The sequence below is a fragment of the Crinia signifera genome, chromosome 1 (assembly GCF_055691185.1).
Source record: "Crinia signifera chromosome 1, ASM5569118v1, whole genome shotgun sequence".
NCBI classification, from domain to species: Eukaryota; Metazoa; Chordata; class Amphibia; order Anura; family Myobatrachidae; genus Crinia; species Crinia signifera.
This window is the reverse complement of record NC_139217.1, coordinates 407,275,283-407,419,461: the sequence shown is the minus strand read 5'-3', so window position 1 is coordinate 407,419,461 and position 144,179 is coordinate 407,275,283. Positions and strand designations below refer to the sequence as shown.

The 144,179-nt window shown below is 43.9% G+C and overlaps 1 protein-coding gene across 2 annotated transcripts; it reads right to left on the bottom strand.

Annotated features, from left to right (window-relative positions):
• Positions 1-28,065: 28,065 nt before the first annotated feature.
• Positions 28,066-89,712, bottom strand: CHD1 (chromodomain helicase DNA binding protein 1). Of its 2 annotated transcripts, XM_083151731.1 has the most exons (37): positions 89,321-89,712; positions 85,899-86,088; positions 84,515-84,707; positions 84,170-84,292; positions 82,327-82,394; positions 81,418-81,582; positions 77,695-77,951; positions 71,744-71,969; positions 69,459-69,559; positions 68,818-68,996; positions 67,838-67,965; positions 65,807-66,023; positions 63,336-63,425; positions 61,823-62,013; positions 51,758-51,946; positions 51,360-51,522; positions 49,521-49,673; positions 49,351-49,422; positions 49,020-49,169; positions 48,266-48,414; positions 48,070-48,166; positions 47,881-47,976; positions 45,178-45,351; positions 44,077-44,237; positions 43,386-43,427; positions 41,527-41,654; positions 40,353-40,491; positions 39,164-39,314; positions 38,123-38,245; positions 36,739-36,882; positions 34,366-34,617; positions 33,340-33,477; positions 32,153-32,331; positions 30,913-31,009; positions 30,710-30,761; positions 30,179-30,389; positions 28,067-29,573 (listed from the first exon to the last, which is right to left on the bottom strand). In XM_083151731.1, the coding sequence occupies exons 2-37, from the start codon at positions 85,943-85,945 to the stop codon at positions 29,216-29,218; spliced, it is 5,403 nt and encodes a 1,800-aa protein (XP_083007857.1). In that variant the 5' UTR covers positions 85,946-86,088; positions 89,321-89,712; the 3' UTR covers positions 28,067-29,215. The 2 variants fall into 2 exon arrangements, with proteins under 2 accessions (XP_083007858.1, XP_083007857.1); XM_083151732.1 differs by lacking the exon at positions 81,418-81,582 and having other exon boundaries at positions 28,066-29,573.
• Between the last annotated feature and the right edge of the window lie 54,467 nt (positions 89,713-144,179).

Genomic DNA, 144,179 nt, shown 5'->3' with positions numbered 1-144,179 from the left:
TTAACTATACAGTAGTTAATAAATATTAATATCTTTATAGGCTGATAAATATTTGCATAATCTGATGGATCTAATATTACTGTGTTCTAACAACAATAGACAGTGGCGTATTTATAATGGGTGCACACAGGCCGGAGTCCCAGGGGGACCCACACTGTGCACATTGCACCCATTTTAATACCACTCCGAAATCCCGTGATGAAGGCAGCAGTGCATGCGCTGTAATGTCTGAGCCCTCTAGTGCTCAAACTGTATGGCGCTGTACGCGAGTAGCACTGACTGGGAGAGAGGAGGGGGCCCAAACAGCGGAGGCTGCACATGCACCTCCTTCTCTCTCTGAATCCAGGTAGCATTTATCAAGTGTGAGGTGACCAGCGTAGATCTAGAACCCATTGATAGTTTTGCACCTGAAGTTATTTTTTGCTTAAATATTAATATTGGTACTTGTTTCCTATCTGGGCGCCCAGGTTTTCTACGTACGGCACCGTAATGAAATCGGATCGCATCGCATCGTACACATACACGATATTGAACGATGCGATGCGATGCGATCCGATTCGATTTCCCATAGGAAACAATGTGAAATGGCTCAATTTAGCCAAATTATCATAGGAACAATAGTAAATGGGCCAAAAACACCCCTGAACATTGAAATGTCCCCCCAAAAGTAGTTGACGCCACCCCGCCATCAACGTGAACCCGAAGCGTGGCGAGCGCAGCGAGCCCGCGAGGGGCGGCGGTACGCGTCCTCCGACCTTTTCATGCCCTACTATCCACTAGGGCGTGGAGTGAGAATAGAATAGCGTGGCGAGCGCAGCGAGCCACCGAGCCCGAAGCGTGGCGAGCGGCCGCGGATACCTTCACAGGTAAACGCGTCCCCTCGCAGGCTTCCCAGGTGTCCGCGTCGCCATGGACACCTGGGAAGCCCGCGAGGGGACGCGTATAACTGTGAAGGTATCCGCGTCCCCTCGCGGGGCTCGCTGCGCTCGCCACGCTTCGGGCTCGGTGGCTCGCTGCGCTCGCCACACTATTCTATTCTCACTCCACGCCCTAGTGGATAGTAGGGCATGAAAAGGTCGGAGGACGCGTACCGCCGCCCCTCGCGGGCTCGCTGCGCTCGCCACGCTTCGGGTTCACGTTGATGGCGGGGTGGCGTCAACTACTTTTGGGGGGACATTCCACTGCTCTGTGGGTTTTTTTGGGGTTTCTGGCCCATTTACCATTCTTCCCTATGCTGATTTGGGTAAATTGATCCATTTAACATTGTTTCCTATGGGAAATCGAATCGGATCAGATTTCTCTACGGAGAATAGCATGGTGCGCAATTAACTTAGCGGGCGCCCAGATAGGAAACAAGTACCTTAATATTATGCTGCGCCCTCATAAACTCCCTAAAATCCTGTATATATTTTTACCTCCATTTTCTAATCCCTCGTCTAACTAATGCATCTTGTGACTGTGCTTTCAACTTATTGATCGAATGCAAAGATTAGTCCCAGATCCACAAAGTATATATCTGTCATATTCACTTTTTGAGAAGACTCTGATCTTGCTCCTTGCTCCTGATCACAGGTGGTTCCAGACACAGGGGGGCTACCTTAATGCTCCTAGTGACTCAGTAATGAGGATTTGATGGATACTTCCTGTGTGATCTGGCAGACAGAGGAACAATAGCCAACCATAGAGCCTTCACTAAATTCATGCCCTAGGCCAGTGGTTCCCAAACTTTTTTGAATCACGGCTGCCTATAGTATTAGAAATTTTGTCGTGGCACCCCTAGGCCAAAAAATGTTATGGAGTCATTTAGAAAAATATATTAAATTAAGTAAATTGTGTTTATATGTAATTCTTAGGGTCAGAGCCAGATTAAGGTCTAAATGGGCCTGGAGCTGAAAATGATCAAGGGCCTATTATGCGCAATAATAGGGGTTGCGGCCAGCACCTAATAATGTGAGTGGCGTGACCAGTGTTCTCTGTGGGTGGTCTGCTCATGGGTGTGTCTCTATTTGTGTAAATACTTTCAACTAATTATATATGCCTGGAAAACTCAGGGGCTGGCATAAGAAAAATGCAGGGAGATATAATGGCGGGTGCACTCCAAAGGTGCACCCGCAGGATGCCGACGTCCTAAAATACTTGTGGGGTGAGGCGGCACTCCCGTCATCATAAAAAAATACTGAAAACCGAAACTTGGTAGACAAAATGTCAGCACCTTTTATGTGGTAACCTAAGTTTACCACACCATATACCCCTTATACAAATCATGCAACACAATAGTAACCCCTTATACTGTACTTGCTTCTTACACATTATGCCACATGGAATGAGACAAAATTCACACTGATTGAGCAAAAATTCATACTATGGCACACAGATTGAGTCAAAATTCACGTTATGCCACACAGATTAAGGTAAAATTCATATTTTGCCACATGGATTGAGCCAAAATACACACTATACCAGGCATGTCCAAACAGTGGCCCTCCAGCTGTTGTGAAACTACACGTCCCAGCAAGCCTTGACATAGTTTTAGCATTCCCTAATTGCAAAACTGTGGCAATGCATGATGGGACCTATAGTTTCACAGCTGCAGGGCCATAGTTTGGACATGCCTGCACTATAACAAACAGATTGAGCAATAATGCACAATATGCTTCATAAATAGGAGCATTGCGCGCCAAAGGCGCACATTAAAAATTTCCATTATAATGCCCATTACATGTTAAGCCTCACACCATAATCTCCATTACGTATTATGCCAAACACCATAATGCCTATTAAAAATTATGCTACATAAGTGTTGCTTACCTACATGTTCATTGCCAGGGGTTCCATGTTCATTGCCAGGGGTTCCATGCTCTTTGCCATGTGGGTTTACATGCTCATTGCCAAGGGGGAATACATGCTCGCGGTAACTGGGGGACAGTCGCCGCCGGGCAGAAATGACAGCCATTAACAGCCGGGCAGAGAGCAGGGGGCTGCCCGGCTGTATTCAGAGCACTGCATGTCCCGGCTATTTGAAATAATACCCCTTTCATACCAGAAAATGCAGGGAATATGGTCCCAGGATCATGCAGGGACATTCTCGGACTGGGCCCTTTTACACCAGCCTAGTCCCTGCATTTTCTGGTGTGAGGGGGAGAGAAAACCACCCCGCCCCCCTTTAAACAACCAGCTATATCTTTGGAACCAACTGACCCATTTACATGTAGCCTTCAAATTATTTTGGTCCCGTGAAACTGGGCCGTTTGGTTCCAGAGAAATCTGCCCTCAAACAACATGAACAGCCATGAAATTACATTTCAGAAATGAAAAAAAAAAATAGTTTTACCTGCAATATCTCTATAACCAATGAACCCATATGGACCAGGTATCAGATTGAAGGCCCAGCGATTTGGGTTCGACTGAGATCAACCTCGAGTTTCTGTGATGCTGTAGGGGGAACTGGCAGCCGTTGGAACCGGGTGGAGGTCGGAATTAGCGGGTCCCATGTTATCCTATGGGGAAAACGTTCCAGGTTTGCCTGGCGGTATCTCCGGTTCCCGGGGGGCTAGCGACGTGAAGCTGGTCTCGTTGGAAAGCCCTGACCCTCAGCTACAAAATGGGCCTATTTGGAGAGTGGGCCTGGAGCTATATCTCCATCAGGCCCATTGTTAATCCGGCTCTGCTTAGGGTCAGTTGTGTGGTTAGGGACAGGATTTATGATTGGAAGCAACTAGCACTGATTTTGCCTATTACATTGACCATAATAATTTTAAATTGGTCCTGGACCACCAAGCCAGGGCACCCCTGCAGGAGTTCCGAGGCACCCCAGTGTGCCTAGGCACACAGTTTGGGAACCACTGCCCTAGGCAATATTTTGGCTGGTGCCCCCTAGCACCCCAACTAGTTCTGCCTGTGACCAAGCACCCATCACCCAGCAGCACAAATCACAGAAACAGCCAGAAGCACTCATTTCCCCATAGCAATCCTAATTTTAGTGCCTTTGCCAGCAAGAGCATTGGCACCACCAACCCCATATTTTAAATAGCTACGGTGCTTGTCATGCCCCATAGGCATTCAGAATGCCCTAGGCATTTGCCTAGTTTTCCTGTGCCTAAGGCCTGCTCTGGCCACCCACTTCCAATATTGCAATGATGGATGGCTTATTACTATTGAACTAGTTGCTTGAAGATGCCCCCTCCCTCCTAGGTATGTGTGTTTTTCAGGGGCCCAACACCAGTATTAGGGACCCCCAGTGACAGAGATGCCTTGACGTACGACCTGGGGGCTTAGCCCTATATCTGCAGATATATGCAACCAAGATCTCTGTATTATCTGATTATTATGTAGATATCTCTCACTCAGTGTGCAATTGGGATACAAAATGTTGTTTTCCTAACCAGAATTGCCCCTCCCTTTGGCACCCTTAGAGGCATATAAAATGATATTACTACCGAAATTAATGTATTTATTCCATGCCATCCCCAGTAAACTGTTGATCCAGATGAGAAGACTAATGCTGAGATATGTGTGGAAACGTAAGCCCCCCGATTAGCTTATACTTGTATGACCCGCTCTCGGCCACAGGGAGATCTCTCCCTTCCTGATTTGAATAGATACCATGAAGCAGGCTTACTCTCCCAGCTATGTGATTTGTCTCTTCCCCTCACTCTAAGTCTTGGGTTGACCTTTCATGGTTTACCACTCGCTGATCTTCTGTGGTTACTCCGACAACTTCGACCTCATTTCCCTCTGTTCCCTGCTTCTGTTCTTGACACATTAATTTCTTAAACGTTGGGTAGAAAAGGTAGGTAGTGTTCCAAACTCTTCCATGCCCTCCTGACCATATTTTGAAGAGATTAAATACAGCTTCTTCAAGTGGTGCCATATCCTTTTGGTATGACTTATTGTCCCCTCTGGATTCACTAGTTAAGGCCCTTGCTCAACTGAATTGGGAGAATGACCTCCACCGCACCTTTACTCTCAAACAATGGGAAACTATCCATCGGTCTTCTTTTTACCTATCTAAATGTACCAATCATGCTGAAATGCATGTTAAATTACTCCATAAACTATATTTTGCCCCAGCTAAATTACATAAAATATGGCCTGCTACCTCTAAGCTTTGCTGGCGCCTGTGCAACCACGAAGGTACCATTTTTCATGTTTTTTGGGATTTGCCCTATTATACATCCCTTTTGGCTTAAAGTGTTTACCCTCATCTCTGAAGTCCTCGGTCTCACACTATCTCCAGACCCCTCTGTGGCTCTATTACATTGGTATCCTAGCTCAGTACCCCAGTCTGCCCGCTATGTTTTGGGCCATTTTCTACTATCTGCCAGAGCCACTATTGCCCAACACTGGAAATCCCCTTCCATACCCCATTTAACAAAGTAGTCTCTAAAACTCAATTTAATTTTGAAATGGAGACCAAAGGTGTCTCTTACTCCACAGTACTCTCTTCTCCTGTTATGAAATGGCTCCCATGGCATGTCTATGTCACAGAGGGAAAGGGAGCACCATCAACACATACCATGTCACAGTCTCAGTCTTCTCCTTTTGATTTAAACGAGTCGCCTTCAACGGCCTCTGATGTTTAATATATTCGATGTACCTTGCTTGTCTTGCCTCCTTTGTCTTTTTCTTTGTTATTACTCAAAACCATCAATACCCTTGTATGCCCAGCTTTTTCAATCCCCACTACCCTTTTCCTTTGTTATGCACTTTTTTGTATACCCCCTTGTTATTACTATAAAAATTTGAAATAAAGATTTAATGTTGAAAAAAAACACAAAAAAAACCAAAGTAAACTTTAGCTGCAAATTTATTTGGATAAGTAACTGCATCATTGACTGCCATACAGGCATTTTTCTTTGATACACCTTGGCACCCAGAGGCGGTATATTGGAATACCATAAGTAAAGATCCTTAGGCAGCCTTTGGATTGCACACTTAGGGGCAGATATAACAATATTCTTGTTATCACTCATTATTCATCTTAGTGGTGATCGAGTCAATCAGCTCCTGTCATTTTTCAAACACATGTAGCAACATTTATGTTTGGTAATAATTAATAATCAGAATATCACTCATTGTTAAATCTGCCCCATACTCTTGCATCTTCCTTTTCTTACTTATTTTTATGTCGTTCTCTTGGATTTATGAAACCCAGCATTTGGAAATCCACCTTTTACAAATGTAATAATCTATGGGAATGGTATTGGGATCCTTGAGATGTCGGCGGTCAGAAAACTGTCAGCCACATCCTGATGGTCAGGATCCTGACACCTTGTAGGTATGTATGCTAACCCTCCTCTGTAGTTAATTTATACACTCTCTATATATACTGTATATACTTGTCCTATATTGTCTTGGACTGTAACCCACTGTGTTCTTGTTTCACCTATTTGTTTATGTACCCTGTAATTGGGATCCTCAGATCCCTTGTGGTGCCATATAAATAAAGAATATTTTTTATTATTATTATTATTATATTCCAGCCAATAGAACGTTCTCTGTAATGTACAGTACGTTGGATACCACATTGTATATTAAAAAGTTGTCTGGCAATGTACTGCGCATACTACAAGTCCATGTGATTCTAAAAAATGTAGAGGTAGTATTCCACCCCCATTGGGGCTGCTTCCAGAAATGTCTCTGACTGGTTTCCTCCCAGCGGCGTAGCTACATTTTGGGCGCCCCCCCGCCGTTAGGGGGGGGCGCCCCCCGCCGCCCATGCAAACCCCCCCAATTCCCCGCAGCCTTACCTTTCGCACAGGTCCCGGCGGCTCCGTTCTTCTGCTGAGGACCACCACAAAATGGCCGCCCCCATACAGCAGACAGTTTCTGTCTGCTGTATGGGGGTGGCCATTTTGTGGTGGTCCTCAGCAGAAGAACGGAGCCGCCGGGACCAGCGAAATAGGTAAGCCTGCGGGGGATTGGGGGAAGGTGTAACTATAGCACTATAGCACCGCAGCCCCCGCAGCCCCCGCAGCCCCCATATGCACATCGCCCCCCCGCGGTGGCGGGGGCTTCGGTGCTATAGTTACGCCACTGTTTCCTCCACAATCCACAACTGATTAGCAGTGAAGTGATAGGCTGAATATGTGTTCCATACAAATGACAGTATACACTGTAACAATGCTATGGATATTTTTTACATAGGAGATCAAGCAAAATGGCAGGTACCTTCAAACTTAATCAAATGATGCTGTAAAGTAAGGCTGTTTGCACAGCTAAAGTATGTCTATGTGGTTTACTGAACATCAGTAGGAAATAAGATACAATTTTATATTTTGTAAATATGGCATTTACTGTACCCATATAATATAATGGCATATGCAGCACCAGTGATGTCTGGTCTACACAGCAGTGACATGTCTGCTAGACAAATAGTGATAATCGGGTCTAGGACAGTGAATACTAGACAGAAACTACTGTATATATTTTGCTTATGCTAGCAACATTGTCATTCTCAGGAACACAAGTGTAATACAGAGACTGTAACTTCAAGTGACATGTGCCCTTGGACGATTCATCAAGAGCGAGTCCCTGATCTATAACAATCAATTTCATTAACTAATTAAAATGCAAAACAGCTTCTGAATGCATCTCTGTTTCATCTGAAAACACCATTAAATGTAAACATACAGTATGAACGAAATTATGATACTTGATGTATATATATATATATATATATATATATATAGTCAAGTACGGCGGCACCCGGAGGCTGACAAAAGAGACAACAACTGCAGAGTAGCATGATCGAACGTTTTCGATGTTTAATACATCGTCATCAGGATGATGCAAGTGAGAACAGAGCATACCTTTATGCATTAGCCACACCACATGAAGGCACCCGTGCACTTCCAAAGAGGGTGATGCGCCCATGGATGACGTCATCGTCCCGTCACTGGTTGTCGGGGTAACCAACAGAATATGTACAATAAATCAAATGATGGTGAAAACAATCTACAGTGTATCCAATAGGTAATGTATAGGGACATGATGGATACAGTAAGTGAAACATGTTAAATACAAAATGTGCACACAATGTTTACAAAATATATACAAAATATATACAAAGTATTTACAGAAGGATCGCAATAATCCAAATAAACCCAGCAAATCAAACATCAAAAGAAGAATGGGTTAATCATGTGGACAATCGTCCCTTGTAGAGACTGGGTATGGTAGCGGACGCTAGTGCTACAGCTGTGTCAACTCAGTCGACATATGATGTCAACTGTCAAGTCAGGTAACACTACAAATTATAGAAAACAATGCAGCCCGGCAGATTCATTAAGACCCCTAGGTGCTAGGGTATTGAGTTTATTGATCCAGCGTGCTTCACGCTGTAAGAGTTTGAGCGCCTGGTCACCTCCTCGTAGCCTCTGTGGTTCATGGTCAATTATGGTATACTTGAGTTGTGCAATTTTATGGCCGTGTGTGACAAAGTGTCAGGCTACCGGTTGATCACTGCCCCCACTGGTAAGTGCGGCACGTATGACAGATTTGTGGCCAGCAATTCTTTCCCTGAGAGTACGGGTGGTTTTACCCATGTAGCCTAAGCCACACGGGCAGATGATCAGATAAACAATAAATCTAGTGGTGCATGTTTACACATGCTTAATGGGTATACGTACCCCAGAATGCGGGTGTGGGAAGTCACTGCCAGTGTTAAGGGATCTGCAAACAGCACAGTTAATGCACCGGTAGCAACCGTTGCGGCATTGTAAAAAGTTGCCTTGGACTGACTGTTTCTTGTCCAATCCACTAATGTCCGTTTTAACCACCCAATCCCCGATGTTCTTACCCCGTTGTAACAGGGTATGAGTCTGGTGTCATGAAGTTGTAACTCGGGGTCAGAGCCCACTACTGGCCATAGTTGTTTAGTAATGTTGCGGATTCCTTCACTGGCTGTGTTATAGTGATTAACCCACGGCATGGCCTTGTCCTGTTCCTTTCTCCCTGAAGGTTTGAGAGTGTCATCTCGATTACGGCTTATTGCCTTTTGTTTGGCTTTCAGTAATTTGCTTTCGTCATAGCCTCTGATTAAGAAATCATGCAGCATCCTGTCAATGTGTTCAATGGCTGTTGTACGGTCCGAGCAAATTCTGATTGCTCGTAGGAACTGGGAGTAGGGAAGGGAGAATTTTAACTTAGGGGGATGAAAGCTGGTCGCATGCAACGAAGTGTTGTAGTCAGTGGTCTTACGAAACAGTTCAGTGGAAATGACCCCATCAGTCAATCTTACTCTAACGTCAAGGTAATTAACAGTGTCATGGCTGATATCGTATGTGAACTGTACGGGGTGTCCAGAATTATTATGCTCAATGATGAAGGATTCTAAAGTCTCACATGTACCTGTCCACAGGACAAACAAGTCATCGATGTATCGAACGTAAAATAGTGCGTGTCGACGAAACATGTCATCAGTCAACATAATGTCGTCTTCAACCATATACATGTAGGCGTTGGCGTACGATGGGGCCACGTTGGACCCCATCGCACACCCCGCCATCTGCAGGTAAAAGACACCATCAAAGATGAAAAAATTACATGTAAGTACCAGCTCCAGGAGATCAATAATGAGATTCACATCTGGCCCCGTATACAGGGGGTTATCAATTACAAGTCATCTGACTGCCATCAGGCCATCACCGTTGGGTATAACTGTGTACAAGCTTGAGATATCAAGACTGCACAGCAATGTCCCCGGTGGTACCCCAGGAATCCCCTTAAGTTTATTAAGGAAACTGGTGGTGTCAAGGAGGTGTCTACTGTGCTGGACTATACACGGCTGCAGTATGGCATCCAAATACGTGGATACCTTCTGGAATAACCCGTTGCGAGCGGAAATTATGGGGCGTCCGGGGGGGCTGATCAGTGACTTATGGATTTTAGGCAATGAGTATAATACAGGTATTACCGGCGTCTCCTGTATCAAAGCGGTTCTTAGAGAGTCACGGATCAGCCCTTCTCGCTGTACTCACGCAAGGAAAAGTATTGACCTTTTCCAAAGCCGAAGCTGATTCCATTCTTTTCAATCAGTTACTATGTGACACAGCAGAACCTGCTCCCCTCAACCACTTGTACAAAGACTGGATCCGGTTGAAACAGAAAGAAATAGACTACTTGTACCATGGCATAACCCTCAGTGGATATTACAAGGATAAAAGAATCCCACGGGGTTTCAGAGTCAAGAACTCGGACGGTACAACACAGCGTTTTGTCAACGCTGGATCGCTGTTCTCAATAAATGTAGTTTTGATCTGCTTCTACTTGTAATAAGAGGAATCTGCCCGAGAACTAGCCATTGCCAAGGACAAAATTAAAATCTTTAAATTCCAACATCTTGCAAATTTCAAAGCCGACACAACCCAAGATTGGATGTCCAAATTGGACACACAGTTTGCAACCTACCGTAGAGACTTGATCACATTTAAAAAAGAGAAATTGGCTAAAGTCAACGCCGATTACGAATACAACCGTGTCTATCAGTGGGCAAGCAATCAGGACCAACATCGACGCACCCACAGACGTCCAAGGAGTTACAAACAATTGTGGCAATCTGACACATCGCAGGAAGCTGCCACCAACAGCGAATCAGACGGCACCTCTGATCAAGCAGACTCTACACGGCAGACCCCTTTAGGGGTAGGTACCCGCCGCAACCGCGGCGATCACGAAGGAGAACCCGCCGCTGGGGGAAAAAGCAAGGCAGAGGACGCGGACGCGAACAATCCGGGCAACTGGGAGACCTCCACTGCATCGGAAGGCGAAAGCCTGATCTTCAACTTAACCGATCACCCTCTAACTGACACAGAGGTTCGTGTACTCCAACGGGGCTTATCCTTTGTGCCAACGGTACATACCGACACCATGCAGTGGAACATCGAAAAGTACAAACTGAATAGACAGTTGAAGCTGCACAAGTACTTTCGTGGCAGTAAAGCCGCAATCCGCAACCCTATTAACACTGAGTCTGTTGCCCTCCTACCACCAGCCCTACAGAAACTCCAAAAAAGATCGAGCTTTGAACCTAACTCTACCAATCCCTCAATTAGAACATTCAATTGACTACTGGACAAACGTGTTGGTGATCTTTTAAAGACTCCTGATTATGGTAAGCACCCTAATCTTAATAAAATGGAACAACAGGCCTTGAAAGATTTGTCCCTGTACACGGACATAAATATACACCCCGCTGACAAAGGTGGGGCTATTGTTGTGCAGAACTTGTGTGATTATCGTACTGAACTACTAAGACAATTGAGTGATACCACAGTATATCGCAAACTTGATTCTGATCCCACTGCATGCTTTGCCAAGAAACTCACTGACCGCCTCACACGGGCTGTCACGGAAGGGCTGATCAGTGACTTTCTAAGAACCGCTTTGATACAGGAGACGCCGGTAATACCTGTATTATACTCATTGCCTAAAATCCATAAGTCACTGATCAGCCCCCCCGGACGCCCCATTATTTCCACTCGCAACGGGTTATTCCAGAAGGTATCCACGTATTTGGATGCCATACTGCAGCCATGTATAGTCCAGCACAGTAGACACCTCCTTGACACCACCAGTTTCCTTAATAAACTTAAGGGGATTCCTGGGGTACCACCGGGGACATTGCTGTGCAGTCTTGATATCTCAAGCTTGTACACAGTTATACCCAACAGTGATGGCCTGATGGCAGTCAGACGACTTGTAATTGATAACCCCCTGTATACGGGGCCAGATGTGAATCTCATAATTGATCTCCTGGAGCTGGTACTTACATGTAATTTTTTCATCTTTGATGGTGTCTTTTACCTGCAGATGGCGGGGTGTGCGATGGGGTCCAACGTGGCCCCATCGTATGCCAACGCCTACATGTATATGGTTGAAGATGACATTATGTTGACTGACGACATGTTTCGTCGACACGCACTATTTTACGTCCGATACATCGACGACTTGTTTGTCCTGTGGACAGGTACACGTGAGACTTTAGAATCCTTCATCATTGAGCATAATAATTCTGGACACCCCGTACAGTTCACATACGATATCAGCCATGACACTGTTAATTACCTTGACGTTAGAGTAAGATTGACTGATGGGGTCATTTCCACTGAACTGTTTCGTAAGACCACTGACCGCAAAACTTCGTTGCATGCGACCAGCTTTCATCCCCCTAAGTTAAAATTCTCCCTTCCCTACTCCCAGTTCATACGAGCAATCAGAATTTGCTCGGACCGTACAACAGCCATTGAACACATTGACAGGATGCTGCATGATTTCTTAATCAGAGGCTATGACGAAAGCCAATTACTGAAAGCCAAACAAAAGGCATTAAGCCGTAATCGAGATGGCGCTCTCAAACCTTCAGGGAGAAAGGGACAGGACAAGGCCATGCCGTGGGTTAATCACTATAACACAGCCAGTGAAGGCATCCGCAACATTACTAAACAACTATGGCCAGTAGTGGGCTCTGACCCCGAGTTACAACTTCATGACACCAGACTCATGCCCTGTTACAACAGGGGTAAAAACATCCAGGATTAGGTGGTTAAAACGGACATTGGTGGATTGGACAAGAAACAGTCAGTCCAAGGCAACTTTTTACAACGCCGCAACGGTTGCTACCGGTGCATTAACTGTGCTGTTTGCAGATCCCTTAACACTGGCAGTGACTTCCCACACCCGCATTCTGGGGTACGTATACCCATTAAGCATGTGTTAACATGCACCACTAGATTTATTGTTTATCTGATCATCTGCCCGTGTGGTTTAGGCTACGTGGGTAAAACCACCCGTACTCTCAGGGAAAGAATTGCTGGCCACAAATCTGTCATACGTGCCGCACTTACCAGTGGGGGCAGTGATCAACCGGTAGCCCGACACTTTGTCACACACGGCCATAACATTGCACAACTCAAGTATACCATAATTGACCATGAACCACAGAGGCTACGAGGAGGTGACCGGGCGCTCAAACTCTTACAGCGTGAAGCACGCTGGATCAATGAACTCAATACCCTAGCACCTAGGGGTCTTAATGAATCTGCCGGGCTGCATTGTTTTCTATAATTTGTAGTGTTACCTGACTTGACAGTTGACATGATATGTCGACTGAGTTGACACAGCTGTTGCACTAGCAACCGCTACCATGCCCAGTCTCCACAAGGGATGATTGTCCACATGATTAACCCATTCTTCTTTTGATGTTTGATTTGCTGGGTTTATTTGGATTATTGCGATCCTTCTGTAAATACTTTGTATATATTTTGTAAACATTGTGTGCACATTTTGTATTTAACATGTGTGTGTGTGTGTGCAACCTCTAGGGATTCTATTACCTCTATAGATCTTTGTCAGACCTAGACCTAGAGATTCCAATCCAGGTATCCCGGATATTTTTGGATCCCAAAAAAAACGGGATTATATTGACCTTTTCAGTGGTGGTTTTTTTTAGGGAGCGCTCCTCACTGGGCGAGTTTTTTCTGGGGAAGGCTCCCTAAAAAAAAAATAAAAAACACCGCTCTGTCCCCGGTCCAGGCAGTGCCGCTGAACTGTCAATCAGCTGCTGCCCGGCCCTGCATCCCGGCGCCCTGTCCCTGCCTGCGGCAACCCGGCTTGTCATAAACCGGCGCCGCGGGCTGTAATAGAACAGCCGGTGGGGAGGGGGGTGAGCCGGAGACGCAGCTGGAGAGAGGGAGCCGGGCAGTGCTGAAACAAGCTGAGTTCAGCGATTGACTCAGCAGCGCTGCCCAGCGCTAAACAATGGGAATCCTGAGAATTTTCCGGGTTTGCCAGTCTGGGCATTATGGCATAGCCCGGAAAATTCTTGGGATTACCAGTGCATCCTGAGTATTACAGGATTCCAGGAACATTGTGGGATGATAAGTAAAATCAATTTAACCACCTAGGTGGAAAAATATAAACAGCTGCTTAAAGATGGTTTGTTGAGCTAGCTGCTCCCACCAGGGGGTGGTCAGACCCCAAAGAAAATACACAGGAAAAAGACAAGTGGTGGCGCGCTACATAAAATATGAATATGACCAATTGGGTATTACATATAAAATATATTTATTCCAACAAATATATAATAAAGAACATATTAAAAACAATTGCAATCAAAAATAATAAAAAATGGTATACACCCTATGGTTGGATTACATATGTATTAAGCATAAATTGCATATATATATATATATATATATATATATATATATATATATGGTATCTCACTTGTTCCCATTATTACTCTCCTGGTTTGAACGATCACAATCTCCCACTTTATTACTTGTGGTAACTGGAATGGCGGGTATCCATGAACCTGACTGGGAGCTTGAAAACCTGATCCTGTTGTTAAGGATATGGTGATGCAGTCCTTATTGAATCCAAGGTATAGCAAGGTACCTTTTATTAATATTGATTGCAATTGTTTGGCTGTGAGGAGTGGACAGTGGAGGGAGGTGGATGGCAGAGAGGACAGAAGGGAGAGATGTATGGTAGATAGGACAGGAGAGGGGAAATATATGGTAGATAGGACAGGAGGGGGAGATGTATGGTAGATAGGACAGGAGGGGGAGATGTATGGTAGATAGGACAGGAGGGGGAGATGTATGGTAGATAGGACAGGAGGGAGAGATGTAAGGTTGATAGGACAGGAGGGGAAGATATATTGTAGATAGGACAAAGAGTGGAGATGTATGGTCGATAGGACATGAGGGGGAGAAATATGGTAGAAAGGACATTAGGGGGAGAAATATGGTAGATAGGACAGGAGAGGGGAGATGTATGGTAGATATGAAAGAGAGAGGAGATGGATGGCTGAGAGGACAGAGGCGGGAGGTGGGTGGAAGAGAGGATAAGAGGGGGAAATGTACGATAGATGGAATAGGAGAGGGAGATGTATGATAGATGGGACAGGAAAGGGAGATGTATAGAATAGAGGATAGAGAGGGAAGATGATGGCTGAGAGGACAGAGGAGGGAGATGCATGGTATAGAGGACAGAGAGGGCAGATGGATGGCTGAAAGGACAGAGGAAGAAGATTGATGGCAGGGAGAACAGGAGGGGGAAATGCATGGTATAGAGGACAGAGGGGAGAAGTATGGCACAGAGCACAGAGTGGAGGAGATGGATGACTGAGAGGACAAGAAGGGGAGATGTATGGTAGATAGGACAGAGAGGGGAGGTGGATGGCTGAGAGGACAGAGGAGGGAGGTGGATGGCAGAGAGGACAGGAGGGGGGAGATGTATGGTAGATAGGACAGGAGAGGGGAAATATATTGTAGATAGGACAGAGAGGGGAGATGTATGGTGGAAAGGACAGCGAGGGTAGATGTATGGTAGATAGGACATGAGGGAGAGATGTATGGTAGATAGGACAGGAGGGGGAGATGTATGGTAGATAGGACAGAGAGGGAAGATGTATGACTGAGAGGACCAGAGGGGGAGATGTATGGTAGATAGGACAAAGAGGGGAGATGGATGGCTGAGAGGACATGAGGGGGGAGATGTATGATAGATAGGAGAGGGAGATGCATGATAGATAGGACAGGAGAAGGGATATGTATGGTACAGTAGACAGGACAGGAGGAGGAGATGTATGGTAGAGAGGACAAGAGGGGGAGATATATGGTAGATAGGACAGGTGGGGGAGATGTATGGTAGAGAGGACAGGAGAGAGATGAATGGTAGATAGGACAAGAGGGGGAGATGTATGGTAGAGAGGACAGGAGGGGAGAGATGTATGGTAGATAGGCCAGGAGGGGGAGATGTATGGTAGATAGGACAGGAGGGGGGAGATGTATGGTAGATAGGACAGGAGGGGGAGATGTATGGTAGATAGGACAGGAGGGGAAGAGGTATGATACAGAGGAAAGGGGTGGGGGGGGAGATGTATGGTAGATAGGACAAAGAGGGGAGATGGATGGCTGAGAGGACATGAGGGGGGGATGTATGGTAGATAGAATAGGAGAGGGAGATGCATGATAGATAGGACAGGAGAAGGGATATGTATGGTACAGTAGATAGGACAGGAGGAGGAGATGTATGGTAGAGAGGACAAGAAGGGGGAGATATATGGTAGATAGGACAGGTGGGGGAGATGTATGATAGAGAGGACAGGAGAGAGATGAATGGTAGATAGGACAAGAGGGGGAGATGTATGGTAGAGAGGACAGGAGGGGAGAGATGTATGGTAGATAGGCCAGGAGGGGGAGATGTATGGTAGATAGGACAGGAGGGGGAGATGTATGGTAGATAGGACAGGTGGGGGAGATGTATGGTAGATAGGACAGGAGGGGGAGATGTATGGTAGATAGGACAGGAGGGGGAGAGGTATGATACAGAGGAAAGGGGTGGGGGGGGGAGATGAATGGTAAAAAGCGAGGAGGTGGAAGATGGATGTAGGTAGCTCCAGGACATTAGATATTCCCGAGGGCCAAAACATTAGGTAGCATCAGGATATTATGTAGCCCTATGAGCTCATATCACCGGCTAGAAAAAAATATATATGTCTCCAACACTTGTGGAAAGCAAATTCAAAATAACACCTGTGTAATGCCAACAATTCATGGTGTTCCAGACTGGAAAGGTGCCTGTGGACATAAGGTTTAAGCAATCTTACATGTAGGGAGTTATTCAGCATGGATTGCTAATTAGAGAATTTGCAAATTGAGCAATTATTGAGTGGCTGTGTGTGTGTGCAGCATTTGCATTGTGCTTCCACGACCGATATTAGTGACTGAAAAATGCATATGGTTCATAAGTTTATTTTTAAGGTGTGTCTCTGATGTTAGCGATGACCACTTCCAACCTGTCTCAGTCACAGATTAGTGGCAGCCTTAGACCTACTAGCATTTGCAAAGTCTCTTCGATGATCTGGGATTTGCAAATGGATCTACGAATGCATGGCGATCTGCAATGCATTCCCAAATTTGAACGGAGCATTTTCTTTTTCGGTCTGGGTGGCGGCTTTCTGCTCACAATCCACTGCAAACCACGCAAAATTACCCCCATAAAACTTTCCGTTTAATAACACAAATTTTTACTGTTTTTTAGGCCTTTTGGCCTTATTCTGGTTCACTCTTAGGCCCAAGGACGTAACTACCATAGGTGCAGGTGGTACAGCTGCTATGGGGCCCAGAGATGAGAGGGGCCCACTTTTCCTGTCAAAGTATCATGTGCTGTATACATTTTTCAGCATTAGGTGATAAATAGGGGCCCTTACAAACTTTTGCTATGGGGCCCACATGTATCTAGTTACGCCACTGCTTAGGCCTTTATTCAGATCTGAGCTCAGTACAAATTTGTTTGGAAAATGGGCAAAACCATGTGAGTTATTTTGTTTCTGTGCAGGGAAAATACCGGCTGCATTATTTTTACACTGCAATTTAGATTTCAGTTTCAACACACCCCACCCAAATTTAACTCTCTCTGCACAAGTTACATCTGCCTCGCCTGCAGTGCACATGGTTTTGCCCATTTTCCAAACAAATTTGTACAGTGATCAGATCTAAATAAGGGCCTTAGAGGCAAATTCCTTCTTAGATCGACAAAACTATGTCCACTGTCGGTGGGGCAGATGTTACTTGTGCAGAGAGAATTCGATTTGGGTGGGGTTTTTCTTCAAAGTGAGATCTATATTGCAGTGTAAAAATAAAGCAGTCAGTATTTTCCCTGCACAGAAACAAAATAACTCACCCAAATCTAACTCTCTCTGCACATGTTACATCTGCCCCACCCGCAGTGCACATGGTTTTGTCCATTTGAGAAGGAATTTAAAGAGTTAAGAGTGAACCAGAATAAGGCCCTTTGTGAGACCAACACTTGATAAATGTGATATTGTGTCTTCTCTACAAGTTTCAAATAAGAAAAATGCAGTTTACGGTGTCTTTATAATACTGTGTATTGTACCATAGATTATTGTGTACATACTCTTAACATAAAAATCTTCATTGTTAAGTGTGTGAATTGTTATTTCTCAATAGTATTTTATAAAACCCTGACAGATTATGGTTTTCACATTACTCAGTAATCATAGAGACATTTGAATAATAGGTACTTATGTAATATCTGGACTCCTGTTTTTCTTATGAGACCGCGTCCCCTCGCGGGACTCGCTGCGCTCACCACGCTTCGGGCACGGTGGCTCGCTGCGCTCGCCACACTGTATAAAGTCAACTCCATGCGTAGTTGGATAGTAGGGGTATGAAAAAATGGGGTGCATTTAACATGGGAGTCCAGATAATACATAAGTACCGAATAATATACTACCTATATAAATGTAACTTTCAGTTTCGCTGATATATCAATATATGTAACAGACTCAATGGGCTAAAGGTAACAGCCTGCGAAAAGTCCAAAGTGCAGGACTTGTGCGAGTCTGAACGTATTTTTAAAGCAGCAATCACTTACCAGGTTGGATTTGCCTTGTGAGTAGGGAGCCCAATATTGGGACGTTTTTCCAATCCTGGGATTAGTGATTGAAAAATGCTCAATCTTGGGATTCCCAAGATTGAGTTGGTGGTGGCACTGGCCTGGCAGGCTGCAGCAGGACTCATTGGCTTCACTCCATCTGCCTCCCGACTCTCATTCCTCTCTCCCCTACTTGTCTGTAATTGACTCCTTAACTTCTTGGCTCCCACCCAAGTACCCCCAAGTTTCTGCTTTCCCCGGTGCTCCACTCTGACTTCCCTGAATTATTATTATTATTATTATAATTTTATTTATAAGGCGCCACAAGTGTTTCGCAGCGCCGTACAAAGGAACAATACAGGGAGACAAAACTTGGCATAACATTGAATAAATAACAAAAATACAGTACAAATAAAGAGCACCACAGTTCAATACACATTACAGCTTAAATATAAGTAGTGAGGACCCAATCAACATACAACTAGAGGCTTGAGGCCAATGATGGAGGTGAGTATGCAGATGAAGATGGTCACTGAGTGTTGGAGTATAGGAGAGCTGTGAGTGACATGTGAAGAGAAGTGGGCTTTGACAACAGGAGGGAAGAGGCATTTAAAAGAGGCAGCCTGGCTGGGCTCCCTGACTGATCCAGTCACTAACACTGTGTGTCACGCTGGTGGGCTGGTGGCTGGCGGCTGGCACTGACAGATTTATTATTTATTATTTATTTATTACGTTTCTTATATAGCGAAGCATATTCCATTGCGCTTTACAATAGGAGCAGATGCAACGTTAGTGCTACTCACCATGCGGCGGCAGAAATAGTGCTCCTCCTCTTAAGGGTGGTGTTGCGCAGTTGCTGAAATATATATGTAAGTATAAGTGCATCTTATTTCTTCATGCATGTTACTATTTCCTTATATGTGTGCTAGAACAAAGGATCAAAGAAAAAAGAACGTGTTCTCTTGAAATGTAGGACCAGAAAACTGTTTGTGACTTTGAAATAGATATCTGGATATACCTGTTTCAAAGAAAATATGGTAAGGATTCCTAATCCTGGGGAGAATGTTTGGATTACTTGAGAGGATAAGCCAGTGATTCCTTAGTCACTAACAGAATCACCTATATGCTTAAAAGAAAAGACAGACAACAAAACAAAAATGTGTGAAATAGCACAGAAATGACAATGGTAATCACCTGTCAAACATGTTAAGAAAAACTGGAGAGTAATGTTTATTCTATTTAGTTTGCATGAGTTTATCCTGTATTTATGTATTTATCACCTGCAAGCTGTCCTCCATTTCTTCAAACTCACTGAAGTCCCCCAAATTACTTCTAACCAGAAATATTTTAATACTTTCCTTCTCTTTCTAACAGCAGCTTTCACCTGTTTCTGCTTTCACTACTGCTGAGATGACTGTATTACACCTAAACAAGACTCTTAAAATTAGCCAGGGTTGCCTACTTTTTAAGAATCATTGGTACTTGTGTATTATCACGGCGCCCTCAATTTCCATCGTAGGGCATTGTACAACCAAAAATCGAGTCACATTGCATGCGATGCGACGCGATTGGACCCGATTTTTAATTGTACAGGCACCCAGATGCAGGTTCGTAACTAATGTCTTCTGGGCCCCATAGCAAAATCTTTGAAAGGCCCCCCCCCAGGTGTCGGGGAGAGTGCAGGAGAGAGACAGGGGAGAGATATGGGGGAGAGGTGGGGTGGCGAGAGGAGAGAGAGGGGGTCTAGGGAAGAAGAGAGAGCAGGGAAGAGAAAGAAGAGGTGGGGGGGGGGTGGCGACGGAGAGCAAGGGTTAAAGCCCCAATCCGATCCTATCCCCTCCACGACCACAATACAGGCTGCCCTTTGTTTCCCCCACACACCACCCTTAATTATACATGGTGCTATATACCTGCAGCTTTGCGGGCGGGTCCCCTCGTGTGCGCCGGGACTTTCTGTCGTTAGCACCGGGTTTCACACGCTGCAGCCTGTCTCCAGCTCTGCTACAGAAATCATCTTCTGTAGGCAGTTCTTGCTCCCGTGCACAGCATTGGCATGGCAACAGTGGTGCAAGTTCTGCGTCGCTGGTTTAACGCTGGGGCTGGTCACTTGATAGTGACGTTTAGTTGAGCCCCGGCAAGTGGCAGCATCATAGAGGGGATGGAGGCTGGATACGCTGGACCACCTCCCCCTTCATTAAGCAAATCATCGGCATGGACGGGGGAGGAGGGAGGGGGCATGGGACGGCACAGCAGACACTGCTGTACGGTCGAAGGTGAACTAACCCTTCCCGTTCAGCACTACGTAAATAGAAGTAAAGGGTGCAGGGGATTGCCTGCTAGGTCCTCGGGCCCACCAAGGGCCCGGGCCCCATAGCAGCTGCACATAGTTTCGCCACTGCCCAGATGCCTGATTCCTATGTTAAATGCCCCCCCCCCCCTGACCCGATTTTTGATTGTACACCCACCCAGATGGGTAATGACTATGTTAAATGCCCCCCCATTGTTAACGCCACCCCACTATCAACGGCAACCCGAAGCGCGGCGAGCTCAGCAAGCCCGCGAGGGGCGGCGGTACGCGTCCTCCGACCTTTTCATACCCCCACTATCCACGTCGGCGTGGAGTTGACTTTATATAGTGTGGCGAGCCCGAAGCGTGGCGAGTGGACGCGGATGACTTCACATATATACTGTGTCCGCTCACCACGCTTCGGGCTCGGTGGCTCGCTGCACTCGCCACACTATATAAAATCAACTCCACGCCGACGTGGATAGTGGGGGTATGAAAAGGTCGGAGGACGCGTACCGCTGCCGCTCACCACACTTCGGGTTGGCGTTGATAGTGGGGTGGCGTTAACAATGGGGGGGGGGGGGCATTTAACATACTCATTACCCATCAGGGTGGGTATACAATTTAAAATTGGGTCTGGGGGGGGCATTTAACATGGGAATAAGCCCAAATTGGGCATGATCGCGTCGCATCGCATGCCATTATAATAGCATGCGATGCGACGCTATATCAAAATTGTATACTCAGCCTGGGGAAAGGCTCAAATCGGGTCCCATCGTTATGCGATGCGATGGGCGCCGTCATAATACGCAAGTACCGAATCATTTCAGGGAGAAAAGTGAAAGGCATGGGGTGGGCCTTGCATCACCAGGGGGTGGACCTTGCATCACCAGGGGGCGGACCTTGAGCCAACCATTGCATAATAGGCTACAGGTGATTGTATTGCAGCTGGGGATGCCCTGCTGGGAGTTGTGGTATCCCAAGAACTGGAGAAAAGGGCATGTTGTGACTTGTAGTGCCACAGCTGCATAATATGCAGGGACAGGTGGTAGACGCTGGTGGGGAGGGGCGGCTGCGGCATTACTGTGACTTGTACTAGTTTGAACTGTAGCAGAAGAGGTGGCGGGGGGGGGGTGTTTGGGGACAATTGAGCAGCCAAACATGATGTTGCTGCCTTGGTAGAAGCATAGGACTCCCATTTCACAACGATGATACTAATGAATATGTGGTTGACAGTTAACGTTGCCTATACGTCTGGCGATACACTCCTCCTTAGAGGCATACTTTGCACTGTTGCTGTCAGCCTATCACTGCCAGCCCAGGCTGTTGTGTCATGCTCATGCACGGGAGGCCAGTCTGCATGCACATTACACTTTCACACAGTGTGGACTCACCAGTGACTTCAAGGCTTCACTGAAGCAGGAATAGTGGCTGCTGGGTCCCCAATGCTGGGAATGTGGGCTGTATTTCTATGGCCTTCTATACTGATGGTTTAAGGTGGTACACTGACAAACATTGGTATAAATAAGCCTACCAATGTTTGTTAAATAGTAAAAGAAGGACATAACCGCTGTAGTGAGTGCTAAAGGCATTAAATACAGCTTATTTTCTAATCATTTCAGCCTATGCAAACCAATAACATGTTTTATCAAAGGACATAACAGCCAGTGAAACAGTACCAGAAAAACACCTTTTCTGTATTAAACAGATTATTAGGTCTTTAACAATTTAAGAATGGTAAATCACCATTAAATCATTGATTTCTACTGCTCGAGATTAAGTTCAATACATTCTCCACCGCTGCTACAGGCAGTAATATAGAACGCTGTCACAGACCCATCCATACGAATACAGCCTGTACTCTCGCAGGGGATTAGACTGGCACAGTATTTGTGTCAGACCGGTGCGGGCGGTTATTATTTCCAATTCTAATATTTTGAAGCAACAACTCATTCTGCTCATCTCTAAAGGTGGAAAGTAATTGTAACCAAAGAATTAGCTTTTGCCACCCTCTAGTGGTATCATGCAGTTATAACATACTTTCTAAAAACACATTTCCAAGCATGTTTAATAGGTGTACTTCCATAATAGAGGGCATTTTGGAATTTATATTTATGCTTGCATTTAATTATAATGGCGTTCATACCTGCATGGCTACAGAAAGTGAGCTTCAGTGACTGCTGATTTCATCACAGTAATTATCAGCCCAGGCTGTATAGATCTGTGGTTGCTTTTGGAATTCCTAGCTGGGTTTAAACGAAAAATACTATATAAATGCTATGACCAACACATTTATCAATAGGGCTCTGTAAACACCACGGGCTCAATTTAGAGTTGACGCCGCAACCGCACAATTTACGTGTTTGGAAATAATGCAGATTTTTGTAACTAGCGCAACACTATTTCCTTAAGGTGCCCATACATGGTACAATTATTGTATACAATTTGGACTAAATCACATCGTATCGTATAGGTTTTGCAATGCAATGAGATCTAGTACAAAAAGTATGTGCAGCACATGTGAGAAATATGTGACGGGAGCGCGCATCTCATCGCACCCAGCAATTGTACCGTGTATGGGCACCTTTATCCTTGGTGCAGGAGAAGGGACAGAGGTCAGAATTCACCTATGAATAGTGCGCAGTTCCATCAACGCAACAGATAAGCAGAGATGCTCAAAACTTTTAGCCACCCAGAATTGTTCTACATTTACTAACAATTACAAGAACCAGTATCATTGTGTGCAATACTGAAACAGATTCTGACAGTAATTGTAATCCACCCCAAAACCAAAAGGGAAACACAAATAAAAACCTACATATCGCTCGATGTGTTAAGTAAAAAGACATAGGCATTGTCATCAACACTCCGTGCAGGATGCAACCCGTCATTGACCGAATTCATAATGGATGTAGATTTAGACAGCCCTCCAGATAGGAGGTGTGAAGTCTTTTGGGTTTATGAACCAGAAATCGTGTGCATTAGTGGCCATTGTCCAGCACATGAATGAGCTGCGGGGGACACTATTGGTACACTCTTGAGGATTGTTATAGAGAGATGCCCATAGGCTTCTACAGTATTAAATGGTGTTGCCTCTCGAGTCTAAAGGTGGCCATACACACGCAGATTTATCTGCAGATCTGTCTGGTTGAAACAAAAACATGGTTATGGATGAGAGCAAATGACAGTTGACCATTTGCTTGGAAATGCTGGAAAACTGACAAACTGTCACTCATCCATTACCATGTTTGTATTCCAACCAGCCAGATCTGCAGATAAATCTTACTAGTGTATGGGCACCTTTAAGGTGCCCATACACTGCTCCGACTTCTCAGAGCAGTGTATTGGCATCCCCTTGAAATACCTGGGACCTTCCTGGGCGACAGGATTGCATGTGATACATTGCATGCACTCTTTTCTAATGCGTCAAAACACATCCGATTTGGTCAGATTTCATCCAATCCATCAGCCAGATCTGTCGGAATTAGACAAAAACAGGCCAAATTGGACCTGTGCTTTGTTTTACAGAGCTTGGTACATATGGGGATTGCTGTCAAGCCTCAAAAAAGGCATTTTCTGTTGGTTTGACAGCATTATTGCATTTGATGCATCCCATCCTCAGTCTGAGTCAGCCAATCATGCTTTTTAGTTTAAAAATGCTAAAGAGCTAAATAAAACTAAAGTGCCATTGGATGAAGGCCACCAACTTGCAATTTGTATCCCGGCCAGCATGTCTCTATTCTGTGGCATCTCTAGAGCAGTGCAGTGGAGTCCAACCAAGTAGGACTCTTAAGCTGGCAATACATCAGAAAGACCTGCTCACAATCATGATTGTGTCCACATTTCTCTTAAACTCCCTGGCAGAATTGGTGGTTTTTGGACACAAAGTACTCACAATGTGCACATAATCCATCGTACAATCCAGCTTCTGCATAGAACCAAGGGGTCAGTGCTCATTGACAGGGGTTAATGCTCATTGCCAAAGGGTTACTGCTCGTTGCCAAAGTGTTAATGCTTGATGTGTATCGCAGGGAGCACATCGCTGCAGCGTAACCCGGATGTGCCGGGAGCACATATCGCGGTGCTTCCTATCAGACGCTAGAGGTCAAATATGCAAAATGGAGTGCGGGGAAAGGTGACGGAGTGCTTAAAAGCACCCGAAATATGGTCCCAATCACATTTGATCAGAGGATCAACCGTCCACCCCGTGGGACTGCGCATTGCATGATTGTGTGTACATAATCTGCATACAATCCATCTACTAACCCCATCCTATGTTAAAAAACTAAAAGAAAAAAGTCCTGTGAAATACATTTAAAAAAAATAATAATTATTTATCAATTACATATCTTTACATCAGGGGTTCTCAACTACAGTCCTCAAGTACCATCAACAGGCCATGTTGTATATATTTCTGTAATCATACACAGGTGTGTAATTTTACAGTATGAATCCCTCCTGCTTCCATTGTTTGGTTAATACAGATAATATTTATTTGATTGTGTGTAATATTTTTGTAAATTAAGCTGGTCATACACCTAAATATTAATTGTCCCATCTGGCTGGTTAGATCAAAAATCTGGTAATATCTGAATGACTGATTTGGTCAGTTTTCTGTCATTTACTGGAGGAGCCTCAGCACATGCTCTATGTGTGTAGGCCCCATAAGTGTTACAACAAGTGTATCGCCTGATAAAAGTGGTACTGGCACACTCATTTTTCTCTTCTTTTCTACATGTGTATTGGCCTAAAGTACAGGAGGCTTTAATCAGGCCCTAGTATTATTACTCTTATTATGGTTAGAAAACACGTTATATTCCTTGGCATCAGCCTGTCTACATATTGCCCAACTATATGCACTAATATTTCCAGGATGCGGTTCAGTCACATGGCATGTTAAGGTTAGATACACATCTCATTTGTGTACAGAATGCAGTAGCCTTCCACATTAGACCTCCATTGAACAGACAGATATTACTCCATCCTTTTACTACTGGTTATATTTTCATGCTTCCTGCGTGATACCTGTTCAGTCTGTTGTTTTTGCACAGATTGGAAAAATCATTCAGTGGTTTATGAATTGCATATGGATGTGCAACAGGATAGTAAATAGCAATATTTTCGTAATTCACTGGCAGATTTGCACAGGGCAGGTTTTCTGTCTGTCTGGTGGCTAACCACTCACAGCTGCAAATGTACAGATAAGCAATCAGGTCTGAATGAGGCCCTTTATCAGGTAAGTATGCTGTCCCTAAAAACCTTTTCAAGTTTTAAGATGTTTTGTTGTCGCAGCTGCTGCAGGGAAGGTGTAGACAGGCACTGGAGGTTGGCAAAAAGTATAGGCTGAAGAATTGGAGGACCATCAGGATATAAGCAACTACACAAAGCCTGTTAAAATATGGTGTGTCCCCAACAGGGATAGATAGATACGGTGGAAGAGTTTTGTTGACTTCTTCATAATCGCAAAGAATGACTTTGAGAGCCCAAGGGTGTCTGAGTATCATTGTTACAACAGGTTGACTGGAATGTTGGTACTTCAGAGTCGCAGCCAGGGGAGCGATTGAGCATTCTCTGTATGTACTGTGGGTACTACTTGCCAATTGCACAAAGAACAGTAGGAGGTAGGAGAATGGGTGGAACCTGATTAGTTTTTTTAGGTAAAGGAGGTGGCGATTTAAAAGTAATTCAGTCATGCACACCTCCTACTGAAATTTAACAGGTCAGTACAGTAAGTCTTCAGAGCATGGTAGAAAGCAATTCCCAGCCAGTTTACTAAAAGTGTTACCCATTTAACTATGTAGAAAGGCAGAACTTGCTGGTTTTCAGTTGCAGATTAGGTGTTAGATTGTTTAGTGTCAAAACTTTAAATACATTAACAATTTGCCAACTGTTACTTTAGTCAAAATAGAGGCGCATTTGGGAGCATGTGTGAACGATTCTGCATGCTCGAGTCTCAGCATCTTCCCAATATTGGATGTTCCAAACAAAGTTCCAGCTTAGCATGTGTCTTAACTCTGGGGTGGAATGTGTGGGACAGTGCATTATTAACATTTTGTTAGGTGGACTAAAGATAGAAGGTAGAAATGGCCTAGAACTGTGGCTTTTTTTTTTGATGGACTTTAAAGGGGAAAGAATCTGGCCAGATAAAGTCAATGGGTCTGATGTCATTCACCTTAGTATATTTTAATAAAAGTTAAATTGCAGAGAAAACCCTATCAAAAACTTTGATGACTAAAGCATTGTTTTGGTTAATCAGGGCCCCTCAAGTAAGGGTTACAGCACATACACACATTTAGGCTAGAGGCTGCTAATTCTGGTTCTATGGGGGGGGGGGGGGGGGGGGGGGGGGACGACGACACAAGGGTGAATCCTTTACTACATGGAAGCCCCTTCTTGGCCCAAATGACCAGGTAAGTGATTTCTTTCTTAGGAGAGCAAAAGGTCAAATGGCACGGGATCCAGGATATGTGCTGGCATTAGGGTGGCCAATCCCGGGATCGGCGGGATCCTGGTACTTGGGCCCCCAAAACGCCAGGATTTCAATCCCGGGATTAGACTGCGCATGCGCAATCTAATGCCGGGCAGCGTCTGAACACCAGCTCAGATGCTGCCCGGCTTCTCCCGGTACCCGGCAGAGCAGCACTGGCGCAGCGTGACGAGATCAGAGGTCACGCTGCGCAGGCAGGCAGGTCACGCCCGGCAGTATGAAGCTGTCCACCCAGCAACCCGGCAGTATAAGCTGCCCACCCGGCAGTATGAAGCTGACCGCCCACCCAGCCGCACCTGCAAATGTAAGTAAATGCGGGGCAGCCAGGGCGTTTTATTATTAGGAAAGCCAATCCCGGGAATCCCGGCATTGAGCATTTTTCAATCCTGATTCCCGGGATTGAAAAAATGCCCGCGATTGGCTTCCCTAGCTGGCATATTTTGGGTTTCCTTTCCTTTTATTTTTTAAGGTGGTTTTAGCTGAGGTCTGTGTGTACTGGCCTCAGATAAAGCTGCCATGATATGAAATGGTGCAAGTTGAGTTGGCTTCTGCCATTATATACAAAGCCTTCTGGGTTATCTTTATTTTATACTATTTAACAATGAAGCCGTGACCTCAACATTTGGCTGCATATGAGGTATTCATTTTAGTGTTCTATTTTCGTGTACTATTCCAAAAGACAAAAGGTTATGTTTTTCAATAATTTAGTCATATCATGCCACCAACCATTATGTGACTTCTAAGCGGTCTACATATAATAATAATAATTAAAAAAAATTAGTAACTCAGCAGAATGATCATTCACAAGCAAATATGCAGAACAAAGCAGAAAGTTCAGTTACTCCAGAAAGTTTTTTTTTTTTTTTTTTTATACTTTAATTTTCCATATATAGAAGAAATCTATATACAATCAGTGTGCATTTAAACAGTTTATAAAGTCAATCAGTTTACTGGAAATCATACTGGCTGCATAGCACATTTGACATTATTGCCCATTTCTTAAAAAAGGGAACACAAATGGATTGACAATAAAATTTTGGCTGGTTTGGACAATAAATCTCGTATGTATATCAAGATGCCCGGTATTAAAAACAAAAACTAATGTCAACGCTTTCCGGCTGCATAAAATGTCTTAAATTTTACCCACACATTTAAAACACAACACTGACACTGCTTAAAATAAAAAAACAAATAATCCTATTAAGTGTAAAGTGGAACACTACATGACATAAGAATGGAATTAGTGTTCCCTTTCCCCAGTTTTTGTTTGTTTTGTACATTCTGAACATTAATTCCATCAAAACTAATAAAAACCAAAAAGACATAATGAATATACATATATCCATACTTGACGAGAAGGCCTGAGTTGGTGGGGAAAGGAACAGTCAAAGAAAGCCTGAGAAAGGAAGAAATGTCCATTTAATTAATTTACAACAATTTACAGCAGTTTTGCTTTGTATAAAAAAAAAAATATTACAATTGATCACAAAAAAAAAAAAAAAACAAAAAAAAACTGGCTATCTTACAGGTTTAGGTACATGATTTAAATATTCAAGCATATGACGAGAAGCGGCAAGGTGGTTGCAGTGTACAATGTAAACAAATAGCTTTGGAAAGTGAACAAAGTTCTTGACAGCATTTCCCAGACAATAAAAAACCTCTTCATTTACTTGTCAACAAGATCATCGGTCAACACAAAAGATAATAATTCAAAGTTCAAAGAAATCTGTTTTTTTGTTGTTGTAATTTTTCTTTTTTTTGTTAAAACGCAGTCAAAATGGGCAGTGCTGAGGTCTCCGAAATAGTAAACATCTATTTCTTTTTTTATTTTTAAAAATGCCACGTTTGCAGCACAGTGCAGCATATACCTTAAATACAAAAATATTCTCTGATCTGTTGTGATACTAGACCTTGCATTCAGGAAAGTAGTGAAGTCCGCTCTTGGCAGATACAGTCCATTTCTTTCAAGTCATGTAAGGCAATCACTGTGATAATTTTACTGTATATGGCTAATGTCCTGGACTGCAATCCTAGTGTTATGTTTTGCGTCCACTCCATATATGTTCCGGAGTACTTTTGGGATCGGATGAACACTCAAAGGGCGATCTACGACCCAAAGGAGATCTGGAGTCGTAAGGAGACCTCTGATCCAATGGTGATCTTGGCCCACTACTAGAAGCTCTATGGTCCATCTGCCAGTCTGAATGGTACCGGTAATCCCTGGATTTATGATGACTGTAGTCTGAGCTAGACCGGTGATCCGGATGCAATCGGTGGTCGGAATGGGATCGATGATCTGAGAGGGATCTGTCTTTTGTATTTCCTTCCATGTTTGACCTATGATCTCTGTTTCTGTGGTCATCTAATTTTCTGTGTTTGCTTTCATTGTGGTACCTACAACAGAAACACCAAATTATTCTACTGCATTTAAAACCCCAATTTATTAGTTACATACAACACTCCTCGTTTCCACCTCGCTGGGTTTTTCCAGCGAGGTGGAAACGGGTAATGCGGCCGTCAAAACTTTGAGGCTCGCAGTTAAATGCCACAATCCTCATTGTCCTCTGAAGGCGATGGAGTCCCCCAGAACATTGACTAGGGCGAGCAGCCGGCACGGGGGTTAAACGGCAAGAATGCCTTGTTTTCAGCGATCCCCACTAAAAATAAGCCACCCTCACCGCAGACACCCCTTTGCTGGCGGCATGGAATACCGCCCAATGTATCACCAAATGTAACGCTCTCTGTATTCACCAGTCAACCAATCATCATCTCTATAGGAAATTACAGAATATTTATAAGACTAAATAATCAGTCTGGAACTGAAAGCAGAAGGAAGTGATGACATCAAAGACAGCAGGTGTATTATAGATTCTAGCTAGTATCTTCTGAAGGTGCTAGATAAATAATTTGAATCTTATTGGTTGCTATGGGCAACAAACCCATATCTAAAAACCTATATATAAATATATATATCCAAGAATGATTTGATCGGAACTTACCTGTCCTGTTTGTAGTGATGATCCCAGTCTCTATGGTCTTTACCATTGCTGAAGCTGGAATACGGCCTTTTCCTGGGGTCACCCTTTTTATAAGCATCACTATGGTGTCTGTCCTTGGGGTGATCATGGTACTGTGATAAATGCCTGTCAGAGGAGTAACTGTCTCTGCTGCTATCGTCATGGTTTGTGTTTTCTTTTAACCTATCTATATCTGAAAAGCAAGCGACAGTGCCCATTAAAGAAGGAAATCATAACAATTCAATGACAAAGGCCTTATAAGTGACACACCGACACCAACATTTGGCCAGTGTGCCACATAAGTCTCCAATTATTATATGTTGGCAAAGCACAAGGCCAGCATGCAATCTATGCCAATGAGTGTTAAAGAAAATAGCTGCACATAGGCCTCTATACCCCACACAGGCGGAACATTGCACTAGAAACAAACCAAAACTCATAATTGAAAGTCGTTATCTTGTAATATTCAATACAACAGAAGGAATACATAGATAAATTGAGCAATTTGTTTACCAGGATGTCGAATGATTGTGTTCATACTGCTGCTAATGTTCTGGTCATTGTGCTGTTCGTCAACGGAAGTAAAAAAAAAAAAAAAAAAAGGAAAATAAATAAATGAATGAGCGACCAGCAGCCTAAGAAATTGTTACAGCAATTGTCTCATAAGAAATATTCTTTATTACTACGGACAAGGACATAAACTAGGCTATAATTACCTGAGCTTCCTGCCGTTTCTTTATGGCATGTTTGTACAGTTTGTGCAGTTTCCGTGCATCAAATTCAGTAAATTTGGATACAAAAATCCACAGGTTCCTAAACACAGAGGAAAGGTGAGGATAGTGACTACAGAAACTACTCAGAACAAAAAACAATGCCCGTCTATTAACATCTACAAGAGCAAATACAAGTATTTAGTCTGGTGATACCTTTAAACCAAAAATACAAGCCCAGACGTATGCAAGGATGGAAGCGATTAAGGAAAACTCCCACATACACTGTCTTAATACACAATACTTAGGAATTAATGTGAGTGGGACTAGGTAATTGATGCTAATTTCATATTATTTGGGTACTTTGCGGCTTTTCTTTCTGTAAATCTTCTAGTGGTTAGTCTGTCACCACAGGAGAGATGCGAGTGCTACACTCACCAACGCTCAGTGGGAGTTCTATAGTTGGTCGACAGGGAAAATGGCAACCCTGGAAGAATAAAATCCCTCAAAAAATGAAAAAAAAAAAAAAAAAAAAAAAAATCCCCAAAAAAAGAATGTTGACCTTTTCATGTGTCAACCCTAGCCATGTTTACACTGTGCTTGTATCGACCTTACGACCATAATGGACCATATGGTATTGGCCTATTGACTGTTGAACTACAAACGGTCTATCAGCCATCCATATACCATGCTCAATAGCTGCAGCCTCTTCAGCACACATGTGATTAAGCTCTTAACGTTCTACATGTAAATATTTGGGGGTCTTCGGTAATTGTTCCTTAGCTTCAACCAGTTAACAGTGAAGACATTACTTATATTTATTAATAAAACAACATTTATATAGCACCCGCATATTACGCAGCACAGAATATTCAATTCATCCTCAGCCCTTGCCCCAGTGGAGTATACAATCTATACTCCTTATCATAGGGACATAAAAGTGTTAATATTTGGTCAGCTGACCATGTCGCTATGGTTTTGGAGTGTTCAGAAAGAAAACCTTAAGGAAAAAAGTATCTACAAGTTAACCCATGCCATACAACGGGATTATACAGTTATGAAGTTACAATTCAAAACCTTTGGAGACCAACAGACAGAGTACATCAAGGAGTGTGCTCAGAACTGAAGATTGAAAGACTATGAAATAAGGCACAGTCAGATCCCAGCCATAACATGTAGAACATTTCTGCTTAAACAGCTGCCAAGTATGTAAAAGGTTTATATAGACAACGCGCACACTACTTACTTCCTCCATTGCTTTATTTGTTCAGGGTTTCCATACTCTTTTAAGCACTCTGTTATGTGATCCCCAATTTTAATCAGGCACTGCCTGGTGTGTTCAAGCTGCTCCCTCTCAGACAGTCCTTTTTCTGGTCGGTCCAGCTGCTTTAATGCAGCTTTCACCGGTCTCATTCTTTCTTTACACTAGAAGATTTAAAAAAAAAAAGAAATAGTGTAAATGGTCAGATTCTATTACAGACTTTATTCAAATATGACAATGTGCTGCAATGCCACAAGTGTGCACTTCTTATTGGTTAATCTGACAGACTGCTTCAGCAATGCATCAGACTTCATATTAAGCCCTATAGTGAGTGTCAAAGAGCCACAAATGGCTATTTCAGGGTTGAATCCCCTTACTTACTTGAAAAAAAAAAATGAGGTTTTCTTATGAACCAATTTGGTCTCTAGGAACACTTCTTATTTATATGGCCTCAGATCCAAGATCCACCGTGTAGAATGCTGCATCGCAGGGGTCTTTAAACTATTTTGCTCTGGGACCCCCAGACGACAATAAAAATAATGACAGGACCCCAGCAAGTTACTGCAGAAGGTCATCTCATCACATCACATGTGTAGCTAGCAGACAGCACATACATGGCAGCATTGTGGAGGCACAAAATGATCCGAGGGGTCTCAAATAACAGACCATTCAACAGATTCACTCCTTGAATCACTGACTGAGATTAGAAAAGTCATCAGCCTGATGGTCAGCAACATGGAGTCGCGACCCCATGCTGAGAAGGTCGGGACCCACTTTGGGAACCGCTGCTGTATGGGATGGTTGCTTTTTACTGTGCACCATGTAACAGGTCTCCTCCAAGCTTATAAAATGCTATTTCATAGCAATGCTTACAAGCAAGGAAGAACTCCTAAGGACTAATGAAATGTCAGACCATCAATTTCATCAGGAATTAGTGACATCACTGTGACACGGTTTTGTAAGCTGAACCAATATTACTACATGCCCTGGTAACATGCTGCATGTTAAAAATGCCTGTGTGTAGGTTACAATGTTCTTCCCACTGCCCTGAGGACATTGCATTCAACTGGTACAACCTACATGTCAGCAGCTGTCAATAGACCGCAAACGTAACACCCACGCAGAGAGAAATAGACTGCGTATAGGTTGAAAAACACGTTGATGAAACTTACAACACTGAACGTCTTCTGATCAAGTTCTTCCGCCTCCTCAGATATTGGAACAGGGTCGCTACTAGCAGTTATGTGAACCGGGGTTTCCGCTGCAATGTTTTTCTTCGGTTTCTCCTTATCCGCTTTTACATCGTTTACCTACCAAATAATGGAAAAAGAAATGGTCAGAAAATGTAATTGTACGCCTAAAAATAAGGTGGACGGACTGAAATGCTGCAAACTGTAACCTCTGCAGAGTCACGATTGATTAATTGGGCAGAGATGTAAAATATTTAGATAGCCCCTAAAGCATTCCTCTGATAAGCCCACAGACAATCAGTATGTATTACGTTATTGTGTATGGCTGTGGCAGCAAGCAGGAGCTTTTGGTGAAAAGACACAAATTCCCAGTGACCGCTTTATAGGGTATAAAATGTCTGTATGAATGTATGCAAAACATGTCCTATACTTAAGAGACTATGGGCCTGATGCAAAGAAGTACCTGATGGTGTTTGCTATTGTGTATGACATAGCTCACACTTGAGATCAGTGGCCATTTCAGGGTGGAGACTGGGAGGTGTCCTTAAGAAACACAAGAAGTAGTTTCAGGGACACTGCAGCATTCCCAATAGAAAAATCTACTGCTTCAGAAGCCGCGTTTTACTGGGTTTGAGGAGAGTAACTAGAGTAGACCCTGGGATACTGCAACTGTAAATCATGTGATGCTGGAGTGTTTACATTCTTCATCATAACTGTGCAGACCATGGAGCCTGAAAGTGAACATATCAGCACTCATACCCTCCCATCCAATGGTGGAGCATAGAAGAGGGATTTGCATATTTCCTCAAGCTCTAAGGAGAGGGCAGCTGCATCTATTGACAAGGACCCATTGAAGACCTTGTGATTTAGGTTACTGCTCTGGGAGAGCATGAATAAACAGTATAACTGCCTACTGCGAACAATGAAATGTTATTTCCTTTGGTGTAAAGCACATAAACCAAACATAACGTGTCCTGCACATTTCGGCTATCAGAATGGTTTAGTCACCTTTTCCTCCTTGACTTCTTTTTCTTTAACTGGTTCTTTAACTTTTGTTTCCTTTTTCTCCTTCTCCTTTGATTCTTTTTCATCTTTCTTTTCTTCCCGATCTTTCTTTTCTTTCTTTACCTCCTTCTTGAGCTCTTTAGTTTCCTTCTTGTCATCGGGCTCCTTTTTTATAGTTATTTCAGGATCTGGATCAGGATTCTCTTTCTCGGCTTTAGATTTTTTACTGTTTGTTTTCACAGAAGCATCTTCCTCCTATAATAAAAGCAATAACATTAAGCGGACACTTACAGCCAATGAATTCAAGAGACGATGCCCAGAAAAGCCTGCTTTGCATTAGTTTTGCTATGTGGCCATGCTGAAACTGATGCAAGGCATGCTGGGATGTGTAGTTCACTAACATCTGGAGGGCCGGTGTTGCCCAGTCCTGCACTAGTAGGAGGTATCACATGTAGTACTGCGCATGATATACCCCGCTAATTCACCCAGCGACTCCCGGGCAGCTGGATCGCATACTATACATCGTATGTGGTCCTTTTTCATACAATGTATTGTATGCGATGCCAGCAAGTGTTGTGATAAATATTCATGGTAGCCCGTCTGATCTGCAATTTCGATGCGAGGTGCAAGGGAACATACCTCACATTGCAATAACAGGACCTGCAATATGACACCCTTTATGCGACCTGTCGTAACAATGCATCAGAATCATGTAAAAAAGTGCCCATATTGCACTAGCGGATAGGACCTTTAGAGGTTTGTCAGTGCATTTACACTTGCGATGTCACTGCTCTATAATCAGATTTAGGGGGTATTCAATCCATTATTCCAACTGTGAGAACATCCCAACAGTCGGAATCCCGACGTTAAGGGCCCCATACATCAGCAATTAATTGTGACAATTTTCAGATATGGAGATGATTGCCACAATTAAATTTTAGATGTGTGGGCTCCCCCTTTTGGCAATCCCAATCAAAATTGGTGATTGCCAATCTGATTAAGCAATCGATTGCTTAATCAGATTTTTAAACATGCTTAATAATCTGGTATTATATGCGGATCTTTTTTATATGTGTAGGCATTCCCAATTCGTCTTCTTCATCTATTTACATTATGAACAGCTGAAATGACAATCGATTGGGCAATTTCCACATATGAAGATGCAATCTTTAGATGGAAAAATCTGCCGATCACTGAAATAAATCTGTAATGTGTGGGCAAAGTCAGATAGATTGTAGAATCCATTTATCTGGCCAAAAAATCCCTGTATCTGGAAATCCATTAATTGTGATTGCTGATGTATGGGGCCCATAACTCGACAGTTTGAATTCAATGTTCCGACTGCAGAGTGCCGGAAAGTCCATAAATAGTTGGAAAGGGCAAAGGATTGTCTGAAAATGGTCTTGAATTGTCATTAATGGCAGCATTGAATAGTTGAGTTCTTATATTTCCCCTGTTGGGAAATATCGTCACAGATTGAATACGATCCTAACATTCTCCGATTGAGTGCTTTCTCCATTACGCTACAAACACATTAGTAACGCTGCTTTGCCCAAAGGGGCAACATGGAGTACCCCTGCTTTTGTGACTGCAGTCATCTGACCCACCTCCTGAACAGGAGCCTTAGGGGTGTATTCAATGATTTTTGTGAGCTGTGACAGCAAGCAATGCTGACTGCTCGCTGTCACAGCTTGCACGGTCAGTATTCAACTGATCCCCCTGCACAGGCCGTTTCCCTGTCGCTAGATTTTTTGTAGCAAGGGGGAAACGGTGTGTGCAGGCGATAAATCAGTGGGATCCCTGCATTAGCCGCAAGCCTCGCTGTTTGGGGGAATCCTCATTGTCCTCTGACAGCGAGTATTCCCCCGGAATGTAGAACAGGGTGAGTGGCCGGCACGGGGATTAAACGGCGAGAGCCTCTTGTTTTCGGCAATCACCGCCATTTAATCCCCTCTCTGGCCGCATTGAATACGGGCCTTAATCTAGGGGCCGTACTCCCAATAAAAGCCACCACTCACAGGGAACGCTACCTACTAATCACATAGTGGCAAACAGTCCCAGAGGCAGTGTTTTCTCCCCTTTGGACTTTAACAATAAACAAAAAAGGGTGTAACTATATGCATAGCGAGCCCTACAAGCTGGCCGGCTTGTTCATTTGTGTTCACACGCACAGAATTGCGATGCTGCACATCCGCAATAGACCTACTAACCAGCACAGGCAGAAGCAGTGTGTCTTATGTGCCAATACAAAGCTGAAAGTACTAGTAGTAAGATTTGATGGCACTAATTATTACACTTGAACTTATTAGTAAAAATATCCTAAACACAACACAGCGTTTATTGAAGTAGAATCCGTGAACCAAATGACACACTCACTTTTTCTTCTTCCTCCTCCTCCTCTTCCTCCTCTGACTTTTCCGAAGTAGGTGGCGAAGATTCACTTTTTACTTCCTCTTCAATTTTCACAGGCTTCACTATTTTACTTTTCTTTGATCTGGCTTTTCTCCTCTTTGAATTACCCTGCAAAAAGGAAAGGATTACATTTTCAATATAAATGCTACACAGATGAGAAATGGAATTCTCGTGTCTCTTGTATACACAATTTTTGAAGACACTTCCACAGTATTGCTGCTTTCCCACTGCAGACCCGTTTTAAGTTACAGGTAATCTTAAACGGTATTTAGCATTCCCACTGCAGCAGATTACAGTTTTAAATGCCATTTAAGTACCATTCCCATTGCAGGTAAAACGTTTTAGCTCTTCAAAACGTTTTTACAGCACAAATGAGTGCCTGTGACTTTAATGGGCTTTTCAGGGTTAAAAAGGTGCACACCTACAGTTGTTTTCACATAATAAAAGGAGGGGGAGGGGCCAGTGGTGCGTACAAATCCCGCAGCCGTCAACATTTGTGCTATGTGTCGGCTCAATTTAACCCATGGTGGACAGTAAAATATACATTGCTGGCCAGTGCCAGCTATGTATATATTACTGCCTAATAACTAAATCATTGGTGCCCAGTGGTGCCTGTAATAAATAGATTGCTGGCATGTGCCAGCAATCTATATATTACTGGCTTAGGATTCTCATTGGTGCCCAGTGGTTCCAGAAATATATAGATTGCTGGCATGTGCCAGCAATCTATATATTACTGGCTTAGGATTCTCATTGGTGCCCAGTGGTTCCAGAAATATATAGATTGCTGGCATGTGCCAGCAATCTATATATTACTGGCTTACAAAATAAAACATTGGTGGCCAGTGCTGCTCCGTGTGGAGCAGGACGGAGGGAGGCGGGGCATGTGGCCGGACCCGGCCAGCGTCGCTAACGGCATCCAGCCGCAGCAGCAGCCAGCCGGACACAGCGGGGCAGCGTGGACAAGTGAGTATGACAGGAGGGGGCGTACCGCCGGGCTGAAAGTGGTTAATCTTTCAGCCCAGCAGCGTACACACACGGAGATGATGGCTGAAAAAATCAGCCATCATCTCTACCGTTTAAGATGCATTCCCATTGCCTCTTAAACGGTAGATTACCGTGTAAAACCCTGCTCTGAAAACGGGTTGAAATACCGTTTAACTTTAAACGGTATTTCAACTCTGGCGCTTTCCCACTGCAGCCTTAAACGGTATTTTGCCCTCAAAAATCAGCAAAATACCGTTTTAAGGCTGCAGTGGGAAAGGGGCATATGGGGCAGTCATTAGGAAAGTTAAGTGAAAAACAATAGGAAACATTTGTTGTCATTTTCATATTTAGAATAACTTACACCACCAGAAAGTCGTTGTGCTTCTTTTTTTGCAAGGTCCTTGCTAAGCAATTTAATGAGGTAGTCAGCTCTGGTCTGTAACTGCTTAGCCTGGGGCTTCTTGTCCGGATCATCTGGTAATATCTAAAGGGCGGTAAAAACATATACTGCATTTTCTTTTTCTCATATTACAATAATACACTTGGTTAACAAAGTAGTACATTTTATAGAACGATATTATATAGGAGATGGTATTTCCAACCAAAAAAAAAAAGAACACATTCAAATGTATTTATTACAGTATCTTATATAGCGCAGCATATTCCTGTTGCACTTTACACTAGGAGACTGTGATACAACAAACTGGGTATTTAAGACAGTCAAAGGCAAATGAGCTAGTTAGTCTATACCCATAGTAATAAGTGAATCCCCAGTATCCCACATGGATGATAGAAATATATATGAGGCGGGATCCAGCCTATGGGTAAAAATGCGTTAAGTCGTTGTGAACAATACATCGATACTAGCAAAGTGTCGACATCCTAATAGGTGACATAAAAAGGTTGACATGAGTTTATCTGTAAATAGGACACGGTAAAGTGTGCCCAAAGCAGTGCTCAAATGTACCAGTTGACAAAAATAAGGGTGAAAAACATGTGAACCTTTTCACAAGTTGACCATTTCCGTGTAGAACTTATTGCCATGTCAACCTGATTTATGTCGACCTAGACACTGGTGATTATAGGATCCACACCCAGCTTGGCACAATGCACACACAATAACATCTTGGGGGTCAGAGGTGAGAGAGGAGTAAAGGGCTGGATAATCCTAGGACTACCCTACTGCCTAACTTACATTATGTAAGGCATACCAGAGATGCAGTACATGGTGGAGGCTTGTTAGCATAGCCCTGGTAAGCGGCAAAAGCATTTATCTAAAAATGTGAAAAATCCGAACCAAACTGTGTGTGGGGACAAAAGCCCAATGTAGTCACCACATTGCAGCACAACAGAAAACAGAATTCTGCACAGACAAACCATTAAAATATCATTAAGAATATACCTTTTGTGTTAGGTTGAGGTCAGGATCCATCTTGATCATCTCCCAGCTGCCATAGCCATATTCATATATTCCAATCAAAAGGTTTGAATCATCTTCCTTGGTCCAGTCAATATCAAAATGTGCTGCTTTTGTATGGCATGGAACAACATACCTGGAATGTGTGCAAAAGAGAACATAAAACAAGTTCCAAAACGTTCCCCACTGTATTAAAGAATTTTAAGCACCAATTTATAAAACAGGTGGCTGGAGAATGAAATGGTCATAAAAAAAAAAAGAAATAGTCTTCAAGGCTGAACAGGTCACAATGCAGCTTATATATTGTCCGTCTGGAAGCAGGACTTTATGTACAAGATAATTCCATCACCCGTGTTTAAGGTGTTTGTCCAGTTCTGTTATTACTACTAGTATTTATGGCCTGTCTGATATTTACATCAACCACTGCACTTCTAAATGGGATCACTATTGCATGCCTACTGAAACCGCAGGTTAGCAAGCACTCTAATTAATGACCCACTGCACAAGGTTAATCATACTGCGTATAAATTCCTTAAAGCTGTGTACACATGGAGAGATTGCTGAGTGTCTCTTTATCATCAGCGACAAAAACGAGACACTCTGCCGGGGGAAGCTGCTGGTTGTCGGGAAGCTGCTGCATGCTCCTGCAACCACTTCAGCGCTAGTCACGGGAGCGCGCTCCCAGCGACCCCCACACACACACGGATATGGTAGCTCAGCTATTATATCCCAGGTGAGTCATGCTGAAATCACCCCGTGTGTACAGGGCTTAACAGTTACACATGCTGTATGTTTATAACTGCATCCCTATGTAAGTTACAGATTTATTTAAAAACAATTCTAGAAGGCTTTAGGTCTGAATTGCCTTTATTAAAGAAAATAAAAAATGGCATCAATCTACATGCATGACTTCAACTGCAGTAACCCATTACTCTCTTCTCCCTGGGTCAAGAATAATTAGGCTTTAAAAGATAGAACTGATGATGAATAATAACGGTTACAAGAACAATAACCTATCCATGGAGCACTGCCTAATGGAATGCAATCTGTAATCACTAAGCAGCTGCACTGTAAAACACAAACGGTCAGCAGTTTGGACATCAAACTGGATGCTCCTTTTGGAATAATTCACTGTAAGTGACAAACCAGGAACACAGTCTAGAGCGTTACCCACCTTTTCCTTTCCTCTGGATCTGAAGGGATAGATCTGTGCAGTGGAAGCAGCTCCTCTTCATGAGAGCTGACCAGCTTTGCATTAACCTGTACTCCTGAGATTCGGAAGGTCGGCCCTTTCATTTTTCCTCGCCTCCCACCTTGGATTAAACACACAGCTCTTACTAACCAGCATTTTTTACAGTATAATTAAAAGAAGTCAGTAGGACACTTTATTAGAAGCAGAGTATATATTCTACCTAAACACTGCATTGAGGAACACCTAAAAGGAATGATCATTTAATGTGTATAGTTATGGCGTCATTAGGTCGACAGTGTCTAGGTCAGCATGGTAGACAATGAATAAGTCAACATGATAAACAGCAACACGGCAAAAAGTCGACATGAGTTTCTCATGATTTTTTTTTTAAACTGACTTAACACTTTACCATCCCAGTGGGCATAGAGGGAGACTAAAATAGTGTACCAAGCGCAGCGAAGCACCATGGCCAAAACAAGGTGAGCGCAGAGTACACTTATACGGTGTCCATGTCGTTATACACCAAAAAGACTTTTCCGATGTCGACATTTTGCTTATATTGACCTTTTGACCATGTTGACACTTTCCATGCGTAATGACTGTTGATCTGACAATCCATACCTAGGGCATCTAAATGCCATGTTACATAAGAAAACCTTTAACCTCTTTTTCTAACCAAGAGAATGTACCCTTGAAAAGGCCAATTTATTTTTCTAAAGAGGGGGAGCACCCACCTCCCCCTCTCAAACAAGGGTGGCACTTAGTAAGCTGTTGTCATTGTGGGGTCGCCAGAGCATGTACGGACCTCTCACTTACATACTACAGGTAATACTGACTGGTGATTGCAGGCAAGAACTACTAGACGACTGCATCATATGAAATACGGCACCCACCAAATGATGTAGGTATCCTTGATTTTATTGATATGCCAGGTTTGGGGGGGGATGTTTTGTCTGATGATCATAAAGTTCACCAGGGAGCACAACCATGCCTTGCTATAAACTCCACTAAGGTACGGACTAATGTGAATATTTAAAGGTTTTCTTAAAAATCCTATATCTCATGCAGGTGTTATATAAATCATCTTAGTCGACAATAGCGGTCAAAATATATACATTCGATGTTCATTTGTATACAAACCAATTATTGTACACACCTGTCCTTTCATTTCCAGAACAATCTTTTAATGCTTTAATACAGCCGTTGTGTATTAATTCTCCAAGCCTTCGGAGATCGGTTTCCGATTTATCTACTAGCTCTGCATCACGAGCTATTGCATCTAACCTGCAACAAAGTTTGTCAGACTTCAGCTTCACTACTTATGATTTAGCCATTAACGGTCAATTAAACAGGGCCATCCTGCTACAAGTAACAATGAATATTTTTTTCCCCATCACTTTACCAAAAAATTACAAATTTCCTGTTTTAAATGTGGATTATAAAAAAAGATGTTTTTACACATTTATATGTGAAAACAGAATATTTATGTTCATGTTAAATCCATTGGGGAACAGTAGGTTATAGAGGTCCATCCTAGATTCTATTTAAAATGTTAAAACAAAGACAGTACAGGACCCGAAACAAGACCCTCAGCTCTAGTAAAAGCCTGATTGATTATCCTAGCAATAGTCTTCTAGTATCCTAGCAATAGTATGAAGAACATACCCCCAACTTAACCAGTTTAGGCACCAACATAATGGAAACGGTTATGTGTTAGTCTCTGCATGATTTTTATTGGCTATTGCAGTCACACATAACAGACTTAGGGCCAGATGTATCAAGCTTCAAAAAGTGATAAAATGGAGTGATAAACAACCAGCCAAAACAGCTACTAACTGCCATGTCACAGGCTGGGTTTGAAAAATGACAGGTAGGAGCTGATTGGCTGGTTGTTTATCACTTTCCACTTTATCCCTTGATACATCTGGCCCAGAGAGGACAGCCTAGATCTTTTTCCCTCAACCTCCATACCTCTTGGTCTCTAGGTATCTCTCAGTCACTCTATCCCTTCTACCTCTCTGTCTAGTTATCTCGCCTTCCTTCCTGCTATACCTCAATTCCTCTAGATCTTGCTTCCCTCATCTCTAGTTCTATATATAGGCTTAATATACTAACCCTTTTAACTGAGACACTAGTGAAGTACACAGGTTACATGGCTGCCTGATTTCAAGCTTGTATTTCACTTTATTTTAATCAGCAACAGAACGTGTGTAATCCATGAGCTTCCCAGTTTAAAAGGTAGTATGGTAAATAAAATATGGATACACTTCTTCAAAAACAAGAACATACATAATACATCTATTGTACAGTCTTTAAAAAAGGCTTTAATTAGTCTTGTAATATAGAAAGCAATGGCCAAAACATTTATTGCTGTAATGTATGGTACACACCAGAACGATTTGGCCTCGATTCCCCCAATTTTCGATAAATGTATGTAAATTGAGCATGTATTGGCATGTTTTAGATCAGATTCCGATCTGTGTCCCCGCTGGTCGTTTGGTCATTTTGCAGATCCTACCTGCTGCAGTCAGGATTAGAAAACGACCCAGGCAACTAGGTACAGATTGAGATCGGATCAGAATCAGCTCAGATGCAGATTGTGTGCTCCAGCAGATCGTGCGACCTCACGAACATGATCGTTATGGTGTGTACCTAGTATTAGACTACCTAACTTCAAAACTAGTCAGTTTTCAAATCTCCCTATTGAGTTTATTTTATTGTATTTGCCATAATTCCACTTTCTTCTGTCAATTTAACAGGACAACTCTCACTTCCAACAAAAATTTGGAAGTGATTAATGGCAAATGAGGTTGCCAAAACGGGTCAAAAACCAGACAAATGTGGTGGCAGACAACTCAGTAAATTTGGTGAAACTGCACAAGAAAAATCAGTGTCTAGCTTACACACTGTGCTAGGCAAAATTAACAATAACTACTGAATACTGTAAAAGGCTATTTCTATTTGAAACCCCAACAAACATTTTGTATGCTAACTACAAATGGAGTGCACAATTACCTTTCCAGAGGTCCGCCAAATTTTTTGAAACTTTTAATAAACCTACAAAAAGGATAAGGAAAATAAAGGTTACAAAATGTAATTGGCATCCAGTATTTCAGATGTAAGAGCAATATTGGCACTGCATTCAAAAATACAGGAGAAGCCAGACCTACAGACACTCACACAGAAGGTTCATAAAGCAAAGAGACATATAGGATGAACTCCCTTTCCCAGCTGCAATGCTAAAGGGGTTTAACCCCTGCGTCGGCCGCTCACCCCATTCTACGTTCCAGGGGGCGAGGCTTGCGGCTAATGCAGGGAGCCCGCTGCATTTAGCCATGAGCCTCTCTGTTTTAGCAGCCACACACGCCCTTTTCCCATTGCTACAGAAACCTAGCGAGGTAGAAACGGCCCGTGCAGGGCGTAAGTTGAAAACGGACTGGAGCACTGCCCGCTGCTCAAGTCATTGAATGTACCCCAAAGAGGTAATGGGAAGAGTTTATCAGTTATTGCTTCCCATTACACTTCTCTTTAGGGGTGAAATAGAACCATCCGTCTCTGTGCACTTACTACTTTTTAAAGTCAAAACAAAAGCAACAATTTTTTTTTTATAAATACAGTAGTCCCGTTTTATTTTATTCTATTTCCTTCACCAAATAAACTGCATTTCAAGACAAAGAGCTTAGCAATGTTTACTAAAATAATATACCTCCGGATCTCTGCATCGCTGAAGCCTTTAATATTTTCTCTTGGGATTGTCCTCGGTCTACCTCGTTTCTTGGGTTTTCTATCAGAACCTGAATCGCTGTCATCAGATCCAGAATACCGTCTGTTTCTACTCCGTCTACCTTCACTTCCATTAAAGCTTGCCTAAGAATCACATTTTGCATAATAAATTCTGCTAGCCAGCCAAATAAACATATGAATACAGTAACTGAAATGAACAAGTATCCAGAGTTGAACAAAGTCAAACATTGTATGGACAATAACGTTACCTCACATGCAGCACATGTTGGGGGACATGCAATATTATCAGTGCAGTATACCCTGCATCAACAAATATTGCAGTAATGTCAATAGGCAGCCTTAGCTCTGCCAGCGGCCCAACATAGGCTTCATTCTGAAGTACATCAGCGTGCACGGTCAATGATCGACCTATTACCAAACAGTCCCGATCCAACATAAATGTCCAGAGAATTTGCCAACAAAATAAACAGTAGCTGCACAAACCACCCATAGTTCCTGATATGGTGAAGGCTGTGATTATTCTCCATAACTATTGAGGAGACCATACTGTTGTATAATTGGCACCGTCTGCAAGTGTCTATTGGTCAATTAGACCTGGTAGAAATTGTCAGTATTAACAAGCTACGGATAAGTGAAACATTAAGGAAATCTGTAAACTCCTTCCAGCAACAGTGGGGTGTATTCAATTTGGCCGGCGAGGGGGTTAAACGGTGGAATTGCTGAAAACAAGCAATCCCCACGGGGGCCGCTTACCCTATTCAACGCGCCGGGGAAGTCCTTGCTGCCAGAGGACAGTGAGGATTCCCCCAAACAGCGAGGCTCATGGCTAATGCAGGGAACCCGCTGCATTTAGCCGCGAGTCTCGCTGTCTTACTGGTCGCAAAAACCTAGCGAGGGTGAAACGGCGTGTGCAGGGGGTCATTTGAATACTGACCCTGCGAGCTGTGACAGCGAGCAGGCAGCACTGCTCGCTGCCACAGCTAAGAGAAAGCATTGAATACACCCCAGTGTGCTAAAGCCCATCCTTTCAAAGTTCTAAGAAATGCAATCTTGTCGCACTCACCTGTTTTGCACAGTTGCGCATCCTAGGAAGCAAGTAGATTTCTTGAAGCTCTTTCTGCCTTTCTTCTTCCTCCATTTTTCTTCTCTGGTCTGTGGGAATAATCTGTTCCCAGGATTTTGAATTCCGATCAGGTTCTACAATATCATCTTCATCCATTGTTGAAAAGTTAGCAACCTTGAATAGCGGATAATAAAGATGAATGTTTGGAGTCAAAAATTCCACTTACAGAAATGATTATACAGATCTTTTTTTAAAACGGGATTTTAATTACCTACCGATACATTTTTCTCTTAGTCCATTAGGGACCATACTGGGGTTGCTTAGTACAATTGGGTATAGACAGTCAAAAGTAGCCAATGTACATAAAAACGTCTTCCCCCCTATGCCCCCACCCCCAGCTCAGCTTAGGAAAAATGTGCCCGAAGGAGGAAAACATACATACAGATGGAGCCGGGCTCTTCTTTGCAGGGGATGGCGATGGTGACGACATTCGCCATCCCCCGCCACCTGTATTTGTGCACGAGATGCGCGCGCGTCCCCTTACGACGGCATCCCGGGACCCGGGGTACCCCCTGCCCCCCCCCCCCCCCCCCCGGTCCGTCTCCCTGAAGCGGAGACGGACAGGGTCCTGTTGCCCCGGCGCGCGTCTCAGTCAGATGGCGAGCCGGGCATACCACGTTCTCCGAGGCAAATCTGGTGCTATCAAAATTGCCTCTAACCCCTACGGTCTGACCTTCCGGAGAACCTGTGGAACCTGATAAGGCCAATGGCTTGACAGCGCATCCACAGCTATCGCCTGAGGAACTCGGGTCCCACAACAGTACAGCGGGAGCTTCTTGTTGAGCCAAGAAGCCATGAGATCTATCTGCGGAAGCCCCATTGGTTCGCGATCTGCTGCAAAATCAGATGGTGTAAACTCCACTCCCCCAGGTGTAGATCGTGGCGACTGAGATAATCCACCTCCCAGTTCTCTACATCTGGGATGAACACAGCCGAAATTGCCGTAGTGTTGTCCGACTGGACCTGGAAGGGCTGATTCCGAAGTAGAATTTCCGCTTGAATGAGAGCATTGTATATCACCGGAAGCTACAATATGTGGCCCGGGAGAGATTACTCATGTTTCTGCCACCTGCCCTGGAACTGGAGTCCCTGAGTTACAGCACCCCATCCCCTCAGACTCGCGTCTGTCGCTGTCACAGCTTCATTATTAAATTAAATGAATAAAATAAACTCTCTGCATCCTCTCCTGAGGGCAACATTTTCTAAATTGAGCAGGGTGTGGGGGCATAGGGGAATGAAGCCAGGATACCCAGAAGTTTTTTATGTAAATTGGCTCCATTGGACCCAGTCTGTACCCCATTGTACTAAGCAACCCCAATATCCTTTATGGATGCTAAAGAAAGGAGTGTTTATCAGAAAAAAAAAAAATATATATATATATATATATATATATATATATATAATTTTACTGAAGATACTTTAAAAAGGTTGTAAAGATAGGTAAAGCAAATGTAATACCATTTTATGCAGGCTAGATTCCATAACATTTATTATCATTTACTTCTAGGTTCCATGATACTTTGTAGAGACAGAAAGCATCAACTTCCCAGAACATATGCTATGAAAGCTGTGATCATGCATCTCTTAGATCAGGCATGTCCAAAGTCCAGCCCGGGGGCCAATTACGACCCGTGCTGTCACTTCAAAGCAGCCCGCAGCCTCCAGCCTGAAGCAGGCAGAGCAGCAGATGCAGGACGCACAGCACAGGACACTAAAGGTGGGTACCCGGCGAGCACGGGTCCCTACCTTTAGTGCAGCAGTGAGGAGGTGCTGGACACCACAGTTAGATGTGTTTGGTGTCTTTTGGGTGAGTATGCGTCCAACCCCTGCTGCTACAATCGTATATCACCCTCATCCGCAATCACAGTGACAGCAGTGTGCGGGGAGGGGGGGCAGCAAGGGGGAAGCTTGCTCCCATAACATGTAGATGGGTGGAGGGCGGCAGCGGGAGCCCAAGCATCTGTCTCCTGTCCTTGCAGTGCCTGCTTTGCCTCTCCATCCTCTGGTTCACACAAGGGGCTGGTTAACATACAGAGAAGAGAGGGGGCAGGCAGGGAGACATACATTCAATGGGGGCAGAGTGGGGGACATACAGTGCAGGAGGGGCAGGCTGGGGGACAATGAATGGAAGCAGAGTGGGTGACATACAGTAAATGGCAGATATACAGTGAAGGAGGAGCAGGCTGGGGGACATACAGTGAATGGGGGCAGATTGGGGTACATACAGTGAAGGATATGCAGGCTTGGGGACATGCAGTGAATGGGGGCAGGCTGGGGAATATACAGTGAAGGGGCAGGCCGGGGGACAGAGTGAATGGGGCAGAGTGTGGGACCATTGTGATGTGATTAATGGTTCAAAGAACGTCAGGCTGAATGGTCGGCCCCCACACATTTTCACCTCATCAAATCTGGCCCTCATCACAAAATGTTTGTACACCCCTGTATTAGATGAAGACTATTAGGGAAATATGCGATAACAACACTCCTTTTGCAAGATGATAGCGCAGTACATATAGGAATGTTTATATATGAATATATCAATGGCATTAGCAACGGTTATAATTACCTCTAATCTTAGATTTCATGTTTATTTCCCATTGCTCTTTTAAGAAAAAAAAAAAAGAAAAAAATTCTAAGTAATACCTTAAACTGTGAAAGTAATTCGTCCCCCACAGTCAATGGTCCGCCTTCATTTTCACGAGTTTCTGCTCTTTTCAAAATTTCATCAATATCCATTTCCTTTTAAAATAAATAAGACACTTGAGTAATAAAAAGAAATAAAAAAAAACAAAGCTGATCGTAAAATCATTTTCTATACAAATGTATTCTTGCCTGGGGTTCTTCTTCCTCTCCTTCTGGTTCCTTAAAAAGCTCTTCTGCGCCAAACTTCAAAATAGCAGCCAGTTCTTCTTTGTTAAATGGCGTAGAGCTTTAAACAGAAGGAAAAGCCACTTCAATTTCAGGTTTGCACTAGCAAAACCGGCACATTGTAAAAAAAACAAAAAAACAAAAACAAATCTTTTTTTACCTAGATGGTGTTGATCCAGTGTGTAAAACAGTCTTTCCCGTGGTGTCCATTCTTTGAATTACAAGATGATCTAGCACCATTTTCTTCTTTGCTCTTTCAATAATTTCTTCTTCTACAGACCCTTTGGTGACCAAACGATAAATGTTCACCTAAACATAGCAGGTTTTATAGGTTATACAGTGATATAATTTACGCAACATGGTCTACAAGAGCACAAAACTGCTGTAAAACATTTAAAGTAAAAAAAAAAGAGTAACTTGCATGGTGAACACATTTGAAAGGAACAAATGTCACAAACAATTAAAATGCTGGTTGATATAAAGCTATTATAACAATGAATGGAGAGTGATATCGAGTCTGCCAATGCTCTACAGAAGGAAAGGGAACCTTTGCCTCTCTCCAGCTGTTGCTCCAGGTTTGCTATTTGACCATGCCCAAACAGTTGCAGGGCATGCTGGGATGCGTAGTTCAACAACTACTGGAAGACCAAAGGTCCCCTATTTCTGCTCTACAATCACCAATTTCAATAATCCCTATCAGTGTTTCAGCAGTTATCAGTATTGCAATCTCAAGTGGTACCCTAAAATGTGCCTGCTAAAGAAAACAAAGTGTCCTACAAATTATATTACAGTACTTGGCACATACCGAAATACACTGCAGATTCCTATGTGCATCACTTTACTTAGCAACATATGTTAATTCACACAAATGTGTTAAACTAGCTCCTTGAAAGAGATGTAAAAAGAAGATTTACTTGTTTCTTTTGCCCAATTCGGTGAGCTCTGGCTTGTGCCTGGAGATCATTCTGTGGATTCCAGTCTGAATCAAAGATGACAACAGTATCGGCTGAAGCAAGGTTTATTCCAAGACCACCCGCTCTGGTAGAAAGTAGAAAACAGAAGTCCTGTCCAAGGGAAATAAATACAAGGCTGCATTACAACTCATTAAGATGTAGGGATTTATCCTCATCTGTAGATTTTTCTAGAACACCTATTTTACTACAAGTTTACTAAAGGAAATAGCAAACAATACACACACCACACACATATACATAAAGACATTGTCAATGATGTGAACAAACTCACCTCTGATCCTTCAGCATTAAAATGATCCAGAGCCTGCTTTCTTATTTCTCCCTTAATGGAGCCATCTAACCGCTAAAAAAAAAAAAATATTCAGAAAATTTTCCGTAAAATAGCTAAAAACCTGCTGCGGTAAATATTCACCTCTTAAATACCTTTGTATGGTACCTTACCTGAAACATAAATTGCCGGGACTTTAAATATTCTGCAAGGATGTCCAGCATCCGCACCATTTGAGAAAAGATCAAGACTCTGTTGCCGCGCTCACGTAAACGTAGCAATAATTTGTCTAAAAGAATTAGCTTCCCGCTACTTCGGATTAAGTGCTGTTAAAGAAAAAAAAAAAGATTAAATCTTACAGTAAGACTCCTAACTACAGTACAAGCTTCGTTTCGTTTGCATTTACGCTCACATTCCTTGTGCGCCATACATTTTACCAATGCCCCTAATGGTTTAGGAGCCCTACTTGTTTTAGGACTTCCTTTACAGAAAGGGACATTTGTTAGTGGGGTCTTTTGTGTCACCTCCTTGTGTTAGTCACTAAGGGGGATATTCAATTACCGGCGAGCATCTCCCGTCAGGGGAGATGGCAGCCGGGCCCTATTCAATGCCGTCTTACTCGACAGCATTGAGCAAGGGATCTCGCAGAACGAGCCAGACTTCACAAGCAGTTGGGCTCGTTCTGCTGAGCCGGGACATTGAATCCCGCCTGCTTGTTCTCAGTCGAGCTGACCGAGAATGGCACTGGGTCGCGGCTGTCGAGCCAGCTCGACAGCCGTGACCCGCAGATTGAGTACCCCCCTAAGTGTGATTATAGTGACAGGTATGCAAAGACCAACAAAAAGAGTTTAGCCAGATAATTGGCAAGTATTCTGGTCGGTGGTGCTCCAAAGAGTCAAATATGTTCTGCATCGTAAAAAGAAGGAAACGCAGGTGCGTGGTGTTGTTTTTTTTATAACAGCCTAATAACGAATTAGGCCATTACAAAATATTTAACACCACACACCGTGTATTTCCTTTTTTTACTCCTTATTAGTACTATCACTAATACTATCTTGTTGCAATACAAAGACAAAAATGTGTAAACACCGAAGACATGACAATTAAATAATTTTTAATAATGACAATAAAAGTTACATTTTAATAGTAACAATGAATAAAAACCAGAGAAACCAACCAGAGTCTTGATTTAGATGAAAGGTGAAAATGTCTTTGGGCTAAATTTGAGATCCAAGCTCTAAAATTCTTGCAGCTATTGAGATATCTAAAATGAATGTAATCTTCTTCATAAGGAAAATGAACTGACTCCTAGCAAGCTCCACATTGCTAAATACTATAGACATGATTATTTATATGGTAAACAGTGGATAGAACAGCTATGCACTTATGGCAAAGTATGTAAAAATGAAATTAAAATATCCATATCTATGGAGAGAATATTACACCAGAGTGAAATACTCGCAAATGGAACTGTGCAAACTTTATCTCAAAAAGTAAAGACTAACTTGAAGACCGTAGGTATCATAGGATCTTCCAGCAAGACACGTTGCACGTCTAGAAATGTCCAACAGTGGCTAGCAAACAAGGCAAAGACTTTCAAGTACTTCCCCGGCCCCCTAGTTCCCCTGAATCAAACCCAACTGAACATCCCTACAGATCCACTGTAGCCACCCTCTAGTAGTCATGTGATGTATTACACATGGCTGTTACTCTAAAAGCCATAGTTTGGTATTGCTAGAATTAACATTTGCAGTCTGATAGGCAGAATCAGTGAACAAATAAAGAACATTCAATATTTCGGAATGCAATAATGTAAAGATTATATCAATCATGTTAAACCACAATATAAATAATCTCTGAAATAATATGTAATCTATAAAAACTAGGAGCTGAACCGGTTGGAGATCTTACCTGCAGTTTATCTCCAACACACACACTTATTATTATATACTTAGAATTTACTAAAACAAGAATCACCAGCATTGTGACACTTCAGAGCACATGCCTCTCACCTGTAAAGCTTCTTGTCTGTTGTAGAATTCATTATCTTCTGGTGGCTTAATGAGGTAGCAATGGTTACAACACTTTTTGAGCTCCATCATTACGTTCAAAAATCCTGAGGTACTGCCTTTAGAACCTTTGCTTAGGGCCTTGTAATTCCTTGTTAAAATCCACCTGTAGGAAGAAAGGTAACAGAACTGAAATGGTACAAATGTCTACACCCTTATCTGTACTCCCATATGACCGGTGAGGTGCACACAGGGAGAAAAGAGCCATTACAGATATTAAGAGCACATCTGACTAGCCAGCAACTACAAGAAAGGAATTCTTACATAGACCAAGCTTCGTGCATAGCATAGGTAATAGAAATTGCTAAGTGGTGTTATGTTTTAATGACTTTAGCACTCACTTGTAGTACTGTTTCTGTAAAGCACTCATTTCGATCCTCAAAATCTGTTCGACTTTTGCTGGTAAGGACTTTTCTACATCTTTTTTCACTCTCCTTAGAAGGAAGGGCTCAAGCTCTTTGTGAAGACTTGCATATCCATACTCTCTGCCTTTACCATGCTCCTCTTCAAAAACTTCCCAGGAGGAAAATCTATTAATAATAATAATGATGATGTTAATAATAATGAATACAAACAGCTTATACATTGAGTATTGGTTCAAGTGTCCAACTAAATGTCACAGGGTAAAATTTTGTAGAACAGACCAACAGTTCATCCAGCATTGTGACCACTTCTGAAACACACGCTTGCTTTATGGTCACAGTGATACATCTAGCCACCAACTACTGCTTTGGGGCTGTCCAACCTCATGATCACCACAAAGGAGCAAAAAGATATCAAGTCTTATGAAATGTAGAATTCTATCCACATGCATAAGGCCATTAAATATAGCCACATCTGAAGGCTCTACCATGGCCCAGAGCTGGAATCACAATCTGCTGGCTGAGATGAAACCAGGAAATTACCAGTTCCCCCTAGTTGTCCAGTAGCACACCAGATGAAGAGGTCCAGGGCTTGCTACGGATATCTTTTACATTCTTTTTAACGTAGTGAAGCCTGCACAGATCAACCTGCTTGCCCCACACATGCTAGCCTAATGCGGATCTATTGTTTGAGGAAAACCAAATATATCCTCAGCTATTAGAGTGGATTTTAAAACAGATAGCCCCAAATATAATAGTATTATAACAAATGCAATTAAGTATCCACTGCTCCACAGTCCAGTATTGGTGTACTTTACACCACTCCATCAGATGCATGGCATTGGACATGTCAGGCAGCTCCTCGTCCATGGAAACCTATTCCATTAAGCTCCCATCACAGTTTTTGTACCGTGTGCCTTAGCAGTTTATAACCCAGCTCTGTGAATTTAAGTGGTCTTCCCCTTCATGGCTGAGTTGCTGCTGTTCCTAAACACTTCCACTTCCTAATATCACTTACAGTTGACAATAGAAAATAAAGTAGGGATGAAATTCCATGAACCATCTTATTGCAAAGGTGGTATCCTACCACAGTACCACACATGAAACCACCAAGCTTTTTAAAGTGACTCATTTTGTAGCACTGTTTGAGAATGCAGACTGCGTGGATTGATTTTATACACCTGTGGCAAAAGGTCAGATTGAAAAACCAGAATTCAATTACCAGGTGTGGCCAAACACCTGTCTGCATTGTGTACATTGCAAGACAGAGTAGCGAGAGGATCTTTTCATGTGTCATCTACGGAGAATAGAATCAACTGTAACATTTAGGGCGATATCTTATTAGCAGCTCTGCTACAACCCTGCTAATTGGTTCAGCTAGGGCTATTCTATCAGCCCCGATGCAAGCTTCCTTTTTCCAGATACCCACTGTTATCTGGTATTGTCTCATATAAGCAACCTCAGGGACCCCATGATACACACATGATATCAGGGACTTAACCCCAACCATACGTTTTAGCCTGATTTCGGGTATATTTTCGGCTGATAGAAACATCCACTAATTGGATACCCGGCTGTTTTTAGTATATCGGTCTTAAGTTGGCCATACATTAGTGCGATTTGGCCACTTTTGACCAGATTCCTCCATGCTGCACGTCTAACCTCTGGACGGGCAAAAACGATTGCATACAACATATCGTATGTGATCCTGCCACAACCCCCCCCCTACACTATGTGACTTCTCCTAGGGGAGACATCGCATATGATCGATATCCTCTCCTGCCCTTTAGAATACCACATATCATATGCTGCCAGGAGACTGTCAGAGGCCGGACACGCAGAACGTCCAATCTTCTAGTCCAATCCGCACATCGGATCAGATATCAAACACAAACGATTTGGCCTCTTTACACCCAATTTCTTGGCCTGATCTTTTGGAATCTGGTGAAGTGGCCAAATCGCAAAAGTGTATGGCCAGCTTTAGACTGACAAGCATGTGAATTGAATAAGTTAATATGTGCACTATACATCTAGGTGCATATGTTTTAACACCTTTTTGTGTAATATAATTCTATATTCCCTTCTTTGACTTTGCACTCTGAAAAACTGCCAAGGTTCAGAGAACATGTATACATCTCCATGGACAAGCAAAATAGATATACAAACATTTTATATATAGTAAGTTGCAGCTGTATTTGGTGATCGCTTCTAGAGGAGTGATATGTTAAAACCACCTAGATTGGGGCGTGGCCTGGCTGCAGAAGGAGCAAGACGTGAGGTGCCTGAGCTCCGTCCCTGCTGACAGCTAATCTGCACAAAATCCCTGGTTCCCGAAGCCATCCAGCCCTACAACCTGGTACCCCACCTGGGGAGACCCCAATAAAGGAGTGGGAAAGGCCGCGGAGTCGGGGGACCTCTCTGCGAGGTCCTCGCGGATTGTGGCCTAGTACCCCCTTGAAGCCGGGGGCTCGCGTAACACCGCCGCCCGCCGGAAACACGGAGCAGAGTGGGAGCTGCATACCCAGCTACTTACCCGGCGGGGGAAGCCTCCAGCTCGGCGGCACCTGACGGAGGAGCGGCGCTTGCCTGAGTGAGGTGAGGGGTGGCGCAGCAGCCGGCTCTGTGCGAGTCGCGGCCGCCATATTTGATTCCCGCGACGCGGGCCTGAACTCCGGGAACAGCGGGGAGGCTGAGGGTGGACGGCGGTTGGCTCCCTCCTCTATTCTAATAGTCCCCAGGGCTCTGAATGTGCAGACAAAACGAACTGCATCACAACTATATCTGCTCAGTGGATTGTATTCAGGACTGGGTGCATACAATATATAGGAGGTGGGTGCATGAGCCAGAGAGTGACCCATTACCCCTCAGGATCCCCACAAGGAAATAGCAACAGGGTCCTAGGCTCTATATAGGTTTTTCAAGGCATGTGAAGAGGCTGTGAAAGACTCTGTGTCTATAAACACAAGAATCCTGTAATCTCCTATATACTATCATTCAAACTGAACTCAAGGCCCTGCTGCTAATTATTGAAAAGCTTTAATTGATACAACAAAATATCCTCTATTACTACAAAGTTTTAAGCTGACAGGCCAGCTCTTTCAATTCATATTTATTGCTTTCTGATAATATAGAGTACACTGTCGGAACTGTACATATCCAGACTGTGCTTATAAAGCTATATGGTGTAACTCAGCCCAACAGCGCCATCTAGTGTCATAGGAGGAGAACAACAGCCATTTTCCCTTCTCTTGGCTTTACACTTGTGTTAATTTGAAGCAATAAAATAAAAAGGCCTTTTTATACCTGGGGGTGATGCGCACAGAGCCGTGGGATCCCGCCACCCATAGGAACACTCCCAAAGACATCGCTTGATGGTAAAAATGCCTCAGGAATAAAAATGCGGCGCTAACAGGCCACGTGGGGGAGGACATGCGTGAAGCTGCCCACCAGTTATGAATACATTGCCGAAAATCCATCATATGAGTACCCAGTCTCAACACACATGACAAAACGCCGCCACAACGGTCCCAAAGAAAAGCCGTCTAAAACAACACAAGCTCAAGCTTTTTGTTCTCTGTTCGGGGCTTCAACACGCGATTCTCTCTCATTGACGTCGAATATACATACCCCCAACCCACGTCCAGAAGATCACACTAACCAAAGCCCCCCTCATCCAGCCTCATTGGAAGATATAGAGATGGCCTCACAGGATCTGACCACCATACTCTCCAAACTTAAAGAGATCCCTACTCGGCAGGAGATACAGGAAGATCTTCTCTCCTCTGAAAAGAGGCTCCAGGAATCAATGCAGACTCAAATCGCCTCTATTAAATCAGATTTCAAGCACCTTGCAAACCGAGTAGTACTGCTGGAGGAACAAGCAGAGGAGGCAGACACTCAGATGTCAGATATACATGACCTAGTGTCCCGGCAGTCTAGGGCCTTGACAGAACTGGGCCGCAGGCTTGATGATATGGACAATCGTGGGAGGAGAAATAATCTTCGGATTAGAGGTATACCGGAAGACGTTCAACCTCAAAATGTAGAGGGCGCTCTATCCAAAATTTTCAAAGGTCTCATAGAGGCAGATACAGAGCACCGAATAGTCTTCGACAGGGCACACAGAGCCCTTAAGCCCAAAGGAGCTCCGTCGGAGAAACCCAGAGACATAATTTGTAGGCTTCACTACTTCCAAGAAAAGGAGGAAATCCTGAGGGCAGCACGTCTCTCGCCCGGCCTCACTTTCAATGGGCACGACATCCAGATCTACCAAGACCTGTCATGGACAACTTTACAGCAAAGACGCTTACTACGCCCCATCACAGATGAACTAAAGAAGAGAAATATTAAGTTCAGATGGGGATTTCCAATAAGCATCCAGGTTGTTCATAAGGGTAAAACATGCATCCTTCAAGACCCCGAAGGTGTGGTCTCTTTTTGCAATGCTCTGGACCTACCACCTCCGGTTTTGTCCAACTGGCTGGATCCAATGGAACTGTCGGTTGGAGCGAGACCGCGCAGGGGGCAATGGCGTGAGGTCCAACATAGTAAGAAAAAGAAGCCCGGGAATCCACCACCAACGACGCTGAGTGGCGGATCAAGAGATCAGCTATCAGGCCAGCAGAGATCCCAGGGGTCTCTCACACCAGACACGTAAATATATGCTGAAACAGGCAAAGACTGTCTAGTTTGTTTTGCGGCTAAAAATCCTTTTCTAGCTTGATGAGAATAAGACCGTTTGCTTTAAAGATGTATGATATATGATTGCTCGCTTATAGTTATATATTGCATTGAAATAAGTTGGATGGCACTCTGGGCTGGCCGTGCAGCGTATGATCAGAGGTTTTTATCTGGTCTTACAGGAACATGACCAAAGTGCATGGCCGAGGTAATATTTCTCGGCAGTGCATCGTATAGGGTCATGAAGATGCCAGGAAACACTCTTGATAAGTATAACTGTGGTCGTTTTTTTTTTTTCCTTCTTCTTGGTGGAGTGTGCAGCTCGGCTAGTCCAGAGGAAACGCCTAGTTTGGGCCCTATTGTAGGCCACTGTTACATAAAGCTAATATTAATAATAATTTGATTATTGAGTAGACTACTCAGTAGGAGACTGAGGTACTTTATTGTTTGATATTTTATTGTTCCATTTATGCTTTATATTAAGGGCGGCCTGCCCTGTTCTCCCCCATACCCCTCACGCTCTGCTGTAGACACATAGACCATGGGACAAATTGAGCTTCCCTTGGCTAAAAATGCAGAGTTTCCCATACTTATTGTATGGGCCTATTGCTTAGGCAATAACAGTTTCTCCCCTATAGTTATAGTATGTTCTTGTATGTTCACCCTCCCCACTCCTAACCCTTCACCCAAACCTTGGAAAGGGGGCCCTAATCTATTGATTTGTTTTAGGATCAGATATGGTGGTTAATCTAAAGATAGTGTCCTTGAATGCGAGAGGTCTCAATATCCCTGAAAAAAGATCTAAATTACTGCACTTAATGCACACTGAGAAAGCAGACGTTATATTTTTTCAGGAAACACATTTTAAAGGAGACGCGGCTCCTAGGCTATCATCCCGACATTACCCGACAGGTTATTTTAATAACTTTTCCGATTCCAAATCCAAAGGTGTTGCCATATTGTTTTCTAAAACCATTCCTCTTTCAGACGTTGTAGTGCAGCCAATAGGGAATGGTAGAGGACTGTTGGTTAAGACTACTATATCTAACCAGACTTTCTCATTCATAAATTTATACTTACCAAATAAAGGACAGCTGCGCTTCTTCAAAGAGGCTATGGAATTAGTAGAAGGCAAGCTGGAGGGTGTCGTGGTGACTGGGGGCGATTTCAATTGGGCCATAGACCCCGAGTTAGACACAACTACATCCACTACCAGTACCCCTCAAAAAGATACAAGACGTTTCAAAGCCATACTACATGACTTCCAAATGATTGACACATGGAGGCTATTACATCCCAAGGACAAGGATTTTACTTTTTATTCCCACCCACATAAGTCATACACTAGAATAGACTATTTGTGTCTGGGACAAAGCTCACTGGAACTGATTAAAGATGCGACAATAGGACAGATGGTAGTATCCGATCACGCACCTATTTCCCTTACCCTGTCCCTGCAAAATCTCCCCTCCCGACAATGGAACTGGAAATTTAATGAACAGTTCCTTAGGGATGACGACTGTAGGACACAGATTGGAGTAGCCATAAGTGACTATATCGAAACCAATGAGACTGAAGGGATGTCACCAGTCACTATCTGGGAGGCACACAAGTGTGTAATACGGGGTAAATGTATTCAACTAGGCTCACGGTTGAAAAAAAAGAGGGCAGAGTGTAGGGAGGCCCTGTTAGAAAAGATAAAGTCCCTGGAATTGGCACATAAGTCTTCCCTGACACCTGATACCTTCTTGGAATTACAAGAAGCTCGTACGGCACTGAATAGTCTACTCAATGACAGCACGCGCAGAGCGTTTAGACGGTGCAGACACAAATTCCACAGATGGGGCAATAAACCAGGCAAACAACTGGCGAGGGCATTGAGGGCGCAAAGGTCTCTGACCTATATAAAAGAAATGAGAGACTCTGAAGGCCGAACACACTCAAGTAACTCGCAAATAGCACAGATATTTCACAAATATTACACTGCCCTATATAATCTAACCGGGGAGGGCCAGGTGGGAGAGAGGTCGACCATAGAAAGGGACATTCAGGAATACCTATCAGAAATACAATATCCTGTCCTTCCCCAAGATTTAACAACTTCTCTTAATGAACCGTTTACGGAAGAAGAACTCAAACTAGCACTAAAAAGTACTCCGTCGGGCAAAAGCCCAGGGCCAGACGGCTTCCCAGTGACTTATTATAAAACTTTCCAGGAGAAGCTCCTCCCCCTCTTGTTGCGGGCATGCAACGCGGTATCCACAAAGCAACCGTTGTCGCATCAGTCACTTGCTGCACATATTACAATATTACCAAAAGAGGGGAAGGACCCTTCACTCCCTGCAAGCTACCGCCCCATTTCCCTTCTTAATATAGACACCAAGTTATTTGCGAAATTGTTGGCAAACCGCCTGGCGAATTTAGTCCCTATGGTAGTACACGAAGACCAGGTGGGCTTTGTGAGGGGCAGAGAAGCGAGGGAAAACACTATTAGGGTATTCGACATAGTTGCACATGCCCAGACGACACATACCCCAATCATGTTCCTATCTACCGACGCTGAAAAAGCGTTTGATAGGGTGGACTGGAGGTTTATGGAAATGACTTTGAGGCACATAGGTTTAAATGGTCAATTTTTGCAAAAGATTATGGCACTATATAATGCACCTACTGCACAGATAAGGGTTAATGGCACACTATCCCCTCCGGTCGCTATCGCAAATGGGACAAGACAGGGTTGTCCCTTATCACCTTTAATTTATGTACTCTGTATGGAAGCCCTGGCTAGGGCAATTAGGAATAACCCCAGTATTAGAGGTCTAAGGGTAGGGAAGACCGATCACAGATAGGCACTATTTGCCGACGACCTCCTGGCGATAATCTCGAATCCAGTGGTATCGTTACCGAATCTTATGGGGGAATTCTCAAGATATGGGAAATTATCTAACTTTAAAATAAATTACTCAAAATCTGTAGCACTGAACATATCACTTCCTACCCACACAGTTGAATCTCTCAAGCCCAGATTCCCCTTCCAGTGGGCTACCTCACATATTAAATATCTGGGTATACAAATCCCTAGCTCCCTGTCCTCTGCGTTCTCTCTCAACTACACTCCCTTACTTCGGGTTATTCGCCGGGAATTATCACAATGGGCGACACAGAGATTTTCTTGGCTAGGGAGGATGAACATTATCAAAATGAATATTCTCCCAAGATTCTTATATCTCTTCCAAGCAATCCCCTTAAGGATCCCGGCGCAATACCTCGGAGAGGCACAGAGAGTTATTAGTCAATTTGTCTGGGGGGGCAAAAAGCCCAGATTTAAACATGCCTATCTATATTATAGCAGAGATAGAGGGGGACAACGTTTGCCTATGTTACTAGCCTACTACCAGGCAGCAGTTTTACACAGGGTAATGAACTGGGCTAGAGCAGATGTGAACCCCAAGCAATGGGTTGAATTGGAGATACAATCTTCCTCCTTAAATTTGCAGCACATCCCCTGGCTGGCTAAAATACCCTCGACTAAGCTCCCCACAATTGAGGCCACTTTATCAATGTGGAAAAATCTTAGACACAAGCTTGGTCTCTCAACTCCCAACACACTTCTACTACCTTTTGTGGACAACCCAGAATTCCCCCCTGGAACTTCTGGGGCGCAAGCAATTAGGTGGAAACAGCAGGGCCTTACTAAAATTATTCACTTAGTGTCGGGTGGGAAAATTGCTGCTTTTTCGGATTTGAGAGTTGGAAAGGAACTGGCCCAATCAGATGCTTGGTTTTATTTTCAAATCAGACACTTTATCCGCTCGAAAAGATCAGATGATACCCTTAAAAAAGAACCAACGCATTTTGAAATGCTATGCTATCGAGCCTCTGAACCCACACATGCATTATCAACAATATATCAATTATTGCTAAGGGGTCACTTTCCTGACGTTCCCTCTTTCTGTGAGAAATGGGATAGGGACCTACTACAATGGGGCATAACGATAAAATGGGAAAAACAATTCGAGGTCATGGCAAGATGCTCAACAAGCCTAGAGGTGATAGACACTCAATATAAATTGCTAACCCGTTGGTACAGGTGCCCAGATTTCCTTCATAAAATATTTCCCGCGGTATCTCACTTGTGTTGGAGGTGCGGGGCCTCAAGTGGTACTCTGATTCATATTTGGTGGGAGTGTGCCAAGATTAGACCCTTCTGGGACAAAGTAATACAATTATCCTCAAAGTTGCTAGGTTCCCAAGTACCGGAGGGTCCTGACTTCTGGCTTCTCTCCCATTCCAAAATCCCGTTACATAAATACAAAAAGTCCTTATTAAAACACTTGAACAATGCCGCCAGGGCAGTAATACCGACACACTGGAGAGATACAGAGTCCCCAACAATATGGGAATGGTTTTGTAGAGTTGACTTTTATTGCACTATGGAAGATATCTATTATGATGCATCAGATAAACAGACAGACTATATGGCGACATGGGCATCATGGATAGACTTTAAATCTTCGGCAATATATAAAGAACAGGTTCCGTGAATTAAGACGCCTTGAGGCTCTCTCAGCAATGAGTACACATAGACTTGAGTCCTACTTGACCTGATACACCTTTTGGTCTCAATAGATATGAGTTATATAAAGGCCCCCTGACCCCCCCCTTTCATTCCCCTTCATCCCCCCCCCTAAGTTTAATCTCCCCGGTTCCTTTGGTACCCACCGTTCCACCTTGAGATGTTACGGTGCTTCCTTTTTCCTAGGCATACGCGCTAAGTCACTTATTCTTAATATTACTCTTGACGGAGAACCCTGTCACAGAGGCCCTAATCTTTGTTTCTTGAAAAGGTACTATATTTCTCCACAGACGTAGGCCAGATTTTTCTGTATAGAAATGTTCAATTGTAACTGGCGTTGGACTAGGAATGTTTCATTAGATACTGACCATGTATGTTCTTCGGAATTGTGTACCTGTTTATTCTCCTGTAAGAATATATTACCTGTATGCCTGTATCTATGTTTTTATTTGAAAATTAAATAAAGTATACATAAAAAAAAACCACCTAGATTACAGAACATATTCGCTGTCCAAGAACCTCATTTGAGGTTATAGTGCCATAACCATGAGTTAGAGGAACGATGGACACTTCTAAAGTTTGACTCCAATAAGGTATATAATAACAATTAGAAAAAAATATCAGATTCCAACAGATATTCAAGAATCAGAACTGAAGCATTTTTTATGACATTGGGAACGAACAAACAAAAACACACTCTTTTTGAGCATTACTTTACCCATGCTATTAAAGAACAAGGGTGCAAGAGAGCAGCTCTTCTGTTAGGTGAAAAAAAAAAAAAAACTTACTTTTCTGGCATAATGAAATGAAGCAAAGACCACAGCTCTTTAAGAGAATTCTGCAAAGGAGTTCCCGTGATAAGGAGACGATGATTAGACTTGAAGTCAATCAAGGTCTTGTATAGCAAGGAATCGTCGTTTTTCAACCGATGAGCTTCATCAACTCCTATGAAAGCCCAGTTAACACCACCTAAAAAAGACTATGGGAAAAATAGGTCAGCATTGGGTCATATGGATCTGGTCTATTTTAAGCTGTGCAGCTGTAAAATCGAAGCACTACAGGCTAGCTTGTAGACTATAGATCAGGCATGTTCAAACTATGGCCCTGCAACTGTTGTGAAACTACATGTTCCAGCATGCCTTGCCACCATTTTGTTGATATGGAATGCTAAAACTATGGCAAAGCATGCTGAAATGGTGTAGTTTCACAACAGCTGGAGGGCCACATTTTGGACATGCCTGCTATAGATCATTAAGTCCCCAAACTTCAAGCATTAGGGATCCAGCCCTGGGGTGGATTTTTCTGTCAAGATCGTTACCACAGACTAACTAACCTTCATGAGCCGCCTTGAAAATGTACTTTCGTTTTTCCTGAATGTTATTTATCTGTGGCTGTATGATTTTCTGCTCACACCAGAAAAGAGAAGAAAAGGCAGAGATGGATGCTCATACCAACTGTCCCAACTTCCAGATTGGTTTACCTCATCTGTAGAGGTTGATAAGTCCTTGAAGAAGTCCTGCCTGTCCAGAACTGATTTTGCCAAGAACTGGACATAATGGAAACTTAATTCCAGAGGCCATTGATGCTATTCTGTTTAAGCTTCAGATTAACATTGCTCTATTTTTTTTGTAACATCTATAAATCTGGAAGACCCAAGTTCCACGGTGTAGGCGAGACCAGAACACACCAATTTAAATACAGTTATTCTCTTTCTGGGGGATATAGCATAGTGGGAATCACCTCCAATTATGGATTCCTCAATTTAGAGGATGTCTGTGTATTCCCATCACTCTAACCCTAGAGTTGCATTCCTTAAAAGAGATCATAGATCAGAGGTTGGGAGAGCTTCATTTAGAACACTTTTCTCCAAGATGTTTTACGGACGGCTGACAGACAATGTCTAGCCCAAAAGTCAGCAAGTCAAGGCGACAGTATCAAATAAAAGAATTAACAGCTTTAAAACTTAAAATGGCACTGTCAAAAAGCAAGGTACATAAACATAGCAATGGAAAAAATATAAGACCCCCATACACTACACCGAGGTACCGCATGTGAGGCTGCACCTCAGTGTACTGTATGGGGCCTTTATTTTTGCATCGTATGTGGCCCTTTTGCATAATCTAGATCGTACGAGATGACAATCATGGTCGCAGGATCAAACAAATCCTTAGTTCAGCCATGATGATCTCCTGAACCGATCTGTTGTGCAAGTGACCACATATTGGATCGGAATTGGAGATAAGTCACATACAATATGGCACTTTTGCAGCGCTTTCCAGTAAAAATTAATGCATTACTTACTTTATCCTTTAGTAAGATTTCATATGTTGTTAAAATAACATTGAACTTTAATCTCTTTGTCTGTGGGTGCATCCACTCATGAGTTCTGATCTGAAATAAAAGCCAAAGCATAGAATGAGTGAAGATTTTACGTTTGCGTTTCCAGTGTTTATATTCTGAGAGAAGTTGGTGTGGTGCATGGGAAAAAAAAAACAATATATAGCATAACCGGGAAAATAATGTGACGTTACATTTGTTTTATTTTAAACCATATAGGAAAGGGATGGGAGTGACGAAAGAGGGAAAAGGTACATTGAAAGGAGAAGGTGGTCCAATGAATAGCTAAACGAGTGTTATTTTCCATTTTATGGAAAAATGTTCCAAACTCTCTCCATCCTGGTCTGGTTTCTTCCTCTTAGGGGGGTTGTTCAATCCTCCACTGCTATTTCCGACCAAGGAAATAGCGGCGGGCGCCTATTCAATGCTGTCTTTCCAGACAGCATTGAAAAGGCATCTCGGCAAAACAAGCCAGACTTTTAGCAGTCAGGCTTGTTTTGCAGAGAACGGCTGTGGATTGACGAGCTCACAGCCGGATCTCGATGATCCACAGCCATTTCTCATGGGCACACCCCCTTTTTGGCACTCTAGACATTGAATCCCGCCTACCGAGATGCAGTCAAGCAGGCCGAGAATGGGACCAGGTCACGACTGTCGGGCCAGCCTTACCCCGCCCCCTTCCCCCGGGACGGCAGTGTGGGGGATATCATCTTAAAACCCACACGCCTGCTCAGAAGGACTCCTTCCCTCCTTTTAACCACTACAAACCCCCCCCCCCCACACACACAAGGAAAACCTGACGGATTGACACAGTGGCAGTGTGTTATCCTAAGGAAGAGTACCAGTGTAGAAGCAGCAGTGGCCCTGCCATAATGGGAATATTTAACAACAGTGGATTAAAAAGGTTAATTGAATACCCCCAGGAGGTCCGTGAGCTTATAATTTTTTTTTTTATTATTTCTGTGAAACAAGGAACTGTTTTATTCGTTTTTTTACATATATGTGAATCAATTTTTTAATAATTTTTTTTGGTACTTATGAGTTATCCGGGCTCCCGATTTTTAAATCGGGTCGGATCGGGACATCGCATCGCATCGCATGCGACCATCGGATGCGATGCGATGACCCGATTTTTCCATAGGAATCAATGTTAAAATGGACTGAGTCCATTTTAACATGGAATTCAATGGGAAAATCGGGTCCTTTTCATACCCCTACTATCCAAGTGGGCATGGAGTTGGATAGTACTTGGATAGTAACTGGACCTCCAGCACCTTCTGTGGGGTCATTTGGTTCCCAGGAGGGGGTAGTGAAGCCCCCCTGATTGCGGATAGTACTTGGATAGGACTTGGATAGTAACTCGCTTCGCTCGCCACGCTTCGGGCTCGGTGGCTCGCTACGCTCGCCACAGATTTATATCCAACTCCATGCCCACTTGGATAGTAGGGGTATGAAAAGGACCCCTTTTTCCCATTGAATTCCATGTTAAAATGGACTCAGTCCATTTTAACATTGATTCCTATGGAAAAATCGGGTCATCGCATCCGATGGTCGGATGCGATGCGATATTGCATCGCATCTGATTGTATGCCTTAACTTAAGGCATACAATCAAAAAATCGGGAGCCCGGATAACTCACAAGTACCTTTTTTTTCTATTTTTATTGTTTTTTTTAAATAAAGACACTGTTATTTATAAAGAAATCCGTGACCATTATATTTTTGTGATCCAGATTGGAAGAATCCACCTTGCATGTCCCATACAAAATTTCTTAACCTATTTTTCCAGTGCTGTGGTCAATGCTTATGTGTACTTTTTAGATGATTTTTTTGGAAATATAATAGGATTGAATTCTTCCTATTTGGATTAACCAGTAGCAGGAAGAAAGAGCGCTCGAGACCATTTGGATTAATTGTTTGGTATATAATCTATTAATTTCAGTTTGTCAAAAGTTTTGTAAAGTGAAAATGTTTAAATCTAATGGACCCTTTAAATGGAGTCTGTTCATTGTGTTGTATTCAGAAATTAATAAGCTTTCCAACGACGTATCGCAATGCATGAAAACAATACAAATAGCATGGACCGTTAAGGGTTCGTCCGATTAAACCCATCTTTGAACTTCGATCGTCCCTTAAAATAAGGTAGTGTGCAAAGTTTGAAGACTATTAGCTAAAGCGTACCAGAGTTATCATGGAACATCCATACACACACACAAACATGTAGATAGGCAAAAGAGGCGATTTGAGGCTTACGTGAAAGCTACACAGGACAGCGTTAACTAGTCTATTATGGGATACACTCTGGTATTGTCTAGTTAAATATGATCACCCTAGAAATGCTACTGTGCATAAATTTACTAAACTCAATGGGCATTTATAAGAAGTTCCAAACAATCTTACAAATTGAAAACTAAATATTTTTCCACATTAACTTACCACATTTCTGCTGTTAATATCACCCAAGTAGACAACAGCATTCATTAAAGGAGCCCAAATCTGAATCTCTCTTTGCCAGGATGTTAAAGTAGAAAGGGGAACAACAATCAGAAATGGTCCATACAGCTGATGTTCATGGAACAAATAATTTAGGAAAGAAATGGTCTGAATTGTTTTTCCCAATCCCATTTCATCTGCAAGAATGCAACTGTTTCCTCTGTGAAAAAAAAAAGTACATTATCCAACATTTACTTCAAATCTATAGGCAGTTATAACACTTTAGAATCTGTTACATGTTTTTTTTTTTAAGTCTAAAAGGGTCTAGTATACATATGAAAAAGTTGGGGGGGGGGGGGGGGGGGTGTCATATATCTGTGGCAGTTTGTCTTCCAATCACAAGACACTGGGGGTAGATATTAAACATGTTAAAATATTCCGACCCAAAAATGGTCAGGCTGGCAGATATGGGATTTCTAAAATAAAGATCTCCAGATTGCCGATCATCGATGGCATTTACGGTCGAATTGGGGAATCTGCTGCCTGATCCCTTAGACCTGGTTTTGATATAGGTAGGGCATTCACACTACTGTCTATAAGCATTTAATATCAAAATATAGAACATGCTAATTTTTTTTTTTTACATCACACACTGAAGGCAAGTGCTTTGTATTTGCTATTAAATACACAAAATGACAAAAGAGAATGCAGTATGAAGATAACCAAATACACAGTGGATTCCATTACAGTTACATTCTGGTATTAACGTGTAAATGCAGTTAGGAATAAGCATCCAGAAAGAAAGCAAACAGACACAGGATCTAGGCCCATGGTCCACTCCTTCATGCCAAGGGCTCTTGCATAACAGTGCTTCTTTAACTAGTGGGGAACAGTTCAATTGTTGTTTGTACGGCTACCTCTAGAAGGTGCCCTCCAGTAGTAACTCAATTGTACTGTTATGCGGCCACATGCTGCGGGTGCTGGCATTTCTGCTTACAGGCTTCCAAACCGGCGAGCAGAAACATGCAAAAAAAAGTGTCCCGTTTGGGTGCCCTAATGGCACTTCTCATGATCCGGGCCAGGACTTTAGTTGGGTTTTGCCGAGCAAAGTGGTAAACTCTGTGTGTTTTGGCACATCAACAGTAATGGGCACCCAATCAGAGCATAAATTATATTGCGCCAGAGGCCACCCATTACTTTAGGCACTCAAAAAACAATTTAATCACTTCCAAAGTCTGTGTGGAACAGTAGAAACTTTAGAAGCTCAAGCTTGCCTTAAAGGTGGTATCAAAATGGTTATTTAAACTGAACCATTACGGATGGTTTAATGTTAGCATTACTGCCTCACAGCGCTAAGATCTTGGGTTTAATTCCCATCATGGCCCTAACTGTGCAGAGTTTGTATATTCTCCCTGTGCTTGTGTGGGTTTCCTCTGGGTACTCCGGTTTCCACCCACAATACAAAAATATACCGGGAGGCTAATTGGCTCCCAACAAAATTAACCCTAGAATGTCTGTGTTTGTGTACATGTGGTAGGGAATATAGATTGTAAGCTCCACTGGAGCAGGGACTGATGTGAATGTGACTGATGTGATATTCTCTATAAAGCGCTGCAGAATATGTGTGTGCAATATAAGAAACTGTTAATAATAAATAAAATAAATTTAGTAGTTGTATGGAGAGGATGTTACAAGCACTTTCATTGCTGAAGAGGTTTTCAGAATGTTAAGAGGTTTTGACAAAACACTTGCATAACAAAAATAAAACCCACAAGGCATTTTATACTTTTACCACAAGCCATGAGCGATAAAAGTACTGCTAGTATAAGATTAGGCAGGAACGTCTGAAGCACCGTTATATATCTTACAAACTTATCAGATTTACATAATCAAATGTTATTATGTATTACAAACAAAGCTTAAAGAAAAAGGAAGTCAAATTAAGACACTGTTCTGAACAAATAGCTGAGGAACATTGCAGCAATAAAATGTAGATATGTATACACCTAATAAAACAAAATTGGTTATCCTTACTTGCACCAGGAGTGCGCTAGCCAATTTAAGCCATTTAGCTGATAGTCCCTTAGCTCCAATGTGTCGTTCCCTCCAATGTAAGAAGGCTGCTTCTTCAGAGCTACAAACCTCGGCCTCAGTTTTAAAACCTGTAACAAATACATTCAACATTTAGTTCTATAATCAAGCATAGACACACAACAGGCTGCACACCCGTGGTCCATAAACTCTGTCTTCAAGGACCCCAACAGTCCAGATTTTAAGGAACTGGTGACTTAATTAGTACCTCAGTTTTATTATGCCATCTGTGCACAAACATGTATATTCTTATAACCTGGACCATTAGGATGCCTTGAGGACTTTGGGGGGATTTATTAAAGTGATAAAGTGGCCAGTGATAATGCACCAGCCAATCAGATCCTAACTATCAAGTTACAGACTGGGTTTGAAAGATGACAACTAGGAGCTGACTGGCCACTTTTTCATTTCAGCAGGCTTAATAAATCTGCATCTGGGAAATTCTGAAGTACACTTAAAAAGCATAACCACATCCATTACTAATCGATTCTGAGACGGACAGAAGGAAAAGCCTTCGGCTCTGGCTGCCGCGTGTCACGACTGTACTGACATCACCGCGGTGGCGCGGCTGCAGAGACATGCATCGGCTTAACCTTGCGAGGGGCGCGCTATAGTTAGAAGCCAGCAGCAGCCATTAAACAGATTATTGCGCGCAGGGGAGGTGAGGCGGTAGGCGGAGCTTCCACACAAGTCTGGGTGCGGCTTTAAATCTGGATTTATCCAGTTTCTGCTGAAGCATGTACCTCTATCTCCCTTCACAGACTGAACACAGGCAGCATTTGGGTTGAGACCAGAAGACTACTGTGACTGACAGTACTACCAGGTTTCCTGCTCCTGACCTACATCCCTTATCTTTCTACAAGGACTGTGAAATATATAGGGCTGGCTATGGGACACATGGTTTAATATAGGTTTCCCTTTACCTTGCACTCCTTAAAAGGAATAGTTTTGGATTGATTCCTGCAGAAGTATTCATCAATGTGTGCCTGAAACTTTCTTGCAATGAGTGCGCCATCCTCCCAACTGCACTCGGAGTATGGAAGACCCTGCCACTTGCAGAAATAATCCGGGTATCCTGCTGCAGATTTTTGATTTGAATGAGCTGAGAAATAGAGAAGAAACCAAAATTAATAAGGAGTAAAAGTTTAAAAAGGTCATTCTACTTTTCAGCAGGAAAAGGGTAATCCATTATATGTAAATACAAATACAGCATGCCACATACTAACAATCAGACCTCCGTACCAGAGGCGTACATAGATATTCGTAGGCCCCATAGCAAAAGTTTGTAAGGGCCCCCTATTTAGCAACTGATGGTGATAAATCTATGTAAAACACATTACTTAGATGGCAAAGATGGGCCCCTTTCTGCTTTGGGCCCCATAGCAGCTGCACCCCTTGAACCTATGGTAGTTACGCCCTTGCTCCGTACACACATTCTTTAATGCATAAGTGGGGAAACTGGATATATTTACTACTATCCAGAGTACTTTCTGGAGTTTCCATACTCTCCCTGAGTGTGTGTGGTAAATAGCGATACAAGCCTTTTCATTCAAAGATAACTTACCTATGATTCGCTCTACGAATTGATACTGTTTATGGAGGTCATCAGTAAGTTCTTGCTGGCAATTATAATACTCTATATCTTCAGGAGATGCAGCTTTCAACCTGTACAAAGAAAGCAAAGGCATCACTAGCGGCATTTACAGAAGTTTTAGAAACTAAAATGTTTACTGCAAAACATATACAAATTCTTTTTATATTAAAGTGTAACATTAGAAAATAAAAACACAAAAGGGGTCATTTTAACCAGCCTGCAAAAGGTATATTGTAGGATATTTGCAGGTTGTATTTCCAGGATATATGCATTTAATGATCTTCGCTCATGTTTCCTGGTATTACCATTACTGTATGGTTGTGCACAAACATAAAAGCACAAGGCTACAGTTAGCCTGCACAGTTTGCAGGAACAGTATTGTAGGTCTTCATTTTTAATATTACCCCTTTCACACTGACAAATATTTCCCGGGTTATTGCACATGAAACTGGTCAGTGTGAAAGGCTCCTGGAAGATTGTCCCGGGTCCAGGGTCAGTGTGTACGGGTATCCCAGGTCGTCACGACCCGGGTTCCATTCAATGCACTGTAAAGGCACCGCTGGGAGATGCTGACATCTCCCAGGCCACACCTCCCGATTACATAACCCGCCCGGCTTTATGCCGGGTCGGGCGGCTAGTGTAAAAGAGTTTGCAAGCTGGGTCGCAGCCGGGATTTTGTACCCGGCTCACAAGCGGTTTCCAGTGTGAGAGGGGCATATATGGATTCTACATCATTTGAAATGATCCCATAATATGCAGCTTCTAAGCTCTCCTGTGGCTATGCCCAGAATTTTTAGTTACCCAGCCAACAAAGAGAGTACTTGGGAGAGAATCCCTGTTAATTACCATGATAGAAATTGCAAACCTGACCCCAAAACCTAAAAATAAGGATAACGTCCAGAAGGAAGCTCAGGACAGAAGAACAATGTTAAAGAAATACATTAAATAAATATCATTGTACTGCCAACCTTTATAAGTACTTAGTACTAAGCTCTTAAAGATGCAACCACACCAGGATCCATTTTCACTGACATGGTCGCATCTGATGTGGCTAGTCAGTTATACCCATTTGGTGGCTGCTGGAACATGATTATCCAGTAGCCTCCAATTTAAAAAGGCACCTCCGAGCCCCTCTGCTTTCTTGCTCCCACTCCACCCCAGTATCTGCTGTGTGGCCAATCATTGCTGATCGACTGAACCTCCCCACCCCGCGGCTGTAGAGAGCAGCCACCACTGAGAAAATGTAAAGGTCTGATCAGATATATTTTTTTATATATAAAAGCGTGCTTGATATGTTCTAAATGGTTAGGACATTGAGTGTTGACAATGTCTAGGTCCAACAGTCAATAAATGCACAAAATCAACACAAACAAAAGTTTGACACAAGAAAAACAACAACATGGAAATGGTTGACAAATGAAATGGTTGACAATAGCTTTTCATGTTTCTTTGTGCTACATGCTTCGGGCAACCGTTTCCAATTGGAGTCCCAAGTGGGTGGTAAAGTATGAAAAGAGTCCAAAAAACAAAAACACTTCAGGTTGACCCTTCCACGTGGTCAACTCGTTGCCATTCCAACATTTTGTGGACTTTGTGGCATTCGGTCAATATGTCAATAAGCAACACCATTTGATCCACATTACCAAATGTTGTTGTCTTATTGAGTGTTGGTTGCATACCATTCTAAATAGATGTCTTTAACCTCAATTAATTAAAATACACCCCCCCCCCCATTTTTATGAGAAACATTAACCAGTTGGGGGAATGAATTGCTACAAGAACCACATTCACACGGATAGTATAACTGCCTCGCAATCCATGTATGCTTACATGGATACAAGTTCACCCATTATGCACTTCACATGCTTTTTACCATCCAACGTTAATGAAGAAACCTAAATAGCATGAAGTCAGAGAATGGGTTCTAATGTGTCCATTCACACTGTTTTGTGAGCTACACACACAAAAACATATTCAGGATATATTTTTCAATGTATCAAAGAAATGCAACAAACAGGCCTGTTTGCTACATGTAAAAATAGCCTGTAATTTCCAACATGAAAAAAAAAAAGTTGATGCAGTGGCACCACTTGTAAATCAACATGGTTTGTTCCAGGAGTTAAGGATCATAGGTTTTTAGACTTTTTTTCTATTTTTTTAATCCTAATTTAGAATCATGTCTTAAGTGTGTTAGAACTGGTTCATAGAATGTATTCTATAGCCGTTTAAAAGATTAATCTTTTCTATGCAGTTACCATCTTTTTTTGTCTTGCTCTTTTTTCTTGTAGTTGTCCAATTTTTTCATTCCTTTCACATTTTGCTGCTTTAGTGTTTCTTCTGTTTCCCACGTATTGTGAATACTGGACCAACCTTTCCATTTGATTAAATACTGGATCTCACCAGCCTCCTTTGTCTTGTCGAACCCAGCATTGGGATCCCCATCAGCCTCCACTGCATAAATTGTGGTGGTGCCACCAGTAACTGTCAATAAGTAAACCGTTAATCACACATCACTAAAACACTGTGGTCGCATTTATTTTACTGCATATTTCATATTCCCAAACATATGCATAGATTAAGGGTTGGAGTGTGGCTTATTAACAATAACTGCAATGAAAAGATTCACTATCTATAAATAAGCAGATGGTCCCAATGGGGTGTTTCCAGATAAAACAAATTGCTCGTACTGTTGCTATTATAGGGCCTACACACATAGCACACACTATCCGAGTGATGCTAGATCGCACGGCACACACACAGCGATGTGCAACGCTGTGTGCTGAGCAAGCGTTAAGCACCAGGGTTCTCCAGTAAGAGAACACTGCAGATTATGAGGGTACTTATGTAGTATCTGGGCTGCCGATTTTTTGATTGTATGCCTTAAGTTAAGGCATACAATCAGATGCGATGCGATGCGATATCGCATCGCATCGCATCCGATATCGGATGCGATGACCCGATTTTTCCATAGGAATCAATGTTAAAATGATTCCTATGGAAAAATGGGTCCTTTTCATACCCCTACTATCCAAGTGGGCATGGAGTTGGATATAAACCTGTGGCGAGCGTAGCGAGCCACCGAGCCCGAAGCGTGGCGAGCGAAGCGAGCCCCGCGAGGGGACGGTATTCGTCCCCTCGCGGGGCTCGCTTCGCTCGCCACGCTTCGGGCTCGGTGGCTCGCTACGCTCGCCACAGGTTTATATCCAACTCCATGCCCACTTGGATAGTAGGGGTATGAAAAGGACCCATTTTTCCCATTGAATTCCATGTTAAAATGGACTCAGTCCATTTTAACATTGATTCCTATGGAAAAAATCGGGGCATCGCATCGCATCGCATCGAATCGCATGGTCGCATGCGATGCGATGCGATCTCCCGATTTGACCCGATTTAGAAATCGGCAGCCCAGATACTACATAAGTACCATTATGAGATTTATGGTCGCCAAGAGATCATAAGAAAAATCGCTTGCAGGAAAAGTCACAGTAGTGACATGCTTGCATACACACCGAGTGATTTTCACGGGGCGTGAACCACTTTCCACAGTATGAGACCGTGGAATGTGGTTCACTGGGCCAGTAAAACTGGCCGACCGCTCATCGGCCAGCCATAAACACTCGGGAGATTTTGAGCTCAAAGTAGCTCAAAAACGTGAACACTGAGCTTCTTTGAGATTCAAAATCACCTAGTGTGTATGGGTCTTAAGTACGTTTAGAAAGTTCTCTAATCAGATGTAATTTCCTTTTAAACAAAGAAATGAAAGCATAATTTAACTGCACCACATCACCATCGGCAAAAAGCATTCCTAGATTCATACACCATCATCATCATAGCGCTCCGACCAACAACAAAGTCACGGAGTTATTGCCACAATTTGGACATGTAAAACTATATAATGGTCAGGCGATAATGATAACCCACAGTTTCTCAAACTCGGTCCTCAGGACCTCACACAGTGCATGTTTTGCAGGTCAGAGAATCACACGTGAAATAATTGGCTCCACCTGTGGATCTTTTAAATTAGGTTAATGATTAATGAATGCACCTGCCAGAAAATGTGAACTGTGTGGGGTCCTGAGGACAGAATTCAGAACCCCGGTGATAACCTTTTAACCGTAAACACTAACACCAGTTCAAATTTACACCAGAACGGTTTGCCAGCAATAGACAATGGGGGAAATTTACTAAGACGTGTATTCTACTTCACATGTGATGCTGCTATGGGCAACCAATCAGAATCTACTTCTTATTTATTTAGCACCCTCTAGAACAGGCACGTCCAACGTTGGCCCTCCAGATGTTGTGAAACTACACATTCCAGCATGCTTTGCCACAGTTTTGCTATAAGAGAATGCTAAAACTATTGCAAAGCATGCTGGGATGTGTAGTTTCACAACATCTGGAGGGCCAACGTTGGACATGCCTGCTCTAGAAGATAGTAGACAGGATCTGATTGGTTGCCCATAGCAACATCACATGTGAAGTAGAATACACATCTTAGTAAATGTCCCCCAATTTCTGCTATGTAAGATACCCAGCAATCACTCACTTCCCCAACACTACAAGCTATTACTATTTCTACTACTATGTATAAATATGTCAATCAGCTTGCTGGCAATAATAGGCAAATCTAATCTCATTTAAACTAAAGTGGTTTAAACATACAAAAGCACACATACTGTATCTTTCCATTTCATTTACCACATGTATGTGAATACAGCTCATTGTTCTCTATGGGACTGCTCTTACAGAACAGCAATACACACAGAACAATGGACTAGGTTGTCTACACTGTGTAGCTGAACATCACTGTTGTGCCACAAGGGAAGACGAAGCGTAAAGCCTGTTAATAAGACTACGAGAAGTACTTTAGAGAATGTAGTAAGATTTTTACACAAGTGTACTGATACGTTCACCAGGTCATTAAACCAACGGTAATGCACCATGCCACATGGAACCCTACTAGCGATGAGCATGTTTTATTGCAGAGAATTTGTATATTGTGTGCCACCGAGAATGATAACTGAGCAGAACAGAACTTGTATTGAACTTGAACAGAACTTGTATTGGGAAAAAAAGCCGCAACTGCTACATTGTAGCACTGTGTATACAGATTAAGAGACTGAGTCGCACACAAATATACAAGTGCTGCATATCATATTAATCAGCAGTCTACATGATTCAACACATATGCATTTTGGCCCCCCCCCCCCCCCAAAAAAAAGATGCCTGAAGCTAGCATGGTTTCATGGGACCCATTTGGTACAACTGTAGCAATGATGTAGGCGGACACCTCGTTCTGTATTTGGATTTCACTTACAGCCGCTGTTTATGGGACAGATGAATTTGGTCAGTTTCATTATTAAAGTTTACATTTTTTAGATCAATATTGTTAATCTCAAGGTGCTTTATCTCAAAATATTTAAGACTTGCTAGTAAATAAATTGAAGCCACACCATCAACAAATATGAGAATAGAAAGGAAGGTGTGCCAGCGCTGGCTGTGATCAAATATACTAGTACACGGTTCTCAAAAAGTATACAATTTATTAATAACAATAAGCAAAATTATAATAAAAACAATTAATAATAATTAAAAACACTGTAATGAGTCGCTCTAGAACTATAAAAAGTCCATAGTGCACATTTAGAAGAGGTATCCCAGGGGATATTTTGAGATTATATTTCAAATGGCTGTTATGCTCATAGGATATTAAATTGGGTATAGCTGTATATTACCATTCCAATTAAGTCTGGTCCAGTGAATGCCAGAATCCGTGACTTTATGTCCTTAGGTTGTCCTATAATTTCAAGGACTCAGGATGTCCCAATAAACGAATGTCCTCTGTAGTGGTTGCTGGATAATTAGGGAGCAGGCTGTGTCCCATATATTCTTAGGTCCAGAACGATTTTTGGAGGTTCATCGATGGGAGAGTGGACTTGTCACTTGGTGGGTGGAAGGTATAGGTGGAGACAGCATATACTCAAGGCTCAACGCGTTTCCCCGGAATCTCCGGCTTCATCAGGAGCAGATATACCTTCCACCCACCAAGTGACAAGTCCACTCTCCCATCGATGAACCTCCAAAAATCGTTCTGGACCTAAGAATATATGGGACACAGCCTGCTCCCTAATTATCCAGCAACCACTACAGAGGACATTCGTTTATTGGGACATCCTGAGTCCTTGAAATTATAGGACAACCTAAGGACATAAAGTCACGGATTCTGGCATTCACTGGACCAGACTTAATTGGAATGGTAATATACAGCTATACCCAATTTAATATCCTATGAGCATAACAGCCATTTGAAATATAATCTCAAAATATCCCCTGGGATACCTCTTCTAAATGTGCACTATGGACTTTTTATAGTTCTAGAGCGACTCATTACAGTGTTTTTAATTATTATTAATTGTTTTTATTATAATTTTGCTTATTGTTATTAATAAATTGTATACTTTTTGAGAACCGTGTACTAGTATATTTGATCACAGCTAGCGCTGGCACACCTTCCTTTCTATTTCCATATATATTTGGGTCTGACAAACCCTGTGCCAGCTGCTGCTGATAGCGCACCACACAAATCTCTTTTTTTTCCTAATTTATCAACAAATATGAGATTTGCATAATAAGAAAGGCATCTCTGTATTGAAAACTAAGGGCCTAATTCAGCATGGTTAAGTTTACCAAAAATCGGTGATCACAAATTTTTTGTCAATCTGCGCATGTACCAGTGCACGCGCGAAGCCCCTTAAACTGTTGCATTGCATTGCACTGCAGTCCAAGGATGAGGTGGTGACAACAGACCATTGTGGGGACACAGTCTGAACAACAGGAGGGGGTACGCGGCAGCTGTGTGATGTCACATGCAGTCGCTGCGACCAAAGAAAAAAATGACGGCATTGCGTCTGACTACGCGGCTAGGCTGCACAGCCAGGGGGCTACTCCTACCATGCAAACGCTTCACTATGTAGTGAAGAGCCTATATTATTAGCAATCAACTCTGCAAAATGTTACAAATACATTGTGGGGAGGGACCCGCAAACTATGGCCAGCAGTTGTAGTTATGGGAAGAGGAATATTAGGCCTTAAATCCACAATCATTAAATGGTTTCCATAAATGCTGTTAAGAGCCAGGGCTCCACATGCAGATGTTCACTCAAAAAACATTTTGGATTACATGAAGATCAGACACCATAACTTCATTTAACTCCGTTTAGCCCAAGCTCAAAGATGCAGGAAGCATGGATAAATAATTCAAAATGTAAAAACTAAAATGTTTGCTGAAACAAAGGTAAACAGCAACAGGTAAACATTTAGAGCATGTTCTATATCATTACAGTGATATTTGATCATCTAATGCAGGCATTCCCAACCACGGTCCTCAAGGCACACCAACAGTGCAGGTTTTGTAGATATCCAGGCTTGAGCACAGGTGACTTAATTAGTATCTGAGTGATTCTGATCAAACCATCTGTGCTGAAGCCTGGATATCACTAAAACCTGCACTGTTGGTGTGCCTTGAGGACTGTGGTTGGGAATGCCTGATCTAATGTGTTCCCTCACCAGGAAATGCAAATCATCCCCTTAGGACTTTTGCACATGGACTGTATTCACCCCATAATCAATACCAACTACAGCAGAATGGTCACTGCACAAACCAAGGATGCCAGACAATTGGACAGCCTGCACCTGGTTCATCCAATGATCACTTCCTGGCCCCAATAATCCCTATTAACATGCTCCATTCAACTGTATTCACCAAGCATTGAGTACACCTTGGTGCAGGGAAAGCATGTGTGTGCTAATGTGCTGCATAATACCACTGGCACTATTATCTGCTGAATAGCTGGAAATTATCAAACCATCAACGCGGAACAGAAGATAATAGGCCAACAGCTGCAGAGCATAGTGCATGACTGGGTGCTCATCATTATATCCCATTTCCCTCTATACAATGAAAAATCAATTGACTACCTGTACCAATGCAATCAAACACTTCTGGCAATTAAAATTATTCAAACTTTCTAAAACAGTTCAGCCATTAAATGATCTAAGCACTCATGTTACTGTAAGTGGGCCAAATGAGCAACACCGTTCCATACTGAATCGCATCCCAGTAACTCAAATAGACATTCAACGTTATTCCTCAAAGTGAGTTCATACTGAGAGACACAATCACATTTTTGTTAACAAACAATACCTCCTTTGCGCCCAAATCTGGAATCCATTACTCTTTCAATCGTCTCAAACTCGTCTTCATCTGGCTGCGGGACATCTTCCCCGCAAACTTCCAATAAGTCATCAGAGTCCGTTTTCATTTCCTCATCTTCCTTATAGCTGACATTTACAGTAGCCTGCCGCCTAGATGCTCGCTTGTCGAAGTCATCATCGTCATCCGAGGAATCAGTGCCTCTTTTCTGCTGGGCAACAATTTTTTTTCCATTTTTAACTTTGGACCTGAAACAAACAACTAACTTAGTGAACAAGACAAATCCATCCAGTAAACACACAATGCCAAAATGGTCCCAATAAACTTTATGCTGAATAATATAAGACTATATATTTGGTCTTTAACATGGTGATCTGTATTGGGAACTAGTAGCCAAAAGTAGTTAACCAAAGTGATAATAAATATTATCAGATGATGTACAGTAGTTAGCCATTCCATTATTAATATAACACTCAAAACTTCATTTACACCAAAGAGGAAGAATTTGTACTCTAAATACTCTAAAAAGCCACCCAGTGTGTATGGCCCGGCGATGAGCGCTGCAGCACGCTCCTGAATCATCGCCGGGAAAGCCGGTCATCGGCTGGTATTACCAGCCGATGAGTGGCTTTGAGGATGGCTTTGCATCGCTCTGCAAAGCCGTCCGCACATGCTGTCGGCACCGGGCAGGGGGAAAGCAGCTTGGTGTGTATACACTGAGCGGCTTTCCCCCCAGCGATGAAAACTATAATCGCTGTCCATACACGCTGGGCAAAAATCGCCCAGTGTGTATGGACCTTAAGAGATTGAGCTTTCAGGAATCGCTCCAGCTGACACCCCAAATGCAGCCATCTGTATGGGTATACCAGTATAGTATCGTCAAGGGTTCCCCAAGTTGTCAATTGTAAGCAGCGGTGTAGCTAGGTGCCATAGTGCCCAGAGCAAGGGCATGTTTTGCCCCCCCCCCCCCCCCAACTCCTGTAATGAATTGGGGGCGTGGCTAACATGTGGTGGCATGTAACATTTGAAAAGAAAAAAAAAAAGGGGGGGGGGGGGGGAACACTGACCATACATGCGCGCACACACCCCCCCTTTTACATAGTAGCGGGTGGCCTGTACTGGAGTAACCGGCGCATGCGCAGTGAGAGCACTCGCCGGTTTCTTTCACACAGAATGGAGCGGGGGAGCCGTTGGCAGAGTGCACAGCGCCGGCGCCTGGTGACATTACGGCGCCTGGAGCACGTGCTCTGCCATTGCTACGCCTCTGGTTGTAAAGTACATTTCCTTTATCCCAGTGTATTGGCAGAGTTTGCCTATCCGCAAAGCAATGCACTGGGACCTAGCAATTTACAACTTGGAGGACATCTGCCATTACTATACGGCTACAGATGGCCACATTTGGGACATGGAATGGAGGCTTGGTGAGTTCTCCTAATGCATTGCAGTAAGCTCAAATTCCAATAAGACAATAGGTTATAGACTGTTCCTATTTACTAATACAGCTTTGTTGGGAGTTATGCATCAGACAGTGTGATAGCAATTTCCTTTATCTCATGAAGTTATAATAAAAGTTAAGATTTTTAACAAAAAAGGGCTGACGTATACTAAATTTGGATCAGAGCGGCCTTAATTGTTTTTGACATTACATATTACAATAGGTCCTTGTACTTTACATCCAATTCTATATTACTGTAGTTCATTTCTATGCTGTGCAACATATATATAAAAAATACACACAGAAATATTATATATATATATTTTTTTTTTTTTTTTTTTTTTTTACACACACACACACACACACACCAGGCATGTCCAAACTGTGGTCTTCCAGCTTTTGAGAAACTACACATCCCAGCATGCCTTGCCATAGTTTTAGTATTTCCTAATAGCAAAACTGTGGCAAGGCATGATGGTACTTGTAGTTTCACAACAACTGGAGGGCAGTAGCTTGGACACGTCCGAAATACACATATGTATATATAAATACACACAATGCAGTCAGTGGGTAGACAATGCCTAGGTCAACCACTAATGGTCCACAGTGACTGGGACGACACCTAAATAGGACAACACCTAAAAAGTGTTGACGTACCTTAGGTTGACCAGAGTTTCTCATGGGTTTTATTTATTTTTTTAAAGGAGGTTTTTATACTTTACTATCATAGTGGGCACAGAGTGGGAATAGAATAGTGTGCCGAGAGCAGCAAGGCACCGTGCCCAAAGCATGATGAGCTAAGTGGTACACTTATACGGTGTCTATGTCGGCGTATGATTACATAGAAAACACAAATTCATGAAAAACTCATGTCGGCTTTTTGAGGGTCGACCTTGCATATGTCAACATAAGCTTGTGTCAACCTATTGGCAGTGTTGACCTAGTCACAATCAACCATTAGTGGTTGACCTAGTGACTGTCAAACTAGACATTGTACCATAAACCACATACACATACAAAACACACAGAGAAATTTCTGTATACACAGGAGTTATGTAAGCAATCCACTGGTAAAAAGAAATGCTCAGCAGACTACAACAGTTACTGTCACTGTGTTACCTCTTTAAGACAGCCTCGGCCGAATAACCTGGAACTTCAAACGCCGGGTTATTAGGCTGTGTGCGGTCAGACCCCCCCTCCCTTCACACAGGAGAACAAATCTCCCAGTCTAAATTTAGATCTGGTGATTTTCTCAATTTCACTGTATGAAATGGTCAACCCGGATCATAAACTCCGGGTCTCCGACCCTGGTCATTTGCAGGGTCGGAGACCCGGAGTTTAAGATGCGGATTGACCCTTTCACGCAGAAAAAGAAAATAGCAGCGGGGCCCTATTCAATGCGGTCTTACCCGACAGGGATCTTGGCAGAACTGTCGAGCGCCGAGAAGGTGGCATGGACGCGAGAAGCCGACAGAAATTTTAGAGCTGTGGCCTGGAGCTTGCTGATTCCTGGTCGTTCTCGGCAGAATGTGCCCGACTGCTTGTAAAGTCGGGCACGTTCTGCCGAGAACGGCCAGGAATCAGCAAGCTCCAGGCCACAGCTCTAAAATTTCTGTCGGCTTCTCGCGGCCATGCCACCTTCTCAGTGCGCGACAGGCGGGACATTGAATCCCGCCTGCCAAATCAGTGTTGAGCCGGCCGAGAACAAGACAGGGTCACGGCTGTCGAGCCAGCCAGACAGTCCTGACCCTATATTAAATATCCCCCTATATATTTTCTCACCCAATATTTTATTGTGCCTAACTAGCTTTCACTCTATATAGCATTTTGCGAATCAGCCGCACATTCATGTTTATTATCACCAATCAATAACACATATTGCTCTGTAATACAAGAAAAATAAAAAAATTAAGCCTGAAAGTACAAAAAATAAAGTAAAATGTTTTCAGTTTTTCATTAACTGCATTTTGTAAGTACCATACATTAAGTTTCATCATCAATACCAGTGCCTACTCAAATATAATACAAAACCAAAAAACATCTACACAAATAAAGCTTAATGTGAACATGTGTTTAAGCCAAAGAGAAGGAACATGTCTGACCCTTTCATGTGCTGATGTATTTTCATTCAAGAGAAAGTGGATAATGCAATATAAGATGAATGCGTAAAATATACATAACAAGTCTAGAGTTCAGATAAATATCTGCCCTATAGTTCTGGAATAAGCTACTTGAGAAGAAAGACAAAAAATGAAAACCAACATAAGTCTAGCCCTTACCTGTTTTGAGATTTCTTGTTTTTTACTTTATGGCTCGGTTCATAATCAGATTCGCTGTCCCTACTGCTGCTTTTCTGTCTATCCCCCCCTGTGTCGGAATCTGAACTGGAACTGGTCGATGTAGAGTTAGCACCAGAACCTGAGCCGGTCATCTGCCAATCTTCACTGGACATATTGAGAGGGCGGAAACGGGGAAAAGTTACAACATGCATGCTTGCCTCACACACAAACTAAAATAGGGACCTGTAGCTCCAATAAAGAGACGCGCACTTTACAAGGATTTATTCGGTCATTCAAAACACCAAATAACAATATGCCCACATAGAAAAGGATCTATATTCCATACAACCAAGGAGAAAACACATGAAACTAATTTTAGATGAAAAAATAAATCTATATTCCAAATATTACAATGTACATACTATCAATGATTGCACAACATGACTATATACCAAGCAGCATAACAAGAGACACACACACACAGCAAATAGCTGCTACGGGCAAAATAAGAGGATAGAACTAGCAGAAAAAGGACTAGGACAGCACAGCCGAAATCCCAGAACTAGTACAAAGCCTACAGACAACAGATTAATACTGCATAGTGAGAAACAGAAACCAACAAGAGGTTTCAGGCAACACATTAAGACTGCCAGCGTTAGCGGGGAAGCCCAGACCAGTTGCGAAAGAAGTCATTACAAGGAAAGAACAGCACACTGGGATTCTTGCTCTACATGAGGATGTGCAGGATTATGAAAACACCCATTTTAGATGCTGAACAGAAGAGGATGACCAAGAAATTGCCAGTGAACAGAGATTTTTTTTTGGAATGCAATGAAAATAACACCAGCACCAAGAAGCATTAGACAAGGAACGAGCACATTTACAAGTGTTATATATAACATAACTCACTCTTTGTGTTTCTTCTTTTTATTCGCACTTGAAGTATCCTCATCAGAGTCATTGCTGCTGGAGGAGTCCTACAAACATGTACAAGATGGTTAATGAATGTGCTGGACTCAAGATTTGGGTTGCATTACGCAACAAAACATTCCCATATGCATTTCTCTACAGTGTACGGTTGCTGAAGGAATGCCTAATAGATCAATAAGAGTATAAAAAAACTGATCAGACAGAAACAGCAGAGTCTGGAAGGTCTAATACAAGGAAAAATGGGGTGAAATGTAATAGAATGAGATATTCAGAAAGTGAGAGAATTAGGACCAGATGCACTAAGCTTCAAAAGTGATAAAATGGAGAATGATAAACAGCCAGCCAATCAGCTCCTACCTGCCATGTCACAGACTGTGTTTGAGAAATGTCAGGTAGGAGCTGATTGGTTGTTTATCACTCTTGAAGCTTAGTGCATCTGGCCCTAGGTAAGAAATCTCCAGGTTTTTTTAATGTTAAAGCGGCAATCATTTACACACTGCAAAACCAGTTTGATTGCCGCTTTAAAAAACTAGAGATTTCATACCAAACCTCTCACTTTCTGAATCTCTCATCCTATTACATTTCACCCCATGGCGTACAGAAGGTGAGTGGCAGGCAGATATACTATGGCCTATACTTCATGGATGCTCATGCTGACTTCATACTATACCATTTGAAAACAGAATTATAGTGGCTTATGTATATCAAGCAGCACCTGCCCTTAAGTAGAGCGAAGATTAAAGACAGGTGCTGCCGGATATACATAACCAGCTATAGCTCTGGCTTTAAAGACAGATATTAAATGAAGATACATTTGAACTTATTGCTCTAAGCAGTCACTGGAGTATCAGCTTTCCTTTTCTTATCTTTAGCTGGTGTATGGAGTTGCATAGTAACGCGCCCACTCATGACTCTGGCTATAATCAGGACTATTCGTAATAGCTAGACTGGGGATCTTGCCTTAAAATGCCAATATGTTTCCCCATAAATTATGGTAGGAGGGTCTACTTACATTTCAGATGTTAGAAAATATTGACACTCCTTACATGGGTCACAAATGATATAAAGATGAAGGAAAAAACAAATATGTATTTAAGGCAATTTCCTCAGTGTACTAATAACTGGTAAATGAGAAACATCTTGGCTCAGTGGTTCCCAAATTGTGAGCTGTGGGACCCTGGGGTGCCTTGGGGGGGACTTGAAGGGGTGTCTTGGATTGGTGGTTCAGGACCAATTCAAGATATTTTTGGCCACTGTAAAAGGCAAATAGTGGACAAATTCCTGGTCACTATCCGATAACTGATCCTAAGGATGACATCTAAATACAATTAATTAACCTAATATTTTTTTACGATAAAATTTAGGTACTGTGAAAAACTTCTGATACTCTGTGGCACGTGGTGTAGTTTGGGAACCACTCTATACAAATCTTCCTTATTTCTTCAATGATATCAGTGTATGATCAACAGTCCTGTGTCCTGAATGGGCTCTGTCTATCAGGTGCTAGAAAGGGGAGAACTTGTGACATAAGGTTCACAGCCACCAGGGGAAAGTGCAATGTTCCCCATGGCAGACAGATGCGACAGAATATCATATTTGTAATGATAGAAACACTTTTTGGATATCTCATTGCATAATCTAAAGAAGCCTAAACCTTTTTTTTTAGGTGGTATGGTAATTAGAAGACATACAAAAAGGTGGCTGTTTGAAGTTACAACAATGGAAAAAAATAAAACAAAAAAGGGGGTGGGGACAGTTGTTAGATCTGATCCTTGTAGAATGTGTATGTAGGAGTGGTAAAGGTGCACATTACTTGACGTGCCTCTGTGGAATTGCTGTTTGAAGATGCCGGTAATTTTTGCTGTAGCTGCTGCTGTAGCTGTTGTTGCTTTCTCAACATAGCAGATCTCTGTACGGCAAGAATACTGGGATTGGACTTCCAGAACTGTAAAGAAAGCAAAAAGCATATTAATCACCAATCTATTAGCCCAGTACAATAAAATATGAAACATTATATATTTCATAAAAAGTATATAAAGCACCAAACAAACATTACAAGCAGTTACATAAACACCCATATCATGCTTTGTAAGCAATTCCCTTGAGAATTCATGAATAGTGCTGTGTTATCTCCCAATCCCGTCTCTATTTCCAACTTGCACATTACCTCAGCTCCATCCAGTTTGGGTGACTTTGCTTGAACAGTTTTCTTTTCTTTTGAGGTGTCAGACTCCGAATCAGATTGGCTCCCAGATTCTGAGCCACTATCGGAGTCACTGCTGCCAGATCGACTGCTGCTTCCATCACTACTGCTCCCAGAGCTAGACCCTGACCCTGAACCAGATTCATCATCCGATCGGCTGTAAACATAATTTAAAAGTATTTTTTTATTAAAATAATAAAAAAAAAAATTCAAAACACTAGTCCACTGCTATAATAGATTATCCTAAGAAATGATTATCGTGCTCTGTAAGCAATCTATTGAAAATCTGCTGCTTGTGCTATTTGTTCCAACCAGGCAGATCTGAAGATAAATCTTACTAGTGTATGGGTACCATAAACAATCGATTGATACAGTTGTTCAGAATCACAACCCTGGAGTATGTGCAATTCTATTACTGGAGGTGATGTTTATCACCTTACACAAAATGTTGCTGGTGAAAACCTAAACTACAAAGTTCTTTCCATATTTTGCTGCAACATACAGTATATGTAATGCTAGACTACATCAGAAGAGTCCAGCAGTGAATCAGCTGAGCTCATTGTCCCACCTATACTTACACGAAATATTAATAATAAAAGCTTGTTAGTTGAACATATGCTCAAAACTAGATGCTTTCTGCTATGGAGGGGTAAAATTAACTCCAGGATTGCTTTTACTGAAGCCTTTTAGAAAGCTCCAAAAGGATGCACTGGTTTACTGTATCAAGTATAGGGATGTGTCCTCAGAATGCAAAATTCCCTATACCTGACATCTAGGTATTGCGTAACCTCTGGAAATGGACTGGTAATGATAACAATGAAATAGAACACACTAGCAAAAAAATGACATCATTAAATTTTAAAAAACTTTGAAACTAGTTGTTACTTTCAAAGATAGGGAGATCATTGGCTTTATCAATAATTATCCTCAGGAAGACTACGGTCAAAAACAGCCTCCAAGGTGTGCAAGTATTCAGTTCAATAAACATTAACCCCAGAACAAACCAAATTCTTTACTTGACCAGGCAAACAGCATGATCATTTACAAGTTGCTACAAAAGTGCTCCAGTTAGGAGGGGGAAAAAAGTTTGTAAGACGGTCAACAGGCATTTAAACAAAAGGTATGTTTATAAGAGTGAACAATCAACCCCTATATTATAGCTTATCAGTTGCAGTGCAACAGTTTACGCACATGCATTCCCTTAACATCAGCCCTGTTACACAAATACCAAGCAAGGAACAGAGTTTACAGTACTATACAGTAAAGCAGGTAGATACTTTGGAGGAGTAATGCATTGCCAAGGGCAACAATCCAGATACAAGCCAAGGAAGGAAAAAAAAAATCTTACCTTGAATTTCCGCTACTATTGCTTTCCTCATCACTGTGCCCATTCATTGTCAAATATTCACAGATTTAAAACAAATATGTGCAATTTCCAAAATATGAGCTGGCTGTTAATACTCAAACACCATGTTCTTTGTCCATTTAAAAATAAAAAAATAAACACTGTAGGAAAAGTGACGTGCTTCTAAATGAACCTAAAATGAGAAAGAAAGAAAAGAGTTACATTATTAAGACACCGATAAACATAATTTTTTCTTACTTTATAAATTATGCTTTAACCCTTTATGACCCATTGCATGTTTCCCGTGTATACCAGTGATGACACAAGTAAGCAGACAAATGAGGTCCCTCATTTTTATTCCACTAAAGCATTGTAGATTGTACAACAAAACATTGCGCTGTCCCGCGGGTTGGTCGGTCGTTATTCAGATCCTACCTGCAGCAGGTAGGATCTGGAAACGACCATACTCCCGGGTACAGGCCGCCATCGTGAGCGGGTCGGAAGAAAACACTGACAAACCGCTCATCGTGCGCGGGTCGTCCTGGTGTGTACCCCACATTAGAGTATACACAATTTACATTTGGTGTATGGTAACAAACCAGGACAACTTAAGTAGCTGATTGTGAAATAAAAACACTTCTATGCAATGATGTAACATCTGTATCCAAAATATTTTAATGAGTGTTTATGTATGTTTCCTTTGTCTGCAAGTGTTTATTTGTAGTTTGTACTAGAATGACTACTTCCTGCACAGACCCAGTCTTGCACCTGACTTTCACACTTTGATGAGCAAAGTTTGTTAAGCAACAACCAACTGGATGTTTCTTAAAAAGAAACACATCAAAGACCAGAACACTCACTTTCAGGTCTAATTAAAGAAAAACAAACATTTTTGAACCATAACAGCAACATTTAATTTATTCAGGCGATGAAAACGTATAAGCGAGGTAATCTAGCTCTGTACCAATAGATAACAATAATCTTCGTATAAAATGCATGCAGAATATTTGGTTAGTATTGAAAAAGAACTCTATATATTATACGAAAGCTTTCAACCAAAATAGTATAACGTCAAATAAAATAACAGAATAATCTTTACATTATGGTGCTTAAACAAGCAATCAATAGCAAAACTGCAGCAATATATAGTATGCAGAGGCAGGGCTGTAGCAGACTTCAACATATGGGTACAGCACATCTGTGACAGTTCAGAAGAACAGCCAACAGAGGACCCTCTGAGACACAGGACTGAGATCCACGTGCTGCAGAAGATACATGAAACGCCTCTACCCTGATCCCTTCATCACAATAAGCAATGCAATAAACAAATGAAAGATGGAAATGGGTATAGGCTGATTACAGTATTGTACAGCAAGAACAAAAAAAAAATAGTGCTTTGGAAAAAATATTCAGAACACATCGAAAGAGATGTAGAGCTTGTGGACTGGAGGAACCGCACATCATATACCTGCCATTGTCTAACCTGTACATCTACTTGTAAGCAAGAACGTACAGCGCCATATAGCAACCTGAGCGTCAGCAACGGTGTACACCGCTATCATACTATTTCAGGAATTTTATAAACTGGGCACTGCAAATTGTGTACTCGTAGACACTTTTGGAATTATTTTATGTTTTCAAAAAGGATGGAATGTAGCCATATGAGCTGAGACATTATGCTTGGTAAGAAAAACCTAAATTGCCGGAACATGGCATAGATACAACCCACAGAGTGACGCTGAAGAGCAGCCCTGGCGGAACCCCCACAGTGTGACACTGAAGCAGCCACAGAGCGACACTACATGACACAGGCCCGGCAAGCACCCACAGTGACACTACACGGCAGGCCAGGAGGGCACCCACAGAGTGACACGGCACAGCCCCAGAAGACACCCACACAGAGTGATTCTACACAACACAGCCCCCACAGAGAGACACTACAGGACACAGCCCTGGCGGGCACACGCAGAGCAACATGATACAGCATCGGCAGGGACTCACAGAGCGACAATGCACAACAGCCCTGGCAGGCACCCGCAGAGTGACAATGCACGACACAGCCCCGGTGGGCACCCGCAGAGTGAGACTAACATCACACAACCGTGACGGGCACCCACAGAGTGAGACTACACGACACAACCCCGATTGGCACCCATAGAGTGAGACTAAATGACAGCCCGCTCGGGCACTTAAAGAGTGACACTACACAGCGCCAGCGGGCACCCGCAGAGTTATAATGCACGTCACAGCTCCAGCGGGCACCCGCAGAGTTATAAAGCACGACACAGCCCCAGCAGGCACCCGCAGAGTTATAATGCACAACACAGCCCCGGCGGGCACCCCACAGAGTGACAATGCACAACACAGCCCCGGCGGGCACCCACAGAGTGACAATGCACAACACAGCCCCGGCGGGCACCCACAGAGTGACAATGCACGACACAGCCCCAGCGGGCACCCACAGAGTGACAATGCACGACACAGCCCCAGCGGGCACCCACAGAGTGACAATGCACGACACAGCCCCCGCGGGCACCCACAGAGTGACAATGCACGACACAGCCCCCGCGGGCACCCACAGAGTGACAATGCACGACACAGCCCCCGCGGGCACCAACAGAGTGACAATGCACGACACAGCCCCCGCGGGCACCCAAAGAGTGACAATGCACGACACAGCCCCCGCGGGCACCCACAGAGTGACAATGCACGACACAGCCCCCGCGGGCACCCACAGAGTGACAATGCACGACACAGCCCCCGCGGGCACCCACAGAGTGACAATGCACGACACAGCCCCCGCGGGCACCCACAGAGTGACAATGCACGACACAGCCCCCGCGGGCACCCACAGAGTGACAATGCACGACACAGCCCCCGCAGGCACCCACAGAGTGACAATGCACGACACAGCCCCCGCGGGCACCCACAGAGTGACAATGCACGACACAGCCCCCGCGGGCACCCACAGAGTGACACTACACGACAGACACCTACACTGAACAAAAGCGCTGGCAGCACCCACAGTGACATTGAACGGAAGCACCGGCGGGCACCCACTGAGTGACACTGAAAAGCAGCATGTCCCCGGCACAGGGCTGTAAGGCGGGACACGTGTGGGGACCTGGCCCATACATAACAGGCACCGTGTGGAGCGCCGCGGGTAATTAGTCACACTGCGGGCAATAACTGGCCGGGATATGACGGGAGATAATCCAGCACAGGAGCCGATGCTCCGGGAACTCTCACTATTGCCAGCCCCCGGCTCACGGCCCAGCCCCACCACACGGTCCGCCCGCTGCATTCCTATGTCCTGGGAGACACCAATCAGGCAGTAGAAAAAACCCCGGGCCTACAGCGCCTCAGCCCCCTCCCCAGGCCGCTCCTCTCCCGGCACCGGGCCCATCGTGCCCCCCAATCCTCACCTGTCCTGCGTGAGGCCCTCTGGCGCCTCCCGTCAACGACCGCAGCCGGACACAGGCCGCTACGTGCTGTGTGGCCGGGCCGGGGCCTCCTTCCGGCTCTCCCTTCAACAGTCCCAGCGTAAGAAGTCGGCGCCGCGTCTTTGTGTACACCCGGGCAGGGACAGGCCGCCTCCAGCCTCCGCCGTAACACACTTTATTCTATTACAGGATAAAACACCCGAGATATGGGTGACGCTGCTGTGACCCGGCGGGTGTACCCCTTCCCCCCTATCTCCTGGCAGCCGCCATGACGCCGCCGCCGAGCTCCTCCGAAACTCACGATGGTTGGAAACCCCGGGCGTGACGTCACGAGAGCGCTGCAGTTCGAGCAGTCCCAGCCGTAGGAGCGTACGCAGCAGCCGGCTCCGCCCCCTCCCCCAGCGGCGGCAGCTGCACACAGATCGCGGGGCGGGGCCTACCAGCGGCGGCAAGTGAGCGGAATGCATACAGGGCGGGGCCTGCGGTGGAGCGGGAGGAGTGCAGGGCGGGGACTACGATAGGCGGGAGGGATCCGTGCGGGGGGCGGGGTTTTCATACGTGCAGCCTTAAAGACATGCTATACTGTGTGATGTTATAGATGCGAATGTACTAGAGTAGTAGACTACTCCTGGAGAGCAGCAGTAGCGGTCCCCTGTGTGTGTACGTGATAGCGGCTTCCGCCCTGTGCCCGCTGTTCTGTGACTGGGTTGCTCTGCTTGGCTGGCTGCTCCCGGAAGCGTTGTCACAGCCCGCGGGTGCTGTAAATGCTTAAAACCACCGAGACGTCGAGTAATTTCTGCTTGTGTATAATTAGCACCCTACCTGCAGACTGTGGGGCTGTGCAGTTTGGAAACAGATACTGTACACCGTGCATGATTCCAACTTTTAGCAAATTGGAGTCTCGGATAGTAGGTCACTGTGCGATTTCTGAGAAACTACAAGTCCCAGCAATTTGGAAGCAGAGATGGACGGTGATTCTGCAGCATCTTATGAACTACAAGTCTCAGCAGTTTGGAAGCAGAGATGGACCATATTTCTGTAGCTTCTGAGGAACTACAAGTCTCAGGAGTTTGGAAGCCAATATGGATCATGATTATGCAGCTTCTAAAAAGCCTTTACAAGATGTGTATTCTACTTCACATGTGATGTTGCTATGGGCAACCAATCAGAAGCTATTTCTTATTTATTTAGCACCCTCTCAAGAATATAGTAGACAGGCTCTAGGTTTAGGTCAACAATGGCTAGGTTGACAGTCAAAAGGTTGACATGGGTTTTAAACTTTTTTTCTTTTCTTCTTGAGCCGATAGGTGGTGTTTCATGCCCTACCATGCACTAGGGTGTGGAGGGAGAATAGAACAGCATGCCTAGTGTAGCGAGCCATGTGGGGCACCAATACTGTGTCCATGTCGACATTCAGACAAAAAAAGTGAAAAACCTGTTGACATTTTGACTTCGGCATGTCGACCTAAGCCATGCCTTGTGTGGTCAACCCAATGCATGTAGACTTTTGGTTGGTTGACACAATGACCCATACACTTGTATGCAGTAGAAGTTTTACCTTTTTGATCACTAGGCTGATTTAGAAATAGTTCGGACATTACTAATGTTTGTTTATTTATAGTTTCATTTATAGCGTAGTATATTCAGTTGTGCTTTATAATAGGAACCACTGATAAAACAAACTGGGTAGTCGCAAACAAACAGAGATAGGAGGGCCCTGCTCGCAAGCTTAAAATCTATATTAATGTTGCAGATTATGTTAACCCATTGCTCTGCTCAATGAGGCGAGTCACTTACCTTGCTAGTTACTACGTTATTGCACTGGTGTTATTATAAAATTCTAGGTCATTTATTTATTACCAGTTATTTATATAGTGCACACATATTCCGCAACACTTTACAGAGAAACCAGTTTGATTTTGCAGTGTAAATGATTGCTGCTTTAATAAAACTGGAGATTTCTTACCAAATCTCTTACTTTCTGATTCTCTCATCCTATTAAATTTCATCCCTTATGCCCTTTCATCCCTTATGCCCTGTGTTGGCGGCTTCCTTAAAAAGTACATACCAAATACTGATGTCATCTGTCACTGTAAAAAATACTATAAATGCTAGTGTAGGTGTTAAACACATTGTTCAAACTACTTTGTGGAAGATGTAAGGAAGCCGTTTGACATAATCTGTTAACCTTGTCCATAAATTTTTGAAAGACTATCTCCATGTTTGGTTATGTTTCATTGGGCTAGATCTACTAAGCCTTAAAAAGTGATAAAATAGTGAGTGATAAATGATCATCCAATCAGCTCCTAACTAATTTTTAAACACTGGCATGGCAGTTAATAGCTGATTGGCTGGTGGTTTATCACTTTCTTTTTTTAATTATTTTTCAAGCTTAGTACACCTGGCCCTCTGTCTGATATCTCTTTATATCCGTGGGTACCAAACTTTTTTGAAAAACGGCAAGAGTATCACAATTGTCTTCACAGCACCCATAGGCCAAAAGTTTGTTACGAATAAATTGCATTAAATAAATTGTGCTTGTATGTCATCCTTCAGTTAATTTACAGATGTATCCATGTTCATTGTGGTCGTGAAGCAGGCACGTCTAGTTGCACCCTGTCCTGGGCTCCAGCTAAAGTAAGCCACATGGCTGTGGGTGTGTCAAAGACGCATGTGCATGCTGGTGTACGCATGTACCGTGACACACCTACAACTAGTCGCAGCCACAATGAGCGTGGCTACAGGATTAGCTACTGTTTGTCAAAATGTTTTATGATTGACAACCACTAGCACTGGTTTTTACTATTACATTGACCATAAATAATTTGAGTTCTCCTGGACCACCACCCACGACACCTCTGCAAGGGCACCACAGAGTGCCACCGCATACATATTAGGAACCACTGCTGTATGTAACAGAGTTAATAATTTGAAACACCAGAACAAAGGGCCCGATTCAAGGGCCCAATTTAATTTGGGGACAAAGGGCCCGATTCAGGTTGGCACAGTAAATTGCGAACATCACAGCTTACCAAGAGCCTGATGCGCCGCCTGCCTGAATGACCACCCTCCCGCCGCTGCCGATTCCCCGCATTAACATGCGAGGGGATGTGTAAAGAAAACAAATCCCCTCACATGCCTCTGCTGCAGGAGGCAAGTGAGAGGATGGCATGCAAGGGGCATGGCCAGTGACCATTGAATGATTTATCTTGCCTTCGCAAATAGAAATCAGGGAAAACTGACTTTTATTTGCGTTGCCTAAAGGAGGACAGTACACGCCCCCCTCAGACATCGGCCCGCCCGCGAGTCTATGGGAATGCACAGCGTTTTCATGGGGACGCCCATAAAATGCTGGGCGTTCCAATGCGTGAGCCCCATTTGCACCACTGTCTGCTCCTGGCCCGCTCCCTCCACATTTAACGGCCCGGGAAGTGTGTGCTTGCACATGTGCAGACCCCCAAACATTGGAACAGGGCCGAATATGCCCCATTCCGAATGAATCAGATTTAGGACCTTAGTGTGGATTACATGCACGAGTCACTGTGCATGAAGATGTCTTCTAGTTTTGAAGTTTAGAGCTGGACATCTCCGCTCCTTAGGAGAACTGGATAAATTAGAATTCCGCAGGGCTTCTGAAGGGTCTATTTACTTTCTATTCCTTTAGTGAGGGAAATAGAAAACAACCTCTGAGTTCAAGCTGAAATCTATTTACAATATTTGGACATTAAATGTTGAGCACATACTATAGCTGATATCACTAATTGAGAACTGTTTTATCATTTTCCTTAGTATTTATAATAAGAAACCTGTTTCTCCTAAAAGACTATGGGCCTTATTTTGGTTAATTCTTTCTGACAAAATCCTTCTTAGATGGGCAAAACCATGTGCACTGCAGGTGGGGCAGATGTAACATGTGCAGAGAGAATTAGATTTGGGTGGGGTTTTACTTCAAAGTGAGATCTATATTGCAGTGTAAAAATAAAGCAGTCAGTATTTTCCCTGCACAGAACCAAAATTACTCACCCAAATCTAATTCTCTCTGCACAAGTTACATCTGCCCCCCTGCAGTGCACATGGTTTTGTCCATCTAAGAAGGATTTTGTCAGAAAGAATGAACCAAAATAAGGCCCTATGTTATATTTACCTTTGTAGTCTAGGAAATTTAGAAATGTATTCTCAGCAGAACCAATGAAAATGGGTAAGACTGTCTGTGCGGCTCTAATGTTTTTTTTTTCAGAGGTTGTTACTATTACATAGGGCAAGATGCAGGAAGCCATTACCAATATTGTTTGGTGGGTGTTATTTATCGTGTAGTAACCCTACACAATAGATAACACCCCAAAAATGCAGGAAGTGCTTTTTCAGCGTTTTATGCATTTCTTTTCTGTAACCTGACTATCTTGCACCCCATCGGCAACACAGTGCTTTCTCATAGGACTGAATGGATGCGCCAGACATCAGGGTAATACGTCATTGTTGAGGGTGGAAACTTTTCTCCTCACTGAGGTGAATTCTTTCTGCATTTTCTGAACCAGCTGTGTTGTTGCCTCAACATCTAATTACTTTTTAAAGCCAATCTTTGTAGAATTTTACATATAAGGTATATATTGTAAAGGTACTTGTGTAGTTTCACGGCGCCACCACTAGCTGTTCTCAGCACTACGTTACCAGCGTAGTGTGTGCGCGTGCCACTCTAGCTGTTCTCAGCGCAGCGCTACGTTATCAGCGTAGCATAATGTACACGCTACAATTGAGACGCTTTAGCGTCTGAATCCCGAGTCCTTTCAAGCCGCTAAGAAGGGGGGTATCTGGATTCAGACGCTAATGCGTCTGAATTTCTTATGGTGTAGGGGTACATAGGGGTGCACTGTGCGAAACACTCCTCAACCTGTTCACAATGACACTAGTCGACATAACAGCTGTCGACCTTGTTAATTCCACTATCCACGCCAACCCGAAGCGTGGCGAGCGGCGGCGGTACGTGTCCTACAACCTTTTCATACCCCCACTATCCACGTCGGTGTGGAGTTGAGAATAGAAAGTATGGCGAGCGCAGCGAGCCACCGAGCCCGAAGCGTGGCGAGCGCAGCGGATACCTGTGAGGCCCGCGAGGGGACGCGGATGCCTGTGAAGGTATCCGCGTCCCCTTGCGGGGCTCGCCACACTTTCTATTCTCAACTCCACGCCAACGTGGATAGTGGGGGTATGAAAAGGTCGAAGGACGCGTACCGCCGCCCCTCGCGGGGCTCGCCACGCTTCGGGTTAGCGTGGATAGTGGAATGAACAAGGTCGACAGCTGTTACGTCGACTAGTGTCATTGTGAACAGGTTTAGGAGTGTTTTGCACAGTACACCCCTACACCCTACCAAATTCAGTCGCATTAGCGTCTGAATCCAGATACCCCCCTTCTTAGTGGCTTGCAAGGACTCAGGATTCAGACGCTAAAGCATCTAAATTGTAGCGTGTCAGCGGTGCGCAGGACTGCCTATTTCACTGTGGAACTACAAGTACCACAGTGACCTGTCAGCGCTGGGCAGCTGCTGCCCAGCGCTTTGCTGATAACGTAGCTTTACATATGGGAAGCAGCCACGTGCTACGCTGAGAACAGCTAGAGCGGCACGCGCACAGTTAAACAGAGCGTCTGGCAAGCTGCCAAGTTTCTGAGACAGACTGTGCGCACGGTGGCGCCGTGAAACTACACAAGTACCATTTTAAATGTTACTTTTACATGAGGATTCTAATAATTAGATTTTTTTAAAAACTGGGGTCATATAATTAAAATTGGACTCTACCGGGTAATGGGAAGCAGTAGTAGCACCAATTCCCCACCCAGCATTGCTGCCACAGGGCACTCTCCTGCTACAACTGCTTTATACTCGCAGCCAATCCGGTTCCAATGTTCTGCACACGGAAGGGACAGTTGGGAGAGCCGGTGATCACCGCTGTTATGCAGAGCAACCTGTGATCACTCAATAGATGCACATGGCATCTATTGGTGCAGGGAGGAAAGTTGAGCGCTGCCCAGCAGCTGAGCACTAGATCGCTCAGACCCTACTGCACATGCACAGATCTCCTGAAAAATGGTGCCGCAGGCAGTTTTCCAGGGATTTCAGCAGTGCTGCGGCCGGCATTTTGGGCTAAGTATAAAAAAAATTGGGTGGGCCCTCCACTGTGCACAATGCACCTATTATAAATATATTACTGTATGTCACTGCTAGCAATATTGTTTAGTTCATGGTTTGAAAAAGTTTTAGTAAAAACAGTGACCTCTAGTGCCCAGATTTGAAAATGTTACCTCTGCAGTACTGTATGTAATCAATCAATTGGAAATATTAACTCGTTCACAAATCTAAATAAGGTCCCCCTGTATTTCTATAACCATCACCGGACTCTCGGACCAGTCCTGGTTACAAAAATACAGGGGACAAAAAATAGGGGTCCCCATGTTTTTATAACCAGCAGGCTCCAACAGCCAGCAGTTCCAATGCCACAACAAGGGGAAACTATTTTTATAAGTTCCCCTGGCAAATATATGACATCATGGCTGGTCAGCCTGGGCCGGGTACCTGGGGGGAGTGGAAAACCCCCAATAAATCACAAAAACACTGTCCATACAAACCGAAGGAAGCCCATGTATACACATGGGCTACCTTCCCCAGAATTTCAGGTCCCCCCCATGACTCCGGTCACTGCAGGACCCAGCAGCCAATCAGGAAGCACCATGTCAGTAGCACTCCCCTAAATGGCTGAGCTCCGCTGACCTATCAGTCAAGCGGAACTATCTTTCTATTTAGACTGTGGAGGGATTGTCCACTCTAAATAGGCGGGGGAACTTTGTGGTTTCCTAGACAACAAAGGTCACTTAATATTGACCCTGTGTAACCCTGTCTGACTTGTCTAATTATCTTTATATTGAACCCATATAGTCGGCACCAATCACTACTGATACAGTAGATTCTCGCTCACAGACTGTACTATTGAAACTTTAGCTTATAGTACCTTATCTGATGTACAATGCATCCTGAAAAAGGAAAGTAAGTAGGCGTGGCTTTGTGAGGAAGAGGTTTGGCCACACAGAAGTGTCCATTATTCACATAACAACACACATTGGTGTCTGTTATTCACATCGGTGGTGAGACGGAGACTGAGATGAATACACTGCAGGTAAGCTGAAGTAGATCAGGGAAGATACCACTAACAAAGGCACAATGGGAATCCACCGATAATGAGTTACCAATGTTGGCACATTGATGTGGCTGATCTCAATAGTGACTCTTTCAGGTGACTGGTAGTAGAGGGTGGTACTTTTGGTAGATGAGCTGGTAGACTGATAAAAGTAATCAGTGACCAATGGTAGTCGAATTGATGGTGAATTGATATTGACTGATGGTAACCGATGAAGTGTATTAGCAGAAGCTCTAGGAATCGGCTGTAACTGAATGGAGATGACCAATGTTGCCACTGGCGGGAGCTAGGCTGTGCAGCAAGATGGTGGTTTTTCACTAGACTGTAATTAGCAGGGTTTTCACAGGAGCAGATACACAAGATACAGCTATGCTGGAGACATCACTGCACTGACATATTGGGAGTCTAATACCAGCATACTTATAATGTCTCTAGACAGCTGATAGAATGTAGCAAGGTGATGTCAGGATTAGTGAGTCACAGGGGTAGGTTGTGAAAAGTCTTGTGACTTAGCCCAAGATGGTAACTGGGGGAAAACCCAGCATGGTGGAGGCATGATTGCGGCCTGTAAGCAGAGCGGGTGTTGCAGAGTACAGTTTTGGCCAGCTATTGCCACGGAGGAATGTACACCAGAGTGACAGCATGGGCGCGCTAAATGATCGTGGACCACGCCGGCCTGACACCAGTTTGACTGCTGACTGACTAGTGCCCATTACACATTGAGCCACACACCATAGTGCCCATTACACATTGAGCCACACACCATAGTGCCCATTACACATTGGGCCCAATTGATCTCTGCTCGCTGGGATGCTAGTGTTCGGAACCCAGCGAGCAGGTCAATGCCGCCCCATCGAGCACACCCACCCCCGGGCTAACCGTTCCCTTGTGCAGGGCTGTGAATGGATGTGTATGGGTACACATCCATTCGCAAGTGCCTGCACAGAAGGAAAAATCATTTGATGACTGATTACCATCTAATAATCTTTCCTCCTTTCCCTGGTGCTCCCAGCCACTGAGTAATCCAGGAGGCGCATGGTGGCTGCAAGGATTTGAGCATATTAAAGACGGGGGCTGGGGTCTTGCGCCTGCCCCTAGTAGGCAAAGGAACGCCTGCATTCGCCGGGCACTAGCAGTGTTTTTATCTGCGTGCCCACTGGTTTTTTGTGGGCATGCCGAGGAAACACTGGGGATCCACTTTGGAAAGCCCCCGTCTGTCAATCGGGCTGCAATCTCCTTGCAAACACAGAAGTTTACGGAATATGTGCATGCGCAGTGGCCAGACCATCGGCTAGTGTCTGAATCGGCCCTATTATTCTGCACATAGTAATTCTCATTACATTTAAAAATCACATGCTAAAGTGCCCATTACACATTATGCCACACACTGCAATGCCCCTTGCACATTATGCCACACACTGTAATGCCCCTTGCCCATTATACCGCACATCATCGTGCCCATTACACATTATACCGCACACCATAGTGCCCATTACACATTTTACCACATTTTACCACAAAATGCCCCCAGCAGTCTCTCTTACACAGTGCCTCCAGTAGTGCCCCTTAGCCAATGCCCTCAGTACTGCTCACTGTGCTTTGCAGCCCGGCATCTGACATCTGCCTCTGTTACTGCTGAAGATGGGATCTGCTGTTGATGTGAGCTGCTGAAAAGGGGAGGAGAGGAGAGTGGAACAGAGTGCTCACTGCCACCTGCCCTGTATGTGATGTGCGCTCAGTTCCTCTGATGCTGAGCAGCTCACACCAGTGCCGACGGACATTTGAAATATGGCGCCAGCTCATGAGCAAACAGGAGTCCAGCAGCCAATCACAAATTGTGGCTGCCAGTCCACGAGCTCTGATAGACTGGCGAGCTGGTCCTTCCAATTGTCCTTTGGTGTGGGTGTGCACACCACACAGGGCCATGGCGCTGGGTAGCGATAAGTGGCCCTGCAGGTGGTGCTGACAGATGGTGTGCCCATGGTGCAGGTGCACCACTGGCACACGCCTAGTTATGGCCTTGCATCTAGCCACCTGTCGTGTCAAAAGAATTGATAAGTGCTCTGCGCAAACAATATGTGCATACATATTTACCAATCCACCGTCCAACCTGCCTGTCCACAGGAATAAAGGATTCGGTACTTTTTTTCCTAGCACGGCGCGCACGATATTAAATTGTATGGCATCGCATGTGGGCATATGCCATGTGATGCGATTTTAAATTGTATAAGCCCCTATATGATTTTTAATTGTGTAAGCATCCTAATGGGTGCTTACAATGTTAAATGCACCCCCACGCCACCCCCCACTATCAACGCCAACCCGAAGCGTGGCGAGCGCAGCGAGTTCCCGAGGGATGGCGGTACGCGTCCTCCGACCTTTTCATACTCCCACTATCCACGTCGGTGTGGAGTTGTTTTTATATAGTGTGGCGAATGCAGCGAGCCACCGAGCCCAAAGCGTGGCGAGCAGACGCGCATCACTTCACATGTATTCCGCTGCGCTCGCCACACTGTATAAAATCAACTCTACGCCGACGTGGATAGTGGGGGTATGAAATGGTCGGAGGACGCGTACCGCCGCCACACGCGGACTCGCCGCGCTTCGGGTTGGCATTTATAGTACGGGTGGCGTGGGGGTGCTTTTAACATTGTAAGCACCCATTACGGTGCTTATACAATTATTGGTATTTGTTTCCTAGCACGGCGCCACCGATTTTAATTGTATGCAATCAGGTTGCAAAAATTGGGTCAATCGCATCGCATGCAACCAAATTGCATGCGATGCGATTGACCCGACCGACCCGATTTTTTACATTGGAACCAATGTTAAATGGTCCCTGAGACCCGATTTTGCATTGGCCCCAATGTTAAATACCCCCCAGACCCCATTTTTCATTGTATGCCCCCCCCCATTGTTAACGCCAGGCCACGATCAATGTGAACCCAAAGCGTGGCGAGCACAGCGAGCCTGCGAGGGGCGGTGGAACGCGTCCTCCGACCTTTTCATACCCCCACTATCCACGTCGGCGTGGAGTTGATGTTATATAGTGTGGCGAGCGCAGCGAGCCACTGAGCCCGAAGCGTGGCGAGCGGACACGCATTACTTCAGACGTTTAAATTACCCATCAGGGTGGGTATACAATCAAAAATTGGGTATGGGGGGCCATTAAACATTGGTTCCTATGTAAAATCGGATGCATCGCATTGGTCGCATTGTATGCATACAATGGACCCGATTTTACATAGGAATTTAACATTACATACAATGCTTACAATGCAAAATCGGGTCGGTCGCATCGCATGCCATTATAATGGCATGTGATGGACCCGATTTTACATTTGTCGGTAACCTAAAAAAAAGCCCGAAAATCTGGTCCGTCGGGTCCCATCGCATCCCTTAAGTTAAGGGATGCGATGGGACCTGATAGGCGCCGTGCTAGGAAACAAGTACCCTATTATTTATCTTATAAGGGGCACATTTAACATTGAAAACACCCATTAGGGTGCTTATGCAATTTTAAATCGTATACCATTGTATATGCCATACAATTTGATGGTAGACAATTTAAAATTGTATAACATGGGCTCTCATCGCGTAACATCGCATCGCATACCATCGTATGCCTTATGGTATGCGATGCGAGGGCGTCGTGCTAGGAAACAAGTACCAAGGATTCTTTACAATTATACTGCTTTACTCTTATATTACTGTAAATATTAAATCTGTACTTAATAATGGCAGGGGCTGTTGCACAACATGCGCTATTGCATTATTGCACCTTACTATAGAACTGGGTACCAACTCCATAAGAAATTCACTGGAATACGTTGTTACATATTTATTAAACATAATATAAAACTGTAGAAACAGTGTTACATTTCACACATACAATGATTTAAGAATGCTCTGGAGAATGACTGTAATTAGTTTAAATATAAGACATTGTGAGTCAAACAGCGCTAATTATATAAATAGAGAATTTATGCTGTAGGCCAGTGGTTCCCAAACTGTGTGCCGTGGCTCCCTGGGGTGCCTCGGGACACATGCAGGGGTGCCGCGGCTTGGTGGTCCAGGACCAACTCAAATTATTAATGGTTAATTATTTATGAGCAAAACCAGTGCTGGTGGCTGCCAATCATAAAATGTGTACAAACAGCAGCAAATCCTGCCCTTTACCACATAACTGCCGCTAAGAATCGCATATAAACCCAATCTAATTAATTATTTTTTGACCTAGGGGTGCCGTGAAAAAAAATCTGATTCTCTAGGGTGCCGTGAATCAAAAAAGATTGGGAACCCCTGCTGTAGGCAATTAACTGCCACTAAAATCATATCAACCAATTCAAGTTTGTTAAATGTGGAATATATGGCCATGTTTTTCATGAAAGCTAAAGCCCATTAATTTGTCACAAAATATTTTATGTTTACACAGTGGCCCTTATTCAGATCTGATTGCAGTACAAATTTGTTTGGAAAATGGGCAAAACCATGTGCACGACAGGTGGGGCAGATGTAACATGTGCAGAGAGAGTTAAATTAGGGTGGGGTGTGTTGAAACTGAAATCTAAATTGTAGTGTAAAAATAATGCAGCCAAATACTGGTAAATACTTCCCTGTACAGAAACAAAATAACTCACCCAAATCTAACTCTTACACATGTTACATCTGCCCCACCTGCAGTGCACATGGTTTTGCCCATTTTCGAAACAAATTTGTACTGCGATGAGATCTGAATAAAGGACACTGTGCCAAGAATAAAGGCCCATACGCACTGGGGGATTTTGAGCTGAAAGCTGCTCAAACCTGGTGTTTTGAGCAGCTTCCAGCCCAAAGCCGCCCAGTGTGTATGGGCCGGCGGTGAGCGGTGATGCGCGCTCCCACATAATCGCTGGGAAAACCGCTCATCTGCTGGTATTACCAGCAAATGAGCATCTGCTCTATGGAAATCCATCCACCCCCCTCCCGCTGACAGTGACAGGTAGGGGTAAAGTCGCTCAGTGTGTATGCACTGAGCGACTTTCCCCCCAGCGATAACAGAGATAATAGCTGTCCATACACACTGTGCAAAATCGCCCAGTGTGTATGGACCTTAAGTCAATACACATAGAGTTAGAACACATAATTATTTAACAAGCTAATTTAGTGTCTAATTACACAAGTGGTATGTGTGTGTATGTGAGATTATATATATATATATATATATATATATTATCGCGGTGGTGGGACCGGCACTCCTGCCTCTTAGGTACAGCTGCCTGGGTGCTCACTAAACAATCAATGTAAAGGTTCCATAACAGTGGCACTCCCCCGGACTTCCAAAGTAAAAAAACAACAACCAAACACAGATCGATGTGCTAACGTTTCGGGGTTTGACCCCCTTTATCAAAGCAAAATACGTGCAGCAATAAGAAGGCAATCAATCTTACCTAAATAGTGAAATCAATTATTTTTCTCTTCTGAAATGAAAGCACACTTTTTTCTATTGTCGATATATAGATGATGTCTTGTTGTTGTGGGGAGGTTCAGGAACCTCTTTTAAATCATACATGGAGGATATCAATAAACTGGACTGCCCGATAAAATTCACATACCAAATGAGCCAAGATTCTATCAATTACTTGGACGTCAACATCTACATTATATCTGGTAAAATTGAGACAGACATCTTCTGTAAACCAACTGACCGTAATACATTGCTTGCAGCAGATAGCCATCATCCAATATCAACTAAAAAGAGCCTCCAATACAAAAACAGATAAACTACCTGCCAACTTGAAAAAAATGGGAGATAAATTTCTGGCCAGAGGATATACTCAAGAGACCATTGATCAATCGATGGCCAAATTGGAAACGATATCCAGAGAAGATACTTTGAAGAAAAGGATACCCATTAATATGGTTGATCAAAGGGAGAAGATACATTGGGTATGTGGCTATAACTCTACAGATTCGAATATAAAATCAATTTAGAAAAATTTATGGCCGATGGTGCAACAAGATAAAGATCTTAAAATTCTGAAAAGTACAAGGATCATGCCTTGCTATATGCGAGGCAGAAATATTACAGATATGCTGGTTAGAACCGATATATCCAAATAAACAACCAAAGAGACCAGGCAAAGACCGGGAGGATGTTATCGTTGTGTGGGATGTATGACTTGCCGATATAGGACATCGGGAAGGTATTTCACTCATCCTCAGTCAAGCCATCGCTCACTTGTACTAGTTCATATGTCATATATCTTATTAAGTGTCCATGCGTACTGTGTTACATGGGCAAAACAATCAGGATGTTTAAAGAAAGGATGGTCGCACATCGATATGCGATTCGCACAGCCATAGCCCAGAATGATCATGAACAGCCTCTAGCGAAACATTTCTCAAAGGCCAAACACAGTCTAGTTTCTCAGATATATGATAATCGATCAAATTCCATTGGACATCCGAGGTGGAGATCGGGGCAAAAAACTTCTCCAAGCAGAGACACGATGGATATACAGACTTGATACTGTTAGTCCTCGTGGACTTAATGAACAAATATCGTTTAACATGTTCATATAATATCCCTTTAATTACCCTCAATGTCTGATCTTCTTTCCAGGCTGAGTTTTTTATGATTCTTTGGGTGAGATTTAATAGGATTAGAGATTCAGAAAGTGAGAGATTTGGTAAGAAATCTCCAGTTTTTTTTTAAAGCGGCAATCATTTACACGGCAAAACCAGTTGCATTAAATGATTGCCTCTTTAAAAAAACTGGAGATTTCTTACCAAATCTATCACTTTCTGAATCTCTCATCCTAGTAAATCTCACCCAATATGATATATTATAACACTGTATTTGAGACATGCTCATAAAGCTCACCAGTGTTTTAATATCGGCTTGTTATAATACTACGTTTCATGCACTTTATTTTGTATTATTATTGTATATTTGCTGATATCTGTCACATTTATTTTTTTCACAGCTACTGCACTTGTGTTTATGTTTCTTGGTCCCCCAGGCAACGAGACGCGCCATGTACCTAGGTCCTATACCAGCAGGAGCCAGCCGGGGATAATGGAGAACCGAAAGTGACGTCGAGCTGACAGGCCCAAACTTCCGGGTACCACTGGAGCAGCCGCGTCAGCTGCGGACGACTAGTCCACGGCACGGCTTTGAGGAGGGTGGACCTCTGATTTCACTATGTAGGTAAGATTGATTGCCTCCTTATTGCTGCACAAATTTTGCTTTGATAAAGGGGGTCAAACCTCGAAATGTTAGCACATCGATCTGTGTTTGGCTGTTTTTTTTTACTTTGGAAGTCCGGGGGAGTGCCACTGTTATGGAACCTTTTTATATGTATATATATATATATATATATATATATATATATATATATATATATATATACAAAGTCTTTTTAGAAAAAACAGCACTCAATGCAGATAGTAAAAAGCGGTTGGTGCAAGGTCCAGATAGTATTTTAAACAGCACTTACCCAGCCTAGGTGTGTAGGACAGGAAAAGACCAGCACTCATGGTAAGAAGCAAAAAAAGTGTATTAGAAACAATTAAAGCATGTTAATACATGTACAGTGGCTGACCCAACAGCCGTTTCGACCGGAATCCAACCAGTCTTCAACAGGGGTCCAGTACAGCTATGACAGATGATGTTTAAATAGTGACATAAACCAATCAAAGCAATGCAAAAACGCGCCAAACACTCCCTGCGGGCATCAGGCCGGGAGCTGTCAATCAGCACCACTCACGGAGGTGCCGGAGCGTGCCTGTGTAGAGCCGTCTCATCTGCGGCTGGGAGGCGCGTCATCAGGGAATCCCCTGTGACGTGTACTGTCAGTAGCTGCAAAGCGCGATGTACTGTATAAGCGCTGTGATAGCTACATAGCCCACACAGCAGCCATGGTATTCTGTGATAAATCGTGCCTGCCAGAATGTGGTGGCTAAATGTCCCTGCTGTATAATGCAGGGCAGTGTATACAGGTAAAGGAGGGTATCGAGACGGGGGAGACTCGGCTTCTGGAGGATGGTATCTCCATGGAGCGTGCTAAGTGTATTAGGCACCGAGCGGGAGCGGGTAAAGGGTCTGATGGTGCGGTATGTGGTGGGGAGGCAACTGTGCGTGTGAGCTGGATAGCGTGAACAGCTATGGAAAAATGCTGCTAATGAGGAGGAGAGTACATCAAAACTCCTTTCAGAAAAAGACATTGCACTAAACATACAAAATCTCTAGGTAGTTCCACATAGCATCAATCACCGCATATTTCGCCAGCTACAAACAGTGCATATGCACTCCAGTGTATGGTAAATCAAATCAAATGTTCAAAGTCCATATAGATCTCCACATATAGAGAGCCAATGCCTATGCTAACAGTTGCAAAAAATGAGAAAATTAATTTACAATCCGGTGCACACGGCGGTGCAAACCCGGTGGATGTTGCTGTATGATGTGCAATTAAAAGAAGGGTGTATAAACAAGTACTCAGACGTAGAGTACCTGTCTATTCCCTCCCGTAGATTAATAGGGCTTACAGGGCATATGTGTAAAGCAAAGTAATCAGCAGGACCAAATAATCATGAAAATGTGTAGAAAAAATGGGGTAGTACATTAAAGCACTGTTTGTACGGGAGTGTACAAAGACATTGTCTGTTCGTGGACCTTAAATGATCCGTCCCGGGTGGATTAAGAGAGTTGTAGCTTGTATATTAGTACACTAAGGTACAGAGTGCATGCAAGCTAGAGAAAACAACTCATCTTGAAGTCTTCATTGAGTCCATTGGGTGTAAGGGTGTTTAGACGAAATATCCATTGTAATTCACGCTGGAGAAGTAGTCTGTCTCGGTCTCCGCCTCTCTTTAGTGGGGGTATGTGGTCTATGATGTGGCAGGTGAGTTGATCCATTCTGTGTTTCTTTTCCAGGTAATGTCTGGCTACTGGTAGGAATTTGAGGTCCAGATTTTCATTAGTAGCAGTGAGGCTTTTCTTAATGGAGGAGCGGTGCTGACTTAGTCTCTCTTTGAACATTCTTGAAGTCTTACCAATGTAGAGCAAATTGCAGGGGCAAGTCAGGGAATATACTACATATTTGCTATTGCAATCTAGTCGGTGTCGAATCTTGTATTGTTGTCCCGTGGCTGGGTTGCTGAATTGTTCGCCGGTGGCGAGAAATTTGCAGTTGCTACAGCCTGAGCATTTGTAGACTCCGTTCCTTCTGGTCAGCCAGTGGTAAGATCATTGACCACAAGCATGTCTTTAAGGTTAGGTCCCCTACGGTATGCGAACCTGGGTGGAGTTTGAAGTGCTGGTTCAAGGATCGGGTCACTTGCTAGGATGTGCCAGTGTTCACGCATCTTGGATTTGATAAACCCTGAGGCCTCAGTGTATGTGCTACAGAAGTTCAGTCTCTTGTCTTCTGTAGGGTTTGATTTACTCTTGGTTGTCAATAGTTCTTCTCTCTTTTGTCCAAGGGCTTTGTCCATTGCTTCCTTCACATCTGTCTTGTTATATCCCCTTTCAAGGAACCGCTGGGTCATATCTGTAATGGCTTCTTGTAGGGTTTCAGGGTTAGAATTGATCCTGCAGACTCTGAGCATTTGGGAGTATGGGAGGCCTCTTTTGAGTGCCTCAGGGTGGAAGCTCCCAGCGTGAAGCAAGGTATTTTTGTCGGTAGTTTTTGTGAAGATTTTGGTCAACAATATTCCATCTTTTAGAGTGATGGTGACATCCAAGAAGCTGATCAATACAGGGCTGAAGCTGATGGTAAACTTGATGGTACCAGGTAAGTTGTTGAGATGATTCATGAATTGCAGTAATAGGTCCTCTCCCCCTGACCATAACAGGAACAGATCATCTATGTATCTTACATAGAACATGCTGTGCTTGCTGTACAGTGGGTTGCCTGTTATGTGTTGACTCTCATAGGTCGCCATGAATAAGTTAGCATACGATGGGGCCATGTTGGACCCCATCGCAGTCCCTTGGCGTTGCAGATAGAAGCGATTCAAGAAAAGAAAGTAGTTCTTGTGCAGTATAATCTCCATCAGAAGTGTTAGGTAGTCAACAGGTGGGCCAGAATAGTCCTGGCTTTGTTTTAACAATTCTCTGCTGGCAGCAATCCCTGTGACGTGTGGAATGTTAGTGTACAGACTAGATACGTCTAACGTGACCATAAGAGTATTGTCCGGTAGGTTTCTTATTTGCTGAAGCTTGCGTAGAAAGTCTGTGGTGTCTGCGATGAAGCTGGTAGTGTTTTGGACCACAGGTTGCAAGAAAAAGTCCACATATTGTGAAAGTGGCTGGCAGAGTCCCCCTCTCGCAGAGATGATTGGGCGCCCAGGAGGGTCTACCAGTGATTTATGCACCTTGGGTAAGGTGTATAATATAGGGATCTTAGGGTGGTCTTGTGTCAAAAAGTCGGCCGTTTCTTGGTTAATATATCTGTTGGACAATCCAAGTTTAATGACCTCGTCAATCTCCTTCTTGAAGCCCCATGTAGGGTCACGATCAAGCTGCAGATAGCATTTTGGATCCGATAATTGGTTCAAAGCTTTGAAAAAGTCAGCACCGCTCCTCCATCAAGAAAAGCCTCACTGCTACTAATGAAAATCTGGACCTCAAATTCCTACCAGTAGCCAGACATTACCTGGAAAAGAAACACAGAATGGATCAACTCACCTGCCACATCATAGACCACATACCCCCACTAAAGAGAGGCGGAGACCGAGACAGACTACTTCTCCAGCGTGAATTACAATGGATATTTCGTCTAAACACCCTTACGCCCAATGGACTCAATGAAGACTTCAAGATGAGTTGTTTTCTCTAGCTTGCATGCACTCTGTACCTTAGTGTACTAATATACAAGCTACAACTCTCTTAATCCACCCGGGACGGATCATTTAAGGTCCACGAACAGACAGTGTCTTTGTACACTCCCGTACAAACAGTACTTTAATGTACTACCCCATTTTTTCTACACATTTTCATGATTATTTGGTCCTGCTGATTACTTTGCTTTACACATATGCCCTGTAAGCCCTATTAATCTACGGGAGGGAATAGACAGGTACTCTACGTCTGAGTACTTGTTTATACACCCTTCTTTTAATTGCACATCATACAGCAACATCCACCGGGTTTGCACCGCCGTGTGCACCGGATTGTAAATGAATTTTCTCATTTTTTGCAACTGTTAGCATAGGCATTGGCTCTCTATATGTGAAGATCTATATGGACTTTGAACATTTGATTTGATTTACCATACACTGGAATGCATACGCACTGTTCAGTAGCGCACACAGGGGGGGTTCTGAGTACCCAGAAACCCCCCCAGGAGTCTAAGGGCCCTAGGCTGAAAGCTAAGGGTCTCCTCTTTCCATGGGTACAAGAATTTTAAAAATCGGCCCTTGGGAACCGGAGATATCTGACTTCAAAGCAGTGGTCCCCATCCAAGCCTGTTAATTGCTCTGCCCAGTCAGATATTTCAGGTTCTGTCTGACTTAGAGTTTTTCTGAGGATATATTCCAAAAGCTGAGACTCTCCCCCTTTGAGGAACACTAGTAGCTTGTCTCTACTATTCACAAAACCAGAAATATCAGCCTTCCAGCAGCTGGTTACTGCTCCAGCTCCACACACCTGGTATGTAGTTTTATATACTTGTTGGCAGATTGTTTTGCCTCCTGAACTCTGATCTCCTAGTCCCCAATACCATTTGGTAGGTGGGATTCTCTATTTTTTAATTCCATTAAAATCTAAGAAATCTATTTCTGGGAACTGGAGATATCTGCAGTCAAGCAAGCTGTCCTCCCACCAGAAAATTATGAATAATAAGCCCACTCCACTATACACCCCTCCTCTGCATATTAAACATCCTCTACCACCCTGGAAGTTATGTATCAGGGCCCCTTCATTCTGCCCAATGCCCCCTTCTCCCACCCCATCTCCCACATCTGTACAGTAAAGGGGTAATTAGTGGAAATTACTGATCCAGGCCCTACATGCTGAGCGGTTGATATAATACCCCCTACCACCCATGGGACATGAAAACTTCCCCAACCCCTACTGCTGGAGGATCGGTAGGGGCCCCAATACATTGCTATGCTGTTATGTATGTATATATATGTGTGTGTGTGTGTGTGTGTGTGTGTGTGTATATATTATTATTTATATACATTTGGTCTATCTATAATACTTTAACTTACCTGGCATATACTGGGTCACCTAAGTGTCCATCTCCGTGCTTTGCTCCACCCCTCTGGAAACCCCCTTCTGAAAATCCTGCGTTTGCCACTGCTGTTTGTAGCTGGCGAAATATGCGGTGATTGATGCTATGTGGAACTACCTAGAGATTTTGTATGTTTAGTGCAATGTATTTTTCTGCAAGGAGTTTTGATGTACTCTCCTCCTCATTAGCAGCATTTTTCTATATCTGTTCACGCTATCCAGCTCACACGCACAGTTGCTTCCCCACCACACACCGCACCATCAGACCCTTTACCCGCTCCCGCTCGGTGCCTAATACACTTAGCACGCTCCATGGAGATACCATCCTCCAGAAGCCTGTATACACTGCCCTGCATTATACAGCAGGGACATTTAGCCACCACATTCTGGCAGGCACGATTTATCACAGAATACCACGGCTGCTGTGTGGGCTATGAAGCTATAACAGCGCTTATACAGTACATCGCGCTTTGCAGCTACTGACAGTACACGTCACAGGGGATTCCCTGATGACGCGCCTCCCAGCCTCAGATGAGGCGGCTCTACACAGGCACGCTCCGGCACCTCCGTGAGTGGTGCTGATTGACAGCTCCCGGCCTGACGCCCACAGGGAGTATTTGGCGCGTTTTTGCATTGCTTTGATTGGTTTATGTCACTATTTAAACATCATCTGTCATAGCTGTACTGGACCCCTGTTGAAGACTGGTTGGATTCCGCGGTCGAAACGGCTGTTGGGTCAGCCACTGTACATGTATTAACATGCTTTAATTGTTTCTAATACACTTTTTTTGCTTCTTACCATGAGTGCTGGTCTTTTCCTGTCCTACACACCTAGGCTGGGTAAGTGCTGTTTTATTTATTTATATATATATATATATATATATATATATATATATATATATATATATATATATATATATATATATATATATACACATTTAAAGAAAATGGGCAAGGTGTAGTAGAGTGCGATATATTTATACAGCTGAAAACATCACATCATCTCACACATGTCAAATGTGTGATATTTTTTCCCGACATTCGCACGTGATAGGGTGCAAATTTTTAGACCAAGTCAGAAATCACATGCGATTCTTTGAAAAACCCATGTAGAACTAGCCATTGTTGACTTAATGCTTGTATCAAACTTCCATCCATGTCGACCTTAGGCATGTCGACCTATTTCAGGTGTCCACCTATGCCATGTCGACCTTCAGTAGTTGACCCAATGCATTTGGTGTGTCGACCTAACAACCATATACCTTCTCACTCATAGATTTACACAGGGCGGGTTTTCTTTCTAAGGTTTAAGGAAAAAGAGAAGAATGTCTACTGCTGGTGCACCTAAAGAATTGACACATAAAATGTAACTTTTAATGTATTAATTGAAATCGTTGCGAAAATAAAACCTCAGTACAAAACATACAACACACTTAGGGGCAGATTTATTAAGCTTGGAGAAGAGATAAACTGAGGATAAAGCAGAGAAAAGGTAAAAGGAGATAAAGCACCAGCCAATCAACTCCCAACTGTCTTTTTCAAACACAGCTGATTGGCTGTGCTTTATCTCCTTTTACCTTTTCTCCGCTTTATCTCCAGTTTATCTCTTCTCCAAGCTTAATAAATCTGCACCTAAAGGCCCCCATACACTACGCGATTTGGCCCCGATTTCACCCGATTCTGGAGGGTATGACATCCAATCTGATCCTATGCGCAGTCCCGTGCGCATCGGATCAGATCTGGATGTCAGACGGTCTGCACATAAGATAAATCTTATGTGCAGCCGGCATTAAGCTGGTCCATGTGTGATGGAGAGGGGGGAGTCAGGTGGCGGGGAGCGGGGTCCGGTCCAGCTGCAGGAGGGGTAGTGAGCTAGCTGGTGGACTGGAGACTAGGTAGCGGCAGGCGGGGAGCCCCAGACCCTGCTCTCCCACAGCTCCCCCGGATTTACATGTGATAAATCGATCCGATTTATCACATGTAAAAAATGACACATCAAGTGCCAAATCATATCAGGAGCTGCCAGGGGAGGTCAGGGGAAGTCGGGGCTGACATTAGGCTGACTTGTCCTTAGGACAAGTCTTCGTAGTGTATGGGGGCCTTAAGTGACTTAAAAATCTACACTCAGTGGGACCCCAGTCCAGTTTCCCTTTTTATCAACAAATTGGCAGATCTGGTAGCTTCCCTAATCCCCTGGTGTGTGTGGGCAACAACAATCTCCGGTGCACGTTGTGACAACCACTGCTGGATGCGGGTGTGATCCCATCCCAGCTCAGTCGTTTGCAATGGCACCGACGGCAAGCTGTATGGTCTGTCTGGCGCAGTGGGAGAAGGGGTGTCAGATTGCACCACTGTCTCCCTGTCGCCTCAATACACGTATGTCCGCTTAGCTGGCCATGGGACACCGGCGCCACTCACGGACTCTCAACACCGATGTGGTGTTAGCGGGAGACAAGTGGTGTCGGCTGTCTGGGCTCTGCCAATGTAGGTCAGTATCGCTAGTGCATGGAGTCTGACGCCATACACCACGATACTAAGCGGGGGAATCCGTATGTTACGGAGACCCGGGGACCATCGGCTATCTATACAGATCAAAATACATTGTATGGGGGGAAGGGACTGGGAATACACACAATGAGTGTGATAACGGTCTGCGTACGCTTCGCAAAAAGCTTCCTTAGGGTTTTCTTTCAGCCTGGGTGGCGGCTAATCAGTTGCAGTCATCTGCAACTTTGTAAATGAGTGTTCAGGTCCATAGGCAGATACTCCGCACAGTTTCCAGTCATGTGGTAAATCAATGTGCAGGTGGCCAGGACAGAGCCATGGTGCATAGGAGTCTATTTACTAAATCTTGAATAAAGATAATAGCCCAGATGCACTAAGGGCAGGATCTTCTAACATCCGCAGGCCAGCTCCACCACCCATCGCCTGCATAATTATCGCATATGTTCTAACATATGCGATAATTATGGCAAAGGACAGCTCTTGCATTAAGAGCTGTCCTTTGCAGTGAGAGTCAGCAGGTCCCGGTAGGTCCTGGCGGCTCCCCCCTCCCTCACACACCCGGCGCTGCTGCTGTGCCGGGATCTCCTCCTCCTCCCTGCAACCGGAAGAGGATCACAGTGCAGGGAGGAGGTCACAGGTCCGGGGGGGGGGGGGGGGGGGGGTTGATGCAGGGACGGCGGTGGGTCGCTGTAGAAGCCCATGGCCTTCTAGGGGGCGCATTTTTCTGGTGATGCCCCCCGTCGCGGTAACCTGGCGGGGGATGTTTAAAGCATCCCAAAATGCGGTAAGAACCCCGATAACTGGGTTTTTACCATATTTTTTGTTTAGAGAATCTACCCCTAAGCTTCAAAAGTAATAAAATAGAGAGTGATAAATCAGCTCCTGTCTGATAAACCACCAGCTGATTGGCTGGGGGTTTATCACTCTTCATTTAATCACTTTTAAAGCTTAGTGCATCTGGCCCAAAGTACCAGCCAATGAACTGTGCCATGTTACAGACTGTGGGGCAGATATATTAAGCACAGTAAAGTGATAAAGTGGCTTTCTACTTTACCACTGTCCAATCAATTCCTAACAGTTAAGTTACAGACTGGGTTTGAAAAATGGCAGTTAGGAGCTGATTGCCCAGTTATAAAGTACCAGCCACTTTATCACTTCACCATGCTTAATAAATCTACTGTACCTCTCTGTTCGAAAAAATGACACATTTATTTATTTATTAACAGTTTCTTATATAGTGCACACATATTCCACAGCACTTTACAGAGAATATTTGAACATTCACAGTCCCTGCCCCAGTGGAGCTTACAATCTATATTCCCTAACACATGTACACGCGCACACAGACATTCTAGGGTTAACTTGTTAGGAGCCAATTAACCTACCAGTATATTTTTGATTGTGGGAGGAAACTAGAGTACCCGGAGGAAACCCATGCAAAAAAGGGGAGACCAGGGGCTGGCTGGGCCAGGGGGGCAGGGTGCCATGTGCCCCCCGGGCCGCTTACCCAGCCACTTGCTGCGGGCCGCGCACCTCCTCCAGCTCTCCTGCGCTGTCCGCGGCTTCCAGAACACGGCCGCGGCACGGCCGCGGCCACAGGAAAGTGGCCACCGGACCCCTGCACTGAGGACATGTCCTCAGTGCAGGAGGCCGGCGGCCATTTTCCTGTAGCCGCGGTCGTGTTCTGGAAGCCAGCGCAGGAGAGCTGGAGGAGTTGCGCGGCCTGCACCGGACTGGGGCTGCAGGATGCACCGGACTGGGGTGTGGGCAGGAGGGGCATGTACTGCGCTCTCCCCCGCTCCCCCTCCCCCAGCAGCAGCAGATGGAGATGAGAGACAGCAACAATGGTGAGTTGCTGCTGGTAAATTCTGGCACTGTGGGGCATATGTGTTTCTGGCACTGTGGGGGAATATCTGGCATTGTGGGGGCATATGTGTATCTGGCACTGTGGGGGAATATCTGGCACTGTGGGGGCATATGTGTCTTTGGCACTGTGGGGGCATATGTGTATCTGGCATTGTGGGGCATATCTGGCACTGTGGGGGCATATCTGGCACTGTGGGGGTATATGTGTCTCTGGCACTGTGGAGGAATATCTGGCACTGTGGGGGCATATGTGTCTCTAGCACTGTGGGGGCATATCTGGCACTGTGGGGGCATATGTGTCTCTGGCACTGTGGGGGAATATCTGCAACTGTGGGGGCATATGTGTCTCTGGCACTGTGGGAGAATATCTGTCACTGTGGGTGCATATCTGGCACTGTGGGGGCATATGTCCCTGGCACTGTAGGGGCATTTCTTGCACTGTGGGGGCAAATGTGTCTCTGGCACTGTGGGGGCATATCTGGCGCACAAGCATTCCGTCTTCCAGAGAGTTGGGGGGGGGGGGGGGTATGGGCCAGTGCTCTGGACTTGCCCCCTAGGCTAAAAGTTGCCAGCCAGCCCATGGGGGAGACTATACAAACTCTGCACAGTTAAAGCCATGGTGGGAATTGAACCCATGACCTCAGTGCTGTGAAGCAGTAATGGTAACCATTACACAATCCGTACTGCCCAAATGGATTACAACTGAGAGTATAAGATGCTGGTTGCTTTTTTCCACCCAAGACCAGTAGACATCTGCATTTGCATGTGCCCACCCACTGAGCTGTCAATCACCGGCGGTGGATTGCCCATACACACAGCATGATGCACTGATATATCTTTAGAGCCGACGCAATATATTTATGAATGACGCTGTTCACAGATATATCACTCCTACACACTGGCCGATGGTGCATCATATATAGGCCAGTGTGTCCGTACCTTTACCCGTACACTCTGGTAGAGTGGGATACTTTCCCACCATATAGAAGATTACACTGTAACCACTTGCCTTTCATCATGTACAGTCAGTGGCGTAAGTTTGTCCCAGTTGCCCGGAGGCAAGATAAATATTGATGCCCCCCACACACACGCTTATCATCTATATTTGTCTAGTCATCTATATATATATATATATATATATATATATATATATATATATATATATATATATATATATATGGTACTTGTGTAGTTTGGCGGCGCCCATCGCATCGCATACCATAAGGCATACGATGGTATGCGATGCGACGCGATATCGCACGATATTGTACAATGCCATACAATTTTAAAATTGTATGACATTGTATATGGCATACAATGCCATACAATGCGATGCGATTAAACATTGTATAAGCACCCTAATGGGTGCTTACAATGTTAAATGCACCCCCCCGCCACCCCCCCACTATAAACGTGAACCCGAAGCGTGGCGAGCGCAGCGAGCCCGTGAGGGGCGGCGGTACGCGTCCTACAACCTTTTCATTCCCCCACTATCCACGTCGGCGTGGAGATGAGAATAGAAAGTGTGGCGAGCGCAGCGAGCCACCGAGCCCGAAGTGTGGCGAGCGCAGCGAGCCCCACGAGGGGACGCGGATACCTGTGAAGGCCGCGAGGGGACTCCGATACATGTGAAGGTATCCGCGTCCGCTCGCCACGCTTCGGGCTCGGTGGCTCGGTGCGCTTGCCACACTTTCTATTCTCAACTCCACGCCGATGTGGATAGTGGGGGTATGAAAAGGTTGGAGGACGCTTACCGCCGCCCCTCGCGGGCTCGCTGCGCTCGCCACGCTTCGGTACGCGTCCTCCGACCTTTTCATTCCCCCACTATCCACGTCGGCGTGGAGATGAGAATAGAAAGTGTGGCGAGCGCAGCGAGCCACCGAGCCCGAAGTGTGGCGAGCGCAGCGAGCCCCACTAGGGGACGCGGATACCTGTGAAGGCCGCGAGGGGACTCCGATACATGTAAAGGTATCCGCGTCCGCTCGCCACGCTTCGGGCTCGGTGCGCTTGCCACACTTTCTATTCTCAACTCCACGCCGATGTGGATAGTGGGGGTATGAAAAGGTTGGAGGACGCTTACCGCCGCCCCTCGCGGGCTCACCACGCTTCGGTACGCGTCCTCCGACCTTTTCATACCCCCACTATCCACGTCGGCATGGAGTTGAGAATAGAAAGTGTGGCGAGCGCAGCGTGCCCCACGAGGGGACGCGGATACCTTCACAGGTATCGGAGTCCCCTCGCGGGCTTCACAGGTATCCGCGTCCCCTCGCGGGGCTTGCCACGCTTCGGGCTCGGTGGCTCGCTGCGCTCGCCACACTTTCTATTCTTAACTCCACGCCGACGTGGATAGTGGGGGTATGAAAAGGTCGGAGGATGAGTACCGCCGCCCCTCGCGGGCTCGCTGCGCTCGCCACGCTTTGGGTTCACGTTTATAGTGGGGGGGTGGCGTGGGGGTGCATTTAACATTGTAAGCACCCATTAGGGTGCTTATACAATGTTTAATCGCATCGCATTGTATGGCATTGTATGCCATATACAATGCCATACAATTTAAAAATTGTATGGCATTGTACAATATCGCGCGATATCGCGTCGCAGCACATACCATCATATGCCTTATGGTATGCGATGCGATGGGCGCCGCCAAAATACACAAGTACCTAACGTTTATATCTACAACCCATGCTATTGAGGATTTTTCCCAAGTTGGAACTCATTGTAGAACATTCTCGGTTTAAATTTTCCCATATTGAATTTAGTAATAGCATTCTGGATTGGATTTGGTGTGTTTGACAAGGGTGTTAGAGGTGGCAGAGAAGAGATATAATGTTGAAGCTGTAGTATCAGGTAGTAACTAGCAGTTGAGGGAGTTCTTGTAGTGTTTGGAAAGTCAGGAGCTTCCCACCTGGGTCAAAGACCTATGCAATAGCTTTAATGCCTTTTAATGTGAATCATTAGAATGCCATGCTCTCCATGCCCAGGGTAAAAATCGTGCTGCCCCATATTGGTATCCAATTTGATCTGAGAGGATTTCTGTTTAATGTTTTTACTGATTTTTACTGATTGCACACCATGCATTATAGGTATCTGTAATGTTCATATATGTTATTTTGGGGTAGTATAAAAATATATTTTGTTCCAGTAACCACCCCAAAATGTATATAGAAAGGAGAGCTCCTGAGTATTGAGTTAAGTCACTAAGGGGTAGATTTATGAAGCAGTGATAAGGGAGGAGAAGTGATACAGTGCCTGGTAATTTATCACCGACCAATCAGCTCCTATTTAAACCCAGCCTGTAACTTAACAGTTAGAAGCTGATTGGCCAGTGATAAAGTACCAGGCACTTTATCACTTCTTCCTTATCACTGCTTCATAAATCTACCCCTAAATCCCAAACCCTTTTGACCACTGGCCAATTTTAATTTAAGGTGGGATAAATTTTGAGTTCCAGATGAATTTGGTGCAAAGCTCTGAAACGTTACCGATGAATTTAGTCAATTTAATAGGTAGCATCTACATAATATAGGTCAGCATAGGAAATATTTTGTTTTAATAACTTCAATTTCCTCTAAAGGGGATAGTGGTTAAGCTCAACAATTTTGAGTTTGTATAAATTTTCTATTTTGTTCAGAATCTGAATACCTAAGTACTTAGGGCCAGATGTACTAAGTTTGAAAAGTGATAAAACGGAGAGTGATAAACCATCAACCACTTAGCTCCTAGCAGCCATGTCACAGGCTGTGTTTGAAAAATGACATGTAGGAGCTGATTGGTTGGTGGTTTATCAGTCTCCATTTTATCACTTTTCAAGCCTTACTACATCTCGTCCTGAATTTGTTATTGTTTTATTTTAATAGTATGCAAGTTATTTTCCTGAGGAAGATTGGGTGGGTCACCATTTACGATCAGTAGTTCTGATTTGTTAATATTCATTTTGTATTGTGAGAAGCTGCTAAAATGGTTAATTATGTTCAACACTGCTGGTGTAAGAATGATCCGGGTTGGATAAGTAGGGGAATTACAGAGGGCAATAGCTAAAACAGGAGTGTGGATAGGTGGCATCCCTGCCTAGGCCTCTCAATATGTGCCTCTCACCTCAGCCTTTAAATAGCACTCGGACTGACAAACGGAATCCGTCTTGAGAAAGTTTCCAGTGAATCTTGGTTATGAAACGCGTTGACGTCACTTGTACTTCCTGTGCAGTCTCCAGTCTATTGTAGCCGGCTATTGCAAATCATGCTGAACGCCGTGCCCGACTTATACCGTCAAGCATAAACAGCAGCACGGATGGCTCCACTGCCTGTGGAGAGCAGCTCTGCATACCGGATTGTTCCAGCGCTCATATATCTACCGGCTTTTTGCTACAATTTCAAACAGCTGAGCGGGATAATCCGTACCAACAGCGGCGGGCTATCACTCATGCCCTGGTGAGCAATATATGATCTGACACGTTCCGTGTGAGTATATGCAAGGATCTGAATGTACTATCATTACTGCCTAACCCGGTGACTGACTTCTTGCTAACTAACAATGGCCCTTATTCTGATCGGTGCGGCCGGATCCGATTATGCGGCCAGGACCGTGCGTGCGAAACCCCGCCTTCCATACGGATCGCCAACTCCGTCCGTATGCGGTAAGAAGCTGGCCAAACGGACCGCACGTGTATTTTTCACGGAATACGCCTCCTTCATCTAAGGGAACCTCCCCCATCATTCGATGGTCGCAGACCATCGAATGCAGGACCGAGTGCTCCACCAGCTCCCGCAACCTCAGACCACACGGACATTTTTCCGTGCAAAAGCAGGGATCTGGGCGGGCAGCTGACATCCGGCGATGTCATATGTCCGCCCCCTACACGTGCGTCACGGCCGCATTACCATACGTACGCCCAGCGTTTGCATGGGAACGCCCATGAAACGCGGGGCGTATGCATATGGTAATGAGCCCAAATAGCCCTTCACGCCCCTCTCCACCCCCTGTTCGAAGTGTTCACAGTTCATGCGGGATTTGGCCGTACGCCCCGCTCGCACATGCGCAGAGACGCCTCTGCACATGCGCAGACACAAAACATCGGCGGCCCGAACGCACGCGGATATATCCGCACCGACCAGAATAAGGGCCAATATTTGCATGTTTGCCTACATGCTATAGTACTGGCTATATATTTTTGCACCGGCTTGTTAACCCTGCATTTTGCGGATTTTACTACCATTTGCTGAACTGCTGCTACAAAGAAAAATGATCTCTCTACGATTAACCAATTTAGTTCTGGAGACTCCCTTTCCCCTAAAGGGCTATCTCATACCAATTGAGCCCTATTTTAGAACCATATATTTGTGTATTTTTTTATTGTGTATTCTATTGTATTGATATGTTATTTTGCTATAAAATTGTTACAATTTCAACAGTGTGTCCGGGATCATTCTTAATCAGCAGACTAATCCGAACAATCGATCTACAGCAGCGCAGAGCATCAAAAACCCTCTTTTTCCCGATAAATCCCTACCTAGTTTGAAGAAAACAGGAAACTTGCCCATTATAAAATGCATACAGATAGTGGTAGATGCTCAATTAGTTCAATAATACTACTCAGGTGAGGGAGGGGTTAATACTGAGTAAGTAAAAAAAGACATGGTTTCCCACAACTGGGGGAACCATGTCTTTTATTTCTTACCTATTATAAAATATGCAGGCATCTTTCTCAAATTTTGGATGGTGTTAAATGCCAGAACCAAAAATAGGTTCTATTTTCAGAGCCAACAATTTAAAATCTTCTAAAGTGAAACCATCTGGACCAGGTGATTTGCTTTTTTTTGAGACCCAATATCACTGATAATACTTCTTGAGGGGGAACACGTTAAAGAGTCGGAGAGCTTTGGACAGTTGAGGGAGTTGGAGATTATCATTCTGCTTAACCAAGGCTTTAGCTAAATATAAGTTTTTGTGAAACTCATTTAAAACCTGGGCAATCTGACAGAGGCAATAAATGTATTATTTTTACATAAGTGGATAAATAGAGGCCAGAGGTTTTTGCCGTTTTAGTAAATTTGAAAGGCATTTGCTCAAACTTATAATATTTAACATATCTAGAAAAAGTGTACATTGATTCCATTATTAAAAATATTCCTTCAAATTTCGATTTAGATGTTAAATAACTTCGGAAGGAAGTGCACAGACAGCTCCTCTCAGGCATTACTGAAACAGTGCTGGCCGAGTGGCCGGGTGAGGAGTGAGGACTTCCTGGTGTTTGAAATGTGCTGCAGGTTTTCCATCTACACAGCCGCTGGACTCCCAAAACCTTAAAGATGAGTAACTCACTCCCTTTTTTTTATCCACACTGTTGAACTTACTGAAAAAAACAATCATTTATCCTAGTGAATGTGTCACCTGATGATTTGGACCGAAAGCCATTGTTAGTTATACCTCTTGTGATACGCCTATACTCACCTCATCATTGTGAGTAACCTGTAAGGGGGGATCCCCGAATTTATACATTAATTTTACACTTGATGGTTCTCCTGTAGTCCATCAAAATAACATCAATACATTATTAACAGTATTACACGAGGTGTGTTGCACCTCTGTTGTTCTTCTTCCCCATGTATTAGTCTCCTAAAGAGAAGAGACTGCGGAGAGGAATAACCAAAAACAGGAGAGTAATACCTATTCTTTCAAAGCGCTTTTCACATAGGTGTAGGGATTCTTTTTTTTTCTCTGAACCTTACCTCCAGGGGGCTGGTGTAATTCTCCCTTTCCTTATCACCTAAAACTTAAGCTGCTCACAAGCGCAGTCGTTTGCTCACCCATTTCTACAGTATATCTGTTCTTATGGCTGAGAGGGGTTAGGGGAGTAAAGGGGCCCTTATACTTTTTGGAGAAGGTACATACGTACGTATGCCCCTATGCACGATTTAGGTCACTGCATTGGGTGTTGGGAGCACACCTCGGGCTCCCTAAAAAAAAAAAAAGGAGGGGAAACAATCTCTTAAATGGCCTCTTTAAGAAGTGTCTAAATTTTTTTTAAATGAATTTTGTCCTGATGCATCTAATTTGTGGCATCTACCCATGCACATTCCCCTTTCCAGGTATAAGGAGATGCAAGTCAATGATACATAAAAACTATGGGCCTTATTCAGCATGGATCGCTAATCAGATAATTTGCTGCGAGGAGAAAGCCGCTGTCCTAAACAATATATTAGCAAATCCCGAACTATCGAACAGTTTTTGCCATCTGCAATTGTGAGTAAAGGTGGCCATACACTAGTAAGATTTATCTTCAGAACTGGCTGGTTGGAACAAAAACATGGTTATGGATGAGTGACAGTTTGTCAGTTTTCCAGCATTTCCAAGCAAATGGCCAACTGTCATCAGGGCTGGCAACAGAAATCTTGGGGCCCTGTACACTGATATTTCCGGGGCCCCCTGCCCTTCAAACCCTCCCCCCCCCCGCCCCGCCCCCACGTAATCCCAAACCGACACATTTAGAACCTACTGGACACAAGAATAAAAATAAAATAAAAAAAGAGTAGCATAATGAAAACACAACTTTAATACACCCTCTGTACTGCCCCGTATATATAACACATGGTGGGGATAGAACCCATGACCTCAGCGCTGTGAGGCAGTATAACCAATTCACCGTCCGTACTGCCCAGTATATATAACACATGGTGGGGATAGAACCCATGACCTGAGTGCTGTGACTGTGAGGCAGTATAACCATTACACCGTCCGTACTGCCCTGTATATATAACACATGGTGGGGATAGAACCCATGACCTGAGTGCTGTGACTGTGAGGCAGTATAACCAATACTAAAAATTAAATTTTGAAGTATAATAGTAATACTGTACAAAATACATTATTGTGGATTTAAAAGGTAGGACTGAGAGATACATTGTTATATTCATACAGGCATGCTGAGAGCCTGAGACTTGTAGTTCCACATAGCATAGGCATAGCAAAAAGAGAGAAAATTCTTCCCTCCTAGTCAGTAGTGTACCTACTGTATACCATAGAGGATCCGGGGGTGGGGGGGTTGGCAGGCTTTCACGCTGGTTTTCTGGAATCTCAGTCACGCTGGCACAGCCTCAGGCACAGTCAGCAGGCACCGTCCAGACGACTCCACAATGCACATGCGCAGTAAGATCTTTACTTGCGCAGTGCAGCCCGGAGACAGCCGACTCAGGCTCAGCCTCCGAGCGCAGAGCGGCTGTCTGTGATGTAGACGGCGCGGCGCGGACACACACTATGTGTCAATCACCGGCGCAGGCAAGTCGGGCGACATCACACAGCCGGAGGAGACGAAGAGATACCCGTGGACGGAGCCGGCTGAGGTGGAGGGCGACTGTGAGTGTCAATCACCGCCAGCTGCCCGCGTGCCTGACGGAGCTGAGGCGGGGGCCGGCCGTCACAGACTTTCACAAACACCACGCCAATAATAATAGCAAACAGATAATAGCAAACAGACGGGCCCCGGCCGGGCTCTGGGGCCCTTTAGATCGCCGGGGCCCGTCACACATGTCCCCTTTGACCCCCCCTGTCGCCGGGCCTGACTGTCATTTGCTCTTATCCATAACCATGTTTTTGTTCCAACCAGACAGATCTGCAGATAAATCTGCGTGTGTATGGCCACCTTTAGTGTGAGGTGTCCACTAATCTGTGAGTGATAAATGGTTGGAAGTGGTCATTGCTAACATCACAGACCCTCCTCAAAAATGCCTCGAATTGTTTGCACCCCCAAACTCTGGCTTCCTGTCAGTCACGCTCCAGCTGCATTGGCTTTATGACCCATAAGCATTTTCAGTCACTTTTCCCCCTTGTGATGCATATGGTACAGTCATTCGATAATCGCTTGATTGGCAAATTGTCTGATTAGAGATCTGTGCTGAATATACAGAGGAAGCCTTTCACATTTGTAATGCCTATTCCCTGAGGTAAAAAATTATTTTCAATAGAAAAAATCTAACAGATGAATGTGACATGATTCACTGACAGGATATGATCAGTAATATTTTATTTCTGCATTGTGGTTTATACAAATGCAAAATACAAAAGTTTCAGGCAATTGTCAAGTGGTCTGATCTATTAAAGAAAGAACAGCAAGTTATTGGCCACAAGATGGCAGTATAACTCTAGCAATCTGAATTGGGAGAAATTTTTTTGTGCAATAGACTATCATTATGTAAAGTCACAGAATCCAAGGACCCAAGTAAGTTACAGGAAAAAAATGAACTGAAAGTATGTACAGTATTTCAGGCACTTAGGTTCATGTCTCTGCAGCTATTTGATCATAAAGCAGCTGTGAAATACCATAGTGTACCTCCAATTGTTGTGCAGATAACCCATATTTTGCATTTGTCTGATCTTTTGTGAGCTTTTCCATTCACTGCGATATTTATAATGTGCATCATAATATTCTCCACAAATGTATTTCTGTTTATGATGTTCATGTTTCCTGTCACATATGTTTGTAGAGATGCTTTGATCAAACACAGATCTTGAAAATGTTTTAAGGGGCAGACACACTAGGCGATTTCAGTCCCTTTTCTAATTGGTCTGATCCAGCTGTCTAGAATGCTCACCATTTGTGAATAGTTTTTCTCAGTCAAGATGGATATCAAATTGTTATCACGGCTCACTGCTAAAGGCAACTTTTGGTTAGACAAGGTGCTGCAGCATGAATGGCACAACACTATGCAGAACGACCAGCGTTAAGTGACATCTCTAAATATCAGAATAACAGTAAGGATTCACTACGTAATATCGTGTGGTAGGTGGCTCAATGGCAAAAGTCAAGCTACAAAAGGCACGGTATGTCAGACAATAGATTGTACTTTATAAAAACAATGCAATGAATGAAAGAGAAAATATCAAAGATTTGGCATCAAGTGCAATAAATACAATGCAATAAAATACAATGCACTGAAATGCATTCAAGTATCCTGAATTCAATGGCAGGTATTCAATGCCGGTGCGAGCGGCCGGCGAGGGGGTTAAACTGCGAGGATCACAGAAAACCAGTGGTCCTCGCTGTTTAACCCCTGCGCCGGCCGCTCGCACTATGCAACGTTCCGGGGGAATCCTCGCCGTCACAGAACGGCGAGGATTCCCCTAAACTGCGAGAGCCCCGGCTAGTGCAGCAAACTCGCTGTAATTACCCTCGATTCTTGCAGTTTTTGGAGGCACATTCGCAAATTCCCCCTCGCTCAAAAAATGGAGCGAGGGGGAATTTGCGAATGAGGGGGGTCAGTTGAATACTGACAGGGTGAGCGGTGACTGCGAGCAAAAAGTCCTGCTCGCAGTCACCGCTCACCCACGGCATTGAATATATGCCAATAAGTAGTTCAGTCCCTATACTTTCCTTTCCTCATGGAAACTGAATAATTGTAGTCCTCTCAGTTTGTGATGAACAAAACTAGCAAATATATTTTCCATTGCTATTTGCAAATATAAAGGTGCTACTGTGAGTAGACACAAATTCAACACTGCTGGTAAATTAATCTGTCATAATAGAAAGTTCCTATATCAGAGTTGCGTACTTGTCTCCATCGCCAGCCCCAGCCTGTATGAAGCTGGCTCCATCTGTACATCTACCCTTCTGTCTGAGACTGCAGCAGCGTTCTTTGTCTTCTCCGCTCCGGGCTACTGCCTCCTCACTCCACACTTCACTACATTGCCAGCACCTCCTTCATGCTCTCTTCCACTCCTCCCATCTCAGGATGGCCTCCTTCCTGCATTTCCTGGGATCTCCTACAGCCCCTGGGTCCCAGGGCTCTTGGGGTTTACATTTGCTGCTGGGAGGTTGATCAGCAACCCCCTGAAAGACTACAATTTGTGGGGCATACAGTTTTAAAATATGTATATAGGAAGCACTGGCCACCAATGTAAGGCTACAACACAAAAAAGGGTATCCCAGGAGCCAGCTCAAGTCCTTTGAGAGCTACCAACAGTTAGACCACCTAGAAGGTGCACAGGTGTGCTCATTACTCACTGTCACATTTTAAAAGATCCACAGGTGAAGCTAATTTCTTAATTTGTGATTCTATGAGGAGACCTGGAAAACATTAACTTTTAGGGTACTTCTTTCCTAGCTCGGCTCCCACAATATTACATTGTATGGCATCTCATTGCATCGCATGCGGGCATATGCCATGCGATGCGATTAAAAATTGTATAAGCCCCTATACGATTTTAAATTGTATAAGCACCCTAATGGGTGATTATAATGTGAAATACAACCCCACGCCACTCCCAATATCAACGCCAACCCGAAGTGTGGCGAGCGCAGCGAGCCTGCGAGGGGCAGCTGTACGCGTCCTCTGACCTTTTCATACCCCCACTATCCATGTCGGCGTGGAGTTGATTTTATATAGTGCGGCGAGCGCAGTGAGCCACCGAGCCCGAAGCGTGGCGAGCGGACACATATTACTTCACATGTATTCCGCGTCCGCTCTCCATGCTTCGGGTTGGCGTTGATAGTGGGGGTGCTTTTAACATTGTAAGCAACCATTACGGTGCTTATACAATTATTAATCTTATAGGGGGGCCATTTAACATTGAAAGCACCCGTATGGCATTGTATGCCATATACAATGGTATACAATTTTAACATTGTATGACATGGGGCCATCGCGTCGCATCGCATACCATTGTATACCTTATGGTATGCGATGGGCGCCGTGCTAGGAAACAAGTACCACTTTTGGTAGCCCTTGAGGACTGGAGTTGGCTACCCATGGTTTGTAATTATTTCCGTGAAAGCACTGTTCCACTACCTGAATGCTCCAGATTGATTTTGATTATATACATCTTCTTCATGTTGACTTTTTTTTTATGTGACACAATGGATATATTGGAAAGGGTGTGCTACGTTTCAGTGTCCATGTCGTCTGTGTAAAAAAACAGTGAAAAACCCCATGTTGACATTTTGACTGTCGACCTAATGATTGTGTCGACCTAATGACCTGTCAACCTAGACCCATGCCGACCTACACCCATGTTGACCTAGACCCATGTCAAACTTTCTGCATGTTGACCTAATGGTGTCAACCCAATGCTTGTTGACCCAATGCTTGTGGACCTAATGACCGTATCCCCCCCTATACAGTATATAGGCAATGTGGCGACCAAATTACAGTAGTCATTGTAATTGTCTGATGATATGACATATATACACCTTAACACAGCTCGCATTATGCTGTTAAACTCCTGGTTCTGCCCCAACTAGGTAAACAATTATAGATGATTTCAAGTAGCGGTAGTCACTGTCCTCTGTGTTTATGGTTATGTTTATGTATGTTTTTGTCATTTGTATGTTGAGGCTGTATATGCATCCATGGCTGTTATTTGCTACTTAATTATGCCTATACATATATTTTAAAATAAAAATAAATAAAAAGAAATTCTTAAAAGTTATGTTCTAAACCGTATCATGAAAATTAAAAACAAGAGTGCACCACACAGGAGTTTTGCTTTTGATTCATTCTGTGGATCACCCCCTTAAAGTATACATGTATGAAACATCAAGGTGTACCACTAGTTCTCATTTACCTTTTCGGAATTATTCACTCCAGAGTTTTGTAATAGAATTAGTTTTCTATATGTATAAAATAAATGGTATTATTTATAATGTGCTGAATCAACATTTGGTTTATATATATATATATATATATATATATATATATGAAAGTGTGCTGGTGTAAAGCTGGGTACTCACTATATAGTATGCTCCATGATTGATATCATTAGTGTTTTTCAGCAAACTCATGGGTGAACTAGTATATTATGTATACACACCCTACGCCCCGATTGAATATACAGTCTTTGATGAGAGAGGTGTGCAGGTTCTGATTTACTCTGATTTCAAATATAGTCAACATTAAGCTACATGTACAGGTGACGCGAGGGGTGGTGGTGTCATTAACGACCCCGTGAACACTCATCATTAACAGTGCATAAACACTAGATGATATTGTTAACAATATCATTATCTTGTATATCATTAACAAAATACTGTAAATAGTCTATTGTGTACGTACCTTAAGGGAGTTCTAACCATTACTGCCCTCTTAACACTTTTTACCAACTGTCCTACAACCTTTTTTTTTTTTTTTTTTTTTTAATGGACCTACCTTTGTAAAATAATGGCATCATATATATTGCAGACATAGAAATGGTGCATCCATAGGAAATAAGTGTTCTGGTGATGAAAGCAGCAGGAAGCTATTGCACAAGCTGTCATTGAAGGTAATTGTCACACGGTGAGATGGATTTGCAAGATTGTTTTATCATTTTCAGAAAATTGTTCAACTTAATTTAATTGTGTCCTATTTTCCCACAAAAGAACTATGTTATAAATCCACATTTCTATGATAATCTTATATTCATTTTAGAATGAAACAATAATCCACATTTAAAACCAGATCATTTTATTTATTTTTAAAATGATAACACTTTTTAAAACTAATCTCGCCCGATAATAACATTGCCAACATGAATTAAAGTACTGTATGTAGCAACTTATTTTCCTCTGCAGTAATTTAACAGGACGATTGTGTAGCACTGTTGGCTAGTTGTTAGGGACGGTGGATGAATATACCCTTCATCGAGATCTTGTTCTCATTGTTGCCCTGTTGTACCGATCTGGTGATCACCTGGTCACACTTATACTGTGCAAGAAACTCATCCTGGCATCACCATAATGATTAGCAGCCTGATCATTTTTAAACATGGAAGGTTACTTCTCATTGTTTTCTGCAATATTGATTCCTGCTGTTTTTGTCTTTTTATTTTATCTTTGTTGTTGACTCTGAGATATGATTCGTCCCAATCTGTCTGCCTTTGCCACTCTATGGGCCAAATGTATCAAGCTTCAAGAGTGGAGAGTGATAAACGACCAGCCAATCAGCTCTTACCTGTCATTTGTCAAACCCAGCCTGTAACATGGTAGGTAGGTTTCGATTGGCTGGCCTTTTATCACTCTCCTTTTTATCACTTTTTTGAAACTCGATACATCGGGTCCTATGGGTGATATACAGTATGCTAAGGGAAAATGCGGGTTTACTGAATTCCCACATGTACTAAGCCTGTTTAGCATCTCGTGGTGGGAATGCTAGCATTCACAATACCAATGCCTGCATCTTGACTACTGCCAGGAGACTAGTACCATAATCCCGACATACATGGAGATAATGGCACCGTAATCCCAACTGCTGGGATGCCGACTGTAAGTATGCTGGGCGGATTAGGGTTAGGCTAGGCTGGGGAAGGGAGGTTATGTTTATGCGCTAGGGGAGGTTAGGCACTTAGAACGGAGGGTTAGGCCATGGGGTGAGGAGGTTAGGTTTAGGCAGTACGGTACAAGGGTTATGCACTAGTGGGTAGGGTGGGGGAAGAGAGTTTGAAAATGAGTGGGCAGTTTTTTTCTCTCCACGTTATCACACTCCAAGGCTTAGTACATCTGCCCCTTAGTTAATTATCTGGAATGAACTCAGGGTTCTAAGGATAAGGGGTTTTACAAACATTTTTAGCATCATGACTACATGTTCATTTAGCCCCATCTTCATTTACAATGCCCACTGGGTGCTGCAATATACAGCACACTACAAAGTGTGTGTATACACTGAAGTCTTGGAGAAACCTCCCAGTTTAGTTATAAAGAGGTTTGGCGAAAAACTCTGAAGAGCATGGTTGGAATAAGCTTTGGCTGTGCCCAGGGTTCTTAATACAGGGGGTGGAAGATGGTGGTGGGAGTTTATGTTAGTTTGTGCATATCTCCCAACATGACCCATACCAGGAGAGACAAATATGCTCTACCTGGACTTCACTCTTACTATATCATTGGCTTCACCTGTATTGAACTATTTCATTAAACCCTTCAGTGGTGGTTTTTTTTGGGGGGGAGCGCTCCCCACTGGGTGAGTTTTTTATGGGGAGCGCTCCCTTAAACAAACCCCACCACTGCCTCCCTGGGTCCAGGCAGCACCCGGACCTGCGCACCCTGTCCCTGGCAGTTGGCTTGTCATAAGCCGGTGCCAGGGACTTCAATAGAAAACCCGGAGGGGAGGGGGGAGGAGGGAGAGGAGGAGGCGCGGCGGAGGGGAGGGAGCTGGGCAGCGCCGAAGCTGCCTGAGTTCAGTGATTGAACTCAGCAGCACTGTCCGGCTCTAAACAGTGGAAATCCCGAGAATTTTCCGGGCTTGCCAGACTGGACACTGAGGCAAAGCCCGGAAAATTCTCGGGATTGCCACTGAAGGGGTTAATAAGAAAGGTCTTTCACCACAGGTGATGGCAATCATAACCATTTGCAGCTCCAGAGTGGGGCTGCCACATGGTTTAAAATGTACTGTAAATAAGGGAGCCACACCAAATGCCATTCCAAAGTGACTCACTGGCAGTTGGTGTAGCTCCCCTATTGGAATTTTGAACTGTGCTGCAGCCCCCCCCCCTCTGGAGCCGCCACTTATCATAACATAAGAAAGAATTCCCGGTAATGAGCATTTTATCCCTCCTGGAATAGGTCAAATTGGGAGTTATGGATTGTCTATATTAAATGTAAGTATTTAAACCCTGGCGGCAAGGAGGAAAAGCTGGGATCCATTTGTCACTTGCAACTCTCTCCACCCTCCTATCCCTGAACTGTAGCTCATAAACCTTCAGTGTTTCTACCTGCACTACATACTGTCTTGCTCACATTCTGTTAGCTTGTGATGTCATTACTCTCTGACCAGGGGCCCCCTGACAAATCTAAATTGTTTGCTTTACCACTGAACATCTTGTTTTATGAAAAATGTATCTTTATCACTCATACACCCTGAACAGTACAGATAAGAAAGAAGGTCAGGAAAGACCTGCGGGAGCATGCATCATTATCATTCATGCACATTGAGCTATATGCATGTTAATAGCGTTTATGATATCATTATCCCCCAATGCACGGGGGAATTAGAATAACCCCCGTGTGTACGGGGGTTTAACACTTTGAGTGCCAACATCTCTGTGAGAGTTGTTCAAAACATCCGTTAAAAACGCCAGTGTCGCTCACATTTGTTATATAAATTTAAATAAAAAACATTGTTTAAAAAGGAATTATATTTCCTATGTAAGGTAAATATTACAGACAGTGGTGGTTTTTACCTATGGGCTGCAGGGCTGCAGACCCCCTCCCCAGTAAAAATCTCCCAAATTCAGCAGCCAGAGGGGCTGGGGGCATGCCCCCACAGTGGCAAAAATGAGGCGTGGCCTTATGGTAGAGTGACGAGTACAGGCCACGTTCCCTTCCCATTAGGCCACTCCCCCAAAATGTTGGTATGCGCACGCACTGTCCCTCCTCTAAGCACTCAAATGTTGGTAGGTATGGCTTTACTGTGACAGGCAGTGTCTTCCTATTGGAAGTCCTACCTGCCAGTCACCTGTATGACAGGCAGTCCCATTGGGAGGTGTTCCCTCCCTCTGGGACTGCCAGTTTGGGCTGCGATAGGTAGAGTGCTGGGTTCCTGTTGGAAGCCACTCTCTGCCTCGCCATGCAGCCATAGCTGGCCTCTATGGGCTGAAGCCGACTCAGCCCATAGAAGCCAGCCTTTTGCACATGCGCCAGGCCCAGTGCCTGACAACTGTACTATACAGAAACCAGGACCCTGGCAGCGGGGACCCAGCCAACACGCCCAGTGGCAGCCCCCCTCCTGCTTACAGGTAGAAGCCACTGCTGATTACAGATCATTATGGTGATTAAAAATGTTTGCTTGGCAATTTTCACACCTACTGTATTTTAACAAATTCACAAATTCACTTGGGTCAAAAATGTGCATAGACACACACACAATGGTCCTTATTCTGATTGACTCGGTCCTGTGCGAATTCGCACCGAGCAGATTTTTTGCATAGTATGCATGCATACTGTCCGAAATGCGCATTTGCAGGTTTGTTCAATCTTGCACGCACGCAACCTTGAAGCAAAAATACGCTTGCGAACGAAAGTAGGCATCATGTGGGCATTTGTATGGGCGCAGTCACAAAAATAGGCAAAACTGGGCGGAAACTGGGGCATATACATGGGTGTTGACAACAAGTGCTGGGTGTTGACTTTGCAGCATTGTGCGAGTGCTCGGAGTGTCTCACGCCTCGCAGGACAACCGCTTAGCGGACCAACATTCCCAACCCCAATCAACACGCACAATTGATAAAACACAACCAGCTGCACTCAATACCCACCCATGCACCATACACGTTCCTCTCATTAACCAATTAACTAACCACATCTACTGAATGCAGGTACATGGGAAGCACACATTTGCTTTTTAAAGATTTCCAAATTCCAGTATAAGCAGCAATTTTATTTTAATTTATGACTCATGTCATACTGTACACGCACTTAGGAGTTTGGCACATTACGATGCACAACCTTTGTTGGACACATATATTTACATTAACTTGTGCAAGTGAAACTTTCAAAACACATTATTCAGCCATTAAATAAAGGATACCTGCTATTTTTAATTGGGTAGTGAATTAGTAAATTGGATCCAATAAACACAATGAAATGAGGGTAATTACTTAATGTTAAGAATGAAATCACTCGCACAGCCTTTTCATTCGCACGCACAGTGGTTGATCTTGTGTACACGCCAATGCGTGAATAAACAAATAAGTGTGCCTGCAGTTTGAGGCTACTCCCCGTAGCTGGTTGCTGCGAACGAACACGGCGTGCCTTCGCTGCCTGTGTTCATGTGGGTTCCGTTCAGTCGGCTGCGTGCAAATGCGCGTGCGTACGAATCAACCAGAAAAACCTCCAATATATAAATGGATAAGTAGATTCATATTACTCAGAACTATTATAGCATATTATAGTATCAAAAAGATTGAAAACAAATAAATTCAGTGATAAAATCTGTGGTCAAGAAAATCTTCTTTAAACACATTCTATAATAAAAAATGACTAAACACTTTGAGGTGTAATAAAGCTATACCTTTTTTTCCCATTTATTTAAACTATCAATAAAAAGCTTTCATGAATAAATTTGGCAGCCAATAAAATAGACCTGTAAAAAGTACGAAATATCGTAAATAAAACAACCGTCCTCAGAGGTGTAACTGACAGATAAGGCCAAAGGCAGAGTCTCCATTACTAAAATAAAAGTGGTTATTTTCCTTAAGGTTCCAGAAGATACATGATAAAACTATTAGATTTTTTATTGCAGATGTAAATCATTGAAGTTATATAACAGTGAGCGTTACAGTATTCTAATTCTTATGGCATTCGTTTGATAATGCCAGATAGAGATATTTAAACCTTTTTGTTAGCACTATTTTGCGCATACTCTTCATAGGATACTTCATCCGCATGCAAGGGGATGTGTTTTGCGTACACACCCCCTCGCATGGTGCCGAAGGGATTCAGCCGCGCACGTGGGGGTATTCGTCTGGGCGGCGTTTATGGGCTCACTAGGCCGCGACGACCTCTACTTAGCTAGCCAACCTGATTTTGTCCTTGTATGTATATGCCACTATCTCGTTTTGATGGCTGCCACTGTGCGTTGGTAAACAGGTAGAACCTCGAGAGTCCCTACTGTGCAGCAGAGAGCAGTACAACCTAATGACAATAAAGCGGATTCTGATTCTGGTATGCACACGACTATTAATATAATTAGTGAAAATTAATTTAGTTGGATTTATAGCACTTTACTTGATCGAATTGCGTGTGTGTTATTGTTTGTTACTGTACAATCAGTGGCGTAACTACAGCACCGCAGCCCCCGCGGCCGGGGGGAGGCGCTGGGTAAGTGCGGGTGCCGAGGGGCTGCGGTGCTATTATAATGCCCCATCCCCTGCAGCTTTACCTATGTTCGCTGCGGTGGTCCCGGCTCCCCTGGCTTCATTCTGATGCTATTTCGACGGGCTATCATAAAATGTCCGCTCCCATATAGCAAACTGTTCTATGAAACTGTCTGCTGTATGGGGGCGGCCATTTTGTGATGGTCCGTGTTTGGCCTCAGAATGAAGCCAGGAGGGGAGCAGGGACCAGCGCAGCGAATACAGGTAAATATGCGGGGGGTGGTTATAGTAGTTACGCCGCTGTGTACAATGAATTGTGCTACTATAAATGAACCTACCATTGCTAAGCAAAATTATATTTAAGAGCGACAGTGCTGACTTTTAGTTACTTTGGTGTATTTGACTCATTTAGTCCTTATTAAACAGCATGTAATGTTATGTTTAATAATTAACATAGCATCAATAATGCAGCAGGAATATATCAGTAACGCAGACAGATGTGTGATCCGCTGAGAAAAGAAAACAGAAGCAAATTATTTAAGACAAGATTACTAGTTGACATATTACTGAATATAATTTCACTACTTATTTAAGATTAAAATGTACAAAATAATAATGTTGCCGGTGGTTTAAAAATAACTACAAGTAGGTTTTGGCCTCCAAATCACTGGATTTACTACTCGTGGTTTGGTCAGTAATTCTCATAGGCCTGAATTCTGGTTCACTTGCAAAGGCAAATTCCTTCTCAAATGGACAAAACCATGTGCACTGCAGGGGGGGGGCGATGTAACTTGTGCAGAGAGAATTAGATTTGGGTGGGGTTTTACTTCAAAGTGAGATCTATATTACAGTGTAAAAATAAAAAGCAGTCAGTATTTTCCCTGAACAGAAACAAAATAACACTCAAATCTAACTCTCTCTGCACATGTTACATCTGCCCCCCCCCCCCTGCAGTGCACATGGTTCTGTCCATTAGACAAGGAATTTACCTGTGAGAGAGAACCAAAATAAGGGCCATACTGTCCTTGATGTTCAGCTGTTTACAATTGTCCAAACCACTGTCAACAGCCTCAGACCTGCTGCAATTAGCGGTATCTGGTTAATCAGTAGAAGAATCACAATACACTTAAGCTGCGTACACACTTACCGACTGGCATCGCTATCTCTTACATAGGCAATGTCATTTTATTAATATACACTATTAGAGGCAGAATTACAGTATTGTATTATTAAGCGAATATTCTACAATCGGAATGCTTGCTACAATAAGTAGCATTTCATATTTCTGCATGTGTAATTCATATTGTACCACGTAGCCATAGATGTAAATGTATATTTATATTGACAGTATTATAGAACAAATGGATTTTTGACTTGCATATCAGTGTAAGTCAATCTCCTTTTTCTGCTTATCCTTAGGCACCTATTTAAAATAACCATTTAGGCCAAAGACAAAAGCATTGACTCAATGATGAGTAAAAATGTATATTTTAACTGCATGAAAAGAATTAGATATTTCCTAAAGTATATATTTCAGAACTTTGCCCAGAGTGGATATATTACACCCCTTTCATGCCACTTTCAGACATGGGAGCTGGGAATTTGCCAGGTCTAGCAAGCTGGAAATTACTGGGTCTCCGCTCCATGACACTGGCCGGGAGCAGAATCATGGACCCTCATCTTAGTCCCAGGTTGTTTCCTTTAACAAATGCACAAATCCTGTATTGACACATGTTCATATAGTTGTATGTGTGAAAAGGGTATCACACCTCCATCAAAATAATATTTTTTTGCATGGGATCAAGCATCAACTCTTAAACTCCGTACTCAGTGAACAATCAGGGATGAAGTCTTGGGTCCCCCATTCTGCTCTTTACCAGGGGTTGGGCTGAAACTCTGGAATTTGCTGGATTGCTAGGCCCAGCAAATGAATGGGTTATTTCTTACCACCTGAGAAACCCTTCAGTACTGGAAGTGACAAACAAGATAGTATAGTGCTCTACAGTAAGTGAGACAATTTCCATTGAACATGTTAAGTTAATATGTCGGATAAGACACATCAGCACTCACCTCCGTGCCATACACACTGTGCGAATTTAGAGCTGTAAGCAGCTCAAACAACAAAATTGAGCTGCTTTCAGCTCAAAATTGCCCAGTGTGTATGAGACTTTAGTTCAAGCATTTTGATTGCCTTTTTAGGTCCTTTTGTGTTTTCTGGTCAAATGCATATATTTGTATATAGGTTTGTACATGTGACCAGTGAGAGGGCACAGGCAGGCAGTCAGTGACCACTTGCATATAGTGATAAAAGTGTGATACCTGGTGCCTGAATGCACCAGAGAAAGAAAATAATGCACATGACTACAGTAGTACTGTCATTCACCAGTCATTTGCTATGCAAATTATGCCATTACCAGTGTTTTAATTAATCTTTCCCTGTAGAAGAAACATGCATGTCTTCATTATCATAAAAATACAACACTTGTAGTAGTTTACCCAAGACCACTGTTTTGTCATATGCATAGTTATTTCGGGTGTGGTATGGGACTCCGACAGTCGGGATTCCGACAGTCATTATCCCGACGTCGGGATCCCGACTGCCCGGAGTCAGACAGCATGGCGAGCGCAAAAAAGCCCCTTGCGGGCTCGCTGCGCTTGCCACGCTGCGGGCACGGTGGCTCGATACGTGAGCCACCTATTCTATTCTCCCTCTATGGGGGTCGTGGACCCCCACGAGGGAAAATAGCGGGTGTCCGTCGGGCACCCGGCTGTCGGCATTTTGACAGTTGGGATCCCGACGTCGGGTAAATGACTGTCGGGATCCCGACTGTCGGGAACCCGTCCGGCACCCAGTCATTTCATCCCTCATGAAATGAGGTTGACGGTTAATGATGTAAAGCTGTAAATTAGGAACAAGGGGGCAGATGTATGAACCAGCGTTATGGGGGAGAATCAGTGCACATTATGAAGGGGACGGTGAGCGCTAACATATCAGCACTGCAATCTTAAAGATAGCAGGCCTATATATATAAATGGTCAGTAGCGCTTACCATTCCGCCTCCTGCAGCTATTGACTTCTATAGCTGCAGCGTGGCGATGTCCTTTCCCCACATCAGGGACAGCGCTGTCCCTGCTGCTGGCTCCGGGCTGCACAGGAGATCTCGCTTGAGTAGCGAGATCTCGTGCATGCTGTCCACTGCCACTGATGCTCTGTCTGCTCAAGGGGACATCGCCGGAGGAGGGAGTTAATGCACTACCACTTCGGCGGACAGGATGTTATTAAATAGTAATACCCCTATAATACATCTCCCTCAAGGGGTATTTTGATGAATCTCAAGATTGTTTTTAGGGGGTTAATGAACATAAATGGAGTTTTGATGACATAAGAGGTAATAATAATGATGTGGGTGTTAATTGTTGGCAGAGTATATAGCGGTGCTTGTAGGTGTTGATAGATGACACAGTTTTGGAGGGTAACCATGAACTGGGTTATTTAGTAATATGCACAAAGATAGCAGGTAGTCAAAAGTTATTTTGCAGGTAGGATATAGCTGATATAACAGGCAGGGTATACAGTGTATGGTGCAGGTACTTATCGTTCCAGGGATGATGGAATGATGGAGGTATTTAGTGAAGAGAAGTCAGCACAGCCATGTAGATTTGTAACTGGTCTGTGATGACAGCAGTGCTAGCGCTGCGGGGCTGTGTTCAGAGAACTCTCTGGTGGTGATTGACAGGACAGGACCTGCTACCTGGTGGGTAGAAGTGCCTTCCTCTCTCAGTGCGGTCTCCGTGTCCTCAGTCACACTGAGAGCGCGGGTTCTTTCTCTGAGGTAACTAGGGGCGCTGAGGGGGAACACCCACTAGACAGGAAGGGGAGCACAGAGGGACAAAGTAGCCTGGAGGCTGCTGCTGCTAAAAGGAGATGGGTGCAGAGCACACCATACCAACTAGGGAGGCCAATCCCAGGCCATTTTTTCAATCCCGGGATTCATTTTTGCTCTCCGGGCAGACGCGGCGGAGGAGGAGAGGTGACTTGGCGAGCCGGGGAGGAGGCGGGTAACTTGGTGTCCGGGCGAATGCGGTGGCATGTTAATCAGTGTGTGGCTGCGCAGCGTGATGTGATCTCTCACATCACGCTGCGCAGCCACACAACCTTGTGATGTTAGAGGTCGCACTGCGCAACCACAGTGTTCAAACACCGCCGCATCTGCCCGGAGTTCAAGTTAACCGCCTCCTCCCCGGCCCGCTCAACAGTACACATAAGAAGGGGATCAAATGCGCATGTGCATTTGGATCCCGTAATCCCGGGATTGGAGCCGCCAATCCCGGGATTCAAATCCCGGCCAAATATGCCCTAAATCCCGGGATCCCGCCGATCCCGATCCTGGGATTGGCATCCCTAATACCAACACTCCACCACGCTCAAAGCTGCCCCTGGTTACATATAAAAGAAACATGACATTTTAAAACACAGTCATACCTGTAACCGAAAAACTAGGGATGTGCACTAGACACTTTTCGTGTTTTGTGAAATGTGTTTTGGTTCTGTATCTCCGGCAGCGTTTTTGATCTGGATCTGTTCCAAAACACCACCATTTTCGGGTTTCGTGTTTCAGATCTGTATTTTTTTGGTAAAAAAAACATAAAAATCATTAAAATTGCAGATTTTTTTTTTTTTGCTCCTACGCTATTATTAACCTCAATAACATTAATTTCCACTCATTTCCAGTCTATCATGAATACCTCATACCCCACCAAAAGGTTGCACTGAGGTAGCTGACTATGACTATGCTGAGCGACACAAGTGGGCAGCACAAACATGTGGCCCATCTAGGAGTGGCACTGCAGCGGCAGACAGGATTGACAGCCCCAAAGAGCACATAATGCCAAAAAAAAGAGGTGTAAGATCAATCAATTAATGGCAGTATTACTGGACTTATGCAGCAGTACAAATGGACTTTAACTTCAGTGCCACTGGACTGGACTTAATCAGCAATATCAGTGGACTTTAACGACAGTATGGACTTATGCAGCAGTACCAATGGGCTTTAATTTCAGTGCCACTGGACTGGACTATATCAGCAATATCAGTGCACTGGACACAGCACTTTCAGGCCAGCCTGCCCTAAATGGACTATAGTGATGGATGTATAAATATAAATAAATAATATACATAGAGTGCAAAGTACTTATATATAAATACAATTATATATATATATATATATATATATATATATATATATATATATATATATATATATATATATATATAGCGAAAAAATGAAGCAGTGTCACTCCAGGGGTCTTTTCAATGATTTTTAGTAGAGCATTTCAAAGCATATCAAAAACGATGTGACAGGTTACACGAAAAACATCAACGTTTCGTTGCCCGCAGCATCGTTGTCAAGACGACATGCAGCCTGTCGATATACATACAGTGCTCTGCTGAGCATAAATCATTTAAATAGCCACTTACCCCGCCATGCGAGACATCCCAGCAACCGGGTGCCGCACGCGTCCCAGCGTCAGAGATGGGACAGGGCGCATGCTGCTGACGTCAGACCACTACCGCTGCTAAGCAACGCAGCTGTGTTGAATGCCGTCCCCGGCCGCTGTGATGTCAAGCCTGCAACAAAGGGACAAGAGCACGCTTCATATTACTGTGTATCAATACTTGTAACGAGAAAGTTGTTACATATTATTCATAATAAAGCTGAAGCTTCCAGTCTACATTGATTTAGCACCATATTCTGCCAAGGGTTATCACTAATAAATGCTTCCTTAAATACAAACATGCAGAACTCCATATGCAGTAATCGAGAGATGATGGGGGACCACCATACTGACAATGAAAGAACTATATAAGAAATGAAAAAAAATGAAAAAAATGAAAAAAATGAAAAAAATAAAAATATGAAAAAAGTATGAAATACATATTGAAAAAAATAATAATAATAAAAAAATGAAAATAATAAAAATGAAAAATTATGAAAAAAGGGAAGATGCAGGATAAATCCAGATCGATGGTGTATCCAGACCGATGATATATCTAGAAGAACACATTCCAGCTGAATCTTTCATTTAATCCATAGGGCTTTGTTGTTTGTAGTTTATGGATCCATTTCGATTCTAATTTCAGAAGTACTCCATCTCTATCGCCGCCACGTTTCATCACTGGTACATGATCAATTAATATAAATTTTAAATCTGTGATCTGATGGTTTGCTTCCAGAAAATGGCGGGCTACTGGTTGGTCTGCTTTTTTCGTTCTTAAGGCAATATTTATTGCTGATCGGTGTAATGCCATTCTGTCTCTGATGGTACGTACTGTTTTGCCGACATAATGAAGTCGACATGGGCAAAATAGCAAATAAACAACATGTGTCGTAAGACATGTTAACACATGTTTAATAGGTATGTCCACGTTATTAATAGGGTGTTTGAAGGATCTGCATATTACCAGGCTCTTGCATGTGGTGCACTTCAGGCACTGATAGCATCCTGGTGTTTTTTGTAGGAATGTTGATGACGATTTTTCTGTGTTATCAAAGCCTGTGATGTCTGTGTGCATGACATGATCCTTCAAATTCCGGCCCCTGGTGTAACAAGCCATTGGTTGTGTGGATTTAAAACATGGAAGTGATGGATCTAATTTGACAATAGGCCACAGTGCTTTTGTGGCCCTCTGTACCACAGGACTGGATGTCATAAATTCTTGTTTCCATGGTAACACTTCAGTTTTCTTTTTTACTGTGGGGTTTAATAATTGTGAACGAGGTATTGCCAGGACCTCCGCCTGTGTCTGTCTTAAAGCATGTAGATCATATCCCCGCTGGGCAAATCGCTGTACTATTTGGTTGGTGCTAATTGTAGCCGCCTCGCTAGTGCTTGAAATGCGGGCTACTCTCATCAGTTGCGATTTGGGAAGTCCCCGCTTAAGGGGTTTTGGATGATGGCTAGCGGCTGATAGCATTGTGTTTCGGTCTGTAGGTTTTGTGTATACTTCCGTTGCTATTCGACCATCAATAATCTTGATCATGACGTCCAAAAAATTAATTGCTTTAGTTTGGACCTCCATGGTATATTTTATAGGAGATGAACTACTGTTAATGCTTGAGATTTGTTTTTCCAGATGTGATACAGGGCCAGTCCATAAGAGGAATATATCATCGATAAAGCGTACATACATTAATAGATGACAATTAAATGTAGCATTATTCAAAAATTTCCCATTCTCTTCCTGGAACATGTAAATATTGGCCAGGCTTGGTGCCACCGGGCTTCCCATGGCACAGCCATTGGTTTGTTGGAAATACTCGCCATTATACATGAAATAATTTCTCTCAAGAGTGAGAGATAAGAGATCGATGAACAGCGCTTGATCTATGTCAGTTATGTTGTTACTTCTCAGAAATGATGCCACTGCTGCTGTGCCAGCTCTCTGTGGTATTGAAGTATACAAGCTGTTAACATCCATAGTGACTAGCACTGTGTCGGCAGAGACGGTGTCAAAATCTTGTCCCTTTGTTGCAGGCTCGACATCACAGCGGCCGGGGGCGGCATTCAACACAGCTGCGTTGCTTAGCAGCGGTAGTGTTCTGACGTCAGCAGCATGCGCCCTGTCCCGTCTCTGATGCTGGGACGCGTGTGGCACCCGGCTGCTGGGATGTCTCGCATGGCGGGGTAAGTGGCTATTTAAATGATTTATGCTCAGCAGAGCACTGTATGTATATCGACAGGCTGCATGTCATCTTGACAACGATGCTGCGGGCATCGAAACGTTGATGTTTTTCGTGTAACCTGTCACATCGTTTTTGATATGCTTTAAAATGCTCTACTAAAAATCATTGAAAAGACCCCTGGAGTGACACTGCTTCATTTTTTCGCTGTTCCATACCACTGGAGGCACCCGGGGCATCAATACTATATTCATAGGGAGTGCCGAATCTTCCCTGCACCCAGGGCCGGTGCAAGGCATCTTGGCGCCCTAGGCAAACCTAAAGGATACCGCCCCCCCCCCCAACTTCACATTACGCAGGAGCTAAAAATCACATTACGTCACACAGTAGGAGACAAAAATACATTACACTGCACATTAGGAGCCAAAAATCACATTAAGTCACACAGTATGACCCAAAAATCACATTACGCCGCAAAGTAGGGGCCAATAATCACATTACACCGCACAGTAGGGGCTAAATATCATATTATGCTGCACAGTAGGGGCCAAAAATCACATTAAGTCACACAGTGGGAGCCAAACATCACATTACGTGGCACAGTAGGGGCCAAAAATCACATTACACCACACAGTAGGGGCCAAAAATCACATTATGACACACAGAAGGAGCCAAAAATCACATTACATCGCACAGTAGAAGCAAAAAATCTGTGGCAGGAGAAGTTAACATTAGGCTGCGGTAGGGAAAGTGACGGCTAGATTGAGGCGGGGAAGGTGACATCTAAGCTGCGGCGGGGAAGGTGACAGCTAAGCTGCGGCAGGGAAGGTGACAGCTAAGCTGCGGCGGAGAAGGTGACGACTAAGCTGCTGCAGGGAAGGTGATGGCTAAGCTGCGGCGGGGAAGGTGGCGGCTATGTGCCAGGGGAAGTTAGTATTAGGCTGTGCCAGGGGAGGGATGGTATGGATAGGCTGTGACAGTTAAGGTGATAGCTAGGCTGCAGCAGGGGTTGTGATGGTTAGGCTGTGGTATGGGGGTTAAAGTTAGGCTGCACACTCCCTGCTATCTTCCATTTGTGCCACCATGGTCTGCCGCATTGGAATTACGCCACTGGCGTATTAGCTGGTAGCAGCGGGCGCACATAGAAATGTATGGACAATCAGTGATTGGCTGAGAGCTCTCTCAGTCAGAGAGCTCTCAGCCAATCACTGGCTGTCTATTCATTTATATGTGCAGGGTGGGTGCATGATTACTACACTGGGAAGTGGGCACATAGCTAGTCCCCAGACCAGCAGCTGCCTACTACAGTGATTATTTAATAAGTACAGGCAGCAGCAGGACAGTCACACAGGCGAATCAAATGATGATGGTGGCATATTCTCCAGGGGAGGATGAAAACACCGGTTTCCTCACTCACCAATCAGACAATGGCAGTGCCCCAGGATATCTACACGTTTATGACCTGCAGGACCTCACCCAAGCTACCCTTAAGCAAACACAGTCAACCCATGAGCAAACTCAGACCACATGGGGACAAACATAGGCATTTGTTGCCTATGGATATTAAAAGAAGGTTCATCAACCTCAATAACAAGCTCCCAAGCAACCAGCCCACAGACTGCCTCATCGGTGACTCCAATGCATAGTGTCCATATGATGAGCAAGGAAGGACACAGGCGGCACACTCATGAGCAATGCTTCCTTGTTAATCTCCGGCGGGTGGCGGAGCCGCCGCCCGCCCAGCTACTCAGTGACACAGTCCGTGCTGCCAGCACAGACTGTGTCAGAGTAGCTGGGGGGGAGGGGGGCGGACGGCGGCTCCGCCACCCGCCGGAGATTAACAAGGAAGCATTGCTTTCTGAGTCGGAGCGTGCCGCCTGTGTGACTGTCCAGTCCAGCGCACCGGGTAGGGGGGCAGTGGATTGACCGGCTGGGGCTGGGGCGGCCGCCATCGAAGTTTCCCGCTGGCTGCTGTAAGCCTCATGACCGGGCGGCAGCCAGGGGTGGGGAGTGACTGTCTGTCAGCGGCAGGCCGGCAGCAAGGTACACATCGGGCTCCGGTGGGGGATATGGGGGGGGGGATCTTACTTACCTAATAGCTGCTTGTTGTTGCTGCAGTCTGCAGATGATCGCTGACGCTGCAGGCAGCATCTTCTAGTTGTTCCTCCGGGCTCTCCTCTGCGTAGCTTCCTTCTGCTGCTGCCGGCATGCTGGCTGGCTGCAGCTCACTACCGCCCTCCAGTGGCCGGCGCCCTAGGCAAATGCCTAACCTTATACTATACAAAAAAACTTTGATCCGCGACTGGCGCTATATCAATAGTGCAGCTAGGTCAGTATCCCCGGAGACCATCAATCCTCCAAACAAATAGATTTCAAGCAGGGGTAGATGGGAGACAACCAGCGCAAAAGAATGAAACTTGCTGTGTGTAGGAGAAATGGGATGCAGGTGTGTTGCTTGGTGGACAATTAAGACCACACTTACTTTCTAATCCCTTCTCGCGTTCACGTAGCAGTTTCTTTCTTTAAAATAGGGTACACTTCTTCAAGCATATAATATATTGATGCAAACTTACTTTAAATTTCTGTCACGAGTGCCCATAAAGGTATCTTTCAAGGACCGCACTCCGTAGTAGACAAAAACGGTTTATTTCAGACATCCGACATCACATGAAAACAAATAGCAGCAAGACAGCAAAACAGCAAGGGGTAGTCCTGATCCCTTCAATGGAGCCTGATGTTTCTTTGACCCGCTCCCAGCGCTGCAGACGCCGGAATGGAAGACTCTTTGTCCGGGACCCAGATACCTGCACTTGCACGCAGACCTCTGGCGATGGATGCGTCAGGGTAGAGAAACATCAGGCTCCATTGAAGGGATCAGGACTACCCCTTGCTGTTTTGCTGTCTTGCTGCTATTTGTTTTCATGTGATGTCGGATGTCTGAAATAAACCGTTTTTGTCTACTACGGAGTGCGGTCCTTGAAAGATACCTTTATGGGCACTCGTGACAGAAATTTAAAGTAAGTTTGCATCAATATATTATATGCTTGAAGAAGTGTACCCTATTTTAAAGAAAGAAACTGCTACGTGAACGCGAGAAGGGATTAGAAAGTAAGTGTGGTCTTAATTGTCCACCAAGCAACACACCTGCATCCCATTTCTCCTACACACAGCAAGTTTCATTCTTTTGCGCTGGTTGTCTCCCATCTACCCCTGCTTGAAATGCCTAACCTTGCCTAGTGGTGGCGCCGGCCCTGCCTGCACCTATTCTACAGGAAACCCGTGTCCGCCCGGATTAAGGCACCCATAGCTGTATTTATTCTTTGTTTCACCTGCCTGCATATAGCCTGCCTGGGACCTTATGGAACCAAATATGTCTGCAGGATGCCGCACCATGCCCTCTACCAAGGGGGTGCTCCACAGCTATAATGAGGATCAAGCAGCAAACATTCTATTTGCAGAATCTGAGGATGACCTAATGGGGGAAACCTCACTGGAGGACATTTCACACCAATTATTTCAATTAAAGAAAAGGGAAGTGGATTACCAGCTTCATGGGGCCTCTCTTTCCAAATATTATCGCCAACAACTCATCCCGAGGGGATTTCGAGTGAGGAACATGCCTACCATAGGCAGATTTAATCCGGACTTTTGCACAAAATGGGTGGGAATATTGAACAAGTGTAGCAATGATTTAATGCTCCTAGTCATTGAAGAATCGGCAAGAGAGCTAGCAATTGTCAAAGAAAAAATCAAAAACACAGAAGCTACCTTCAATGTCCCACAAAGTGCAATCGACAACCCAGATTGGCAATCTGAGCTATCCCTGAAAATTGATAAATACAGAAAGGAGTTACTGAAATTTAAAAACAATAAATTCAGTATCGTGACGAAGGATTATGAGGACAATAGAGTCTACAGATGGCTTATGGGCGGTGAACCACAACAATACAACAGGGGAGGAGCCTATAACTATCGCCGACGTAGAGAAAATAAAACCCGGGATGCACCAACATCCAATTCAGACAGTGATTTTCGTATCCAAGATTCTGATGACCCATCCCAAAGACCAGACGTCCCTTTAGATCAGCCTCAAATCCAAAAACGCGTAAGAGGGCGACCACCCGGAGGGGCCGCCAAAACGCGCGGATCACGAGAGCTCAGAGCCCTGGCGTTGAATTAATATACAATCTGTCCAATCATGTCCTCACTGAAGCTGAAACATCAGTTCTTAATAGAGGCCTCTCATTCATACCTACAAATCCCTACCGTGATATGCAGTGGCAAATCGACAAGCATAGATTTGGAAGAAATCTACGCCTCAAGGAATTCTTTCAAAATCAAGAACAGGTCCGGGAGGAAGTCTCACCGGTGAAGCAATTTATTTGAAGCAGAACGACCTCAGTGTTTGATCCTGTATCAGTTAATAAATCACTCCCTACATTCTCGAATTTGGTAGACACAGCGGTGACAAAATATAATGCGGCAGCACCACAGATTCATTATAATCTGTCCAAAATTGAGAAGGAAGCACTCAAGCAACTCTCAGGGTACCGTCATATTCTGATCCGCCCGGCGGACAAAGGCGGTGCCATTGTTATTCAAAACCTAT

Excerpts from the sequence above, each read along its gene's own strand:
- CHD1 (XM_083151731.1), bottom strand. The coding sequence starts at position 85,945 with ATGAATGGGCACAGTGATGAGGAAAGCAATAGTAGCGGAAATTCAAG. Across the intron at positions 84,293-84,514 it reads CCAAACTGGATGGAGCTGAG|TTCTGGAAGTCCAATCCCAG; the intron begins GTAATGTGCAAG and ends CTTTCTTTACAG. Across the intron at positions 36,883-38,122 it reads CACAACGACTTTCTGGTGGT|GGTAATTCAAAGAGGAGAAA; the intron begins GTAAGTTATTCT and ends TCCTTTTTGCAG.